Below are 132,002 nucleotides of genomic sequence, written 5' to 3'. Positions count from 1 at the left end.
TGGGTGCTCAGTGCTCAGGGTGCTCGGTGCTCAGTACTCAGGGTGCTGAGTGCTCAGTACTCAGGGTGCTGGGTGCTCAGTACTCAGGGTGCTGGGTGCTCAGTGCTCAGGGTGCTGGGTGATCAGTGCTCAGGGTGCTGGGTGCTCAGTGCTCAGGGTGCTGGGTGCTCAGTGCTCGGGGTGCTGGGTGCTCAGTACTCAGGGTGTTGGGTGCTAAGTGCTCAGGGTGCTGGGTCCTCAGTGCTCGGGGCCCTGGGTGCTCAGTGCTCGGGGTGCTAGGAGCTCAGTACTCAGGGTGCTGGGTGCTCAGTGCTGGGGGTGATCGGTGCTCTGTACTCAGGGTGCTGGGTGCTCAGTGCTCGGGGTGCTCGGTGCTCAGTACGTTGAGTGCTCACTACTCAGGGTGCTGGGTGCTCAGTGCTCGAGGTGATCGGTGCTCAGTACTTAGGGTGCTGGGTGCTCAGTGCTCGGGGTGCTCGGTGCTCAGTACGTTGGGTACTCACTACTCAGGGTGCTGGGTGCTCATTTCTCAGGGTGCTGGGTGCTCAGTACTCAGGGTGCTGGGTGCTCAGTACTCAGGGTGCTCAGTGCTTGGGGTGTTGGGTGCTCAGTACTCAGGGTGCTGGGTGCTCAGTGCTCAGGGTGCTGGGTGCTCAGTACTCAGGGTGCTGGGTGCTCAGTACTCAGGGTGCTGGGTGTTCAGTACTCAGGGTGCTGGGTGCTCAGTACTCGGGGTGCTGGGTGTTCAGTACTCAGGGTGCTGGGTGCTCAGTGCTCAGGGTGCTGGGTGCTCAGTAGTCAGGGTGCTTGGTGCTCAGTACTCAGGGTGCTGGGTGCTCAGTTCTCGGGGTGCTCGGTGCTCAGTACTCAGTGCTCAGGGTGCTCAGTGCTCAGTGCTCAGGGTGCTGGGTGTTCAGTACTCAGGGTGCTGGGTGCTCAGTACTCAGGGTGCTGGGTGCTCAGTGCTCAGGGTGCTGGGTGCTCAGTGCTCGGGGTGCTGGGTGCTCAGTACTCAGGGTGCTGGGTGCTCAGTGCTCGGGGTTCTGGGTGCTCAGTGCTCAGGGTGATCGGTGCTCAGTACTCAGGGTGCTGGGTGCTCAGTGCTCAGGGTGCTCGGTGCTCAGTGCTCAGGGTGCTGGGTGCTCAGTACTCGGGGTGCTGGGTGTTCAGTACTCAGGGTGCTGGGTGCTCAGTACTCGGGGTGCTGGGTGTTCAGTACTCAGGGTGCTGGGTGCTCAGTGCTCAGGGTGCTGGGTGCTCAGTACTCGGGTGCTGGGTGCTCAGTACTCAGGGTGCTGGGTGTTCAGTACTCAGGGTGCTGGGTGCTCAGTACTCGGGGTGCTGGGTGCTCAGTGCTCAGGGTGCTGGGTGCTCAGTGCTCGGGGTGCTGGGTGCTCAGTGCTCAGTACTCAGGGTGCTGGGTGCTCAGTGCTCAGGGTGCAGGGTGCTCAGTGCTCAGGGTGCTGGGTGCTCAGTGCTCGGGGTGCTGGGTGCTCAGTACTCAGGGTGCTGGGTGCTCAGTACTCCGGGTGCTGGGTGCTCAGTTCTCTGGGTGCTCGGTGCTCAGTACTCAGTGCTCAGGGTGCTCAGTGCTCAGTGCTCAGGGTGCTGGGTGCTCAGTGCTCAGGGTGCTGGGTGCTCAGTACTCAGGGTGCTGGGTGTTCAGTGCTCAGGGTGCTGGGTGCTCAGTACTCAGGGTGCTGGGTGCTCAGTGCTCAGCGTGCTGGGTGCTCAGTTCTCAGGGTGCTGGGAGCTCAGTGCTCAGGGTGATCGGTGCTCAGTACTCAGGGTGCTCATTACTCAGGGTGCTGGGTGCTCAGTGCTCAGGGTGCTGGGTGCTCAGTACTCAGGGTGCTGGGTGCTCAGTGCTCGGGGTTCTGGGTGCTCAGTGCTCAGGGTGATCGGTGCTCAGTACTCAGTGTGCTGGGTGCTCAGTGCTCAGGGTGCTGGGTGCTCAGTCCTCAGGGTGCTCAGTGCTCAGGGTGCTGGGTGATCAGTGCTCGGGGTGCTCGGTGCTCAGTACTCAGGGTGCTGAGTGCTCAGTACTCAGGGTGCTGGGTGCTCAGTACTCAGGGTGCTGGGTGCTCAGTGCTCAGGGTGCTGGGTGATCAGTGCTCAGGGTGCTGGGTGCTCAGTGCTCAGGGTGCTGGGTGCTCAGTGCTCGGGGTGCTGGGTGCTCAGTACTCAGGGTGTTGGGTGCTAAGCGCTCAGGGTGCTGGGTCCTCAGTGCTCGGGGCCCTGGGTGCTCAGTGCTCGGGGTGCTCGGAGCTCAGTACTCAGGGTGCTGGGTGCTCAGTGCTGGGGGTGATCGGTGCTCTGTACTCAGGGTGCTGGGTGCTCAGTGCTCTGGGTGCTCGGTGCTCAGTACGTTGGGTGCTCACTACTCAGGGTGCTGGGTGCTCAGTGCTCGGGGTGATCGGTGCTCAGTACTTAGGGTGCTGGGTGCTCAGTGCTCGGGGTGCTCGGTGCTCAGTACGTTGGGTGCTCACTACTCAGGGTGCTGGGTGCTCAGTTCTCAGGGTGCTGGGTGCTCAGTACTCATTGTGCTGGGTGCTCAGTACTCAGGGTGCTCAGTGCTTGGGGTGTTGGGTGCTCAGTACTCAGGGTGCTGGGTGCTCAGTGCTCAGGGTGCTGGGTGCTCAGTACTCAGGGTGCTGGGTGCTCAGTACTCAGGGTGCTGGGTGTTCAGTACTCAGGGTGCTGGGTGCTCAGTACTCGGGGTGCTGGGTGTTCAGTACTCAGGGTGCTGGGTGCTCAGTGCTCAGCGTGCTGGGTGCTCAGTAGTCAGGGTGCTTGGTGCTCAGTACTCAGGGTGCTGGGTGCTCAGTTCTCGGGGTGCTCGGTGCTCAGTACTCAGTGCTCAGGGTGCTCAGTGCTCAGTGCTCAGGGTGCTGGGTGTTCAGTACTCAGGGTGCTGGGTGCTCAGTACTCAGGGTGCTGGGTGCTCAGTGCTCAGGGTGCTGGGTGCTCAGTACTCGGGGTGCTCGGTGCTCAGTGCTCAGGGTGCTGGGTGCTCAGTACTCAGGGTGCTGGGTGCTCAGTGCTCAGGGTGCTCGGTGCTCAGTACTCGGGGTGCTGGGTGCTCATTCTCGGGGTGCTGGGTGCTCAGTGCTCGGGGTGCTGGGTGCTCAGTACTCAGGGTGCTGGGTGCTCAGTGCTCAGGGTGCTGGGTGCTCAGTACTCAGGGTGCTGGGTGCTCAGTGCTCAGGGTGCTGGGTGCTCAGTACTCAGGGTGCTGGGTGCTAAGTGCTCAGCCTGCTGGGTGCTCAGTACTCAGGGTGCTGGGAGCTCAGTGCTCAGGGTGATCGGTGCTCAGTACTCAGGGTGCTCATTACTCAGGGTGCTGGGTGCTCAGTGCTCGGGGTGCTGGGTGCGCAGTACTCAGGGTGCTGGGTGCTCAGTGCTCGGGGTTCTGGGTGCTCAGTGCTCAGGGTGATCGGTGCTCAGTACTCAGGGTGCTGGGTGCTCAGTGCTCAGGGTGTTCGGTGCTCAGTGCTCAGGGTGCTGGGTGCTCAGTACTCAGGGTGCTGGGTGTTCAGTACTCAGGGTGCTGGGTGCTCAGTACTCGGGGTGCTGGGTGTTCAGTACTCAGGGTGCTGGGTGCTCAGTGCTCAGGGTGCTGGGTGCTCAGTACTCGGGTGCTGGGTGCTCAGTGCTCAGGGTGCTGGGTGCTCAGTGCTCGGGGTGCTGGGTGCTCAGTGCTCAGTACTCAGGGTGCTGGGTGCTCAGTGCTCGGGGTGCAGGGTGCTCAGTGCTCAGGGTGCTGGGTGCTCAGTGCTCGGGGTGCTGGGTGCTCAGTGCTCAGTACTCAGGGTGCTGGGTGCTCAGTTCTCGGGGTGCTGGGTGCTCAGTGCTCAGTACTCAGGGTGCTGGGTGCTCAGTGCTCAGGGTGCTGGGTGCTCAGTTCTCGGGGTGCTCGGTGCTCAGTACTCAGTGCTCAGGGTGCTCAGTGCTCAGTGCTCAGGGTGCTGGGTGCTCAGTACTCAGGGTGCTGGGTGCTCAGTGCTCAGTACTCAGGGTGCTGGGTGCTCAGTTCTCGGGGTGCTGGGTGCTCAGTGCTCAGGGTGCTGGGTGCTCAGTGCTCGGTGTGCTGGGTGCTCAGTGCTCAGTACTCAGGGTGCTGGGTGCTCAGTTCTCGGGGTGCTGGGTGCTCAGTGCTCAGTACTCAGGGTGCTGGGTGCTCAGTGCTCAGGGTGCTGGGTGCTCAGTGCTCGGGGTGCTGGGTGCTCAGTACTCAATGTGCTGGGTGCTCAGTACTCCGGGTGCTGGGTGCTCAGTTCTCGGGGTGCTCGGTGCTCAGTACTCAGTGCTCAGGGTGCTCAGTGCTCAGTGCTCAGGGTGCTGGGTGCTCAGTACTCAGGGTGCTGGGAGCTCAGTGCTCAGGGTGATGGGTGCTCAGTACTCAGTGTGCTCATTACTCAGGGTGCTGGGTGCTCAGTGCTCGGGGTGCTGGGTGCTCAGTACTCAGGGTGCTGGGTGCTCAGTGCTCGGGGTTCTGGGTGCTCAGTGCTCAGGGTGATCGGTGCTCAGTACTCAGGGTGCTGGGTGCTCAGTGCTCAGGGTGCTCGGTGCTCAGTGCTCAGGGTGCTGGGTGCTCAGTACTCGGGGTGCTGGGTGTTCAGTACTCAGGGTGCTGGGTATTCAGTACTCGGGGTGCTGGGTGTTCAGTACTCAGGGTGCTGGGTGCTCAGTGCTCAGGGTGCTCAGTACTCGGGTGCTGGGTGCTCAGTGCTCAGGGTGCTGGGTGCTCAGTGCTCGGGGTGCTGGGTGCTCAGTGCTCATTACTCAGGGTGCTGGGTGCTCAGTGCTCGGGGTGCAGGGTGCTCAGTGCTCAGGGTGCTGGGTGCTTAGTGCTCGGGGTGCTGTGTGCTCAGTGCTCAGTACTCAGGGTGCTGGGTGCTCAGTGCTCGGGGTGCTGGGTGCTCAGTGCTCAGTACTCAGGGTGCTGGGTGCTCAGTACTCAGGGTGCTGGGTGCTCAGTGCTCAGGGTGCTGGGTGATCAGTGCTCAGGGTGCTGGGTGCTCAGTGCTCAGGGTGCTGGGTGCTCAGTGCTCGGGGTGCTGGGTGCTCAGTACTCAGGGTGTTGGGTGCTAAGTGCTCAGTGTGCTGGGTCCTCAGTGCTCGGGGCCCTGGGTGCTCAGTGCTCGGGGTGCTCGGAGCTCAGTACTCAGGGTGCTGGGTGCTCAGTGCTGGGGGTGATCGGTGCTCAGTACGTTGGGTGCTCACTACTCAGGGTGCTGGGTGCTCAGTGCTCGGGGTGATCGGTGCTCAGTACTTAGGGTGCTGGGTGCTCAGTGCTCGGGGTGCTCGGTGCTCTGTACGTTGGGTGCTCACTACTCAGGGTGCTGGGTGCTCAGTTCTCAGGGTGCTGGGTGCTCAGTACTCATTGTGCTGGGTGCTCAGTACTCAGGGTGCTCAGTGCTTGGGGTGTTGGGTGCTCAGTACTCAGGGTGCTGGGTGCTCAGTGCTCAGGGTGCTGGGTGCTCAGTACTCAGGGTGCTGGGTGCTCAGTACTCAGGGTGCTGGGTGTTCAGTACTCAGGGTGCTGGGTGCTCAGTAATCGGGGTGCTGGGTGTTCAGTACTCAGGGTGCTGGGTGCTCAGTGCTCAGGGTGCTGGGTGCTCAGTAGTCAGGGTGCTTGGTGCTCAGTACTCAGGGTGCTGGGTGCTCAGTTCTCGGGGTACTCGGTGCTCAGTACTCAGTGCTCAGGGTGCTCAGTGCTCAGTGCTCAGGGTGCTGGGTGTTCAGTACTCAGGGTGCTGGGTGCTCAGTACTCAGGGTGCTGGGTGCTCAGTGCTCAGGGTGCTGGGTTCTCAGTACTCGGGGTGCTCGGTGCTCAGTGCTCAGGGTGCTGGGTGCTCAGTACTCAGGGTGCTGGGTGCTCAGTGCTCAGGGTGCTCGGTGCTCAGTACTCGGGGTGCTGGGTGCTCATTCTCGGGGTGCTGGGTGCTCAGTGCTCGGGGTGCTGGGTGCTCAGTACTCAGGGTGCTGGGTGCTCAGTGCTCAGGGTGCTGGGTGCTCAGTACTCAGGGTGCTGGGTGCTCAGTGCTCAGGGTGCTGGGTGCTCAGTACTCAGGGTGCTGGGTGCTCAGTGCTCAGCCTGCTGGGTGCTCAGTACTCAGGGTGCTGGGAGCTCAGTGCTCAGGGTGATCGGTGCTCAGTACTCAGGGTGCTCATTACTCAGGGTGCTGGGTGCTCAGTGCTCGGGGTTCTGGGTGCTCAGTGCTCAGGGTGATCGGTGCTCAGTACTCAGGGTGCTGGGTGCTCAGTGCTCAGGGTGTTCGGTGCTCAGTGCTCAGGGTGCTGGGTGCTCAGTACTCAGGGTGCTGGGTGTTCAGTACTCAGGGTGCTGGGTGCTCAGTACTCGGGGTGCTGGGTGTTCAGTACTCAGGGTGCTGGGTGCTCAGTGCTCAGGGTGCTGGGTGCTCAGTACTCGGGTGCTGGGTGCTCAGTGCTCAGGGTGCTGGGTGCTCAGTGCTCGGGGTGCTGGGTGCTCAGTGCTCAGTACTCAGGGTGCTGGGTGCTCAGTGCTCGGGGTGCAGGGTGCTCAGTGCTCAGGGTGCTGGGTGCTCAGTGCTCGGGGTGCTGGGTGCTCAGTGCTCAGTACTCAGGGTGCTGGGTGCTCAGTTCTCGGGGTGCTGGGTGCTCAGTGCTCAGTACTCAGGGTGCTGGGTGCTCAGTGCTCAGGGTGCTGGGTGCTCAGTTCTCGGGGTGCTCGGTGCTCAGTACTCAGTGCTCAGGGTGCTCAGTGCTCAGTGCTCAGGGTGCTGGGTGTTCAGTACTCAGGGTGCTGGGTGCTCAGTTCTCAGGGTGCTCAGTACTCGGGTGCTGGGTGCTCAGTGCTTAGGGTGCTGGGTGCTCAGTGCTCGGGGTGCTGGGTGCTCAGTGCTCATTACTCAGGGTGCTGGGTGCTCAGTGCTCGGGGTGCAGGGTGCTCAGTGCTCAGGGTGCTGGGTGCTTAGTGCTCGGGGTGCTGTGTGCTCAGTGCTCAGTACTCAGGGTGCTGGGTGCTCAGTGCTCGGGGTGCTGGGTGCTCAGTGCTCAGTACTCAGGGTGCTGGGTGCTCAGTACTCAGGGTGCTGGGTGCTCAGTGCTCAGGGTGCTGGATGATCAGTGCTCAGGGTGCTGGGTGCTCAGTGCTCAGGGTGCTGGGTGCTCAGTGCTCGGGGTGCTGGGTGCTCAGTACTCAGGGTGTTGGGTGCTAAGTGCTCAGGGTGCTGGGTCCTCAGTGCTCGGGGCCCTGGGTGCTCAGTGCTCGGGGTGCTCGGAGCTCAGTACTCAGGGTGCTGGGTGCTCAGTGCTGGGGGTGATCGGTGCTCAGTACGTTGGGTGCTCACTACTCAGGGTGCTGGGTGCTCAGTGCTCGGGGTGATCGGTGCTCAGTACTTAGGGTGCTGGGTGCTCAGTGCTCGGGGTGCTCGGTGCTCAGTACGTTGGGTGCTCACTACTCAGGGTGCTGGGTGCTCAGTTCTCAGGGTGCTGGGTGCTCAGTACTCATTGTGCTGGGTGCTCAGTACTCAGGGTGCTCAGTGCTTGGGGTGTTGGGTGCTCAGCACTCAGGGTGCTGGGTGCTCAGTGCTCAGGGTGCTGGGTGCTCAGTACTCAGGGTGCTGGGTGCTCAGTACTCAGGGTGCTGGGGGTTCAGTACTCAGGGTGCTGGGTGCTCAGTACTCGGGGTGCTGGGTGTTCAGTACTCAGGGTGCTGGGTGCTCAGTGCTCAGGGTGCTGGGTGCTCAGTAGTCAGGGTGCTTGGTGCTCAGTACTCAGGGTGCTGGGTGCTCAGTTCTCGGGGTGCTCGGTGCTCAGTACTCAGTGCTCAGGGTGCTCAGTGCTCAGTGCTCAGGGTGCTGGGTGTTCAGTACTCAGGGTGCTGGGTGCTCAGTACTCAGGGTGCTGGGTGCTCAGTGCTCAGGGTGCTGGGTGCTCAGTACTCGGTGTGCTCGGTGCTCAGTGCTCAGGGTGCTGGGTGCTCAGTACTCAGGGTGCTGGGTGCTCAGTGCTCAGGGTGCTCGGTGCTCAGTACTCGGGGTGCTGGGTGCTCATTCTCGGGGTGCTGGGTGCTCAGTGCTCGGGGTGCTGGGTGCTCAGTACTCAGGGTGCTGGGTGCTCAGTGCTCAGGGTGCTGGGTGCTCAGTACTCAGGGTGCTGGGTGCTCAGTGCTCAGGGTGTTGGGTGCTCAGTACTCAGGGTGCTGGGTGCTCAGTGCTCAGCCTGCTGGGTGCTCAGTACTCAGGGTGCTGGGAGCTCAGTGCTCAGGGTGATCGGTGCTCAGTACTCAGGGTGCTCATTACTCAGGGTGCAGGGTGCTCAGTGCTCGGGGTGCTGGGTGCGCAGTACTCAGGGTGCTGGGTGCTCAGTGCTTGGGGTTCTGGGTGCTCAGTGCTCAGGGTGATCGGTGCTCAGTACTCAGGGTGCTGGGTGCTCAGTGCTCAGGGTGTTCGGTGCTCAGTGCTCAGGGTGCTGGGTGCTCAGTACTCAGGGTGCTGGGTGTTCAGTACTCAGGGTGCTGGGTGCTCAGTACTCGGGGTGCTGGGTGTTCAGTACTCAGGGTGCTGGGTGCTCAGTGCTCAGGGTGCTGGGTGCTCAGTACTCGGGTGCTGGGTGCTCAGTGCTCAGGGTGCTGGGTGCTCAGTGCTCGGGGTGCTGGGTGCTCAGTGCTCAGTACTCAGGGTGCTGGGTGCTCAGTGCTCGGGGTGCAGGGTGCTCAGTGCTCAGGGTGCTGGGTGCTCAGTGCTCGGGGTGCTGGGTGCTCAGTGCTCAGTACTCAGGGTGCTGGGTGCTCAGTTCTCCGGGTGCTGGGTGCTCAGTGCTCAGTACTCAGGGTGCTGGGTGCTCAGTGCTCAGGGTGCTGGGTGCTCAGTTCTCGGGGTGCTCGGTGCTCAGTACTCAGTGCTCAGGGTGCTCAGTGCTCAGTGCTCAGGGTGCTGGGTGCTCAGTACTCAGGGTGCTGGGTGCTCAGTGCTCAGTACTCAGGGTGCTAGGTGCTCAGTTCTCGGGGTGCTGGGTGCTCAGTGCTCAGGGTGCTGGGTGCTCAGTGCTCGGGGTGCTGGGTGCTCAGTGCTCAGTACTCAGGGTGCTGGGTGCTCAGTTCTCGGGGTGCTGGGTGCTCAGTGCTCAGTACTCAGGGTGCTGGGTGCTCAGTGCTCAGGGTGCTGGGTGCTCCGTGCTCGGGGTGCTGGGTGCTCAGTACTCAGGGTGCTGGGTGCTCAGTACTCCGGGTGCTGGGTGCTCAGTTCTCGGGGTGCTCGGTGCTCAGTACTCAGTGCTCTGGGTGCTCAGTGCTCAGTGCTCAGGGTGCTGGTTGCTCAGTACTCAGGGTGCTGGGAGCTCAGTGCTCAGGGTGATGGGTGCTCAGTACTCAGTGTGCTCATTACTCAGGGTGCTGGGTGCTCAGTGCTCGGGGTGCTGGGTGCTCAGTACTCAGGGTGCTGGGTGCTCAGTGCTCGGGGTTCTGGGTGCTCAGTGCTCAGGGTGATCGGTGCTCAGTACTCAGGGTGCTGGGTGCTCAGTGCTCAGGGTGCTCGGTGCTCAGTGCTCAGGGTGCTGGGTGCTCAGTACTCGGGTTGCTGGGTGTTCAGTACTCAGGGTGCTGGGTACTCAGTACTCGGGGTGCTGTGTGTTCAGTACTCAGGGTGCTGGGTGCTCAGTGCTCAGGGTGCTCAGTACTCGGGTGCTGGGTGCTCAGTGCTCAGGGTGCTGGGTGCTCAGTGCTCGGGGTGCTGGGTGCTCAGTGCTCATTACTCAGGGTGCTGGGTGCTCAGTGCTCGGGGTGCAGGGTGCTCAGTGCTCAGGGTGATGGGTGCTTAGTGCTCGGGGTGCTGTGTGCTCAGTGCTCAGTACTCAGGGTGCTGGGTGCTCAGTGCTCGGGGTGCTGGGTGCTCAGTGCTCAGTACTCAGGGTGCTGGGTGCTCAGTGCTCAGGGTGCTGGGTGCTCAGTGCACAGGGTGCTGGGTGCTCAGTTCTCGGTGTGCTCGGTGCTCAGTACTCAGTGCTCAGGGTGCTCAGTGCTCAGTGCTCAGGGTGCTGGGTGTTCAGTACTCAGGGTGCTGGGTGCTCAGTACTCAGGGTGCTGGGTGCTCAGTGCTCAGGGTGCTGGGTGCTCAGTACTCAGGGTGCTGGGTGCTCAGTGCTCAGCGTGCTGGGTGCTCAGTACTCAGGGTGCTGGGAGCTCAGTGCTCAGGGTGATCGGTGCTCAGTACTCAGGGTGCTCATTACTCAGGGTGCGGGGTGCTCAGTGCTCGGGGTGCTGGGTGTTCAGTACTCAGGGTGCTGGGTGCTCAGTGCTCGGGGTTCTGGGTGCTCAGTGCTCAGGGTGATCGGTGCTCAGTACTCAGGGTGCTGGGTGCTCAGTGCTCAGGGTGCTCGGTGCTCAGTGCTCAGGGTGCTGGGTGCTCAGTACTCGGGGTGCTGGGTGTTCAGTACTCAGGGGCTGGGTGCTCAGTACTCGGGGTGCTGGGTGTTCAGTACTCAGGGTGCTGGGTGCTCAGTGCTCAGGGTGCTGGGTGCTCAGTACTCGGGTGCTGGGTTCTCAGTGCTCAGGGTGCTGGGTGCTCAGTGCTCGGGGTGCTGGGTGCTCAGTGCTCAGTACTCAGGGTGCTGGGTGCTCAGTGCTCGGGGTGCAGGGTTCTCAGTGCTCAGGGTGCTGGGTGCTCAGTGCTCGGGGTGCTGGGTGCTCAGTCCTCAGGGTGCTGGGTGCTCAGTACTCCGGGTGCTGGGTGCTCAGTTCTCTGGGTGCTCGGTGCTCAGTACTCAGTGCTCAGGGTGCTCAGTGCTCAGTGCTCAGGGTGCTGGGTGCTCAGTGCTCAGGGTGCTGGGTGCTCAGTACTCAGGGTGCTGGGTATTCAGTGCTCAGGGTGCTGGGTGCTCAGTACTCAGGGTGCTGGGTGCTCAGTGCTCAGCGTGCTGGGTGCTCAGTTCTCAGGGTGCTGGGAGCTCAGGGCTCAGGGTGATCGGTGCTCAGTACTCAGGGTGCTCATTACTCAGGGTGCTGGGTGCTCAGTGCTCAGGGTGCTGGGTGCTCAGTACTCAGGGTGCTGGGTGCTCAGTGCTCGGGGTTCTGGGTGCTCAGTGCTCAGGGTGATCGGTGCTCAGTACTCAGTGTGCTGGGTGCTCAGTGCTCAGGGTGCTGGGTGCTCAGTCCTCAGGGTGCTCAGTGCTCAGGGTGCTGGGTGCTCAGTGCTCGGGGTGCTCGGTGCTCAGTACTCAGGGTGCTGAGTGCTCAGTACTCAGGGTGCTGGGTGCTCAGTACTCAGGGTGCTGGGTGCTCAGTGCTCAGGGTGCTGGGTGATCAGTGCTCAGGGTGCTGGGTGCTCAGTGCTCAGGGTGCTGGGTGCTCAGTGCTCGGGGTGCTGGGTGCTCAGTACTCAGGGTGTTGGGTGCTAAGTGCTCAGGGTGCTGGGTCCTCAGTGCTCGGGGCCCTGGGTGCTCAGTGCTCGGGGTGCTCGGAGCTCAGTACTCAGGGTGCTGGGTGCTCAGTGCTGGGGGTGATCCGTGCTCTGTACTCAGGGTGCTGGGTGCTCAATGCTCGGGGTGCTCGGTGCTCAGTACGTTGGGTGCTCACTACTCAGGGTGCTGGGTGCTCAGTGCTCAGGGTGCTGGGTGCTCAGTACTCGGGGTGCTCGGTGCTCAGTGCTCATGGTGCTGGGTGCTCAGTACTCAGGGTGCTGGGTGCTCAGTGCTCAGGGTGCTCGGTGCTCAGTACTCGGGGTGCTGGGTGCTCATTCTCGGGGTGCTGGGTGCTCAGTGCTCGGGGTGCTGGGTGCTCAGTACTCAGGGTGCTGGGTGCTCAGTGCTCAGGGTGCTGGGTGCTCAGTACTCAGGGTGCTGGGTGCTCAGTGCTCAGGGTGCTGGGTGCTCAGTACTCAGGGTGCTGGGTGCTCAGTGCTCAGCGTGCTGGGTGCTCAGTACTCAGGGTGCTGGGAGCTCAGTGCTCAGGGTGATCGGTGCTCAGTACTCAGGGTGCTCATTACTCAGGGTGCTGGGTGCTCAGTGCTCGGGGTGCTGGGTGCGCAGTACTCAGGGTGCTGGGTGCTCAGTGCTCGGGGTTCTGGGTGCTCAGTGCTCAGGGTGATCGGTGCTCAGTACTCAGGGTGCTGGGTGCTCAGTGCTCAGGGTGCTCGGTGCTCAGTGCTCAGGGTGCTGGGTGCTCAGTACTCAGGGTGCTGGGTGTTCAGTACTCAGGGTGCTGGGTGCTCAGTACTCGGGGTGCTGGGTGTTCAGTACTCAGGGTGCTGGTTGCTCAGTGCTCAGGGTGCTGGGTGCTCAGTACTCGGGTGCTGGGTGCTCAGTGCTCAGGGTGCTGGGTGCTCAGTGCTCGGGGTGCTGGGTGCTCAGTGCTCAGTACTCAGGGTGCTGGGTGCTCAGTGCTCGGGGTGCAGGGTGCTCAGTGCTCAGGTTGCTGGGTGCTCAGTGCTCGGGGTGCTGGGTGCTCAGTACTCAGGGTGCTCAGTGCTTGGGGTGCTGGGTGCTCAGTACTTAGGGTGCTCAGTGCTCAGGGTGATGGTTGCTCAGTGCTCGGGGTGCTGGGTGCTCATTCCTCATTGTGCTGGGTGCTCAGTACTCAGGGTGCTGGGTGCTCAGTACTCAGGGTGCTCAGTGCTTAGGGTGCTGGGTGCTCAGTACTCAGGGTGCTCAGTTCTTGGGGTGTAGGGTGCTCCGTCCTCAGGGTGCTGGCTGCTCAGTACTCAGGGTGCTGGGTGCTCAGTACTCAGGGTGCTCAGTGCTTGGGGTGCTGGGTGCTCAGTACTCAGGGTGCTCTATGCTTGGGGTGTTGGGTGCTCAGTACTCAGGGTGCTGGGTGCTCAGTGCTCAGGGTGCTGGGTGCTCAGTACTCAGGGTGCTGGGTGCTCAGTGCTCAGGGTGCTGGGTGCTCAGTGCTCGGGGTCCTGGGTGCTCAGTGCTCAGTACTCAGGGTGCTGGGTGCTCAGTGCTCGGGTTGCAGGGTGCTCAGTGCTCAGGGTGCTGGGTGCTCAGTGCTCGGGGTGCTGGGTGCTCAGTGCTCAGTACTCAGGGTGCTGGGTGCTCAGTGCTCGGGGTGCTGGGTGCTCAGTGCTCAGTACTCAGGGTGCTGGGTGCTCAGTGCTCAGGGTGCTGGGTGCTCAGTGCTCGGGGTGCTGGGTGCTCAGTACTCAGGGTGCTGGGTGCTCAGTACTCCGGGTGCTGGGTGCTCAGTTCTCGGGGTGCTCGGTGCTCAGTACTCAGTGCTCAGGGTGCTCAGTGCTCAGTGCTCAGGGTGCTGGGTGTTCAGTACTCAGGGTGCTGGGTGCTCAGTACTCAGGGTGCTGGGTGCTCAGTGCTCAGGGTGCTGGTTGCTGAGTACTCGGGGTGCTCGGTGCTCAGTGCTCAGGGTGCTGGGTGCTCAGTACTCAGGGTGCTGGGTGCTCAGTGCTCAGGGTGCTCGGTGCTCAGTACTCGGGGTGCTGGGTGCTCATTCTAGGGGTGCTGGGTGCTCAGTGCTCGGGGTGCTGGGTGCTCAGTACTCAGGGTGCTGGGTGCTCAGTGCTCAGGGTGCTGGGTGCTCAGTACTCAGGGTGCTGGGTGCTCAGTGCTCAGGGTGCTGGGTGCTCAGTACTCAGGGTGCTGGGTGCTCAGTGCTCAGCGTGCTGGGTGCTCAGTACTCAGGTTGCTGGGAGCTCAGTGCTCAGGGTGATCGGTGCTCAGTACTCAGGGTGCTCATTACTCAGGGTGCTGGGTGCTCAGTGCTCGGGGTGCTGGGTGCTCAGTACTCAGGGTGCTGGGTGCTCAGTGCTCGGGGTTCTGGGTGCTCAGTGCTCAGGGTGATCGGTGCTCAGTACTCAGGGTGCTGGGTGCTCAGTGCTCAGGGTGCTCGGTGCTCAGTGCTCAGGGTGCTGGGTGCTCAGTACTCAGGGTGCTCAGTGCTCAGGGTGCTGATTGCTCAGTGCTCGGGGTGCTGGGTGCTCATTCCTCAAGGTGCTGGGTGCTCAGTACTCAGGGTGCTGGGTGCTCAGTACTCAGGGTGCTCAGTGCTTGGGGTGCTGGGTGCTCAGTACTCAGGGTGCTCAGTGCTTGGGGTGTTGGGTGCTCAGTCCTCAGGGTGCTGGGTGCTCAGTACTCAGGGTCCTGGGTGCTCAGTACTCTGGGTGCTCAGTGCTTGGTGTGCTGGGTGCTCAGTACTCAGGGTGCTCTGTGCTTGGGGTGTTGGGTGCTCAGTACTCAGGGTGCTGGGTGCTATGTGCTCAGGGTGCTGGGTGCTCAGTACTCACGGTGCTGGGTGCTCAGTACTCAGGGTGCTGGGTGCTCAGTGCTCGGGGTGCTGGGTGCTCAGTGCTCAGGGTGCTGGGTGCTCAGTGCTCGGGGTGCTGGATGCTCAGTGCTCAGGGTGCTGGATGCTCAGTGCTCAGGGTGCTGGGTGCTCAGTGCTCAGGGTGCTGGGTGCTCAGTGCTCGGGGTGCTGGGTGCTCAGTGCTCGAGGTGCTCAGTACTCAGGGTGCTGCGTGTTCAGTGCTCAGGGTGCTGGATGCTCAGTACTCAGGGTGCTGGGTGCTCAGTACTCGGCTGCTGGGTGCTCAGTGCTCAGGGTGCTGGGTGCTCAGTGCTCAGGGTGCTGGGTGCTCACTGCTCAGTACTCAGGGTGCTGGGTGCTCAGTGCTCGGGATGCTGGGTGCTCAGTGCTCAGTACTCAGGGTGCTGGGTGCTCAGTGCTCGGGGTGCTGGGTGCTCAGTGCTCAGGGTGCTGGGTGCTCAGTTCTCGGGGTGCTCGGTGCTCAGTACTCAGTGCTCAGGGTGCTCAGTGCTCAGTTCTCAGGGTGCTGGGTGCTCAGTACTCAGGGTGCTGGGTGCTCAGTACTCAGTGGGCTCAGTGCTTGGGGTGTTGGGTGCTCAGTACTCAGGGTGCTGGGTGCTCAGTGCTCAGGGTGCTGGGTGGTCAGTACTCAGGGTGCTGGGTGCTCAGTACTCAGGGTGCTGGGTGTACAGTACTCAGGGTGCTGGGTGCTCAGTACTCGGGGTGCTGGGTGTTCAGTACTCAGGGTGCTGGGTGCTCAGTGCTCAGGGTGCTGGGTGCTCAGTAGTCAGGGTGCTGGGTGCTCAGTACTCAGGGTGCTGGGTGCTCAGTTCTCGGGGTGCTCGGTGCTCAGTACTCAGTGCTCAGGGTGCTCAGTGCTCAGTGCTCAGGGTGCTGGGTGTTCAGTACTCAGGGTGCTGGGTGCTCCGTACTCAGGGTGTTCTGTGCTCAGTGCTCAGGGTGCTGGGTGCTCAGTACTCGGGGTGCTGGGTGCTCATTCTCGGGGTGCTGGGTGCTCCGTACTCAGGGTGTTCTGTGCTCAGTGCTCAGGGTGCTGGGTGCTCAGTACTCGGGATGCTGGGTGCTCATTCTCGGGGTGCTGGGTGCTCAGTGCTCGGGGTGCTGGGTGCTCAGTACTCAGGGTGCTGGGTGCTCAGTGCTCAGCGTGCTGGGTGCTCAGTACTCAGGGTGCTGGGAGCTCAGTGCTCAGGGTGATCGGTGCTCAGTACTCAGGGTGCTCATTACTCAGGGTGCTGGGTGCTCAGTGCTCGGGGTCCTGGGTGCTCAGTACTCAGGGTGCTGGGTGCTCAGTGCTCGGGGTTCTGGGTGCTCAGTGCTCAGGGTGATCGGTGCTCAGTACTCAGGGTGCTGGGTGCTCAGTGCTCAGGGTGCTCGGTGCTCAGTGCTCAGGGTGCTGGGTGCTCAGTACTCGGGGTGCTGGGTGTTCAGTACTCAGGGTGCTGGGTGCTCAGTACTCGGGGTGCTGGGTGTTCAGTACTCAGGGTGCTGGGTGCTCAGTGCTCAGGGTGCTGGGTGCTCAGTACTCGGGTGCTGGGTGCTCAGTGCTCAGGGTGCTGGGTGCTCAGTGCTCGGGGTGCTGGGTGCTCAGTGCTCAGTACTCAGGGTGCTGGGTGCTCAGTGCTCAGGGTGCTGGGTGCTCAGTGCTCGGGGTGCTGGGTGCTCAGTACTCAGGGTGCTGGGTGCTCAGGGCTCAGGGTGCTGGGTGCTCAGTACTCAGGGTGCTGGGTGCTCAGTGCTCAGCGTGCTGGGTGCTCAGTACTCAGGTTGCTGGGAGCTCAGTGCTCAGGGTGATCGGTGCTCAGTACTCAGGGTGCTCATTACTCAGGGTGCTGGGTGCTCAGTGCTCGGGGTGCTGGGTGCTCAGTACTCAGGGTGCTGGGTGCTCAGTGCTCGGGGTTCTGGGTGCTCAGTGCTCAGGGTGATCGGTGCTCAGTACTCAGGGTGCTGGGTGCTCAGTGCTCAGGGTGCTCGGTGCTCAGTGCTCAGGGTGCTGGGTGCTCAGTACTCAGGGTGCTCAGTGCTCAGGGTGCTGATTGCTCAGTGCTCGGGGTGCTGGGTGCTCATTCCTCAAGGTGCTGGGTGCTCAGTACTCAGGGTGCTGGGTGCTCAGTACTCAGGGTGCTCAGTGCTTGGGGTGCTGGGTGCTCAGTACTCAGGGTGCTCAGTGCTTGGGGTGTTGGGTGCTCAGTCCTCAGGGTGCTGGGTGCTCAGTACTCAGGGTCCTGGGTGCTCAGTACTCTGTGTGCTCAGTGCTTGGTGTGCTGGGTGCTCAGTACTCAGGGTGCTCTGTGCTTGGGGTGTTGGGTGCTCAGTACTCAGGGTGCTGGGTGCTATGTGCTCAGGGTGCTGGGTGCTCAGTACTCACGGTGCTGGGTGCTCAGTACTCAGGGTGCTGGGTGCTCAGTGCTCGGGGTGCTGGGTGCTCAGTGCTCAGGGTGCTGGGTGCTCAGTGCTCGGGGTGCTGGATGCTCAGTGCTCAGGGTGCTGGGTGCTCAGTGCTCAGGGTGCTGGGTGCTCAGTGCTCGGGGTGCTGGGTGCTCAGTGCTCGAGGTGCTCAGTACTCAGGGTGCTGCGTGTTCAGTGCTCAGGGTGCTGGATGCTCAGTACTCAGGGTGCTGGGTGCTCAGTACTCGGCTGCTGGGTGCTCAGTGCTCAGGGTGCTGGGTGCTCAGTGCTCAGGGTGCTGGGTGCTCACTGCTCAGTACTCAGGGTGCTGGGTGCTCAGTGCTCGGGATGCTGGGTGCTCAGTGCTCAGTACTCAGGGTGCTGGGTGCTCAGTGCTCGGGGTGCTGGGTGCTCAGTGCTCAGGGTGCTGGGTGCTCAGTTCTCGGGGTGCTCGGTGCTCAGTACTCAGTGCTCAGGGTGCTCAGTGCTCAGTTCTCAGGGTGCTGGGTGCTCAGTACTCAGGGTGCTGGGTGCTCAGTACTCAGTGGTCTCAGTGCTTGGGGTGTTGGGTGCTCAGTACTCAGGGTGCTGGGTGCTCAGTGCTCAGGGTGCTGGGTGGTCAGTACTCAGGGTGCTGGGTGCTCAGTACTCAGGGTGCTGGGTGTTCAGTACTCAGGGTGCTGGGTGCTCAGTACTCGGGGTGCTGGGTGTTCAGTACTCAGGGTGCTGGGTGCTCAGTGCTCAGGGTGCTGGGTGCTCAGTAGTCAGGGTGCTGGGTGCTCAGTACTCAGGGTGCTGGGTGCTCAGTTCTCGGGGTGCTCGGTGCTCAGTACTCAGTGCTCAGGGTGCTCAGTGCTCAGTGCTCAGGGTGCTGGGTGTTCAGTACTCAGGGTGCTGGGTGCTCCGTACTCAGGGTGTTCTGTGCTCAGTGCTCAGGGTGCTGGGTGCTCAGTACTCGGGGTGCTGGGTGCTCATTCTCGGGGTGCTGGGTGCTCAGTGCTCGGGGTGCTGGGTGCTCAGTACTCAGGGTGCTGGGTGCTCAGTGCTCAGGGTGCTGGGTGCTCAGTACTCAGGGTGCTGGGTGCTCAGTGCTCAGGGTGCTGGGTGCTCAGTACTCAGGGTGCTGGGTGCTCAGTGCTCAGCGTGCTGGGTGCTCAGTACTCAGGGTGCTGGGAGCTCAGTGCTCAGGGTGATCGGTGCTCAGTACTCAGGGTGCTCATTACTCAGGGTGCTGGGTGCTCAGTGCTCGGGGTGCTGGGTGCTCAGTACTCAGGGTGCTGGGTGCTCAGTGCTCGGGGTTCTGGGTGCTCAGTGCTCAGGGTGATCGGTGCTCAGTACTCAGGGTGCTGGGTGCTCAGTGCTCAGGATGCTCGGTGCTCAGTGCTCAGGGTGCTGGGTGCTCAGTACTCGGGGTGCTGGGTGTTCAGTACTCAGGGTGCTGGGTGCTCAGTACTCGGGGTGCTGGGTGTTCAGTACTCAGGGTGCTGGGTGCTCAGTGCTCAGGGTGCTGGGTGCTCAGTACTCGGGTGCTGGGTGCTCAGTGCTCAGGGTGCTGGGTGCTCAGTGCTCGGGGTGCTGGGTGCTCAGTGCTCAGTACTCAGGGTGCTGGGTGCTCAGTGCTCAGGGTGCTGGGTGCTCAGTGCTCGGGGTCCTGGGTGCTCAGTACTCAGGGTGCTGTGTGCTCAGTACTCCGGGTGCTCGGTGCTCAGTACTCCGGGTGCTGGGTGCTCAGTGCTCGGGGTGCAGGGTGCTCAGTACTCCGGGTGCTGGGTGCTTAGTTCTCGGGGTGCTCGGTGCTCAGTGCTCAGGGTGCTGGGTGCTCAGTGCTCGGGGTGCTGGGTGCTCAGTACTCAGGGTGCTGGGTGCTCAGTGCTCGGGGTGCTGGGTGCTCAGTACTCAGGGTGCTGGGTGCTCAGTACTCCGGGTGCTGGGTGCTCAGTGCTCGGGGTGCAGGGTGCTCAGTGCTCAGGGTGCTGGGTGCTCAGTGCTCGGGGTGCTGGGTGCTCAGTGCTCAGTACTCAGGGTGCAGGGTGCTCAGTGCTCGGGGTGCTGGGTGCTCAGTGCTCAGTACTCAGGGTGCTGGGTGCTCAGTGCTCAGGGTGCTGGGTGCTCAGTGCTCGGGGTGCTGGGTGCTCAGTACTCAGGGTGCTGGGTGCTCAGTACTCCGGGTGCTGGGTGCTCAGTTCGCGGGGTGCTCGGTGCTCAATACTCAGTGCTCAGGGTGCTCAGTGCTCAGTGCTCAGGGTGCTGCGTGCTCAGTGCTCAGGGTGCTGGGTGCTCAGTACTCAGGGTGCTGGGTGTTCAGTGCTCAGGGTGCTGGGTGCTCGGTACTCAGGGTGCTGGGTGCTCAGTGCTCAGCGTGCTGGGTGCTCTGTTCTCAGGGTCCTGGGAGCTCAGTGCTCAGGGTGATCGGTGCTCAGTATTCAGGGTGCTCATTACTCAGGGTGCTGGGTGCTCAGTGCTCAGGGTGCTGGGTGCTCAGTACTCAGGGTGCTGGGTGCTCAGTGCTCGGGGTTCTGGGTGCTCAGTGCTCAGGGTGATCGGTGCTCAGTACTCAGTGTGCTGGGTGCTCAGTGCTCAGGGTGCTGGGTGCTCAGTCCTCAGGGTGCTCAGTGCTCAGGGTGCTGGGTGCTCAGTGCTCGGGGTGCTCGGTGCTCAGTACTCAGGGTGCTGAGTGCTCAGTACTCAGGGTGCTGGGTGCTCAGTACTCAGGGTGCTGGGTGCTCAGTGCTCAGGGTGCTGGGTGATCAGTGCTCAGGGTGCTGGGTGCTCAGTGCTCAGGGTGCTGGGTGCTCAGTGCTCGGGGTGCTGGGTGCTCAGTACTCAGGGTGTTGGGTGCTAAGTGCTCAGGGTGCTGGGTGCTCAGTGCTCGGGGCCCTGGGTGCTCAGTGCTCGGGGTGCTCGGAGCTCAGTACTCAGGGTGCTGGGTGCTCAGTGCTGGGGGTGATCGGTGCTCTGTACTTATGGTGCTGGGTGCTCAGTGCTCGGGGTGCTCGGTGCTCAGTACGTTGGGTGCTCACTACTCAGGGTGCTGGGTGCTCAGTGCTCGGGGTGATCGGTGCTCAGTACTTATGGTGCTGGGTGCTCAGTGCTCGGGGTGCTCGGTGCTCAGTACGTTGGGTGCTCACTACTCAGGGTGCTGGGTGCTCAGTTCTCAGGGTGCTGGGTGCTCAGTACTCAGGGTGCTGGGTGCTCAGTACTCAGGGTGCTCAGTGCTTGGGGTGTTGGGTGCTCAGTACTCAGGGTGCTGGGTGCTCAGTGCTCAGGGTGCTGGGTGCTCAGTACTCAGGGTGCTGGGTGCTCAGTACTCAGGGTGCTGGGTGTTCAGTACTCAGGGTGCTGGGTGCTCAGTACTCGGGGTGCTGGGTGTTCAGTACTCAGGGTGCTGGGTGCTCAGTGCTCAGGGTGCTGGGTGCTCAGTAGTCAGGGTGCTGGGTGCTCAGTACTCAGGGTGCTGGGTGCTCAGTTCTCGGGGTGCTCGGTGCTCAGTACTCAGTGCTCAGGGTGCTCAGTGCTCAGTGCTCAGGGTGCTGGGTGTTCAGTACTCAGGGTGCTGGGTGCTCAGTACTCAGGGTGCTGGGTGCTCAGTGCTCAGGGTGCTGGGTGCTCAGTACTCGGGGTGCTCGGTGCTCAGTGCTCAGGGTGCTGGGTGCTCAGTACTCAGGGTGCTGGGTGCTCAGTGCTCAGGGTGCTCGGTGCTCAGTACTCGGGGTGCTGGGTGCTCATTCTCGGGGTGCTGGGTGCTCAGTGCTCGGGGTGCTGGGTGCTCAGTACTCAGGGTGCTGGGTGCTCAGTGCTCAGGGTGCTGGGTGCTCAGTACTCAGGGTGCTGGGTGCTCAGTTCTCAGGGTGCTGGGTGCTCAGTACTCAGGGTGCTGGGTGCTCAGTGCTCAGCGTGCTGGGTGCTCAGTACTCAGGGTGCTGGGAGCTCAGTACTCAGGGTGATCGGTGCTCAGTACTCAGGGTGCTCATTACTCAGGGTGCTGGGTGCTCAGTGCTCGGGGTGCTGGGTGCTCAGTACTCAGGGTGCTGGGTGCTCAGTGCTCGGGGTTCTGGGTGCTCAGTGCTCAGTGTGATCGGTGCTCAGTACTCAGGGTGCTGGGTGCTCAGTGCTCAGGGTGCTCGGTGCTCAGTGCTCAGGGTGCTGGGTGCTCAGTACTCAGGGTGCTGGGTGTTCAGTACTCAGGGTGCTGGGTGCTCAGTACTCGGGGTGCTGGGTGTTCAGTACTCAGGGTGCTGGGTGCTCAGTGCTCAGGGTGCTGGGTGCTCAGTACTCGGGTGCTGGGTGCTCAGTGCTCAGGGTACTGGGTGCTCAGTGCTCGGGGTGCTGGGTGCTCAGTGCTCAGTACTCAGGGTGCTGGGTGCTCAGTGCTCGGGGTGCAGGGTGCTCAGTGCTCAGGGTGCTGGGTGCTCAGTGCTCGGGGCGCTGGGTGCTCAGTGCTCAGTACTCAGGGTGCTGGGTGCTCAGTTCTCGGGGTGCTGGGTGCTCAGTGCTCAGTACTCAGGGTGCTGTGTGCTCAGTGCTCAGGGTGCTGGGTGCTCAGTGCTCGGGGTGCTGGGTGCTCAGTACTCAGGGTGCTGGGTGCTCAGTACTCCGGGTGCTGGGTGCTCAGTTCTCGGGGTGCTCGGTGCTCAGTACTCAGTGCTCAGGGTGCTCAGTGCTCAGTGCTCAGGGTGCTGGGTGCTCAGTACTCAGGGTGCTGGGTGCTCAGTGCTCGGGGTGCTGGGTGCTCAGTACTCAGGGTGCTGGGTGCTCAGTGCTCGGGGTTCTGGGTGCTCAGTGCTCAGGGTGATCGGTGCTCAGTACTCAGGGTGCTGGGTGCTCAGTGCTCAGGGTGCTCGGTGCTCAGTGCTCAGGGTGCTGGGTGCTCAGTACTCGGGGTGCTGGGTGTTCAGTACTCAGGGTGCTGGGTGCTCAGTACTCGGGGTGCTGGGTGTTCAGTACTCAGGGTGCTGGGTGCTCAGTGCTCAGGGTGCTCAGTACTCGGGTGCTGGGTGCTCAGTGCTCAGGGTGCTGGGTGCTCAGTGCTCGGGGTGCAGGTTGCTCAGTGCTCAGGGTGCTGGGTGCTCAGTGCTCGGGGTGCTGGGTGCTCAGTGCTCAGTACTCAGGGTGCTGGGTGCTCAGTGCTCGGGGTGCTGGGTGCTCAGTGCTCAGTACTCAGGGTGCTGGGTGCTCAGTGCTCAGGGTGCTGGGTGCTCAGTGCTCGGGGTGCTGGGTGCTCAGTAGTCAGGGTGCTGGGTGCTCAGTACTCCGGTTGCTGGGTGCTCAGTTCTCGGGGTGCTCGGTGCTCAGTACTCAGTGCTCAGGGTGCTCAGTGCTCAGTGCTCAGGGTGCTGGGTGTTCAGTACTCAGGGTGCTGGGTGCTCAGTACTCAGGGTGCTGGGTGCTCAGTGCTCAGGGTGCTGGGTGCTCAGTACTCGGGGTGCTCGGTGCTCAGTGCTCAGAGTGCTGGGTGCTCAGTACTCAGGGTGCTGGGTGCTCAGTGCTCGGGGTGCTGGGTGCTCAGTACTCGGGGTGCTGGGTGCTCATTCTCGGGGTGCTGGGTGCTCAGTACTCAGGGTGCTGGGTGCTCAGTGCTCAGGGTGCTGGGTGCTCAGTACTCAGGGTGCTGGGTGCTCAGTGCTCAGCGTGCTGGGCGCTCAGTACTCAGGGTGCTGGGAGCTCAGTGCTCAGGGTGATCAGTGCTCAGTACTCAGGGTGCTCATTACTCATGGTGCTGGGTGCTCAGTGCTCGGGGTGCTGGGTGCTCAGTACTCAGGGTGCTGGGTGCTCAGTGCTCGGGGTTCTGGGTGTTCAGTGCTCAGGGTGATCCCTGCTCAGTACTCAGGGTGCTGGGTGCTCAGTGCTCAGGGTGCTAGGTTCTCAGTGCTCAGGGTGCTGGGTGCTCAGTACTCAGGGTGCTCAGTGCTCAGGGTGATGGTTGCTCAGTGCTCGGGGTGCTGGGTGCTCATTCCTCAGGGTGCTGGGTGCTCAGTACTCAGGGTGCTGGGTGCTCAGTACTCAGGGTGCTCAGTGCTTGGGGTGCTGGGTGCTCAGTACTCAGGGTGCTCAGTGCTTGGGGTGTAGGGTGCTCCGTCCTCAGGGTGCTGGCTGCTCAGTACTCAGGGTGCTGGGTGCTCAGTACTCAGGGTGCTCAGTGCTTGGGGTGCTGGGTGCTCAGTACTCAGTGTGCTCTGTGCTTGGGGTGTTGGGTGCTCAGTACTCAGGGTGCTGGGTGCTCAGTGCTCAGGGTGCTGGGTGCTCAGTACTCAGGGTGCTGGGTGCTCAGTGCTCAGGGTGCTGGGTGCTCAGTGCTCGGGGTGCTGGGTGCTCAGTGCTCAGTACTCAGGGTGCTGGGTGCTCAGTGCTCGGGGTGCAGGGTGCTCAGTGCTCAGGGTGCTGGGTGCTCAGTGCTCGGGGTGCTGGGTGCTCAGTGCTCAGTACTCAGGGTGCTGGGTGCTCAGTGCTCGGGGTGCTGGGTGCTCAGTGCTCAGTACTCAGGGTGCTGGGTGCTCAGTACTCGGGGTGCTGGGTGCTCATTCTCAGGGTGCTGGGTGCTCAGTGCTCGGGGTGCTGGGTGCTCAGTACTCGGGGTGCTGGGTGCTCAGTACTCGGGGTGCTGGGTGCTCATTCTCGGGGTGCTGGGTGCTCAGTGCTCGGGGTGCTGGGTGCTCAGTACTCAGGGTGCTGGGTGCTCAGTGCTCAGGGTGCTGGGTGCTCAGTACTCAGGGTGCTGGGTGCTCAGTGCTCAGGGTGCTGGGTGCTCAGTACTCAGGGTGCTGGGTGCTCAGTGCTCAGCGTGCTGGGTGCTCAGTACTCAGGGTGCTGGGAGCTCAGTGCTCAGGGTGATCGGTGCTCAGTACTCAGGGTGCTCATTACTCAGGGTGCTGGGTGCTCAGTGCTCGGGGTGCTGGGTGCTCAGTACTCAGGGTGCTGGGTGCTCAGTGCTCGGGGTTCTGGGTGCTCAGTGCTCAGGGTGATCGGTGCTCAGTACTCAGGGTGCTGGGTGCTCAGTGCTCAGGGTGCTCGGTGCTCAGTGCTCAGGGTGCTGGGTGCTCAGTACTCAGGGTGCTCAGTGCTCAGGGTGCTGGTTGCTCAGTGCTCGGGGTGCTGGGTGCTCATTCCTCAAGGTGCTGGGTGCTCAGTACTCAGGGTGCTGGGTGCTCAGTACTCAGGGTGCTCAGTGCTTGGGGTGCTGGGTGCTCAGTACTCAGGGTGCTCAGTGCTTGGGGTGTTGGGTGCTCAGTCCTCAGGATGCTGGGTGCTCAGTACTCAGGGTCCTGGGTGCTCAGTACTCAGGGTGCTCAGTGCTTGGTGTGCTGGGTGCTCAGTACTCAGGGTGCTCTGTGCTTGGGGTGTTGGGTGCTCAGTACTCAGGGTGCAGGGTGCTCAGTGCTCAGGGTGCTGGGTGCTCAGTACTCACGGTGCTGGGTGCTCAGTACTCAGATTGCTGGGTGCTCAGTGCTCGGGGTGCTGGGTGCTCAGTGCTCAGGGTGCTGGGTGCTCAGTGCTCGGGGTGCTGGATGCTCAGTGCTCAGGGTGCTGGATGCTCAGTGCTCAGGGTGCTGGGTGCTCAGTGCTCAGGGTGCTGGGTGCTCAGTGCTCGGGGTGCTGGGTGCTCAGTGCTCGAGGTGCTCAGTATTCAGGGTGCTGCGTGTTCAGTGCTCAGGGTGCTGGATGCTCAGTACTCAGGGTGCTGGGTGCTCAGTACTCAGGGTGCTGGGTGCTCAGTACTCGGCTGCTGGGTGCTCAGTGCTCAGGGTGCTGGGTGCTCAGTGCTCAGGGTGCTGGGTGCTCAGTGCTCAGTACTCAGGGTGCTGGGTGCTCAGTGCTCGGGATGCTGGGTGCTCAGTGCTCAGTACTCAGGGTGCTGGGTTCTCAGTGCTCGGGGTGCTGGGTGCTCAGTGCTCAGGGTGCTGGGTGCTCAGTTCTCGGGGTGCTCGGTGCTCAGTACTCAGTGCTCAGGGTGCTCGGTGCTCAGTGCTCAGGGTGCTGGGTTTTCAGTACTCGGGGTGCTGGGTGCTCAGTACTCGGGGTGCTGGGTGCTCAGTACTCAGGGTGCTGGGTGCTCAGTGCTCAGGGTGCTGGGTGCTCAGTGCTCGGGGTGCTGGGTGCTCAGTGCTCAGTACTCAGGGTGCTGGGTGCTCAGTGCTCTGGGTGCTGGGTGATCAGTGCTCAGTACTCAGGGTGCTGGGTGCTCAGTGCTCGGGGTGCAGGGTGCTCAGTGCTCAGGGTGCTGGGTGCTCAGTGCTCGGGGTGCTGGGTGCTCAGTGCTCAGTACTCGGGGTGCTGGGTGCTCAGTGCTCGGGGTGCTGGGTGCTCAGTACTCAGGGTGCTGGGTGCTCAGTACTCCGGGTGCTGGGTGATCAGTTCTCGGGGTGCTCGGTGCTCAGTACTCAGTGCTCAGGGTGCTCAGTGCTCAGTGCTCAGGGTGCTGGGTGTTCAGTACTCAGGGTGCTGGGTGCTCAGTACTCAGGGTGCTGGGTGCTCAGTGCTCAGGGTGCTGGGTGCTCAGTACTCGGGGTGCTCGCTGCTCAGTACTCAGGGTGCTGGGTCCTCAGTGCTCAGGGTGCTGGGTGCTCAGTGCTCAGGGTGCTCGGTGCTCAGTACTCGGGGTGCTGGGTGCTCATTCTCGGGGTGCTGGGTGCTCAGTGCTCTTGGTGCTGGGTGCTCAGTACTCACGGTGCTGGGTGCTCAGTGCTCAGGGTGCTGGGTGCTCAGTACTCAGGGTGCTGGGTGTTCAGTGCTCAGGGTGCTGGGTGCTCAGTACTCAGGGTGCGGGGTGCTCAGTGCTCAGCGTGCTGGGTGCTCAGTACTCAGGGTGCTGGGAGCTCAGTGCTCAGTGTGATCGGTGCTCAGTAATCAGGGTGCTCATTACTCAGGGTGCTGGGTGCTCAGTGCTCGGGGTGCTGGGTGCTCAGTACTCAGAGTGCTGGGTGCTCAGTGCTCGGGGTTCTGGGTGCTCAGTGCTCAGGGTGATCGGTGCTCAGTACTCAGGGTGCTGGGTGCTCAGTGCTCAGGGTGCTGGGTGCTCAGTCCTCAGGGTGCTCAGTGCTCAGGGTGCTGTGTGCTCAGTGCTCGGGGTGCTCGGTGCTCAGTACTCAGGGTGCTCTGTGCTTGGGGTGTTGGGTGCTCAGTACTCAGGGTGCTGGGTGCTCAGTGCTCAGGGTGCTGGGTGCTCAGTACTCAGGGTGCTGGGTGCTCAGTGCTCAGGGTGCTGGGTGCTCAGTGCTCGGGGTGCTGGGTGCTCAGTGCTCAGTACTCAGGGTGCTGGGTGCTCAGTGCTCGGGGTGCAGGGTGCTCAGTGCTCAGGGTGCTGGGTGCTCAGTGCTCGGGGTGCTGGGTGCTCAGTGCTCAGTACTCAGGGTGCTGGGTGCTCAGTGCTCGGGGTGCTGGGTGCTCAGTGCTCAGTACTCAGGGTGCTGGGTGCTCAGTACTCGGGGTGCTGGGTGCTCATTCTCGGGGTGCTGGGTGCTCAGTGCTCGGGGTGCTGGGTGCTCAGTACTCGGGGTGCTGGGTGCTCAGTACTCGGGGTGCTGGGTGCTCATTCTCGGGGTGCTGGGTGCTCAGTGCTCGGGGTGCTGGGTGCTCAGTACTCAGGGTGCTGGGTGCTCAGTGCTCAGGGTGCTGGGTGCTCAGTACTCAGGGTGCTGGGTGCTCAGTGCTCAGGGTGCTGGGTGCTCAGTACTCAGGGTGCTGGGTGCTCAGTGCTCAGCGTGCTGGGTGCTCAGTACTCAGGGTGCTGGGAGCTCAGTGCTCAGGGTGATCGGTGCTCAGTACTCAGGGTGCTCATTACTCAGGGTGCTGGGTGCTCAGTGCTCGGGGTGCTGGGTGCTCAGTACTCAGGGTGCTGGGTGCTCAGTGCTCGGGGTTCTGGGTGCTCAGTGCTCAGGGTGATCGGTGCTCAGTACTCAGTGTGCTGGGTGCTCAGTGCTCAGGGTGCTCGGTGCTCAGTGCTCAGGGTGCTGGGTGCTCAGTACTCAGGGTGCTCAGTGCTCAGGGTGCTGGTTGCTCAGTGCTCGGGGTGCTGGGTGCTCATTCCTCAAGGTGCTGGGTGCTCAGTACTCAGGGTGCTGGGTGCTCAGTACTCAGGGTGCTCAGTGCTTGGGGTGCTGGGTGCTCAGTACTCAGGGTGCTCAGAGCTTGGGGTGTTGGGTGCTCAGTCCTCAGGATGCTGGGTGCTCAGTACTCAGGGTCCTGGGTGCTCAGTACTCAGGGTGCTCAGTGCTTGGTGTGCTGGGTGCTCAGTACTCAGGGTGCTCTGTGCTTGGGGTGTTGGGTGCTCAGTACTCAGGGTGCAGGGTGCTCAGTGCTCAGGGTGCTGGGTGCTCAGTACTCACGGTGCTGGGTGCTCAGTACTCAGGGTGCTGGGTGCTCAGTGCTCGGGGTGCTGGGTGCTCAGTGCTCAGGGTGTTGGGTGCTCAGTGCTCGGGGTGCTGGATGCTCAGTGCTCAGGGTGCTGGATGCTCAGTGCTCAGGGTGCTGGGTGCTCAGTGCTCGGGGTGCTGGGTGCTCAGTGCTCAGTACTCAGGGTGCTGGGTGCTCAGTGCTCGGGGTGCTGGGTGATCAGTGCTCAGTACTCAGGGTGCTGGGTGCTCAGTGCTCGGGGTGCAGGGTGCTCAGTGCTCAGGGTGCTGGGTGCTCAGTGCTCGGGGTGCTGGGTGCTCAGTGCTCAGTACTCGGGGTGCTGGGTGCTCAGTGCTCGGGGTGCTGGGTGCTCAGTACTCAGGGTGCTGGGTGCTCAGTACTCCGGGTGCTGGGTGATCAGTTCTCGGGGTGCTCGTTGCTCAGTACTCAGTGCTCAGGGTGCTCAGTGCTCAGTGCTCAGGGTGCTGGGTGTTCAGTACTCAGGGTGCTGGGTGCTCAGTACTCAGGGTGCTGGGTGCTCAGTGCTCAGGGTGCTGGGTGCTCAGTACTCGGGGTGCTCGCTGCTCAGTACTCAGGGTGCTGGGTGCTCAGTGCTCAGGGTGCTGGGTGCTCAGTGCTCAGGGTGCTCGGTGCTCAGTACTCGGGGTGCTGGGTGCTCATTCTCGGGGTGCTGGGTGCTCAGTGCTCTTGGTGCTGGGTGCTCAGTACTCACGGTGCTGGGTGCTCAGTGCTCAGGGTGCTGGGTGCTCAGTACTCAGGGTGCTGGGTGTTCAGTGCTCAGGGTGCTGGGTGCTCAGTACTCAGGGTGCGGGGTGCTCAGTGCTCAGCGTGCTGGGTGCTCAGTACTCAGGGTGCTGGGAGCTCAGTGCTCAGTGTGATCGGTGCTCAGTACTCAGGGTGCTCATTACTCAGGGTGCTGGGTGCTCAGTGCTCGGGGTGCTGGGTGCTCAGTACTCAGAGTGCTGGGTGCTCAGTGCTCGGGGTTCTGGGTGCTCAGTGCTCAGGGTGATCGGTGCTCAGTACTCAGGGTGCTGGGTGCTCAGTGCTCAGGGTGCTGGGTGCTCAGTCCTCAGGGTGCTCAGTGCTCAGGGTGCTGTGTGCTCAGTGCTCGGGGTGCTCGGTGCTCAGTACTCAGGGTGCTGAGTGCTCAGTACTCAGGGTGCTGGGTGCTCAGTACTCAGGGTGCTGAGTGCTCAGTGCTCAGGGTGCTGGGTGATCAGTGCTAAGGGTGCTGGGTGCTCAGTGCTCAGGGTGCTGGGTGCTCAGTGCTCGGGGTGCTGGGTGCTCAGTACTCGGGTGCTGGGTTCTCAGTGCTCAGGGTGCTGGGTGCTCAGTGCTCGGGGTGCTGGGTGCTCAGTGCTCAGTACTCAGGGTGCTGGGTGTTCAGTGCTCAGGGTGCTGGGTGCTCAGTGCTCAGTACTCAGGGTGCTGGGTGCTCAGTGCTCGGGGTGCAGGGTGCTCAGTGCTCAGGGTGCTGGGTGCTCAGTGCTCGGGGTGCTGGGTGCTCAGTGCTCAGTACTCAGGGTGCTGGGTGCTCAGTGCTCGGGGTGCTGGGTGCTCAGTGCTCAGTACTCAGGGTGCTGGGTGCTCAGTGCTCAGGGTGCTGGGTGCTCAGTGCTTGGGGTGCTGGGTGCTCAGTACTCAGGGTGCTGGGTGCTCAGTACTCCGGGTGCTGGGTGCTCAGTTCTCGGGGTGCTCGGTGCTCAGTACTCAGTGCTCAGGGTGCTCAGTGCTCAGTGCTCAGAGTGCTGGGTGTTCAGTACTCAGGGTGCTGGGTGCTCAGTACTCAGGGTGCTGGGTGCTCATTGCTCAGGGTGCTGGGTGCTCAGTACTCGGGGTGCTCGGTGCTCAGTGCTCAGGGTGCTGGGTGCTCAGTACTCAGGGTGCTGGGTGCTCAGTGCTCAGGGTGCTCGGTGCTCATTACTCGGTGTGCTGGGTGCTCATTCTCGGGGTGCTGGGTGCTCAGTGCTCGGGGTGCTGGGTGCTCAGTACTCAGGGTGCTGGGTGCTCAGTGCTCAGGGTGCTGGGTGCTCAGTACTCAGGGTGCTGGGTGCTCAGTGCTCAGGGTGCTGGGTGCTCAGTACTCAGGGTGCTGGGTGCTCAGTGCTCAGCGTGCTGGGTGCTCAGTACTCAGGGTGCTGGGAGCTCAGTGCTCAGGGTGATCGGTGCTCAGTACTCAGGGTGCTCATTACTCAGGGTGCTGGGTGCTCAGTGCTCGGGGTGCTGGGTGCTCAGTACTCAGGGTGCTGGGTGCTCAGTGCTCGGGGTTCTGGGTGCTCAGTGCTCAGGGTGATCGGTGCTCAGTACTCAGGGTGCTGGGTGCTCAGTGCTCAGGGTGCTCGGTGCTCAGTGCTCAGGGTGCTGGGTGCTCAGTACTCAGGGTGCTCAGTGCTCAGGGTGCTGGGTGCTCAGTGCTCGGGGTGCTGGGTGCTCAGTGCTCGGGGTGCTGGGTGCTCAGTACTCAGGGTGCTGGGTGCTCATTACTCCGGGTGCTGGGTGCTCAGTTCTCGGGGTGCTCGGTGCTCAGTACTCAGTGCTCAGGGTGCTCAGTGCTCAGTGCTCAGGGTGCTGGGTGTTCAGTACTCAGGGTGCTGGGTGCTCAGTACTCAGGGTGCTGGGTGCTCAGTGCTCAGGGTGCTGGGTGCTCAGTACTCGGGGTGCTCGGTGCTCAGTACTCAGTGCTCAGGGTGCTCAGGGCTCAGGGTGCTGGGTGCTCAGTACTCAGGGTGCTGGGTGCTCAGTGCTCAGGGTGCTGGGTGCTCAGTACTCAGGGAGCTGGGTGCTCAGTACTCGGGGTACTGGGTGCTCAGTACTCAGGGTGCTGGGTGCTCAGTACTCAGGGTGCTGGGTGCTCAGTACTCGGGTGCTGGGTGCTCAGTGCTCAGGGTGCTGGGTGTTCAGTGCTCGGGGTGCTGGGTGCTCAGTGCTCAGTACTCAGGGTGCTGGGTGCTCAGTGCTCGGGGTGCTGCGTGCTCAGTGCTCAGGGTGCTGGGTGTTCAGTCCTCAGGGTGCTCATTGCTCAGGGTGCTGGGTGCTCAGTACTCAGGGTGCTGGGTGCTCAGTGCTCAGGGTGCTCGGTGCTCGGGGCGCTGGGTGCTCAGTGCTCGGGGTGCTCGGAGCTCAGTACTCAGGGTGCTGGGTGCTCAGTGCTCGGGGTGCTCGGTGCTCAGTACTCAGGGTGCTCAGTGCTCAGTGCTCAGGGTGCTCGATGCTCAGTACGTTGGGTGCTCACTACTCAGGGTGCTGCGTGCTCAGTGCTCAGGGTGCTGGGTGCTCAGTGCTCAGGGTGCTGGGTGCTCAGTACTCAGGGTGCTGGGTGCTCAGTGCTCGGGGTGCTGGGTGCTCAGTGCTCAGGGTGCTGGGTGCTCAGTACTCAGGGTGTTGGTTGCCCAGTACTCGGGGTGCTTTGTGCTCAGTACTCAGGGTGCTGGGTGCTCAGTACTCAGGGTGCTGGGTGCTCAGTACTCGGGTGCTGGGTGCTCAGTGCTCAGGGTGCTGGGTGCTCAGTGCTCGGGGTGCTGGGTGCTCAGTGCTCAGTACTCAGGGTGCTGGGTGCTCAGTACTCGGGGTGCTGGGTGCTCAGTGCTCGGGGTGCTGGGTGCTCAGTGCTCAGTACTCAGGGTGCTGGGTGCTCAGTACTCGGGGTGCTGGGTGCTCAGTGCTCAGTACTCAGGGTGCTGGGTGCTCAGTGCTCAGGGTGCTGGGTGCTCAGTGCTCAGGGTGCTGGGTACTCAGTGCTCAGGGTGCTGGGTGCTCAGTACTCAGGGTGCTGGGTGCTCAGTGCTCAGGGTGCTGGGTGCTCAGTGCTCGGGGTGTTGGGTGCTCAGTGCTCGGGGTGCTGGGTGCTCAGTGCTCGGGGTGCTCGGTGCTCAGTACTCAGGGTGCTGGGTGCTCAGTGCTCGAGGTGCTCAGTACTCAGGGTGCTCTGTGCTTGGGGTGTTGGGTGCTCAGTACTCAGGGTGCTGGGTGCTATGTGCTCAGGGTGCTGGGTGCTCAGTACTCACGGTGCTGGGTGCTCAGTACTCAGGGTGCTGGGTGCTCAGTGCTCGGGGTGCTGGGTGCTCAGTGCTCAGGGTGCTGGGTGCTCAGTGCTCGGGGTGCTGGATGCTCAGTGCTCAGGGTGCTGGATGCTCAGTGCTCAGGGTGCTGGGTGCTCAGTGCTCAGGGTGCTGGGTGCTCAGTGCTCGGGGTGCTGGGTGCTCAGTGCTCGAGGTGCTCAGTACTCAGGGTGCTGCGTGTTCAGTGCTCAGGGTGCTGGATGCTCAGTACTCAGGGTGCTGGGTGCTCAGTACTCGGCTGCTGGGTGCTCAGTGCTCAGGGTGCTGGGTGCTCAGTGCTCAGGGTGCTGGGTGCTCACTGCTCAGTACTCAGGGTGCTGGGTGCTCAGTGCTCGGGATGCTGGGTGCTCAGTGCTCAGTACTCAGGGTGCTGGGTGCTCAGTGCTCGGGGTGCTGGGTGCTCAGTGCTCAGGGTGCTGGGTGCTCAGTTCTCGGGGTGCTCGGTGCTCAGTACTCAGTGCTCAGGGTGCTCAGTGCTCAGTTCTCAGGGTGCTGGGTGCTCAGTACTCAGGGTGCTGGGTGCTCAGTACTCAGTGGTCTCAGTGCTTGGGGTGTTGGGTGCTCAGTACTCAGGGTGCTGGGTGCTCAGTGCTCAGGGTGCTGGGTGGTCAGTACTCAGGGTGCTGGGTGCTCAGTACTCAGGGTGCTGGGTGTTCAGTACTCAGGGTGCTGGGTGCTCAGTACTCGGGGTGCTGGGTGTTCAGTACTCAGGGTGCTGGGTGCTCAGTGCTCAGGGTGCTGGGTGCTCAGTAGTCAGGGTGCTGGGTGCTCAGTACTCAGGGTGCTGGGTGCTCAGTTCTCGGGGTGCTCGGTGCTCAGTACTCAGTGCTCAGGGTGCTCAGTGCTCAGTGCTCAGGGTGCTGGGTGTTCAGTACTCAGGGTGCTGGGTGCTCCGTACTCAGGGTGTTCTGTGCTCAGTGCTCAGGGTGCTGGGTGCTCAGTACTCGGGGTGCTGGGTGTTCATTCTCGGGGTGCTGGGTGCTCAGTGCTCGGGGTGCTGGGTGCTCAGTACTCAGGGTGCTGGGTGCTCAGTGCTCAGGGTGCTGGGTGCTCAGTACTCAGGGTGCTGGGTGCTCAGTGCTCAGCGTGCTGGGTGCTCAGTACTCAGGGTGCTGGGAGCTCAGTGCTCAGGGTGATCGGTGCTCAGTACTCAGGGTGCTCATTACTCAGGGTGCTGGGTGCTCAGTGCTCGGGGTGCTGGGTGCTCAGTACTCAGGGTGCTGGGTGCTCAGTGCTCGGGGTTCTGGGTGCTCAGTGCTCAGGGTGATCGGTGCTCAGTACTCAGGGTGCTGGGTGCTCAGTGCTCAGGGTTTCCGGTGCTCAGTGCTCAGGGTGCTGGGTGCTCAGTACTCGGGGTGCTGGGTGTTCAGTACTCAGGGTGCTGGGTGCTCAGTACTCGGGGTGCTGGGTGTTCAGTACTCAGGGTGCTGGGTGCTCAGTGCTCAGGGTGCTGGGTGCTCAGTACTCGGGTGCTGGGTGCTCAGTGCTCAGGGTGCTGGGTGCTCAGTGCTCGGGGTGCTGGGTGCTCAGTGCTCAGTACTCAGGGTGCTGGGTGCTCAGTGCTCAGGGTGCTGGGTGCTCAGTGCTCGGGGTGCTGGGTGCTCAGTACTCAGGGTGCTGGGTGCTCAGTACTCCGGGTGCTCGGTGCTCAGTACTCCGGGTGCTGGGTGCTCAGTGCTCGGGGTGCAGGGTGCTCAGTACTCCGGGTGCTGGGTGCTTAGTTCTCGGGGTGCTCGGTGCTCAGTGCTCAGGGTGCTGGGTGCTCAGTGCTCGGGGTGCTGGGTGCTCAGTACTCAGGGTGCTGGGTGCTCAGTGCTCGGGGTGCTGGGTGCTCAGTACTCAGGGTGCTGGGTGCTCAGTACTCCGGGTGCTGGGTGCTCAGTGCTCGGGGTGCAGGGTGCTCAGTGCTCAGGGTGCTGGGTGCTCAGTGCTCGGGGTGCTGGGTGCTCAGTGCTCAGTACTCAGGGTGCAGGGTGCTCAGTGCTCGGGGTGCTGGGTGCTCAGTGCTCAGTACTCAGGGTGCTGGGTGCTCAGTGCTCAGGGTGCTGGGTGCTCAGTGCTCGGGGTGCTGGGTGCTCAGTACTCAGGGTGCTGGGTGCTCAGTACTCCGGGTGCTGGGTGCTCAGTTCTCGGGGTGCTCGGTGCTCAATACTCAGTGCTCAGGGTGCTCAGTGCTCAGTGCTCAGGGTGCTGCGTGCTCAGTGCTCAGGGTGCTGGGTGCTCAGTACTCAGGGTGCTGGGTGTTCAGTGCTCAGGGTGCTGGGTGCTCGGTACTCAGGGTGCTGGGTGCTCAGTGCTCAGCGTGCTGGGTGCTCTGTTCTCAGGGTCCTGGGAGCTCAGTGCTCAGGGTGATCGGTGCTCAGTATTCAGGGTGCTCATTACTCAGGGTGCTGGGTGCTCAGTGCTCAGGGTGCTGGGTGCTCAGTACTCAGGGTGCTGGGTGCTCAGTGCTCGGGGTTCTGGGTGCTCAGTGCTCAGGGTGATCGGTGCTCAGTACTCAGTGTGCTGGGTGCTCAGTACTCAGGGTGCTGGGTGCTCAGTCCTCAGGGTGCTCAGTGCTCAGGGTGCTGGGTGCTCAGTGCTCGGGGTGCTCGGTGCTCAGTACTCAGGGTGCTGAGTGCTCAGTACTCAGGGTGCTGGGTGCTCAGTACTCAGGGTGCTGGGTGCTCCGTGCTCAGGGTGCTGGGTGATCAGTGCTCAGGGTGCTGGGTGCTCAGTGCTCAGGGTGCTGGGTGCTCAGTGCTCGGGGTGCTGGGTGCTCAGTACTCAGGGTGTTGGGTGCTAAGTGCTCAGGGTGCTGGGTGCTCAGTGCTCGGGGCCCTGGGTGCTCAGTGCTCGGGGTGCTCGGAGCTCAGTACTCAGGGTGCTGGGTGCTCAGTGCTGGGGGTGATCGGTGCTCTGTACTTAGGGTGCTCTGTGCTCAGTGCTCGGGGTGCTCGGTGCTCAGTACGTTGGGTGCTCACTACTCAGGGTGCTGGGTGCTCAGTGCTCGGGGTGATCGGTGCTCAGTACTTATGGTGCTGGGTGCTCAGTGCTCGGGGTGCTCGGTGCTCAGTACGTTGGGTGCTCACTACTCAGGGTGCTGGGTGCTCAGTTCTCAGGGTGCTGGGTGCTCAGTACTCAGGGTGCTGGGTGCTCAGTACTCAGGGTGCTCAGTGCTTGGGTTGTTGGGTGCTCAGTACTCAGGGTGCTGGGTGCTCAGTCCTCAGGGTGCTGGGTGCTCAGTACTCAGGGTGCTGGGTGCTCAGTACTCAGGGTGCTGGGTGTTCAGTACTCAGGGTGCTGGGTGCTCAGTACTCGGGGTGCTGGGTGTTCAGTACTCAGGGTGCTGGGTGCTCAGTGCTCAGGGTGCTGGGTGCTCAGTAGTCAGGGTGCTGGGTGCTCAGTACTCAGGGTGCTGGGTGCTCAGTTCTCGGGGTGCTCGGTGCTCAGTACTCAGTGCTCAGGGTGCTCAGTGCTCAGTGCTCAGGGTGCTGGGTGTTCAGTACTCAGGGTGCTGGGTGCTCAGTACTCAGGGTGCTGGGTGCTCAGTGCTCAGGGTGCTGGGTGCTCAGTACTCGGGGTGCTCGGTGCTCAGTGCTCAGGGTGCTGGGTGCTCAGTACTCAGGGTGCTGGGTGCTCAGTGCTCAGGGTGCTCGGTGCTCAGTACTCGGGGTGCTGGGTGCTCATTCTCGGGGTGCTGGGTGCTCAGTGCTCGGGGTGCTGGGTGCTCAGTACTCAGGGTGCTGGGTGCTCAGTGCTCAGGGTGCTGGGTGCTCAGTACTCAGGGTGCTGGGTGCTCAGTGCTCAGGGTGCTGGGTGCTCAGTACTCAGGGTGCTGGGTGCTCAGTGCTCAGCGTGCTGGGTGCTCAGTACTCAGGGTGCTGGGAGCTCAGTACTCAGGGTGATCGGTGCTCAGTACTCAGGGTGCTCATTACTCAGGGTGCTGGGTGCTCAGTGCTCGGGGTGCTGGGTGCTCAGTACTCAGGGTGCTGGGTGCTCAGTGCTCGGGGTTCTGGGTGCTCAGTGCTCAGTGTGATCGGTGCTCAGTACTCAGGGTGCTGGGTGCTCAGTGCTCAGGGTGCTCGGTGCTCAGTGCTCAGGGTGCTGGGTGCTCAGTACTCAGGGTGCTGGGTGTTCAGTACTCAGGGTGCTGGGTGCTCAGTACTCGGGGTGCTGGGTGTTCAGTACTCAGGGTGCTGGGTGCTCAGTGCTCAGGGTGCTGGGTGCTCAGTACTCGGTTGCTGGGTGCTCAGTGCTCAGGGTACTGGGTGCTCAGTGCTCGGGGTGCTGGGTGCTCAGTGCTCAGTACTCAGGGTGCTGGGTGCTCAGTGCTCGGGGTGCAGGGTGCTCAGTGCTCAGGGTGCTGGGTGCTCAGTGCTCGGGGCGCTGGGTGCTCAGTGCTCAGTACTCAGGGTGCTGGGTGCTCAGTTCTCGGGGTGCTGGGTGCTCAGTGCTCAGTACTCAGGGTGCTGTGTGCTCAGTGCTCAGGGTGCTGGGTGCTCAGTGCTCGGGGTGCTGGGTGCTCAGTACTCAGGGTGCTGGGTGCTCAGTACTCCGGGTGCTGGGTGCTCAGTTCTCGGGGTGCTCGGTGCTCAGTACTCAGTGCTCAGGGTGCTCAGTGCTCAGTGCTCAGGGTGCTGGGTGCTCAGTACTCAGGGTGCTGGGTGCTCAGTGCTCGGGGTGCTGGGTGCTCAGTACTCAGGGTGCTGGGTGCTCAGTGCTCGGGGTTCTGGGTGCTCAGTGCTCAGGGTGATCGGTGCTCAGTACTCAGGGTGCTGGGTGCTCAGTGCTCAGGGTGCTCGGTGCTCAGTGCTCAGGGTGCTGGGTGCTCAGTACTCGGGGTGCTGGGTGTTCAGTACTCAGGGTGCTGGGTGCTCAGTACTCGGGGTGCTGGGTGTTCAGTACTCAGGGTGCTGGGTGCTCAGTGCTCAGGGTTCTCAGTACTCGGGTGCTGGGTGCTCAGTGCTCAGGGTGCTGGGTGCTCAGTGCTCGGGGTGCAGGTTGCTCAGTGCTCAGGGTGCTGGGTGCTCAGTGCTCGGGGTGCTGGGTGCTCAGTGCTCAGTACTCAGGGTGCTGGGTGCTCAGTGCTCGGGGTGCTGGGTGCTCAGTGCTCAGTACTCAGGGTGCTGGGTGCTCAGTGCTCAGGGTGCTGGGTGCTCAGTGCTCGGGGTGCTGGGTGCTCAGTAGTCAGGGTGCTGGGTGCTCAGTACTCCGGTTGCTGGGTGCTCAGTTCTCGGGGTGCTCCGTGCTCAGTACTCAGTGCTCAGGGTGCTCAGTGCTCAGTGCTCAGGGTGCTGGGTGTTCAGTACTCAGGGTGCTGGGTGCTCAGTACTCAGGGTGCTGGGTGCTCAGTGCTCAGGGTGCTGGGTGCTCAGTACTCGGGGTGCTCGGTGCTCAGTGCTCAGAGTGCTGGGTGCTCAGTACTCAGGGTGCTGGGTGCTCAGTGCTCGGGGTGCTGGGTGCTCAGTACTCGGGGTGCTGGGTGCTCATTCTCGGGGTGCTGGGTGCTCAGTACTCAGGGTGCTGGGTGCTCAGTGCTCAGGGTGCTGGGTGCTCAGTACTCAGGGTGCTGGGTGCTCAGTGCTCAGCGTGCTGGGCGCTCAGTACTCAGGGTGCTGGGAGCTCAGTGCTCAGGGTGATCAGTGCTCAGTACTCAGGGTGCTCATTACTCATGGTGCTGGGTGCTCAGTGCTCGGGGTGCTGGGTGCTCAGTACTCAGGGTGCTGGGTGCTCAGTGCTCGGGGTTCTGGGTGTTCAGTGCTCAGGGTGATCCCTGCTCAGTACTCAGGGTGCTGGGTGCTCAGTGCTCAGGGTGCTAGGTTCTCAGTGCTCAGGGTGCTGGGTGCTCAGTACTCAGGGTGCTCAGTGCTCAGGGTGATGGTTGCTCAGTGCTCGGGGTGCTGGGTGCTCATTCCTCAGGGTGCTGGGTGCTCAGTACTCAGGGTGCTGGGTGCTCAGTACTCAGGGTGCTCAGTGCTTGGGGTGCTGGGTGCTCAGTACTCAGGGTGCTCAGTGCTTGGGGTGTAGGGTGCTCCGTCCTCAGGGTGCTGGCTGCTCAGTACTCAGGGTGCTGGGTGCTCAGTACTCAGGGTGCTCAGTGCTTGGGGTGCTGGGTGCTCAGTACTCAGTGTGCTCTGTGCTTGGGGTGTTGGGTGCTCAGTACTCAGGGTGCTGGGTGCTCAGTGCTCAGGGTGCTGGGTGCTCAGTACTCAGGGTGCTGGGTGCTCAGTGCTCAGGGTGCTGGGTGCTCAGTGCTCGGGGTGCTGGGTGCTCAGTGCTCAGTACTCAGGGTGCTGGGTGCTCAGTGCTCGGGGTGCAGGGTGCTCAGTGCTCAGGGTGCTGGGTGCTCAGTGCTCGGGGTGCTGGGTGCTCAGTGCTCAGTACTCAGGGTGCTGGGTGCTCAGTGCTCGGGGTGCTGGGTGCTCAGTGCTCAGTACTCAGGGTGCTGGGTGCTCAGTACTCGGGGTGCTGGGTGCTCATTCTCAGGGTGCTGGGTGCTCAGTGCTCGGGGTGCTGGGTGCTCAGTACTCGGGGTGCTGGGTGCTCAGTACTCGGGGTGCTGGGTGCTCATTCTCGGGGTGCTGGGTGCTCAGTGCTCGGGGTGCTGGGTGCTCAGTACTCAGGGTGCTGGGTGCTCAGTGCTCAGGGTGCTGGGTGCTCAGTACTCAGGGTGCTGGGTGCTCAGTGCTCAGGGTGCTGGGTGCTCAGTACTCAGGGTGCTGGGTGCTCAGTGCTCAGCGTGCTGGGTGCTCAGTACTCAGGGTGCTGGGAGCTCAGTGCTCAGGGTGATCGGTGCTCAGTACTCAGGGTGCTCATTACTCAGGGTGCTGGGTGCTCAGTGCTCGGGGTGCTGGGTGCTCAGTACTCAGGGTGCTGGGTGCTCAGTGCTCGGGGTTCTGGGTGCTCAGTGCTCAGGGTGATCGGTGCTCAGTACTCAGGGTGCTGGGTGCTCAGTGCTCAGGGTGCTCGGTGCTCAGTGCTCAGGGTGCTGGGTGCTCAGTACTCAGGGTGCTCAGTGCTCAGGGTGCTGGTTGCTCAGTGCTCGGGGTGCTGGGTGCTCATTCCTCAAGGTGCTGGGTGCTCAGTACTCAGGGTGCTGGGTGCTCAGTACTCAGGGTGCTCAGTGCTTGGGGTGCTGGGTGCTCAGTACTCAGGGTGCTCAGTGCTTGGGGTGTTGGGTGCTCAGTCCTCAGGATGCTGGGTGCTCAGTACTCAGGGTCATGGGTGCTCAGTACTCAGGGTGCTCAGTGCTTGGTGTGCTGGGTGCTCAGTACTCAGGGTGCTCTGTGCTTGGGGTGTTGGGTGCTCAGTACTCAGGGTGCAGGGTGCTCAGTGCTCAGGGTGCTGCGTGCTCAGTACTCACGGTGCTGGGTGCTCAGTACTCAGGGTGCTGGGTGCTCAGTGCTCGGGGTGCTGGGTGCTCAGTGCTCAGGGTGCTGGGTGCTCAGTGCTCGGGGTGCTGGATGCTCAGTGCTCAGGGTGCTGGATGCTCAGTGCTCAGGGTGCTGGGTGCTCAGTGCTCAGGGTGCTGGGTGCTCAGTGCTCGGGGTGCTGGGTGCTCAGTGCTCGAGGTGCTCAGTATTCAGGGTGCTGCGTGTTCAGTGCTCAGGGTGCTGGGTGTTCAGTGCTCAGGGTGCTGGGTGCTCAGTACTCAGGGTGCGGGGTGCTCAGTGCTCAGCGTGCTGGGTGCTCAGTACTCAGGGTGCTGGGAGCTCAGTGCTCAGTGTGATCGGTGCTCAGTACTCAGGGTGCTCATTACTCAGGGTGCTGGGTGCTCAGTGCTCGGGGTGCTGGGTGCTCAGTACTCAGAGTGCTGGGTGCTCATTACTCGGCTGCTGGGTGCTCAGTGCTCAGGGTGCTGGGTGCTCAGTGCTCAGGGTGCTGGGTGCTCAGTGCTCAGTACTCAGGGTGCTGGGTGCTCAGTGCTCGGGATGCTGGGTGCTCAGTGCTCAGTACTCAGGGTGCTGGGTGCTCAGTGCTCGGGGTGCTGGGTGCTCAGTGCTCAGGGTGCTGGGTGCTCAGTTCTCGGGGTGCTCGGTGCTCAGTACTCAGTGCTCAGGGTGCTCGGTGCTCAGTGCTCAGGGTGCTGGGTTTTCAGTACTCGGGGTGCTGGGTGCTCAGTACTCGGGGTGCTGGGTGCTCAGTACTCAGGGTGCTGGGTGCTCAGTGCTCAGGGTGCTGGGTGCTCAGTGCTCGGGGTGCTGGGTTCTCAGTGCTCAGTACTCAGGGTGCTGGGTGCTCAGTGCTCGGGGTGCTGGGTGATCAGTGCTCAGTACTCAGGGTGCTGGGTGCTCAGTGCTCGGGGTGCAGGGTGCTCAGTGCTCAGGGTGCTGGGTGCTCAGTGCTCGGGGTGCTGGGTGCTCAGTGCTCAGTACTCGGGGTGCTGGGTGCTCAGTGCTCGGGGTGCTGGGTGCTCAGTACTCAGGGTGCTGGGTGCTCAGTACTCCGGGTGCTGGGTGATCAGTTCTCGGGGTGCTCGGTGCTCAGTACTCAGTGCTCAGGGTGCTCAGTGCTCAGTGCTCAGGGTGCTGGGTGTTCAGTACTCAGGGTGCTGGGTGCTCAGTACTCAGGGTGCTGGGTGCTCAGTGCTCAGGGTGCTGGGTGCTCAGTACTCGGGGTGCTCGCTGCTCAGTACTCAGGGTGCTGGGTGCTCAGTGCTCAGGGTGCTGGGTGCTCAGTGCTCAGGGTGCTCGGTGCTCAGTACTCGGGGTGCTGGGTGCTCATTCTCGGGGTGCTGGGTGCTCAGTGCTCTTGGTGCTGGGTGCTCAGTACTCACGGTGCTGGGTGCTCAGTGCTCAGGGTGCTGGGTGCTCAGTACTCAGGGTGCTGGGTGTTCAGTGCTCAGGGTGCTGGGTGCTCAGTACTCAGGGTGCGGGGTGCTCAGTGCTCAGCGTGCTGGGTGCTCAGTACTCAGGGTGCTGGGAGCTCAGTGCTCAGTGTGATCGGTGCTCAGTACTCAGGGTGCTCATTACTCAGGGTGCTGGGTGCTCAGTGCTCGGGGTGCTGGGTGCTCAGTACTCAGAGTGCTGGGTGCTCAGTGCTCGGGGTTCTGGGTGCTCAGTGCTCAGGGTGATCGGTGCTCAGTACTCAGGGTGCTGGGTGCTCAGTGCTCAGGGTGCTGGGTGCTCAGTCCTCAGGGTGCTCAGTGCTCAGGGTGCTGTGTGCTCAGTGCTCGGGGTGCTCGGTGCTCAGTACTCAGGGTGCTCTGTGCTTGGGGTGTTGGGTGCTCAGTACTCAGGGTGCTGGGTGCTCAGTGCTCAGGGTGCTGGGTGCTCAGTACTCAGGGTGCTGGGTGCTCAGTGCTCAGGGTGCTGGGTGCTCAGTGCTCGGGGTGCTGGGTGCTCAGTGCTCAGTACTCAGGGTGCTGGGTGCTCAGTGCTCGGGGTGCAGGGTGCTCAGTGCTCAGGGTGCTGGGTGCTCAGTGCTCGGGGTGCTGGGTGCTCAGTGCTCAGTACTCAGGGTGCTGGGTGCTCAGTGCTCGGGGTGCTGGGTGCTCAGTGCTCAGTACTCAGGGTGCTGGGTGCTCAGTACTCGGGGTGCTGGGTGCTCATTCTCGGGGTGCTGGGTGCTCAGTGCTCGGGGTGCTGGGTGCTCAGTACTCGGGGTGCTGGGTGCACAGTACTCGGTGTGCTGGGTGCTCATTCTCGGGGTGCTGGGTGCTCAGTGCTCGGGGTGCTGGGTGCTCAGTACTCAGGGTGCTGGGTGCTCAGTGCTCAGGGTGCTGGGTGCTCAGTACTCAGGGTGCTGGGTGCTCAGTGCTCAGGGTGCTGGGTGCTCAGTACTCAGGGTGCTGGGTGCTCAGTGCTCAGCGTGCTGGGTGCTCAGTACTCAGGGTGCTGGGACCTCAGTGCTCAGGGTGATCGGTGCTCAGTACTCAGGGTGCTCATTACTCAGGGTGCTGGGTGCTCAGTGCTCGGGGTGCTGGGTGCTCAGTACTCAGGGTGCTGGGTGCTCAGTGCTCGGGGTTCTGGGTGCTCAGTGCTCAGGGTGATCGGTGCTCAGTACTCAGTGTGCTGGGTGCTCAGTGCTCAGGGTGCTCGGTGCTCAGTGCTCAGGGTGCTGGGTGCTCAGTACTCAGGGTGCTCAGTGCTCAGGGTGCTGGTTGCTCAGTGCTCGGGGTGCTGGGTGCTCATTCCTCAAGGTGCTGGGTGCTCAGTACTCAGGGTGCTGGGTGCTCAGTACTCAGGGTGCTCAGTGCTTGGGGTGCTGGGTGCTCAGTACTCAGGGTGCTCAGTGCTTGGGGTGTTGGGTGCTCAGTCCTCAGGATGCTGGGTGCTCAGTACTCAGGGTCCTGGGTGCTCAGTACTCAGGGTGCTCAGTGCTTGGTGTGCTGGGTGCTCAGTACTCAGGGTGCTCTGTGCTTGGGGTGTTGGGTGCTCAGTACTCAGGGTGCAGGGTGCTCAGTGCTCAGGGTGCTGGGTGCTCAGTACTCACGGTGCTGGGTGCTCAGTACTCAGGGTGCTGGGTGCTCAGTGCTCGGGGTGCTGGGTGCTCAGTGCTCAGGGTGCTGGGTGCTCAGTGCTCGGGGTGCTGGATGCTCAGTGCTCAGGGTGCTGGATGCTCAGTGCTCAGGGTGCTGGGTGCTCAGTGCTCAGGGTGCTGGGTGCTCAGTGCTCGGGGTGCTGGGTGCTCAGTGCTCGAGGTGCTCAGTACTCAGGGTGCTGCGTGTTCAGTGCTCAGGGTGTTGGATGCTCAGTACTCAGGGTGCTGGGTGCTCAGTACTCAGGGTGCTGGGTGCTCAGTACTCGGCTGCTGGGTGCTCAGTGCTCAGGGTGCTGGGTGCTCAGTGCTCAGGGTGCTGGGTGCTCAGTGCTCAGTACTCAGGGTGCTGGGTGCTCAGTGCTCGGGATGCTGGGTGCTCAGTGCTCAGTACTCAGGGTGCTGGGTGCTCAGTGCTCGGGGTGCTGGGTGCTCAGTGCTCAGGGTGCTGGGTGCTCAGTTCTCGGGGTGCTCGGTGCTCAGTACTCAGTGCTCAGGGTGCTCGGTGCTCAGTGCTCAGGGTGCTGGGTTTTCAGTACTCGGGGTGCTGGGTGCTCAGTACTCGGGGTGCTGGGTGCTCAGTACTCAGGGTGCTGGGTGCTCAGTGCTCAGGGTGCTGGGTGCTCAGTGCTCGGGGTGCTGGGTGCTCAGTGCTCAGTACTCAGGGTGCTGGGTGCTCAGTGCTCGGGGTGCTGGGTGATCAGTGCTCAGTACTCAGGGTGCTGGGTGCTCAGTGCTCGGGGTGCAGGGTGCTCAGTGCTCAGGGTGCTGGGTGCTCAGTGCTCGGGGTGCTGGGTGCTCAGTGCTCAGTACTCGGGGTGCTGGGTGCTCAGTGCTCGGGGTGCTGGGTGCTCAGTACTCAGGGTGCTGGGTGCTCAGTACTCCGGGTGCTGGGTGATCAGTTCTCGGGGTGCTCGGTGCTCAGTACTCAGTGCTCAGGGTGCTCAGTGCTCAGTGCTCAGGGTGCTGGGTGTTCAGTACTCAGGGTGCTGGGTGCTCAGTACTCAGGGTGCTGGGTGCTCAGTGCTCAGGGTGCTGGGTGCTCAGTACTCGGGGTGCTCGCTGCTCAGTACTCAGGGTGCTGGGTGCTCAGTGCTCAGGGTGCTGGGTGCTCAGTGCTCAGGGTGCTCGGTGCTCAGTACTCGGGGTGCTGGGTGCTCATTCTCGGGGTGCTGGGTGCTCAGTGCTCTTGGTGCTGGGTGCTCAGTACTCACGGTGCTGGGTGCTCAGTGCTCAGGGTGCTGGGTGCTCAGTACTCAGGGTGCTGGGTGTTCAGTGCTCAGGGTGCTGGGTGCTCAGTACTCAGGGTGCGGGGTGCTCAGTGCTCAGCGTGCTGGGTGCTCAGTACTCAGGGTGCTGGGAGCTCAGTGCTCAGTGTGATCGGTGCTCAGTACTCAGGGTGCTCATTACTCAGGGTGCTGGGTGCTCAGTGCTCGGGGTGCTGGGTGCTCAGTACTCAGAGTGCTGGGTGCTCAGTGCTCGGGGTTCTGGGTGCTCAGTGCTCAGGGTGATCGGTGCTCAGTACTCAGGGTGCTGGGTGCTCAGTGCTCAGGGTGCTGGGTGCTCAGTCCTCAGGGTGCTCAGTGCTCAGGGTGCTGTGTGCTCAGTGCTCGGGGTGCTCGGTGCTCAGTACTCAGGGTGCTGAGTGCTCAGTACTCAGGGTGCTGGGTGCTCAGTACTCAGGGTGCTGAGTGCTCAGTGCTCAGGGTGCTGGGTGATCAGTGCTAAGGGTGCTGGGTGCTCAGTGCTCAGGGTGCTGGGTGCTCAGTGCTCGGGGTGCTGGGTGCTCAGTACTCGGGTGCTGGGTTCTCAGTGCTCAGGGTGCTGGGTGCTCAGTGCTCGGGGTGCTGGGTGCTCAGTGCTCAGTACTCAGGGTGCTGGGTGTTCAGTGCTCAGGGTGCTGGGTGCTCAGTGCTCAGTACTCAGGGTGCTGGGTGCTCAGTGCTTGGGGTGCAGGGTGCTCAGTTCTCAGGGTGCTGGGTGCTCAGTGCTCGGGGTGCTGGGTGCTCAGTGCTCAGTACTCAGGGTGCTGGGTGCTCAGTGCTCGGGGTGCTGGGTGCTCAGTGCTCAGTACTCAGGGTGCTGGGTGCTCAGTGCTCAGGGTGCTGGGTGCTCAGTGCTTGGGGTGCTGGGTGCTCAGTACTCAGGGTGCTGGGTGCTCAGTACTCCGGGTGCTGGGTGCTCAGTTCTCGGGGTGCTCGGTGCTCAGTACTCAGTGCTCAGGGTGCTCAGTGCTCAGTGCTCAGAGTGCTGGGTGTTCAGTACTCAGGGTGCTGGGTGCTCAGTACTCAGGGTGCTGGGTGCTCATTGCTCAGGGTGCTGGGTGCTCAGTACTCGGGGTGCTCGGTGCTCAGTGCTCAGGGTGCTGGGTGCTCAGTACTCAGGGTGCTGGGTGCTCAGTGCTCAGGGTGCTCGGTGCTCATTACTCGGTGTGCTGGGTGCTCATTCTCGGGGTGCTGGGTGCTCAGTGCTCGGGGTGCTGGGTGCTCAGTACTCAGGGTGCTGGGTGCTCAGTGCTCAGGGTGCTGGGTGCTCAGTACTCAGGGTGCTGGGTGCTCAGTGCTCAGGGTGCTGGGTGCTCAGTACTCAGGGTGCTGGGTGCTCAGTGCCCAGCGTGCTGGGTGCTCAGTACTCAGGGTGCTGGGAGCTCAGTGCTCAGGGTGATCGGTGCTCAGTACTCAGGGTGCTCATTACTCAGGGTGCTGGGTGCTCAGTGCTCGGGGTGCTGGGTGCTCAGTACTCAGGGTGCTGGGTGCTCAGTGCTCGGGGTTCTGGGTGCTCAGTGCTCAGGGTGATCGGTGCTCAGTACTCAGGGTGCTGGGTGCTCAGTGCTCAGGGTGCTCGGTGCTCAGTGCTCAGGGTGCTGGGTGCTCAGTACTCAGGGTGCTCAGTGCTCAGGGTGCTGGGTGCTCAGTGCTCGGGGTGCTGGGTGCTCAGTGCTCGGGGTGCTGGGTGCTCAGTACTCAGGGTGCTGGGTGCTCATTACTCCGGGTGCTGGGTGCTCAGTTCTCGGGGTGCTCGGTGCTCAGTACTCAGTGCTCAGGGTGCTCAGTGCTCAGTGCTCAGGGTGCTGGGTGTTCAGTACTCAGGGTGCTGGGTGCTCAGTACTCAGGGTGCTGGGTGCTCAGTGCTCAGGGTGCTGGGTGCTCAGTACTCGGGGTGCTCGGTGCTCAGTACTCAGTGCTCAGGGTGCTCAGGGCTCAGGGTGCTGGGTGCTCAGTACTCAGGGTGCTGGGTGTTCAGTGCTCAGGGTGCTGGGTGCTCAGTACTCAGGGTGCGGGGTGCTCAGTGCTCAGCACTCGGGGTGCTGGGTGCTCATTGCTCAGGGTGCTCAGTGCTCAGTGCTCGGGGAGCTGGGTGCTCAGTGCTCGGAGTTCTGCGTGCTCAGTACTCAGGGTGCTGTGTGCTCAGTGCTCAGTACTCAGCGTGCTGGGTGCTCAGTGCTCAGAGTGTTGGGTGCTCAGTACTCAGGGTGCTGGGTGCTCAGTGCTCAGTGCTCAGGGTGCTCAGTGCTCAGGGTGCTGGGTGCTCAGGGTGCAGGGTGCTCAGTGCTCGGGGTGCTGTTTGCTCAGTGCTCAGGGTGCTGGGTGCTCAGTGCTCAGTGCTCAGGGTGCTGAGTGCTCAGTACTCAGGGTGCTGGGTGCTCGGTGCTCAGTACTCAGGGTGCTGAGTGCTCAGTACTCAGGGTGCTGGGTGCTCAGTACTCAGGGTGCTGGGTGCTCAGTACTCAGGGTGCTGGGTGCTCAGTGCTCAGGGTGCTGGGTGATCAGTGCTCGGGGTGCTGGGTGCTCAGTGCTCAGGGCTCAGGGTGCTGGGTGCTCAGTGATCAGTGCACAGGGTGCTGGGTGCTCAGTGCTCAGGGTGCTGGGTGCTCAGTGCTCGGGGTGCTGGGTGCTCAGTGCTCAAGGTGCTGGGTGCTCAGTGCTCGGGGTGCTCGATGCTCAGTACTCAGGGTGCTGGGTGCTCAGTGCTCGGGGTGCTCGGTGCTCAGTACGTTGGGTGCTCACTACTCAGGGTGCTGGGTGCTCAGTGCTCAGGGTACTGGGTGCTCAGTGCTCAGGGGGCTGGGTGCTCAGTGCTCAGGGTGCTGGGTGTTCAGTACTCAGGGTGCTGGGTGCGCAGTGCTCGCGGTGCTGGGTGCTCAGTGCTCAGGGTGCTGGGTGCTCAGTGCTCAGGGTGCTGGGTGCTCAGTACTCGGGGTGCTGGGTGCTCAGTACTCAGGTTGCGGGCTGCTCAGTACTCAGGGTGCTGGGTGATCAGTACTCGGGTGCTGGGTGCTCAGTGCTCAGGGTGCTGGGTGCTCAGTGCTCGGGGTGCTGGGTGCTCAGTGCTCAGTACTCAGGGTGCTTGGGTGTTCAGTGCTCGGGGTGCTGGGTGCTCAGTGCTTAGTACTCAGGGTGCTGGGTGCTCAGTGCTCAGGGTGCTGGGTGCTCAGTGCTCAGGGTGCTGGGAGCTCAGTGCTCAGGGTGCTGGGTGCTCAGTACTCAGGGTGCTGGGTGCTCAGTGCTCAGAGTGCTGGGTGGTCAGTGCTCGGGGTGCTCGGTGCTCAGTGCTCAATGCGCTGGGTGCTCAGTACTCAGGGTGCTCATTGCACAGGGTCCTGGGTGCTCAGTACTCAGGGTGCTGGGTGCTCAGTGCTCAGGGTGCTCGGTGCTCAGTACGTTGGGTGCTCAGTACTCAGGGTGCTGGGTGCTCAGTGCTCAGGGTGCTGGGTGCTCAGTGCTCAGGGTGCTGGGTGTTCAGTGCTCAGGGTGCTGGGTGCTCGGTGCTCGGGGTGCTGGGTGCTCAGTGCTCGGGGTGCTCGGAGCTCAATACTCAGTGTGCTCACTGCTCAGTACTCCGGCTGCTGGGTGCTCAGTGCAAGGGGTGCTGATTGCTCAGTGCTCGGGGTGCTCGGTGCTCATTACGCTGGGTGCTCAGTACTCGGGGTGCTGGGTGCTGAGTACTCAGGGTGCTGGGTGCTCAGTACTCAGTGTGCTGGGTTCTTAGTACTCAGGGTGCTCAGTGCTCAGTACTTAGGGTGCTCAGTGCTCAGTGCTCAGGGTGCTGGGTGCTCAGTGCTCGGGGTGCTGGGTGCTCAGTGCTCGGGGTGCTATGTGCTCAGTGCTCAGGGTGCTGGGTGCTCAGTGCTCATAGTGCTGGGTTCTCAATACTCACGGTGCTCGGTGCTCAGTACTCAGAGTGCTCAGTGCTCAGTACTCAGCGTACTGGGTGCTCAGTGCTCAGGGTGCTCGGTGCTCAGTACTCAGTGTGCTCAGTGCTCAGTACTCAGCGTGCTATGTGCTCAGTGCTCAGGGTGCTGGGTGCTCAGTACTCAGGGTGCTGGGTGCTTAGTACTCAGGGTGCTCGGTCCTCAGTGCTCAGGGTGCTGGGTGCTCAGTACTCAGGGTGCTGGGTGCTCAGTGCTCAGGGTGCTCAGTGCTCAGTACTCAGGGTGCTCGGTGCTCAGTGCTCAGGGTGCTCAGTGCTCAGTACTCAGGGTGCTCAGTGCTCAGTGCTCTGGGTGCTGGGTGCTCAGTGCTCGGGGTGCTGGGTGCTCAGTGCTCAGGGTGCTGGGTGCTCAGTACTCAGGGTGCTCAGTGCTCAGGGTGCTGGGTGCTCAGTGCTCGGGGTGCTGGTTGCTCAGTGCTCAGGGTGCTGGGTGCTCAGTGCTCAGTGCTCAGGGTGCTGGGTGCTCAGTGCTCAGTGCTCAGGGTGCTGGGTGATCAGTACTCAGGGTGCTCATTGCTCAGGGTGCTGGGTGCTCAGTACTCATTGTGCTGGGTGCTCAGTACTCAGGGTGCTCAGTGCTCAGTACTCAGGGTGCTGGGTGCTCAGTGCTCAGGGTGCTGGGTGCTCAGTACTCAGGGTTCTGGGTGCTCGGTGCTCAGGGTGCTGGGTGCTCAGTGCTCAGGGTGCTGGGTGCTCGGTGCTCGGGATGCTGTGTGCTCAGTGCTCGGGGTGCTCGGTGCTCAGTACTCAGGGTGCTCAGTGCTCAGTACTCAGGGTGCTGGGTGCTCAGTGCTCAGGGTGCTGGGTGCTCTGTATTCAGGGTGCTGGGTGCTCGGTGCTCAATACGCTGGGTGCTCAGTACTCAGGGTGCTCATTGCACAGGGTCCTGGGTGCTCAGTACTCAGGGTGCTGTGTGCTCAGTGCTCAGGGTGCTCGATGCTCAGTACGTTGGGTGCTCAGTACACAGGGTGCTGGGTGCTCAGTGCTCAGGGTGCTGGGTGCTCAGTGCTCAGGGTGCTGGGTGTTCAGTGCTCAGGGTGCTGGGTGCTCGGTGCTCGGGGTGCTGGGTGCTCAGTGCTCGGGGTGCTCGGAGCTCAATACTCAGGGTGCTCACTGCTCAGTACTCCGGCTGCTGGGTGCTCAGTGCAAGATGTGCTGATTGCTCAGTGCTCGGGGTGCTCGGTGCTCATTACGCTGGGTGCTCAGTACTCGGGGTGCTGGGTGCTCAGTACTCAGGGTGCTGGGTGCTCAGTACTCAGGGTGCTGGGTTCTTAGTACTCAGGGTGCTCAGTGCTCAGTACTTAGGGTGCTCAGTGCTCAGTGCTCAGGGTGCTGGGTGCTCAGTGCTCGGGGTGCTGGGTGCTCAGTGCTCGGGGTGCTGTGTGCTCAGTGCTCAGGGTGCTGGGTGCTCATTGCTCATAGGGCTGGGTTCTCAATACTCACGGTGCTCGGTGCTCAGTACTCAGAGTGCTCAGTGCTCAGTACTCAGCGTGCTGGGTGCTCAGTGCTCAGGGTGCTCGGTGCTCAGTACTCAGTGTGCTCAGTGCTCAGTACTCAGCGTGCTATGTGCTCAGTGCTCAGGGTGCTGGGTGCTCAGTACTCAGGGTGCTGGGTGCTTAGTACTCAGGGTGCTCGGTCCTCAGTGCTCAGGGTGCTGGGGGCTCAGTACTCAGGGTGCTGGGTGCTCAGTGCTCAGGGTGCTCAGTGCTCAGTACTCAGGGTGCTCGGTGCTCAGTGCTCAGGGTGCTCAGTGCTCAGTACTCAGGGTGCTCAGTGCTCAGTGCTCTGGGTGCTGGGAGCTCAGTGCTCGGGGTGCTGGGTGCTCAGTGCTCAGGGTGCTGGGTGCTCAGTACTCAGGGTGCTCAGTGCTCAGGGTGCTGGGTGCTCAGTGCTCGGGGTGCTGGTTGCTCAGTGCTCAGGGTGCTGGGTGCTCAGTGCTCAGTGCTCAGGGTGCTGGGTGCTCAGTGCTCAGTGCTCAGGGTGCTGGGTGATCAGTACTCAGGGTGCTCATTGCTCAGGGTGCTGGGTGCTCAGTACTCATGGTGCTGGGTGCTCAGTACTCAGGGTGCTCAGTGCTCAGTACTCAGGGTGCTGGGTGCTCAGTGCTCAGGGTGCTGGGTGCTCAGTACTCAGGGTGCTGGGTGCTCGGTGCTCAGGGTGCTGGGTGCTCAGTGCTCAGGGTGCTGGGTGCTCGGTGCTCGGGGTGCTGGGTGCTCAGTGCTCGGGGTGCTCGGTGCTCAGTACTCAGGGTGCTCAGTGCTCAGTACTTAGGGTGCTGGGTGCTCAGTGCTCAGGGTGCTGGGTGCTCTGTACTCAGGGTGCTGGGTGCTCGGTGCACAATACGCTGGGTGCTCAGTACTCAGGGTGCTGGGTGCTCAGTACTCACGGTGCTGGGTGCTCAGTACTCAGGGTGCTGGGTGCTCAGTGCTCGGGGTGCTCGGTGCTCAGTACGCTGGGTGCTCAGTACTCAGGGTGCTGGGTGCTCAGTACTCAGGGTGCTCAGTGCTCAGTACTTAGGGTGCTCAGTGCTCAGTGCTCAGGGTGCTGGGTGCTCAGTGCTCGGGGTGCTGGGTGCTCAGTGCTCGGGGTGCTGGGTGCTCAGTGCTCGGGGTGCTGGGTGCTCAGGGCTCAGGGTGCTGGGTGCTCAGTACTCAGGGTGCTCGGTGCTCAGTACTCAGGGTTCTCAGTGCTCCGTGCTCAGGGTGCTGGGTGCTCAGTTCTCAGGGTGCTCAGTGCTCAGCACTCGGGGTGCTGTGTGCTCAGTGCTCAGGGTGCTCAGTGCTCAGCACTCGGGGTGCTGGGTGCTCAGGGTGCTCAGTGCTCAGTGCTCGGGGAGCTGGGTGCTCAGTGCTCGGAGTTCTGCCTGCTCAGTACTCAGGGTGCTGTGTGCTCAGTGCTCAGTACTCAGCGTGCTGGGTGCTCAGTGCTCGGGGTGCTGGGTGCTCAGTGCTCAGGGTGCTGGGTGCTCAGTACTCAGGGTGCTCAGTGCTCAGGGTGCTGGGTGCTCAGTGCTCGGGGTGCTGGTTGCTCAGTGCTCAGGGTGCTGGGTGCTCAGTGCTCAGTGCTCAGGGTGCTGGGTGCTCAGTGCTCAGTGCTCAGGGTGCTGGGTGATCAGTACTCAGGGTGCTCATTGCTCAGGGTGCTGGGTGCTCAGTACTCATTGTGCTGGGTGCTCAGTACTCAGGGTGCTCAGTGCTCAGTACTCAGGGTGCTGGGTGCTCAGTGCTCAGGGTGCTGGGTGCTCAGTACTCAGGGTGCTGGGTGCTCGGTGCTCAGGGTGCTGGGTGCTCAGTGCTCAGGGTGCTGGGTGCTCGGTGCTCGGGATGCTGGGTGCTCAGTGCTCGGGGTGCTCGGTGCTCAGTACTCAGGGTGCTCAGTGCTCAGTACTCAGGGTGCTGGGTGCTCAGTGCTCAGGGTGCTGGGTGCTCTGTATTCAGGGTGCTGGGTGCTCGGTGCTCAATACGCTGGGTGCTCAGTACTCAGGGTGCTCATTGCACAGGGTCCTGGGTGCTCAGTACTCAGGGTGCTGTGTGCTCAGTGCTCAGGGTGCTCGATGCTCAGTACGTTGGGTGCTCAGTACACAGGGTGCTGGGTGCTCAGTGCTCAGGGTGCTGGGTGCTCAGTGCTCAGGGTGCTGGGTGTTCAGTGCTCAGGGTGCTGGGTGCTCGGTGCTCGGGGTGCTGGGTGCTCAGTGCTCGGGGTGCTCGGAGCTCAATACTCAGGGTGCTCACTGCTCAGTACTCCGGCTGCTGGGTGCTCAGTGCAAGGGGTGCTGATTGCTCAGTGCTCGGAGTGCTCGGTGCTCATTACGCTGGGTGCTCAGTACTCGGGGTGCTGGGTGCTCAGTACTCAGGGTGCTGGGTGCTCAGTACTCAGGGTGCTGGGTTCTTAGTACTCAGGGTGCTCAGTGCTCAGTACTTAGGGTGCTCAGTGCTCAGTGCTCAGGGTGCTGGGTGCTCAGTGCTCGGGGTGCTGGGTGCTCAGTGCTCGGGGTGCTGTGTGCTCAGTGCTCAGGGTGCTGGGTGCTCAGTGCTCATAGGGCTGGGTTCTCAATACTCACGGTGCTCGGTGCTCAGTACTCAGAGTGCTCAGTGCTCAGTACTCAGCGTGCTGGGTGCTCAGTGCTCAGGGTGCTCGGTGCTCAGTACTCAGTGTGCTCAGTGCTCAGTACTCAGCGTGCTATGTGCTCAGTGCTCAGGGTGCTGGGTGCTCAGTACTCAGGGTGCTGGGTGCTTAGTACTCAGGGTGCTCGGTCCTCAGTGCTCAGGGTGCTGGGTGCTCAGTACTCAGGGTGCTGGGTGCTCAGTGCTCAGGGTGCTCAGTGCTCAGTACTCAGGGTGCTCGGTGCTCAGTGCTCAGGGTGCTCAGTGCTCAGTACTCAGGGTGCTCAGTGCTCAGTGCTCTGGGTGCTGGGAGCTCAGTGCTCGGGGTGCTGGGTGCTCAGTGCTCAGGGTGCTGGGTGCTCAGTACTCAGGGTGCTCAGTGCTCAGGGTGCTGGGTGCTCAGTGCTCGGGGTGCTGGTTGCTCAGTGCTCAGGGTGCTGGGTGCTCAGTGCTCAGTGCTCAGGGTGCTGGGTGCTCAGTGCTCAGTGCTCAGGGTGCTGGGTGATCAGTACTCAGGGTGCTCATTGCTCAGGGTGCTGGGTGCTCAGTACTCATGGTGCTGGGTGCTCAGTACTCAGGGTGCTCAGTGCTCAGTACTCAGGGTGCTGGGTGCTCAGTGCTCAGGGTGCTGGGTGCTCAGTACTCAGGGTGCTGGGTGCTCGGTGCTCAGGGTGCTGGGTGCTCAGTGCTCAGGGTGCTGGGTGCTCGGTGCTCGGGGTGCTGGGTGCTCAGTGCTCGGGGTGCTCGGTGCTCAGTACTCAGGGTGCTCAGTGCTCAGTACTTAGGGTGCTGGGTGCTCAGTGCTCAGGGTGCTGGGTGCTCTGTACTCAGGGTGCTGGGTGCTCGGTGCACAATACGCTGGGTGCTCAGTACTCAGGGTGCTGGGTGCTCAGTACTCACGGTGCTGGGTGCTCAGTACTCAGGGTGCTGGGTGCTCAGTGCTCGGGGTGCTCGGTGCTCAGTACGCTGGGTGCTCAGTACTCAGGGTGCTGGGTGCTCAGTACTCAGGGTGCTCAGTGCTCAGTACTTAGGGTGCTCAGTGCTCAGTGCTCAGGGTGCTGGGTGCTCAGTGCTCGGGGTGCTGGGTGCTCAGTGCTCGGGGTGCTGGGTGCTCAGTGCTCGGGGTGCTGGGTGCTCAGGGCTCAGGGTGCTGGGTGCTCAGTACTCAGGGTGCTCGGTGCTCAGTACTCAGGGTTCTCAGTGCTCCGTGCTCAGGGTGCTGGGTGCTCAGTTCTCAGGGTGCTCAGTGCTCAGCACTCGGGGTGCTGGGTGCTCAGTGCTCAGGGTGCTCAGTGCTCAGCACTCGGGGTGCTGGGTGCTCAGGGTGCTCAGTGCTCAGTGCTCGGGGAGCTGGGTGCTCAGTGCTCGGAGTTCTGCGTGCTCAGTACTCAGGGTGCTGTGTGCTCAGTGCTCAGTACTCAGCGTGCTGGGTGCTCAGTGCTCAGAGTGTTGGGTGCTCAGTACTCAGGGTGCTGGGTGCTCAGTGCTCAGTGCTCAGGGTGCTCAGTGCTCAGGGTGGTGGGTGCTCAGGGTGCTGGGTGCTCAGTGCTCGGGGTGCTGGTTGCTCAGTGCTCAGGGTGCTGGGTGCTCAGTGCTCAGTGCTCAGGGTGCTGGGTGCTCAGTGCTCAGTGCTCAGGGTGCTGGGTGTTCAGTACTCAGGGTGCTGGGTGCTCAGTACTCAGGGTGCTTGGTGTTCAGTGCTCAGGGTGCTGGTTGCTCAGTGCTCAGGGTGCTGGGTGCTCAGTACTCAGGGTGCTGGGTGCTCAGTACTCAGGGTGCTCGGTGTTCAGTACTCAGGGTGCTGGGTGCTCAGTACTCAAGGTGCTGGGTGCTCAGTGCTCAGGGTGCTGGGTGCTCAGTACTCAGGGTGCTGGGTGCTCAGTGCTCAGTGCTCAGGGTGCTGGGTGCTCAGTCCTCAGGGTGCTCAGTACTCAGGGTGCTCGGTGCTCAGTGCTCAGTACTCAGGGTGTTCAGTACTCAGGGTGCTGGGTGCTCAGTGCTTGGGGTGCTGGGTGCTCAGTACTCAGGGTGCTGGGTGCTCAGTACTCAGGGTGCTGGGTGCTCAGTACTCAGGGTGCTGGGTGCTCAGTGCTCGGGGTGCTGGGTGCTCAGTGCTCAGGGTGATCGGTGCTCAGTGCTCAGGGTGCTGGGTGCTCAGTCCTCAGGGTGCTCAGTGCTCAAGGTGCTGGGTGCTCAGTGCTCGGGGTGCTCGGTGCTCAGTACTCAGGATGCTGAGTGCTCAGTACTCAGGTTGCTGGGTGCTCAGTGCTCGGGGTGCTGGGTGCTCAGTGCTCGGGGTGCTGGGTGCTCAGTGCTCAGTGCTCAGGGTGCTGGGTGCTCAGTGATCAGTGCTCAGGGTGCTGGGTGCTCAGTGCTCCGGTTGCTCGGTGCTCAGTACTCAGGGTGCTGGTTGCTCAGTGCTCGGGGTGCTCGGTGCTCAGTACGTTGGGTGCTCACTACTCAGGGTGCTGGGTGCTCAGTGCTCAGGGTACTGGGTGCTCAGTGCTCAGGGTGCTGGGTGCTCAGTGCTCAGGGTGCTGGGTGTTCAGTACTCAGGGTGCTGGGTGTGCAGTGCTCGCGGTGCTGGGTGCTCAGTGCTCAGGGTGCTGGGTGCTCAGTGCTCAGGGTGCTGGGTGCTCAGTACTCGGGGTGCTGGGTGCTCAGTACTCAGGTTGCGGGCTGCTCAGTACTCAGGGTGCTGGGTGATCAGTACTCGGGTGCTGGGTGCTCAGTGCTCAGGGTGCTGGGTGCTCAGTGCTCGGGGTGCTGGGTGCTCAGTGCTCAGTACTCAGGGTGCTTGGGTGCTCAGTGCTCGGGGTGCTGGGTGCTCAGTGCTCAGTACTCAGGGTGCTGGGTGCTCAGTGCTCAGGGTGCTGGGTGCTCAGGGCTCAGGGTGCTGGGTGCTCAGTGCTCGGGGTGCTGGGTGCTCAGTGCTCAGTACTCAGGGTTCTCAGTGCTCAGTGCTCAGGGTGCTGGGTGCTCAGTTCTCAGGGTGCTTGGGTGCTCAGTGCTCGGGGTGCTGGGTGCTCAGTGCTCAGTACTCAGGGTTCTCAGTGCTCAGTGCTCAGGGTGCTGGGTGCTCAGTGCTCAGTACTCAGCGTGCTGGGTGCTCAGTGCTCAGAGTGTTGGGTGCTCAGTACTCAGGGTGCTGGGTGCTCAGTGCTCAGTGCTCAGGGTGCTCAGTGCTCAGGGTGCTGGGTGCTCAGGGTGCTGGGTGCTCAGTGCTCGGGGTGCTGGTTGCTCAGTGCTCAGGGTGCTGGGTGCTCAGTGCTCAGTGCTCAGGGTGCTGGGTGCTCAGTGCTCAGTGCTCAGGGTGCTGGGTGTTCAGTACTCAGGGTGCTGGGTGCTCAGTACTCAGGGTGCTTGGTGCTCAGTGCTCAGGGTGCTGGTTGCTCAGTGCTCAGGGTGCTGGGTGCTCAGTACTCAGGGTGCTGGGTGCTCAGTACTCAGGGTGCTCCGTGTTCAGTACTCAGGGTGCTGGGTGCTCAGTACTCAAGGTGCTGGGTGCTCAGTGCTCAGGGTGCTGGGTGCTCAGTACTCAGTGTGCTGGGTGCTCAGTGCTCAGTGCTCAGGGTGCTGGGTGCTCAGTCCTCAGGGTGCTCAGTACTCAGGGTGCTCGGTGCTCAGTGCTCAGTACTCAGGGTGTTCAGTACTCAGGGTGCTGGGTGCTCAGTGCTTGGGGTGCTGGGTGCTCAGTACTCAGGGTGCTGGGTGCTCAGTACTCAGGGTGCTGGGTGCTCAGTACTCAGGGTGCTGGGTGCTCAGTGCTCGGGGTGCGGGGTGCTCAGTGCTCAGGGTGATCGGTGCTCAGTGCTCAGGGTGCTGGGTGCTCAGTCCTCAGGGTGCTCAGTGCTCAAGGTGCTGGGTGCTCAGTGCTCGGGGTGCTCGGTGCTCAGTACTCAGGATGCTGAGTGCTCAGTACTCAGGGTGCTGGGTGCTCAGTACTCAGGGTGCTGGGTGCTCAGTACTCAGGGTGCTGGGTGCTCAGTGCTCAGGGTGCTGGGTGCTCAGTGCTCAGGGTGCTGGGTGCTCAGTGCTCGGGGTGCTGGGTGCTTAGTGCTCGGGGTGCTGGGTGCTCAGTGCTCAGGGCTCAGGGTGCTGGGTGCTCATTGATCAGTGCTCAGGGTGCTGGGTGCTCAGTGCTCCGGTTGCTCGGTGCTCAGTACTCAGGGTGCTGGGTGCTCAGTGCTCGGCGTGCTCGGTGCTCAGTACGTTGGGTGCTCACTACTCAGGGTGCTGGGTGCTCAGTGCTCAGGGTACTGGGTGCTCAGTGCTCAGGGTGCTGGGTGCTCAGTGCTCAGGGTGCTGGGTGTTCAGTACTCAGGGTGCTGGGTGCGCAGTGCTCGCGGTGCTGGGTGCTCAGTGCTCAGGGTGCTGGGTGCTCAGTGCTCAGGCTGCTGGGTGCTCAGTACTCCGGGTGCTGGGTGCTCAGTACTCAGGTTGCGGGCTGCTCAGTACTCAGGGTGCTGGGTGATCAGTACTCGGGTGCTGGGTGCTCAGTGCTCAGGGTGCTCAGTGCTCAGTACTCAGGGTGCTCGGTGCTCAGTGCTCAGGGTGCTCAGTGCTCAGTACTCAGGGTGCTCAGTGCTCAGTGCTCTGGGTGCTGGGTGCTCAGTGCTCGGGGTGCTGGGTGCTCAGTGCTCAGGGTGCTGGGTGCTCAGTACTCAGGGTGCTCAGTGCTCAGGGTGCTGGGTGCTCAGTGCTCGGGGTGCTGGGTACTCAGTGCTCAGTACACAGGGTGCTGAGTGCTCAGTGCTCAGGGTGCTAGGTGCTCAGGGTGCTGGGTGCTCAGTGCTCGGGGTGCTGGTTGCTGTGTGCTCAGGGTGCTGGGTGCTCAGTGCTCAGTGCTCAGGGTGCTGGGTGCTCAGTGCTCAGTGCTCAGGGTGCTGGGTGATCAGTACTCAGGGTGCTCATTGCTCAGGGTGCTTGGTGCTCAGTACTCATGGTGCTGGGTGCTCAGTACTCAGGGTGCTCAGTGCTCAGTACTCAGGGTGCTGGGTGCTCAGTGCTCAGGGTGCTGGGTGCTCAGTACTCAGGGTGCTCGGTGCTCACTACTCAGGGTGCTGGGTGCTCAGTGCTCGGGGTGCTGGGTGCTCAGTACTCAGGGTGCTGGGTGCTCAGTGCTCTGGGTGCTCGGTGTTCAGTACGCTGGGTGCTCAGTACTCAGGGTGCTGGGTGCTCAGTACTCAGGGTGCTCAGTGCTCAGTACTTAGGGTGCTCAGTGCTCAGTGCCCAGGGTGCTGGGTGCTCAGTGCTCGGGGTGCTGGGTGCTCAGTGCTCGGGGTGCTGGGTGCTCAGTGCTCGGGGTGCTGGGTGCTCAGGGCTCAGGGTGCCGGGTGCTCAATACTCAGGATGCTCGGTGCTCAGTACTCAGGGTTCTCAGTGCTCAGTGCTCAGGGTGCTGGGTGCTCAGTTCTCAGGGTGCTCAGTGCTCAGCACACGGGGTGCTGGGTGCTCAGTGCTCAGGGTGCTCAGTGCTCAGCACTCAGGGTGCTGGGTGCTCATTGCTCAGGGTGCTCAGTGCTCAGTGCTCGGGGAGCTGGGTGCTCAGTGCTCGGAGTTCTGCGTGCTCAGTACTCAGGGTGCTGTGTGCTCAGTGCTCAGTACTCAGCGTGCTGGGTGCTCAGTGCTCAGAGTGTTGGGTGCTCAGTACTCAGGGTGCTGGGTGCTCAGTGCTCAGTGCTCAGGGTGCTCAGTGCTCAGGGTGCTGGGTGCTCAGGGTGCAGGGTGCTCAGTGCTCGGGGTGCTGGTTGCTCAGTGCTCAGGGTGCTGGGTGCTCAGTGCTCAGTGCTCAGGGTGCTGAGTGCTCAGTACTCAGGGTGCTGGGTGCTCGGTGCTCAGTACTCAGGGTGCTGAGTGCTCAGTACTCAGGGTGCTGGGTGCTCAGTACTCAGGGTGCTGGGTGCTCAGTACTCATGGTGCTGGATGCTCAGTGCTCAGGGTGCTGGGTGCTCAGTGCTCGGGGTGCTGGGTGCTCAGTGCTCAGGGCTCAGGGTGCTGGGTGCTCAGTGATCAGTGCTCAGGGTGCTGGGTGCTCAGTGCTCAGGGTGCTGGGTGCTCAGTGCTCGTTGTGCTGGGTGCTCAGTGCTCAAGGTGCTGGGTGCTCAGTGCTCGGGGTGCTCGATGCTCAGTACTCAGGGTGCTGGGTGCTCAGTGCTCGGGGTGCTCGGTGCTCAGTACGTTGGGTGCTCACTACTCAGGGTGCTGGGTGCTCAGTGCTCAGGGTACTGGGTGCTCAGTGCTCAGGGGGCTGGGTGCTCAGTGCTCAGGGTGCTGGGTGTTCAGTACTCAGGGTGCTGGGTGCGCAGTGCTCGCGGTGCTGGGTGCTCAGTGCTCAGGGTGCTGGGTGCTCAGTGCTCAGGGTGCTGGGTGCTCAGTACTTGGGGTGCTGGGTGCTCAGTACTCAGGTTGCGGGCTGCTCAGTACTCAGGGTGCTGGGTGATCAGTACTCGGGTGCTGGGTGCTCAGTGCTCAGGGTGCTGGGTGCTCAGTGCTCGGGGTGCTGGGTGCTCAGTGCTCAGTACTCAGGGTGCTTGGGTGTTCAGTGCTCGGGGTGCTGGGTGCTCAGTGCTTAGTACTCAGGGTGCTGGGTGCTCAGTGCTCAGGGTGCTGGGTGCTCAGTGCTCAGGGTGCTGGGAGCTCAGTGCTCAGGGTGCTGGGTGCTCAGTACTCAGGGTGCTGGGTGCTCAGTGCTCAGAGTGCTGGGTGGTCAGTGCTCGGGGTGCTCGGTGCTCAGTGCTCAATGCGCTGGGTGCTCAGTACTCAGGGTGCTCATTGCACAGGGTCCTGGGTGCTCAGTACTCAGGGTGCTGGGTGCTCAGTGCTCAGGGTGCTCGGTGCTCAGTACGTTGGGTGCTCAGTACTCAGGGTGCTGGGTGCTCAGTGCTCAGGGTGCTGGGTGCTCAGTGCTCAGGGTGCTGGGTGTTCAGTGCTCAGGGTGCTGGGTGCTCGGTGCTCGGGGTGCTGGGTGCTCAGTGCTCGGGGTGCTCGGAGCTCAATACTCAGGGTGCTCACTGCTCAGTACTCCGGCTGCTGGGTGCTCAGTGCAAGGGGTGCTGATTGCTCAGTGCTCGGGGTGCTCGGTGCTCATTACGCTGGGTGATCAGTACTCGGGGTGCTGGGTGCTCAGTACTCAGGGTGCTGGGTGCTCAGTACTCAGGGTGCTGGGTTCTTAGTACTCAGGGTGCTCAGTGCTCAGTACTTAGGGTGCTCAGTGCTCAGTGCTCAGGGTGCTGGGTGCTCAGTGCTCGGGGTGCTGGGTGCTCAGTGCTCGGGGTGCTGTGTGCTCAGTGCTCAGGGTGCTGGGTGCTCAGTGCTCATACTGCTGGGTTCTCAATACTCACGGTGCTCGGTGCTCAGTACTCAGAGTGCTCAGTGCTCAGTACTCAGCGTACTGGGTGCTCAGTGCTCAGGGTGCTCGGTGCTCAGTACTCAGTGTGCTCAGTGCTCAGTACTCAGCGTGCTATGTGCTCAGTGCTCAGGGTGCTGGGTGCTCAGTACTCAGGGTGCTGGGTGCTTAGTACTCAGGGTGCTCGGTCCTCAGTGCTCAGGGTGCTGGGTGCTCAGTACTCACGGTGCTGGGTGCTCAGTGCTCAGGGTGCTCAGTGCTCAGTACTCAGGGTGCTCGGTGCTCAGTGCTCAGGGTGCTCAGTGCTCAGTACTCAGGGTGCTCAGTGCTCAGTGCTCTGGGTGCTGGGTGCTCAGTGCTCGGGGTGCTGGGTGCTCAGTGCTCAGGGTGCTGGGTGCTCAGTACTCAGGGTGCTCAGTGCTCAGGGTGCTGGGTGCTCAGTGCTCGGGGTGCTGGTTGCTCAGTGCTCAGGGTGCTGGGTGCTCAGTGCTCAGTGCTCAGGGTGCTGGGTGCTCAGTGCTCAGTGCTCAGGGTGCTGGGTGATCAGTACTCAGGGTGCTCATTGCTCAGGGTGCTGGGTGCTCAGTACTCATTGTGCTGGGTGCTCAGTACTCAGGGTGCTCAGTGCTCAGTACTCAGGGTGCTGGGTGCTCAGTGCTCAGGGTGCTGGGTGCTCAGTACTCAGGGTGCTGGGTGCTCGGTGCTCAGGGTGCTGGGTGCTCAGTGCTCAGGGTGCTGGGTGCTCGGTGCTCGGGCTGCTGGGTGCTCAGTGCTCGGGGTGCTCGGTGCTCAGTACTCAGGGTGCTCAGTGCTCAGTACTCAGGGTGCTGGGTGCTCAGTGCTCAGGATGCTGGGTGCTCTGTACTCAGGGTGCTGGGTGCTCGGTGCTCAATACGCTGGGTGCTCAGTACTCAGGGTGCTCATTGCACAGGGTCCTGGGTGCTCAGTACTCAGGGTGCTGGGTGCTCAGTGCTCAGGGTGCTCGGTGCTCAGTACGTTGGGTGCTCAGTACACAGGGTGCTGGGTGCTCAGTGCTCAGGGTGCTGGGTGCTCAGTGCTCAGGGTGCTGGGTATTCAGTGCTCAGGGTGCTGGGTGCTCGGTGCTCGGGGTGCTGGGTGCTCAGTGCTCGGGGTGCTCGGAGCTCAATACTCAGGGTGCTCACTGCTCAGTACTCCGGCTGCTGGGTGCTCAGTGCAAGGGGTGCTGATTGCTCAGTGCTCGGGGTGCTCGGTGCTCATTACGCTGGGTGCTCAGTACTCGGGGTGCTGGGTGCTCAGTACTCAGGGTGCTGGGTGCTCAGTACTCAGGGTGCTGGGTTCTTAGTACTCAGGGTGCTCAGTGCTCAGTACTTAGGGTGCTCAGTGCTCAGTGCTCAGGGTGCTGGGTGCTCAGTGCTCGGGGTGCTGGGTGCTCAGTGCTCGGGGTGCTGTGTGCTCAGTGCTCAGGGTGCTGGGTGCTCAGTGCTCATAGGGCTGGGTTCTCAATACTCACGGTGCTCGGTGCTCAGTACTCAGAGTGCTCAGTGCTCAGTACTCAGCGTGCTGGGTGCTCAGTGCTCAGGGTGCTCGGTGCTCAGTACTCAGTGTGCTCAGTGCTCAGTACTCAGCGTGCTATGTGCTCAGTGCTCAGGGTGCTGGGTGCTCAGTACTCAGGGTGCTGGGTGCTTAGGACTCAGGGTGCTCGGTCCTCAGTGCTCAGGGTGCTGGGTGCTCAGTACTCAGGGTGCTGGGTGCTCAGTGCTCAGGGTGCTCAGTGCTCAGTACTCAGGGTGCTCGGTGCTCAGTGCTCAGGGTGCTCAGTGCTCAGAATTCAGGGTGCTCAGTGCTCAGTGCTCTGGGTGCTGGGAGCTCAGTGCTCGGGGTGCTGGGTGCTCAGTGCTCAGGGTGCTGGGTGCTCAGTACTCAGGGTGCTCAGTGCTCAGGGTGCTGGGTGCTCAGTGCTCGGGGTGCTGGTTGCTCAGTGCTCAGGGTGCTGGGTGCTCAGTGCTCAGTGCTCAGGGTGCTGGGTGCTCAGTGCTCAGTGCTCAGGGTGCTGGGTGATCAGTACTCAGGGTGCTCATTGCTCAGGGTGCTGGGTGCTCAGTACTCATGGTGCTGGGTGCTCAGTACTCAGGGTGCTCAGTGCTCAGTACTCAGGGTGCTGGGTGCTCAGTGCTCAGGGTGCTGGGTGCTCAGTACTCAGGGTGCTGGGTGCTCGGTGCTCAGGGTGCTGGGTGCTCAGTGCTCAGGGTGCTGGGTGCTCGGTGCTCGGGGTGCTGGGTGCTCAGTGCTCGGGGTGCTCGGTGCTCAGTACTCAGGGTGCTCAGTGCTCAGTACTCAGGGTGCTGGGTGCTCAGTGCTCAGGGTGCTGGGTGCTCTGTACTCAGGGTGCTGGGTGCTCGGTGCTCAATACGCTGGGTGCTCAGTACTCAGGGTGATGGGTGCTCACTACTCACGGTGCTGGGTGCTCAGTACTCAGGGTGCTGGGTGCTCAGTGCTCGGGGTGCTCGGTGCTCAGTACGCTGGGTGCTCAGTACTCAGGGTGCTGGGTGCTCAGTACTCAGGGTGCTCAGTGCTCAGTACTTAGGGTGCTCAGTGCTCAGTGCTCAGGGTGCTGGGTGCTCAGTGCTCGGGGTGCTGGGTGCTCAGTGCTCGGGGTGCTGGGTGCTCAGTGCTCGGGGTGCTGGGTGCTCAGGGCTCAGGGTGCTGGGTGCTCAGTACTCAGGGTGCTCGGTGCTCAGTACTCAGGGTTCTCAGTGCTCAGTGCTCAGGGTGCTGGGTGCTCAGTTCTCAGGGTGCTCAGTGCTCAGCACTCGGGGTGCTGGGTGCTCAGTGCTCAGGGTGCTCAGTGCTCAGCACTCGGGGTGCTGGGTGCTCAGGGTGCTCAGTGCTCAGTGCTCGGGGAGCTGGGTGCTCAGTGCTCGGAGTTCTGCGTGCTCAGTACTCAGGGTGCTGTGTGCTCAGTGCTCAGTACTCAGCGTGCTGGGTGCTCAGTGCTCAGAGTGTTGGGTGCTCAGTACTCAGGGTGCTGGGTGCTCAGTGCTCAGTGCTCAGGGTGCTCAGTGCTCAGGGTGCTGGGTGCTCAGGGTGCTGGGTGCTCAGTGCTCGGGGTGCTGGTTGCTCAGTGCTCAGGGTGCTGGGTGCTCAGTGCTCAGTGCTCAGGGTGCTGGGTGCTCAGTGCTCAGTGCTCAGGGTGCTGGGTGTTCAGTACTCAGGGTGCTGGGTGCTCAGTACTCAGGGTGCTTGGTGTTCAGTGCTCAGGGTGCTGGTTGCTCAGTGCTCAGGGTGCTGGGTGCTCAGTACTCAGGGTGCTGGGTGCTCAGTACTCAGGGTGCTCGGTGTTCAGTACTCAGGGTGCTGGGTGCTCAGTACTCAAGGTGCTGGGTGCTCAGTGCTCAGGGTGCTGGGTGCTCAGTAGTCAGGGTGCTGGGTGCTCAGTGCTCAGTGCTCAGGGTGCTGGGTGCTCAGTCCTCAGGGTGCTCAGTACTCAGGGTGCTCGGTGCTCAGTGCTCAGTACTCAGGGTGTTCAGTACTCAGGGTGCTGGGTGCTCAGTGCTTGGGGTGCTGGGTGCTCAGTACTCAGGGTGCTGGGTGCTCAGTACTCAGGGTGCTGGGTGCTCAGTACTCAGGGTGCTGGGTGCTCAGTGCTCGGGGTGCTGGGTGCTCAGTGCTCAGGGTGATCGGTGCTCAGTGCTCAGGGTGCTGGGTGCTCAGTCCTCAGGGTGCTCAGTGCTCAAGGTGCTGGGTGCTCAGTGCTCGGGGTGCTCGGTGCTCAGTACTCAGGATGCTGAGTGCTCAGTTCTCAGGGTGCTGGGTGCTCAGTGCTCGGGGTGCTGGGTGCTCAGTGCTCGGGGTGCTGGGTGCTCAGTGCTCAGGGCTCAGGGTGCTGGGTGCTCAGTGATCAGTGCTCAGGGTGCTGGGTGCTCAGTGCTCCGGTTGCTCGGTGCTCAGTACTCAGGGTGCTGGGTGCTCAGTGCTCGGGGTGCTCGGTGCTCAGTACGTTGGGTGCTCACTACTCAGGGTGCTGGGTGCTCAGTGCTCAGGGTACTGGGTGCTCAGTGCTCAGGGTGCTGGGTGCTCAGTGCTCAGGGTGCTGGGTGTTCAGTACTCAGGGTGCTGGGTGTGCAGTGCTCGCGGTGCTGGGTGCTCAGTGCTCAGGGTGCTGGGTGCTCAGTGCTCAGGGTGCTGGGTGCTCAGTACTCGGGGTGCTGGGTGCTCAGTACTCAGGTTGCGGGCTGCTCAGTACTCAGGGTGCTGGGTGATCAGTACTCGGGTGCTGGGTGCTCAGTGCTCAGGGTGCTGGGTGCTCAGTGCTCAGTACTCAGGGTGCTTGGGTGCTCAGTGCTCGGGGTGCTGGGTGCTCAGTGCTCAGTACTCAGGGTGCTGGGTGCTCAGTGCTCAGGGTGCTGGGTGCTCAGTGCTCGGGGTGTTGGGTGCTCAGTGCTCGGGGTGCTGGGTGCTCAGTGCTCGGGGTGCTCGGTGCTCAGTACTCAGGGTGCTGGGTGCTCAGTGCTCGAGGTGCTCAGTACTCAGGGTGCTGTATGTTCAGTGTTCAAGGTGCTGGGTGCTCAGTACTCAGGGTGCTCGGTGCTTAGTACTCAGGGTGCTGGGTGCTCAGTACTCCGGGTGCTGGGTGCTCAGTGCTCGGGGTGCTCGGTGCTCAGTACTCAGTGCTCAGGGTGCTCAGTGCTCAGTGCTCAGGGTGCTGGGTGTTCAGTACTCAGGGTGCTGGGTGCTCAGTACTCAGGGTGCTGGGTGCTCAGTACTCGGGGTGCTCGGTGCTCAGTGCTCAGGGTGCTGGGTGCTCAGTACTCAGGGTGCTGGGTGCTCAGTACACAGGGTACTGGGTGCTCAGTGCTCAGGGTGCTGGGTACTCAGTGCTCAGGGTGCTCGGTGCTCAGTACTCGTGGTGCTGGGTGCTCATTCTTGGGGTGCTGGGTGCTCAGTGCTCGGGGTGCTGGGTGCGCAGTACTCAGGGTGCTGGGTGCTCAGTGCTCAGGGTGCTGGGTTCTCAGTACTCAGGGTGCTGGGTGCTCAGTGCTCAGGGTGCTGGGTGCTCAGTACTCAGGGTGCTGGGTGCTCAGTGCTCAGGGTGCTGGGTGCTCAGTACTCAGGGAGCTGGGAGCTCAGTGCTCAGGGTGATCGGTGCTCAGTACTCAGGGTGCTCAGTACTCAGGGTACTGGGTGCTCAGTGCTCGGGGTGCTGGGAGCTCAGTACTCAAGGTGCTGGGTGCTCAGTGCTCGGGGTGCTGGGTGCTCAGTGCTCAGGGTGATCGGTGCTCAGTACTCAGGGTGCTGGGTGCTTAGTGCTCAGGGTGCTGGGTGTTCAGTCCCCAGGGTGCTCAGTGCTCAGGGTGCTGGGTGCTCAGTGCTCGGGGTGCTGGGTGCTCAGTGCTTGGGGTGCTGGGTGTTCAGTGCTCATTGCTCAGGGTGCTGGGTGCTCAGTGCTCAGTGCTCAGGGTGCTGGTTGCTCAGTACTCAGGGTACTGGGTGCTCAGTGCTCAGGGTGCTCAGTGCTCAGTACTCAGTGCTGAGTGTGCTCAGTGCTCAGTGCTCAGGGTGCTGGGTGTTCAGTACTCAGGGTGCTGGGTGCTCAGTACTCAGGGTGCTGGGTGCTCAGTGCTCAGGGTGCTCGGTGCTCGGGGCGCTGGGTGCTCAGTGCTCGGGGTGCTCGGAGCTCAGTACTCAGGGTGCTGGGTGCTCAGTGCTCGGGGTGCTCGGTGCTCTGTACTCAGGGTGCTGGGTGCTCAGTGCTCGGGGTGCTCGGTGCTCAGTACGTTGAGTGCTCACTACTCAGGGTCCTGGGTGCTCAGTGCTCAGGGTGCTGGGTGCTCAGTGCTCAGGGTGCTGGGTGCTCAGTGCTCAGGGTGCTGGGTGCTCAGTTCTCAGGGTGCTGGGTGCGCAGTGCTCGGGGTGCTGGGTGCTCAGTGCTCAGGGTGCTGGCTGCTCAGTACTCAGGGTGCTGGGTGCTCAGTACTCGGGGTGCTGGGTGCTCAGTACTCAGGGTGCTGGGTGCTCAGTACTCAGGGTGCTGGGTGCTCAGTACTCGGGTGCTGGGTGCTCAGTGCTCAGCGTGCTGGGTGCTCAGTACTCAGGGTGCTGGGAGCTCAGTGCTCAGTGTGATCGGTGCTCAGTACTCAGGGTGCTCATTACTCAGGGTGCTGGGTGCTCAGTACTCAGAGTGCTGGGTGCTCAGTGCTCGGGGTTCTGGGTGCTCAGTGCTCAGGGTGATCGGTGCTCAGTACTCAGGGTGCTGGGTGCTCAGTGCTCAGGGTGCTCGGTGCTCAGTGCTCAGGGTGCTGGGTGCTCAGTACTCAGGGTGCTGGGAGCTCAGTGCTCAGGGTGATCGGTGCTCAGTACTCAGGGTGCTCATTACTCAGGGTGCTGGGTGCTCAGTGCTCGGGGTGCTGGGTGCTCAGTACTCAGGGTGCTGGGTGCTCAGTGCTCGGGGTTCTGGGTGCTCAGTGCTCAGGGTGATCGGTGCTCAGTACTCAGGGTGCTGGGTGCTCAGTGCTCAGGGTGCTCGGTGCTCAGTGCTCAGGGTGCTGGGTGCTCAGTACTCAGGGTGCTCAGTGCTCAGGGTGCTGGGTGCTCAGTGCTCGGGGTGCTGGGTGCTCAGTGCTCGGGGTGCTGGGTGCTCAGTACTCAGGGTGCTGGGTGCTCATTACTCCGGGTGCTGGGTGCTCAGTTCTCGGGGTGCTCGGTGCTCAGTACTCAGTGCTCAGGGTGCTCAGTGCTCAGTGCTCAGGGTGCTGGGTGTTCAGTACTCAGGGTGCTGGGTGCTCAGTACTCAGGGTGCTGGGTGCTCAGTGCTCAGGGTGCTGGGTGCTCAGTACTCGGGGTGCTCGGTGCTCAGTACTCAGTGCTCAGGGTGCTCAGGGCTCAGGGTGCTGGGTGCTCAGTACTCAGGGTGCTGGGTGCTCAGTGCTCAGGGTGCTGGGTGCTCAGTACTCAGGGAGCTGGGTGCTCAGTACTCGGGGTACTGGGTGCTCAGTACTCAGGGTGCTGGGTGCTCAGTACTCAGGGTGCTGGGTGCTCAGTACTCGGGTGCTGGGTGCTCAGTGCTCAGGGTGCTGGGTGCTCAGTGCTCGGGGTGCTGGGTGCTCAGTGCTCAGTACTCAGGGTGCTGGGTGCTCAGTGCTCAGGGTGCTGGGTGCTCAGTGCTCAGGGTGCTGGGTGCTCAGTGCTCGGGGTGCTGGGTGCTTAGTGCTCGGGGTGCTGGGTGCTCAGTGCTCAGGGCTCAGGGTGCTGGGTGCTCATTGATCAGTGCTCAGGGTGCTGGGTGCTCAGTGCTCCGGTTGCTCGGTGCTCAGTACTCAGGGTGCTGGGTGCTCAGTGCTCGGCGTGCTCGGTGCTCAGTACGTTGGGTGCTCACTACTCAGGGTGCTGGGTGCTCAGTGCTCAGGGTACTGGGTGCTCAGTGCTCAGGGTGCTGGGTGCTCAGTGCTCAGGGTGCTGGGTGTTCAGTACTCAGGGTGCTGGGTGCGCAGTGCTCGCGGTGCTGGGTGCTCAGTGCTCAGGGTGCTGGGTGCTCAGTGCTCAGGCTGCTGGGTGCTCAGTACTCCGGGTGCTGGGTGCTCAGTACTCAGGTTGCGGGCTGCTCAGTACTCAGGGTGCTGGGTGATCAGTACTCGGGTGCTGGGTGCTCAGTGCTCAGGGTGCTCAGTGCTCAGTACTCAGGGTGCTCGGTGCTCAGTGCTCAGGGTGCTCAGTGCTCAGTACTCAGGGTGCTCAGTGCTCAGTGCTCTGGGTGCTGGGTGCTCAGTGCTCGGGGTGCTGGGTGCTCAGTGCTCAGGGTGCTGGGTGCTCAGTACTCAGGGTGCTCAGTGCTCAGGGTGCTGGGTGCTCAGTGCTCGGGGTGCTGGGTACTCAGTGCTCAGTACACAGGGTGCTGAGTGCTCAGTGCTCAGGGTGCTAGGTGCTCAGGGTGCTGGGTGCTCAGTGCTCGGGGTGCTGGTTGCTGTGTGCTCAGGGTGCTGGGTGCTCAGTGCTCAGTGCTCAGGGTGCTGGGTGCTCAGTGCTCAGTGCTCAGGGTGCTGGGTGATCAGTACTCAGGGTGCTCATTGCTCAGGGTGCTTGGTGCTCAGTACTCATGGTGCTGGGTGCTCAGTACTCAGGGTGCTCAGTGCTCAGTACTCAGGGTGCTGGGTGCTCAGTGCTCAGGGTGCTGGGTGCTCAGTACTCAGGGTGCTCGGTGCTCACTACTCAGGGTGCTGGGTGCTCAGTGCTCGGGGTGCTGGGTGCTCAGTACTCAGGGTGCTGGGTGCTCAGTGCTCTGGGTGCTCGGTGTTCAGTACGCTGGGTGCTCAGTACTCAGGGTGCTGGGTGCTCAGTACTCAGGGTGCTCAGTGCTCAGTACTTAGGGTGCTCAGTGCTCAGTGCCCAGGGTGCTGGGTGCTCAGTGCTTGGGGTGCTGGGTGCTCAGTGCTCGGGGTGCTGGGTGCTCAGTGCTCGGGGTGCTGGGTGCTCAGGGCTCAGGGTGCCGGGTGCTCAATACTCAGGATGCTCGGTGCTCAGTACTCAGGGTTCTCAGTGCTCAGTGCTCAGGGTGCTGGGTGCTCAGTTCTCAGGGTGCTCAGTGCTCAGCACACGGGGTGCTGGGTGCTCAGTGCTCAGGGTGCTCAGTGCTCAGCACTCGGGGTGCTGGGTGCTCATTGCTCAGGGTGCTCAGTGCTCAGTGCTCGGGGAGCTGGGTGCTCAGTGCTCGGAGTTCTGCGTGCTCAGTACTCAGGGTGCTGTGTGCTCAGTGCTCAGTACTCAGCGTGCTGGGTGCTCAGTGCTCAGAGTGTTGGGTGCTCAGTACTCAGGGTGCTGGGTGCTCAGTGCTCAGTGCTCAGGGTGCTCAGTGCTCAGGGTGCTGGGTGCTCAGGGTGCAGGGTGCTCAGTGCTCGGGGTGCTGGTTGCTCAGTGCTCAGGGTGCTGGGTGCTCAGTGCTCAGTGCTCAGGGTGCTGAGTGCTCAGTACTCAGGGTGCTGGGTGCTCGGTGCTCAGTACTCAGGGTGCTGAGTGCTCAGTACTCAGGGTGCTGGGTGCTCAGTACTCAGGGTGCTGGGTGCTCAGTACTCATGGTGCTGGATGCTCAGTGCTCAGGGTGCTGGGTGCTCAGTGCTCGGGGTGCTGGGTGCTCAGTGCTCAGGGCTCAGGGTGCTGGGTGCTCAGTGATCAGTGCTCAGGGTGCTGGGTGCTCAGTGCTCAGGGTGCTGGGTGCTCAGTGCTCGTTGTGCTGGGTGCTCAGTGCTCAAGGTGCTGGGTGCTCAGTGCTCGGGGTGCTCGATGCTCAGTACTCAGGGTGCTGGGTGCTCAGTGCTCGGGGTGCTCGGTGCTCAGTACGTTGGGTGCTCACTACTCAGGGTGCTGGGTGCTCAGTGCTCAGGGTACTGGGTGCTCAGTGCTCAGGGGGCTGGGTGCTCAGTGCTCAGGGTGCTGGGTGTTCAGTACTCAGGGTGCTGGGTGCGCAGTGCTCGCGGTGCTGGGTGCTCAGTGCTCAGGGTGCTGGGTGCTCAGTGCTCAGGGTGCTGGGTGCTCAGTACTTGGGGTGCTGGGTGCTCAGTACTCAGGTTGCGGGCTGCTCAGTACTCAGGGTGCTGGGTGATCAGTACTCGGGTGCTGGGTGCTCAGTGCTCAGGGTGCTGGGTGCTCAGTGCTCGGGGTGCTGGGTGCTCAGTGCTCAGTACTCAGGGTGCTTGGGTGTTCAGTGCTCGGGGTGCTGGGTGCTCAGTGCTTAGTACTCAGGGTGCTGGGTGCTCAGTGCTCAGGGTGCTGGGTGCTCAGTGCTCAGGGTGCTGGGAGCTCAGTGCTCAGGGTGCTGGGTGCTCAGTACTCAGGGTGCTGGGTGCTCAGTGCTCAGAGTGCTGGGTGGTCAGTGCTCGGGGTGCTCGGTGCTCAGTGCTCAATGCGCTGGGTGCTCAGTACTCAGGGTGCTCATTGCACAGGGTCCTGGGTGCTCAGTACTCAGGGTGCTGGGTGCTCAGTGCTCAGGGTGCTCGGTGCTCAGTACGTTGGGTGCTCAGTACTCAGGGTGCTGGGTGCTCAGTGCTCAGGGTGCTGGGTGCTCAGTGCTCAGGGTGCTGGGTGTTCAGTGCTCAGGGTGCTGGGTGCTCGGTGCTCGGGGTGCTGGGTGCTCAGTGCTCGGGGTGCTCGGAGCTCAATACTCAGGGTGCTCACTGCTCAGTACTCCGGCTGCTGGGTGCTCAGTGCAAGGGGTGCTGATTGCTCAGTGCTCGGGGTGCTCGGTGCTCATTACGCTGGGTGATCAGTACTCGGGGTGCTGGGTGCTCAGTACTCAGGGTGCTGGGTGCTCAGTACTCAGGGTGCTGGGTTCTTAGTACTCAGGGTGCTCAGTGCTCAGTACTTAGGGTGCTCAGTGCTCAGTGCTCAGGGTGCTGGGTGCTCAGTGCTCGGGGTGCTGGGTGCTCAGTGCTCGGGGTGCTGTGTGCTCAGTGCTCAGGGTGCTGGGTGCTCAGTGCTCATACTGCTGGGTTCTCAATACTCACGGTGCTCGGTGCTCAGTACTCAGAGTGCTCAGTGCTCAGTACTCAGCGTACTGGGTGCTCAGTGCTCAGGGTGCTCGGTGCTCAGTACTCAGTGTGCTCAGTGCTCAGTACTCAGCGTGCTATGTGCTCAGTGCTCAGGGTGCTGGGTGCTCAGTACTCAGGGTGCTGGGTGCTTAGTACTCAGGGTGCTCGGTCCTCAGTGCTCAGGGTGCTGGGTGCTCAGTACTCACGGTGCTGGGTGCTCAGTGCTCAGGGTGCTCAGTGCTCAGTACTCAGGGTGCTCGGTGCTCAGTGCTCAGGGTGCTCAGTGCTCAGTACTCAGGGTGCTCAGTGCTCAGTGCTCTGGGTGCTGGGTGCTCAGTGCTCGGGGTGCTGGGTGCTCAGTGCTCAGGGTGCTGGGTGCTCAGTACTCAGGGTGCTCAGTGCTCAGGGTGCTGGGTGCTCAGTGCTCGGGGTGCTGGTTGCTCAGTGCTCAGGGTGCTGGGTGCTCAGTGCTCAGTGCTCAGGGTGCTGGGTGCTCAGTGCTCAGTGCTCAGGGTGCTGGGTGATCAGTACTCAGGGTGCTCATTGCTCAGGGTGCTGGGTGCTCAGTACTCATTGTGCTGGGTGCTCAGTACTCAGGGTGCTCAGTGCTCAGTACTCAGGGTGCTGGGTGCTCAGTGCTCAGGGTGCTGGGTGCTCAGTACTCAGGGTGCTGGGTGCTCGGTGCTCAGGGTGCTGGGTGCTCAGTGCTCAGGGTGCTGGGTGCTCGGTGCTCGGGCTGCTGGGTGCTCAGTGCTCGGGGTGCTCGGTGCTCAGTACTCAGGGTGCTCAGTGCTCAGTACTCAGGGTGCTGGGTGCTCAGTGCTCAGGATGCTGGGTGCTCTGTACTCAGGGTGCTGGGTGCTCGGTGCTCAATACGCTGGGTGCTCAGTACTCAGGGTGCTCATTGCACAGGGTCCTGGGTGCTCAGTACTCAGGGTGCTGGGTGCTCAGTGCTCAGGGTGCTCGGTGCTCAGTACGTTGGGTGCTCAGTACACAGGGTGCTGGGTGCTCAGTGCTCAGGGTGCTGGGTGCTCAGTGCTCAGGGTGCTGGGTATTCAGTGCTCAGGGTGCTGGGTGCTCGGTGCTCGGGGTGCTGGGTGCTCAGTGCTCGGGGTGCTCGGAGCTCAATACTCAGGGTGCTCACTGCTCAGTACTCCGGCTGCTGGGTGCTCAGTGCAAGGGGTGCTGATTGCTCAGTGCTCGGGGTGCTCGGTGCTCATTACGCTGGGTGCTCAGTACTCGGGGTGCTGGGTGCTCAGTACTCAGGGTGCTGGGTGCTCAGTACTCAGGGTGCTGGGTTCTTAGTACTCAGGGTGCTCAGTGCTCAGTACTTAGGGTGCTCAGTGCTCAGTGCTCAGGGTGCTGGGTGCTCAGTGCTCGGGGTGCTGGGTGCTCAGTGCTCGGGGTGCTGTGTGCTCAGTGCTCAGGGTGCTGGGTGCTCAGTGCTCATAGGGCTGGGTTCTCAATACTCACGGTGCTCGGTGCTCAGTACTCAGAGTGCTCAGTGCTCAGTACTCAGCGTGCTGGGTGCTCAGTGCTCAGGGTGCTCGGTGCTCAGTACTCAGTGTGCTCAGTGCTCAGTACTCAGCGTGCTATGTGCTCAGTGCTCAGGGTGCTGGGTGCTCAGTACTCAGGGTGCTGGGTGCTTAGGACTCAGGGTGCTCGGTCCTCAGTGCTCAGGGTGCTGGGTGCTCAGTACTCAGGGTGCTGGGTGCTCAGTGCTCAGGGTGCTCAGTGCTCAGTACTCAGGGTGCTCGGTGCTCAGTGCTCAGGGTGCTCAGTGCTCAGAATTCAGGGTGCTCAGTGCTCAGTGCTCTGGGTGCTGGGAGCTCAGTGCTCGGGGTGCTGGGTGCTCAGTGCTCAGGGTGCTGGGTGCTCAGTACTCAGGGTGCTCAGTGCTCAGGGTGCTGGGTGCTCAGTGCTCGGGGTGCTGGTTGCTCAGTGCTCAGGGTGCTGGGTGCTCAGTGCTCAGTGCTCAGGGTGCTGGGTGCTCAGTGCTCAGTGCTCAGGGTGCTGGGTGATCAGTACTCAGGGTGCTCATTGCTCAGGGTGCTGGGTGCTCAGTACTCATGGTGCTGGGTGCTCAGTACTCAGGGTGCTCAGTGCTCAGTACTCAGGGTGCTGGGTGCTCAGTGCTCAGGGTGCTGGGTGCTCAGTACTCAGGGTGCTGGGTGCTCGGTGCTCAGGGTGCTGGGTGCTCAGTGCTCAGGGTGCTGGGTGCTCGGTGCTCGGGGTGCTGGGTGCTCAGTGCTCGGGGTGCTCGGTGCTCAGTACTCAGGGTGCTCAGTGCTCAGTACTCAGGGTGCTGGGTGCTCAGTGCTCAGGGTGCTGGGTGCTCTGTACTCAGGGTGCTGGGTGCTCGGTGCTCAATACGCTGGGTGCTCAGTACTCAGGGTGATGGGTGCTCACTACTCACGGTGCTGGGTGCTCAGTACTCAGGGTGCTGGGTGCTCAGTGCTCGGGGTGCTCGGTGCTCAGTACGCTGGGTGCTCAGTACTCAGGGTGCTGGGTGCTCAGTACTCAGGGTGCTCAGTGCTCAGTACTTAGGGTGCTCAGTGCTCAGTGCTCAGGGTGCTGGGTGCTCAGTGCTCGGGGTGCTGGGTGCTCAGTGCTCGGGGTGCTGGGTGCTCAGTGCTCGGGGTGCTGGGTGCTCAGGGCTCAGGGTGCTGGGTGCTCAGTACTCAGGGTGCTCGGTGCTCAGTACTCAGGGTTCTCAGTGCTCAGTGCTCAGGGTGCTGGGTGCTCAGTTCTCAGGGTGCTCAGTGCTCAGCACTCGGGGTGCTGGGTGCTCAGTGCTCAGGGTGCTCAGTGCTCAGCACTCGGGGTGCTGGGTGCTCAGGGTGCTCAGTGCTCAGTGCTCGGGGAGCTGGGTGCTCAGTGCTCGGAGTTCTGCGTGCTCAGTACTCAGGGTGCTGTGTGCTCAGTGCTCAGTACTCAGCGTGCTGGGTGCTCAGTGCTCAGAGTGTTGGGTGCTCAGTACTCAGGGTGCTGGGTGCTCAGTGCTCAGTGCTCAGGGTGCTCAGTGCTCAGGGTGCTGGGTGCTCAGGGTGCTGGGTGCTCAGTGCTCGGGGTGCTGGTTGCTCAGTGCTCAGGGTGCTGGGTGCTCAGTGCTCAGTGCTCAGGGTGCTGGGTGCTCAGTGCTCAGTGCTCAGGGTGCTGGGTGTTCAGTACTCAGGGTGCTGGGTGCTCAGTACTCAGGGTGCTTGGTGTTCAGTGCTCAGGGTGCTGGTTGCTCAGTGCTCAGGGTGCTGGGTGCTCAGTACTCAGGGTGCTGGGTGCTCAGTACTCAGGGTGCTCGGTGTTCAGTACTCAGGGTGCTGGGTGCTCAGTACTCAAGGTGCTGGGTGCTCAGTGCTCAGGGTGCTGGGTGCTCAGTAGTCAGGGTGCTGGGTGCTCAGTGCTCAGTGCTCAGGGTGCTGGGTGCTCAGTCCTCAGGGTGCTCAGTACTCAGGGTGCTCGGTGCTCAGTGCTCAGTACTCAGGGTGTTCAGTACTCAGGGTGCTGGGTGCTCAGTGCTTGGGGTGCTGGGTGCTCAGTACTCAGGGTGCTGGGTGCTCAGTACTCAGGGTGCTGGGTGCTCAGTACTCAGGGTGCTGGGTGCTCAGTGCTCGGGGTGCTGGGTGCTCAGTGCTCAGGGTGATCGGTGCTCAGTGCTCAGGGTGCTGGGTGCTCAGTCCTCAGGGTGCTCAGTGCTCAAGGTGCTGGGTGCTCAGTGCTCGGGGTGCTCGGTGCTCAGTACTCAGGATGCTGAGTGCTCAGTTCTCAGGGTGCTGGGTGCTCAGTGCTCGGGGTGCTGGGTGCTCAGTGCTCGGGGTGCTGGGTGCTCAGTGCTCAGGGCTCAGGGTGCTGGGTGCTCAGTGATCAGTGCTCAGGGTGCTGGGTGCTCAGTGCTCCGGTTGCTCGGTGCTCAGTACTCAGGGTGCTGGGTGCTCAGTGCTCGGGGTGCTCGGTGCTCAGTACGTTGGGTGCTCACTACTCAGGGTGCTGGGTGCTCAGTGCTCAGGGTACTGGGTGCTCAGTGCTCAGGGTGCTGGGTGCTCAGTGCTCAGGGTGCTGGGTGTTCAGTACTCAGGGTGCTGGGTGTGCAGTGCTCGCGGTGCTGGGTGCTCAGTGCTCAGGGTGCTGGGTGCTCAGTGCTCAGGGTGCTGGGTGCTCAGTACTCGGGGTGCTGGGTGCTCAGTACTCAGGTTGCGGGCTGCTCAGTACTCAGGGTGCTGGGTGATCAGTACTCGGGTGCTGGGTGCTCAGTGCTCAGGGTGCTGGGTGCTCAGTGCTCAGTACTCAGGGTGCTTGGGTGCTCAGTGCTCGGGGTGCTGGGTGCTCAGTGCTCAGTACTCAGGGTGCTGGGTGCTCAGTGCTCAGGGTGCTGGGTGCTCAGTGCTCGGGGTGTTGGGTGCTCAGTGCTCGGGGTGCTGGGTGCTCAGTGCTCGGGGTGCTCGGTGCTCAGTACTCAGGGTGCTGGGTGCTCAGTGCTCGAGGTGCTCAGTACTCAGGGTGCTGTATGTTCAGTGTTCAAGGTGCTGGGTGCTCAGTACTCAGGGTGCTCGGTGCTTAGTACTCAGGGTGCTGGGTGCTCAGTACTCCGGGTGCTGGGTGCTCAGTGCTCGGGGTGCTCGGTGCTCAGTACTCAGTGCTCAGGGTGCTCAGTGCTCAGTGCTCAGGGTGCTGGGTGTTCAGTACTCAGGGTGCTGGGTGCTCAGTACTCAGGGTGCTGGGTGCTCAGTACTCGGGGTGCTCGGTGCTCAGTGCTCAGGGTGCTGGGTGCTCAGTACTCAGGGTGCTGGGTGCTCAGTACACAGGGTACTGGGTGCTCAGTGCTCAGGGTGCTGGGTACTCAGTGCTCAGGGTGCTCGGTGCTCAGTACTCGTGGTGCTGGGTGCTCATTCTTGGGGTGCTGGGTGCTCAGTGCTCGGGGTGCTGGGTGCGCAGTACTCAGGGTGCTGGGTGCTCAGTGCTCAGGGTGCTGGGTTCTCAGTACTCAGGGTGCTGGGTGCTCAGTGCTCAGGGTGCTGGGTGCTCAGTACTCAGGGTGCTGGGTGCTCAGTGCTCAGGGTGCTGGGTGCTCAGTACTCAGGGAGCTGGGAGCTCAGTGCTCAGGGTGATCGGTGCTCAGTACTCAGGGTGCTCAGTACTCAGGGTACTGGGTGCTCAGTGCTCGGGGTGCTGGGAGCTCAGTACTCAAGGTGCTGGGTGCTCAGTGCTCGGGGTGCTGGGTGCTCAGTGCTCAGGGTGATCGGTGCTCAGTACTCAGGGTGCTGGGTGCTTAGTGCTCAGGGTGCTGGGTGTTCAGTCCCCAGGGTGCTCAGTGCTCAGGGTGCTGGGTGCTCAGTGCTCGGGGTGCTGGGTGCTCAGTGCTTGGGGTGCTGGGTGTTCAGTGCTCATTGCTCAGGGTGCTGGGTGCTCAGTGCTCAGTGCTCAGGGTGCTGGTTGCTCAGTACTCAGGGTACTGGGTGCTCAGTGCTCAGGGTGCTCAGTGCTCAGTACTCAGTGCTGAGTGTGCTCAGTGCTCAGTGCTCAGGGTGCTGGGTGTTCAGTACTCAGGGTGCTGGGTGCTCAGTACTCAGGGTGCTGGGTGCTCAGTGCTCAGGGTGCTCGGTGCTCGGGGCGCTGGGTGCTCAGTGCTCGGGGTGCTCGGAGCTCAGTACTCAGGGTGCTGGGTGCTCAGTGCTCGGGGTGCTCGGTGCTCTGTACTCAGGGTGCTGGGTGCTCAGTGCTCGGGGTGCTCGGTGCTCAGTACGTTGAGTGCTCACTACTCAGGGTCCTGGGTGCTCAGTGCTCAGGGTGCTGGGTGCTCAGTGCTCAGGGTGCTGGGTGCTCAGTGCTCAGGGTGCTGGGTGCTCAGTTCTCAGGGTGCTGGGTGCGCAGTGCTCGGGGTGCTGGGTGCTCAGTGCTCAGGGTGCTGGCTGCTCAGTACTCAGGGTGCTGGGTGCTCAGTACTCGGGGTGCTGGGTGCTCAGTACTCAGGGTGCTGGGTGCTCAGTACTCAGGGTGCTGGGTGCTCAGTACTCGGGTGCTGGGTGCTCAGTGCTCAGCGTGCTGGGTGCTCAGTACTCAGGGTGCTGGGAGCTCAGTGCTCAGTGTGATCGGTGCTCAGTACTCAGGGTGCTCATTACTCAGGGTGCTGGGTGCTCAGTACTCAGAGTGCTGGGTGCTCAGTGCTCGGGGTTCTGGGTGCTCAGTGCTCAGGGTGATCGGTGCTCAGTACTCAGGGTGCTGGGTGCTCAGTGCTCAGGGTGCTCGGTGCTCAGTGCTCAGGGTGCTGGGTGCTCAGTACTCAGGGTGCTGGGAGCTCAGTGCTCAGGGTGATCGGTGCTCAGTACTCAGGGTGCTCATTACTCAGGGTGCTGGGTGCTCAGTGCTCGGGGTGCTGGGTGCTCAGTACTCAGGGTGCTGGGTGCTCAGTGCTCGGGGTTCTGGGTGCTCAGTGCTCAGGGTGATCGGTGCTCAGTACTCAGGGTGCTGGGTGCTCAGTGCTCAGGGTGCTCGGTGCTCAGTGCTCAGGGTGCTGGGTGCTCAGTACTCAGGGTGCTCAGTGCTCAGGGTGCTGGGTGCTCAGTGCTCGGGGTGCTGGGTGCTCAGTGCTCGGGGTGCTGGGTGCTCAGTACTCAGGGTGCTGGGTGCTCATTACTCCGGGTGCTGGGTGCTCAGTTCTCGGGGTGCTCGGTGCTCAGTACTCAGTGCTCAGGGTGCTCAGTGCTCAGTGCTCAGGGTGCTGGGTGTTCAGTACTCAGGGTGCTGGGTGCTCAGTACTCAGGGTGCTGGGTGCTCAGTGCTCAGGGTGCTGGGTGCTCAGTACTCGGGGTGCTCGGTGCTCAGTACTCAGTGCTCAGGGTGCTCAGGGCTCAGGGTGCTGGGTGCTCAGTACTCAGGGTGCTGGGTGCTCAGTGCTCAGGGTGCTGGGTGCTCAGTACTCAGGGAGCTGGGTGCTCAGTACTCGGGGTACTGGGTGCTCAGTACTCAGGGTGCTGGGTGCTCAGTACTCAGGGTGCTGGGTGCTCAGTACTCGGGTGCTGGGTGCTCAGTGCTCAGGGTGCTGGGTGCTCAGTGCTCGGGGTGCTGGGTGCTCAGTGCTCAGTACTCAGGGTGCTGGGTGCTCAGTGCTCAGGGTGCTGCGTGCTCAGTGCTCAGGGTGCTGGGTGCTCAGTCCTCAGGGTGCTCATTGCTCAGGGTGCTGGGTGCTCAGTACTCAGGGTGCTGGGTGCTCAGTGCTCAGGGTGCTCGGTGCTCGGGGCGCTGGGTGCTCAGTGCTCGGGGTGCTCGGAGCTCAGTACTCAGGGTGCTGGGTGCTCAGTGCTCGGGGTGCTCGGTGCTCAGTACTCAGGGTGCTCAGTGCTCAGTGCTCAGGGTGCTCGATGCTCAGTACGTTGGGTGCTCACTACTCAGGGTGCTGCGTGCTCAGTGCTCAGGGTGCTGGGTGCTCAGTGCTCAGGGTGCTGGGTGCTCAGTACTCAGGGTGCTGGGTGCTCAGTGCTCGGGGTGCTGGGTGCTCAGTGCTCAGGGTGCTGGGTGCTCAGTACTCAGGGTGTTGGTTGCCCAGTACTCGGGGTGCTTTGTGCTCAGTACTCAACGTGCTGGGTGCTCAGTACTCAGGGTGCTGGGTGCTCAGTACTCGGGTGCTGGGTGCTCAGTGCTCAGGGTGCTGGGTGCTCAGTGCTCGTGGTGCTCAGCTGGGTGCCCAGTGCTCAGTACTCAGGGTGCTGGGTGCTCAGTACTCGGGGTGCTGGGTGCTCAGTGCTCGGGGTGCTGGTGTGCTCAGTGCTCAGTACTCAGGGTGCTGGGTGCTCAGTACTCGGGGTGCTGGGTGCTCAGTGCTCAGTACTCAGGGTGCTGGGTGCTCAGTGCTCAGGGTGCTGGGTGCTCAGTGCTCAGGGTGCTGGGTACTCAGTGCTCAGGGTGCTGGGTGCTCAGTACTCAGGGTGCTGGGTGCTCAGTGCTCAGGGTGCTGGGTGCTCAGTGCTCGGGGTGTTGGGTGCTCAGTGCTCGGGGTGCTGGGTGCTCAGTGCTCGGGGTGCTCGGTGCTCAGTACTCAGGGTGCTGGGTGCTCATTGCTCGAGGTGCTCAGTACTCAGGGTGCTGTATGTTCAGTGTTCAAGGTGCTGGGTGCTCAGTACTCAGGGTGCTCGGTGCTTAGTACTCAGGGTGCTGGGTGCTCAGTACTCCGGGTGCTGGGTGCTCAGTGCTCGGGGTGCTCGGTGCTCAGTACTCAGTGCTCAGGGTGCTCAGTACTCAGGGTGCTGGGTGCTCAGTACTCGGGGTGCTCGGTGCTCAGTGCTCAGGGTGCTGGGTGCTCAGTACTCAGGGTGCTGGGTGCTCAGTACACAGGGTACTGGGTGCTCAGTGCTCAGGGTGCTGGGTAATCAGTGCTCAGGGTGCTCGGTGCTCAGTACTCGTGGTGCTGGGTGCTCATTCTTGGGGTGCTGGGTGCTCAGTGCTCGGGGTGCTGGGTGCGCAGTACTCAGGGTGCTGGGTGCTCAGTGCTCAGGGTGCTGGGTTCTCAGTACTCAGGGTGCTGGGTGCTCAGTGCTCAGGATGCTGGGTGCTCAGTACTCAGGGTGCTGGGTGCTCAGTGCTCAGGGTGCTGGGTGCTCAGTACTCAGGGAGCTGGGAGCTCAGTGCTCAGGGTGATCGGTGCTCAGTACTCAGGGTGCTCAGTACTCAGGGTACTGGGTGCTCAGTGCTCGGGGTGCTGGGAGCTCAGTACTCAAGGTGCTGGGTGCTCAGTGCTCGGGGTGCTGGGTGCTCAGTGCTCAGGGTGATCGGTGCTCAGTACTCAGGGTGCTGGGTGCTTAGTGCTCAGGGTGCTGGGTGTTCAGTCCCCAGGGTGCTCAGTGCTCAGGGTGCTGGGTGCTCAGTGCTCGGGGTGCTGGGTGCTCAGTGCTCGGGGTGCTGGGTGTTCAGTGCTCATTGCTCAGGGTGCTGGGTGCTCAGTGCTCAGTGCTCAGGGTGCTGGTTGCTCAGTACTCAGGGTACTGGGTGCTCAGTGCTCAGGGTGCTCAGTGCTCAGTACTCAGTGCTGAGTGTGCTCAGTGCTCAGTGCTCAGGGTGCTGGGTGTTCAGTACTCAGGGTGCTGGGTGCTCAGTATTCAGGGTGCTGGGTGCTCAGTGCTCAGGGTGCTCGGTTCTCGGGGCGCTGGGTGCTCAGTGCTCGGGGTGCTCGGAGCTCAGTACTCAGGGTGCTGGGTGCTCAGTGCCCGGGGTGCTCGGTGCTCTGTACTCAGGGTGCTGGGTGCTCAGTGCTCGGGGTGCTCGGTGCTCAGTACGTTGAGTGCTCACTACTCAGGGTCCTGGGTGCTCAGTGCTCAGGGTGCTGGGTGCTCAGTGCTCAGGGTGCTGGGTGCTGAGTGCTCAGGGTGCTGGGTGCTCAGTTCTCAGGGTGCTGGGTGCGCAGTGCTCGGGGTGCTGGGTGCTCAGTGCTCAGGGTGCTGGCTGCTCAGTACTCAGGGTGCTGGGTGCTCAGTACTCGGGGTGCTGGGTGCTCAGTACTCAGGGTGCTGGGTGCTCAGTACTCAGGGTGCTGGGTGCTCAGTACTCGGGTGCTGGGTGCTCAGTGCTCAGGGTGCTGGGTGCTCAGTGCTCAGGGTGCTGGGTGCTCAGTGCTCGGGGTGCTCGGTGCTCAGTACGTTGGGTGCACACTACTCAGGGTGCTGGGTGCTCAGTGCTCAGGGTGCTGGGTGCTCAGTGCTCAGGGTGCTGGGTGCTCAGTGCTCAGGGTGCTGGGTGCTCAGTACTCAGGGTGCTGGGTGCTCAGTGCTCGGGGTGCTGGGTGCTCAGTGCTCAGGGTTCTGGGTGCTCAGTACTCAGGGTGCTGTGTGCTCAGTACTCGGGGTGCTGTGTGCTCAGTACTCAGGGTGCTGGGTGCTCAGTACTCAGGGTGCTGGGTGCTCAGTACTCAGGTGCTGCGTGCTCAGTGCTCTGGGTGCTGGGTGCTCAGTGCTCGGGGTGCTGGGTGCTCAGTGCTCAGTACTCAGGGTGCTGGGTGCTCAGTGCTCGGGGTGCTGCGTGCTCAGTGCTCATTACTCAGGGTGCTGGGTGCTCAGTGCTCAGGGTGCTGTGTGCTCAGTGCTCAGGGTGCTGGGTGCTCAGTCCTCAGGGTGCTCATTGCTCAGGGTGCTGGGTGCTCAGTACTCAGGGTGCTGGGTGCTCAGTGCTCAGGGTGCTCGGTGCTCGGGGCGCTGGGTGCTCAGTGCTCGGGGTGCACGGAGCTCAGTACTCAGGTTGCTGGGTGCTCAGTGCTCGGGGTGCTCGGTGCTCAGTACTCAGGGTGCTGGGTGCTCAGTGCTCAGGGTGCTCGATGCTCAGTACGTTGGGTGCTCACTACTCAGGGTGCTGCGTGCTCAGTGCTCAGGGTGCTGGGTGCTCAGTGCTCAGGGTGCTGGGTGCTCAGTGCTCAGGGTGCTGGGTTCTCAGTACTCAGGGTGCTGGGTGCTCAGTGCACGGGGTGCTGGGTGCTTAGTGCTCAGGGTGCTGGGTGCTCAGTACTCAGGGTGTTGGTTGCCCAGCACTCGGGGTGCTTTGTGCTCAGTACTCAGGGTGCTGGGTGCTCAGTACTCAGGGTGCTGGGTGCCCAGTACTCGGGTGCTGGGTGCTCAGTGCTCAGGGTGCTGGGTGCTCAGTGCTCGGGGTGCTGGGTGCTCAGTGCTCAGTACTCAGGGTGCTGGGTGCTCAGTACTCGGGGTGCTGGGTGCTCAGTGCTCAGTACTCAGGGTGCTGGGTGCTCAGTGCTCAGGGTGCCTGGTGCTCAGTGCTCAGGGTGCTGGGTGCTCAGTGCTCAGGGTGCTGGGTACTCAGTGCTCAGGGTGCTGGGTGCTCAGTACTCAGGGTGCTGTGTGCTCAGTGCTCAGGGTGCCGGGTGCTCAGTGCTCAGGGTGCTGGGTGCTCAGTGCTCAGGGTGCTGGGTGCTCAGTGCTCAGGGTGCTGGGTGCTCAGTACTCAGGGTGCTGGGTTTTCAGTGCTCAGGGTGCTGGGTGCTCAGTGCTCAGGGTGCTGGGTACTCAGTGCTCAAGGTGCTCGGTGCTCAGTACTCGGGGTGCTGGGTGCTCATTCTTGGGGTGCTGGGTGCTCAGTGCTCGGGGTGCTGGGTGCGCAGTACTCAGGTTGCTGTGTGCTCAGTACTCGGGGTGCTGTGTGCTCAGTACTCAGGGTGCTGGGTGCTCAGTACTCAGGGTGCTGGGTGCTCAGTACTCAGGTGCTGCGTGCTCAGTGCTCTGGGTGCTGGGTGCTCAGTGCTCGGGGTGCTGGGTGCTCAGTGCTCAGTACTCAGGGTGCTGGGTGCTCAGTGCTCGGGGTGCTGCGTGCTCAGTGCTCATTACTCAGGGTGCTGGGTGCTCAGTGCTCAGGGTGCTGTGTGCTCAGTGCTCAGGGTGCTGGGTGCTCAGTCCTCAGGGTGCTCATTGCTCAGGGTGCTGGGTGCTCAGTACTCAGGGTGCTGGGTGCTCAGTGCTCAGGGTGCTCGGTGCTCGGGGCGCTGGGTGCTCAGTGCTCGGGGTGCACGGAGCTCAGTACTCAGGTTGCTGGGTGCTCAGTGCTCGGGGTGCTCGGTGCTCAGTACTCAGGGTGCTGGGTGCTCAGTGCTCAGGGTGCTCGATGCTCAGTACGTTGGGTGCTCACTACTCAGGGTGCTGCGTGCTCAGTGCTCAGGGTGCTGGGTGCTCAGTGCTCAGGGTGCTGGGTGCTCAGTGCTCAGGGTGCTGGGTTCTCAGTACTCAGGGTGCTGGGTGCTCAGTGCACGGGGTGCTGGGTGCTTAGTGCTCAGGGTGCTGGGTGCTCAGTACTCAGGGTGTTGGTTGCCCAGCACTCGGGGTGCTTTGTGCTCAGTACTCAGGGTGCTGGGTGCTCAGTACTCAGGGTGCTGGGTGCCCAGTACTCGGGTGCTGGGTGCTCAGTGCTCAGGGTGCTGGGTGCTCAGTGCTCGGGGTGCTGGGTGCTCAGTGCTCAGTACTCAGGGTGCTGGGTGCTCAGTACTCGGGGTGCTGGGTGCTCAGTGCTCAGTACTCAGGGTGCTGGGTGCTCAGTGCTCAGGGTGCCGGGTGCTCAGTGCTCAGGGTGCTGGGTGCTCAGTGCTCAGGGTGCTGGGTACTCAGTGCTCAGGGTGCTGGGTGCTCAGTACTCAGGGTGCTGGGTGCTCAGTGCTCAGGGTGCCGGGTGCTCAGTGCTCAGGGTGCTGGGTGCTCAGTGCTCAGGGTGCTGGGTGCTCAGTGCTCAGGGTGCTGGGTGCTCAGTACTCAGGGTGCTGGGTTTTCAGTGCTCAGGGTGCTGGGTGCTCAGTGCTCAGGGTGCTGGGTACTCAGTGCTCAAGGTGCTCGGTGCTCAGTACTCGGGGTGCTGGGTGCTCATTCTTGGGGTGCTGGGTGCTCAGTGCTCGGGGTGCTGGGTGCGCAGTACTCAGGGTGCTGGGTGCTCAGTGCTCAGGGTGCCGGGTGCTCAGTGCTCAGGGTGCTGGGTGCTCAGTGCTCAGGGTGCTGGGTACTCAGTGCTCAGGGTGCCGGGTGCTCAGTACTCAGGGTGCTGGGTGCTCAGTGCTCAGGGTGCCGGGTGCTCAGTGCTCAGGGTGCTGGGTGCTCAGTGCTCAGGGTGCTGGGTACTCAGTGCTCAGGGTGCTGGGTGCTCAGTACTCAGGGTGCTGGGTGCTCAGTGCTCAGGGTGCTGGGTGCTCAGTGCTCAGGGTGCTGGGTACTCAGTGCTCAGGGTGCTCGGTGCTCAGTACTCGGGGTGCTGGGTGCTCATTCTTGGGGTGCTGGGTGCTCAGTGCTCGGGGTGCTGGGTGCGCAGTACTCAGGGTGCTGGGTGCTCAGTGCTCAGGGTGCTGGGTGCTCAGTACTCAGGGTGCTGGGTGCTCAGTGCTCAGGGTGCTGGGTGCTCAGTACTCAGGGTGCTGGGTGCTCAGTGCTCAGGGTGCTGGGTGCTCAGTACTCAGGGAGCTGGGAGCTCAGTGCTCAGGGTGATCGGTGCTCAGTACTCATGGTGCTCAGTACTCAGGGTGCTGGGTGCTCAGTGCTCGGGGTGCTGGGTGCTCAGTGCTCGGGGTGCTGGGTGTTCAGTGCTCATTGCTCGGGGTGCTGGCTGCTCAGTGCTCAGTGCTCAGGGTGCTGGTTGCTCAGTACTCAGGGTGCTGGGTACTCAGTGCTCAGGGTGCTCAGTGCTCAGTACTCACTGCTGAGTGTGCTCAGTGCTCAGTGCTCTGGGTGCTGGGTGTTCAGTACTCAGGGTGCTGGGTGCTCAGTACTCAGGGTGCTGGGTGCTCAGTGCTCAGGGTGCTGGTTGCTCAGTACTCAGGGTGCTGGGTGCTCAGTGCTCAGGGTGCTCAGTGCTCAGTACTCAGTGCTGAGTGTGCTCAGTGCTCAGTGCTCAGGGTGCTGGGTGTTCAGTACTCAGGGTGCTGGGTGCTCAGTACTCAGGGCGCTGGGTGCTCAGTGCTCGGGGTGCTCGGAGCTCAGTACTCAGGGTGCTGGGTGCTCAGTGCTCGGGGTGCTCGGTGCTCAGTACTCAGGGTGCTGGGTGCTCAGTGCTCGGGGTGCTCGGTGCTCAGTACGTTGAGTGCTCACTACTCAGGGTCCTGGGTGCTCAGTGCTCAGGGTGCTGGGTGCTCAGTGCTCAGGGTGCTGGGTGCTCAGTGCTCAGGGTGCTGGGTGCGCAGTGCTCGGGGTGCTAGGTGCTCAGTGCTCAGGGTGCTGGCTGCTCAGTACTCAGGGTGCTGGGTGATCATTACTCGGGGTGCTGGGTGCTCAGTACTCAGGGTGCTGGGTGCTCAGTACTCAGGGTGCTGGGTGCTCAGTACTCGGGTGCTGGGTGCTCAGTGCACAGGGTGCTGGGTGCTCAGTGCTCAGGGTGCTGGGTGCTCAGTGCTCGGGGTGCTCGGTGCTCAGTACGTTGGGTGCACACTACTCAGGGTGCTGGGTGCTCAGTGCTCAGGGTGCTGGGTGCTCAGTGCTCAGGGTGCTGGGTGCTCAGTGCTCAGGGTGCTGGGTGCTCAGTACTCAGGGTGCTGGGTGCTCAGTGCACGGGGTGCTGGGTGCTCAGTGCTCAGCGTGCTGGGTGCTCAGTACTCAGGGTGCTGGGTGCTCAGTACTCGGGGTGCTGTGTGCTCAGTACTCAGGTTGCTGGGTGCTCAGTGCTCGGGGTGCTGGGTGCTCAGTACTCAGGGTGCTGGGTGCTCAGTGCTCGGGGTGCTGCGTGCTCAGTGCTCAGTACTCAGGGTGCTGGGTGCTCAGTGCTCAGGGTGCTGTGTGCTCAGTGCTCAGGGTGCTGGGTGCTCAGTCCTCAGGGTGCTCATTGCTCAGGGTGCTGGGTGCTCAGTACTCAGGGTGCTGAGTGCTCAGTGCTCAGGGTGCTCGGTGCTCGGGGCGCTGGGTGCTCAGTGCTCGGGGTGCTCGGAGCTCAGTACTCGGGGTGCTGGGTGCTCAGTGCTCAGGGTGCTCGGTGCTCAGGGTGCTGGGTACTCAGTGCTCAGGGTGCTCGGTGCTCAGTACTCGGGGTGCTGGGTGCTCATTCTTGGGGTGCTGGGTGCTCAGTGCTCGGGGTGCTGGGTGCGCAGTACTCACGGTGCTGGGTGCTCAGTGTTCAGGGTGCTGGGTGCTCAGTACTCAGGGTGCTGGGTGCTCAGTGATCAGGATGCTGGGTGCTCAGTACTCAGGGTCCTGGGTGCTCAGTGCTCAGGGTGCTGGGTGCTCAGTACTCAGGGTGCTGGGAGCTCAGTGCTCAGGGTGATCGGTGCTCAGTACTCAGGGTGCTCAGTACTCAGGGTACTGGGTGCTCAGTGCTCGGGGTGCTGGGTGCTCAGTGCTCAGGGTGCTCGGTGCTCGGGGCGCTGGGTGCTCAGTGCTCGGGGTGCTCGGAGCTCAGTACTCAGTGCTGAGTGTGCTCAGTGCTCAGGGTGCTGGGTGTTCAGTACTCAGGGTGCTGGGTGCTCAGTACTCAGGGTGCTGGGTGCTCATAGCTCAGGGTGCTCGGTGCTCGGGGCGCTGGGTGCTCAGTGCTCGGGGTGCTCGGAGCTCAGTACTCAGGGTGCTGGGTGCTCAGTGCTCGGGGTGCTCGGTGCTCAGTACTCAGGGTGCTGGGTGCTCAGTGCTCAGGGTGCTGGGTGCTCAGTACTCAGGGTGCTGGGTGCTCAGTGCTCGGGGTGCTAGGTGCTCAGTGCTCAGGGTGCTGGCTGCTCAGTACTCAGGGTGCTGGGTGATCAGTACTCGGGGTGCTGGGTGCTCAGTGCTCGGGGTGCTGGGTGCTCAGTGCTCAGGGTGCTGGGTGCTCAGTGCTCAGGGTGCTGGGTGCTCAGTGCTCAGGGTGCTGGGTGCTCAGTACTCAGGGTGCTGGGTGCTCAGTGCTCGGGGTGCTGGGTGCTCAGTGCTCAGGGTGCTGGGTGCTCAGTACTCAGGGTGCTGGGTGCTCAGTACTCGGGGTGCTGTGTGCTCAGTACCCAGGGTGCTGGGTGCTCAGTACTCAGGGTGCTGGGTGCTCAGTACTCGGGTGCTGGGTGCTCAGTGCTCAGGGTGCTGGGTGCTCAGTGCTCGGTGTGCTGGGTGCTCAGTGCTCAATACTCAGGGTGCTGGGTGCTCAGTGCTCGGGGTGCTGCGTGCTCAGTGCTCAGTACTCAGGGTGCTGGGTGCTCAGTGCTCAGGGTGCTGTGTGCTCAGTGCTCAGGGTGCTGGGTGCTCAGTCCTCAGGGTGCTCATTGCTCAGGGTGCTGGGTGCTCAGTACTCAGGGTGCTGGGTGCTCAGTGCTCAGGGTGCTCAGTGCTCGGGGCGCTTTGTGCTCAGTGCTCGGGGTGCTCGGAGCTCAGTACTCAGGGTGCTGGGTGCTCAGTGCTCGGGGTGCTCGGTGCTCAGTACTCAGGGTGCTGGGTGCTCAGTGCTCAGGGTGCTCGATGCTCAGTACGTTGGGTGCTCACTACTCAGGTTGCTGCGTGCTCAGTGCTCAGGGTGCTGGGTGCTCCGTGCTCAGGGTGCTGGGTGCTCAGTGCTCAGGGTGCTGGGTGCTCAGTACTCAGGGTGCTGGGTGCTCAGTGCTCGGGGTGCTGGGTGCTCAGTACTCAGGGTGCTGGGTGCTCAGTACTCAGGGTGCTGGGTGCTCAGTACTCAGGTGCTGCGTGCTCAGTGCTCTGGGTGCTGGGTGCTCAGTGCTCGGGGTGCTGGGTGCTCAGTGCTCAGTACTCAGGGTGCTGGGTGCTCAGTACTCGGGGTGCTGGGTGCTCAGTGCTCAGGGTGCTGGGTGCTCAGTGCTCGGGGTGCTGGGTGCTCAGTGCTCAGTACTCAGGGTGCTGGGTGCTCAGTACTCGGGGTGCTGGGTGCTCAGTGCTCAGTACTCAGGGTGCTGGGTGCTCAGTGCTCAGGGTGCCGGGTGCTCAGTGCTCAGGGTGCTGGGTGCTCAGTGCTCAGGGTGCTGGGTACTCAGTGCTCAGTGTGCTGGGTGCTCAGTACTCAGGGTGCTGGGTGCTCAGTGCTCAGGGTGCCGGGTGCTCAGTGCTCAGGGTGCTGGGTGCTCAGTGCTCAGGGTGCTGGGTACTCAGTGCTCAGGGTGCTGGGTGCTCAGTACTCAGGGTGCTGGGTGCTCAGTGCTCAGGGTGCTGGGTGCTCAGTGCTCAGGGTGCTGGGTACTCAGTGCTCAGGGTGCTCGGTGCTCAGTACTCGGGGTGCTGGGTGCTCATTCTTGGGGTGCTGGGTGCTCAGTGCTCGGGGTGCTGGGTGCGCAGTACTCAGGGTGCTGGGTGCTCAGTGCTCAGGGTGCTGGGTGCTCAGTACTCAGGGTGCTGGGTGCTCAGTGCTCAGGGTGCTCGGTGCTCAGTACTCAGGGTGCTGTGTGCTCAGTGCTCAGGGTGCTGGGTGCTCAGTACTCAGGGAGCTGGGAGCTCAGTGCTCAGGGTGCTCAGTACTCAGGGTGCTGGGTGCTCAGTGCTCGGGGTGCTGGGTGCTCAGTGCTCGGGGTGCTGGGTGTTCAGTGCTCATTGCTCAGGGTGCTGGGTGCTCAGTGCTCAGTGCTCAGGGTGCTGGTTGCTCAGTACTCAGGGTGCTGGGTACTCAGTGCTCAGGGTGCTCAGTGCTCAGTACTCACTGCTGAATGTGCTCAGTGCTCAGTGCTCTGGGTGCTGGGTGTTCAGTACTCAGGGTGCTTGGTGCTCAGTACTCAGGGTGCTGGGTGCTCAGTGCTCAGGGTGCTGGTTGCTCAGTACTCAGGGTGCTGGTTGCTCAGTGCTCAGGGTGCTCAGTGCTCAGTACTCAGTGCTGAGTGTGCTCAGTGCTCAGTGCTCAGGGTGCTGGGTGTTCAGTACTCAGGGTGCTGGGTGCTCAGTACTCAGGGCGCTGGGTGCTCAGTGCTCGGGGTGCTGGGTGCTCAGTACTCAGGGTGCTGGGTGCTCAGTGCTCGGGGTGCTCGGTGCTCAGTACTCAGGGTGCTGGGTGCTCAGTACTCAGGGTGCTGGGTGCTCAGTACTCAGGTGCTGCGTGCTCAGTGCTCTGGGTGCTGGGTGCTCAGTGCTCGGGGTGCTGGGTGCTCAGTGCTCAGTATTCAGGGTGCTGGGTGCTCAGTGCTCGGGGTGCTGCGTGCTCAGTGCTCATTACTCAGGGTGCTGGGTGCTCAGTGCTCAGGGTGCTGTGTGCTCAGTGCTCAGGGTGCTGGGTGCTCAGTCCTCAGGGTGCTCATTGCTCAGGGTGCTGGGTGCTCAGTACTCAGGGTGCTGGGTGCTCAGTGCTCAGGGTGCTTGGTGCTCGGGGCGCTGGGTGCTCAGTGCTCGGGGTGCACGGAGCTCAGTACTCAGGGTGCTGGGTGCTCAGTGCTCGGGGTGCTCGGTGCTCAGTACTCAGGGTGCTGGGTGCTCAGTGCTCAGGGTGCTCGATGCTCAGTACGTTGGGTGCTCACTACTCAGGGTGCTGCGTGCTCAGTGCTCAGGGTGCTGGGTGCTCAGTGCTCAGGGTGCTGGGTGCTCAGTGCTCAGGGTGCTGGGTTCTCAGTACTCAGGGTGCTGGGTGCTCAGTGCACGGGGTGCTGGGTGCTTAGTGCTCAGGGTGCTGGGTGCTCAGTACTCAGGGTGTTGGTTGCCCAGCACTCGGGGTGCTTTGTGCTCAGTACTCAGGGTGCTGGGTGCTCAGTACTCAGGGTGCTGGGTGCCCAGTACTCGGGTGCTGGGTGCTCAGTGCTCAGGGTGCTGGGTGCTCAGTGCTCGGGGTGCTGGGTGCTCAGTGCTCAGTACTCAGGGTGCTGGGTGCTCAGTACTCGGGGTGCTGGGTGCTCAGTGCTCAGTACTCAGGGTGCTGGGTGCTCAGTGCTCAGGGTGCCGGGTGCTCAGTGCTCAGGGTGCTGGGTGCTCAGTGCTCAGGGTGCTGGGTACTCAGTGCTCAGGGTGCTGGGTGCTCAGTACTCAGGGTGCTGGGTGCTCAGTGCTCAGGGTGCCGGGTGCTCAGTGCTCAGGGTGCTGGGTGCTCAGTGCTCAGGGTGCTGGGTACTCAGTGCTCAGGGTGCTGGGTGCTCAGTACTCAGGGTGCTGGGTGCTCAGTGCTCAGGGTGCTGGGTGCTCAGTGCTCAGGGTGCTGGGTACTCAGTGCTCAGGGTGCTCGGTGCTCAGTACTCGGGGTGCTGGGTGCTCATTCTTGGGGTGCTGGGTGCTCAGTGCTCGGGGTGCTGGGTGCGCAGTACTCAGGGTGCTGGGTGCTCAGTGCTCAGGGTGCTGGGTGCTCAGTACTCAGGGTGCTGGGTGCTCAGTACTCAGGTGCTGCGTGCTCAGTGCTCTGGGTGCTGGGTGCTCAGTGCTCGGGGTGCTGGGTGCTCAGTGCTCAGTACTCAGGGTGCTGGGTGCTCAGTACTCGGGGTGCTGGGTGCTCAGTGCTCAGGGTGCTGGGTGCTCAGTGCTCGGGGTGCTGGGTGCTCAGTGCTCAGTACTCAGGGTGCTGGGTGCTCAGTACTCGGGGTGCTGGGTGCTCAGTGCTCAGTACTCAGGGTGCTGGGTGCTCAGTGCTCAGGGTGCCGGGTGCTCAGTGCTCAGGGTGCTGGGTGCTCAGTGCTCAGGGTGCTGGGTACTCAGTGCTCAGTGTGCTGGGTGCTCAGTACTCAGGGTGCTGGGTGCTCAGTGCTCAGGGTGCCGGGTGCTCAGTGCTCAGGGTGCTGGGTGCTCAGTGCTCAGGGTGCTGGGTACTCAGTGCTCAGGGTGCTGGGTGCTCAGTACTCAGGGTGCTGGGTGCTCAGTGCTCAGGGTGCTGGGTGCTCAGTGCTCAGGGTGCTGGGTACTCAGTGCTCAGGGTGCTCGGTGCTCAGTACTCGGGGTGCTGGGTGCTCATTCTTGGGGTGCTGGGTGCTCAGTGCTCGGGGTGCTGGGTGCGCAGTACTCAGGGTGCTGGGTGCTCAGTGCTCAGGGTGCTGGGTGCTCAGTACTCAGGGTGCTGGGTGCTCAGTGCTCAGGGTGCTCGGTGCTCAGTACTCAGGGTGCTGTGTGCTCAGTGCTCAGGGTGCTGGGTGCTCAGTACTCAGGGAGCTGGGAGCTCAGTGCTCAGGGTGCTCAGTACTCAGGGTGCTGGGTGCTCAGTGCTCGGGGTGCTGGGTGCTCAGTGCTCGGGGTGCTGGGTGTTCAGTGCTCATTGCTCAGGGTGCTGGGTGCTCAGTGCTCAGTGCTCAGGGTGCTGGTTGCTCAGTACTCAGGGTGCTGGGTACTCAGTGCTCAGGGTGCTCAGTGCTCAGTACTCACTGCTGAGTGTGCTCAGTGCTCAGTGCTCTGGGTGCTGGGTGTTCAGTACTCAGGGTGCTTGGTGCTCAGTACTCAGGGTGCTGGGTGCTCAGTGCTCAGGGTGCTGGTTGCTCAGTACTCAGGGTGCTGGTTGCTCAGTGCTCAGGGTGCTCAGTGCTCAGTACTCAGTGCTGAGTGTGCTCAGTGCTCAGTGCTCAGGGTGCTGGGTGTTCAGTACTCAGGGTGCTGGGTGCTCAGTACTCAGGGCGCTGGGTGCTCAGTGCTCGGGGTGCTGGGTGCTCAGTACTCAGGGTGCTGGGTGCTCAGTGCTCGGGGTGCTCGGTGCTCAGTACTCAGGGTGCTGGGTGCTCAGTACTCAGGGTGCTGGGTGCTCAGTACTCAGGTGCTGCGTGCTCAGTGCTCTGGGTGCTGGGTGCTCAGTGCTCGGGGTGCTGGGTGCTCAGTGCTCAGTATTCAGGGTGCTGGGTGCTCAGTGCTCGGGGTGCTGCGTGCTCAGTGCTCATTACTCAGGGTGCTGGGTGCTCAGTGCTCAGGGTGCTGTGTGCTCAGTGCTCAGGGTGCTGGGTGCTCAGTCCTCAGGGTGCTCATTGCTCAGGGTGCTGGGTGCTCAGTACTCAGGGTGCTGGGTGCTCAGTGCTCAGGGTGCTTGGTGCTCGGGGCGCTGGGTGCTCAGTGCTCGGGGTGCACGGAGCTCAGTACTCAGGGTGCTGGGTGCTCAGTGCTCGGGGTGCTCGGTGCTCAGTACTCAGGGTGCTGGGTGCTCAGTGCTCAGGGTGCTCGATGCTCAGTACGTTGGGTGCTCACTACTCAGGGTGCTGCGTGCTCAGTGCTCAGGGTGCTGGGTGCTCAGTGCTCAGGGTGCTGGGTGCTCAGTGCTCAGGGTGCTGGGTTCTCAGTACTCAGGGTGCTGGGTGCTCAGTGCACGGGGTGCTGGGTGCTTAGTGCTCAGGGTGCTGGGTGCTCAGTACTCAGGGTGTTGGTTGCCCAGCACTCGGGGTGCTTTGTGCTCAGTACTCAGGGTGCTGGGTGCTCAGTACTCAGGGTGCTGGGTGCCCAGTACTCGGGTGCTGGGTGCTCAGTGCTCAGGGTGCTGGGTGCTCAGTGCTCGGGGTGCTGGGTGCTCAGTGCTCAGTACTCAGGGTGCTGGGTGCTCAGTACTCGGGGTGCTGGGTGCTCAGTGCTCAGTACTCAGGGTGCTGGGTGCTCAGTGCTCAGGGTGCCGGGTGCTCAGTGCTCAGGGTGCTGGGTGCTCAGTGCTCAGGGTGCTGGGTACTCAGTGCTCAGGGTGCTGGGTGCTCAGTACTCAGGGTGCTGGGTGCTCAGTGCTCAGGGTGCCGGGTGCTCAGTGCTCAGGGTGCTGGGTGCTCAGTGCTCAGGGTGCTGGGTACTCAGTGCTCAGGGTGCTGGGTGCTCAGTACTCAGGGTGCTGGGTGCTCAGTGCTCAGGGTGCTGGGTGCTCAGTGCTCAGGGTGCTGGGTACTCAGTGCTCAGGGTGCTCGGTGCTCAGTACTCGGGGTGCTGGGTGCTCATTCTTGGGGTGCTGGGTGCTCAGTGCTCGGGGTGCTGGGTGCGCAGTACTCAGGGTGCTGGGTGCTCAGTGCTCAGGGTGCTGGGTGCTCAGTACTCAGGGTGCTGGGTGCTCAGTGCTCAGGGTGCTGGGTGCTCAGTACTCAGGGTGCTGTGTGCTCAGTGCTCAGGGTGCTGGGTGCTCAGTACTCAGGGAGCTGGGAGCTCAGTGCTCAGGGTGATCGGTGCTCAGTACTCAGGGTGCTCAGTACTCAGGGTGCTGGGTGCTCAGTGCTCGGGGTGCTGGGTGCTCAGTGCTCGGGGTGCTGGGTGTTCAGTGCTCATTGCTCAGGGTGCTGGGTGCTCAGTGCTCAGTGCTCAGGGTGCTGGTTGCTCAGTACTCAGGGTGCTGGGTACTCAGTGCTCAGGGTGCTCAGTGCTCAGTACTCACTGCTGAGTGTGCTCAGTGCTCAGTGCTCTGGGTGCTGGGTGTTCAGTACTCAGGGTGCTGGGTGCTCAGTACTCAGGGTGCTGGGTGCTCAGTGCTCAGGGTGCTGGTTGCTCAGTACTCAGGGTGCTGGTTGCTCAGTGCTCAGGGTGCTCAGTGCTCAGTACTCAGTGCTGAGTGTGCTCAGTGCTCAGTGCTCAGGGTGCTGGGTGTTCAGTACTCAGGGTGCTGGTTGCTCAGTGCTCAGGGTGCTCAGTGCTCAGTACTCAGTGCTGAGTGTGCTCAGTGCTCAGGGTGCTGGGTGTTCAGTACTCAGGGTGCTGGGTGCTCAGTACTCAGGGCGCTGGGTGCTCAGTGCTCGGGGTGCTCGGAGCTCAGTACTCAGGGTGCTGGGTGCTCAGTGCTCGGGGTGCTCGGTGCTCAGTACTCAGGGTGCTGGGTGCTCAGTGCTCGGGGTGCTCGGTGCTCAGTACGTTGAGTGCTCACTACTCAGGGTCCTGGGTGCTCAGTGCTCAGGGTGCTGGGTGCTCATTGCTCAGGGTGCTGGGTGCTCAGTGCTCAGGGTGCTGGGTGCGCAGTGCTCGGGGTGCTGTGTGCTCAGTCCTCAGGGTGCTGGGTGCTCAGTGCTCAGGGTGCTCGGTGCTCGGGGTGCTGCGTGCTCAGTGCTCATTACTCAGGGTGCTGGGTGCTCAGTGCTCAGGGTGCTGTGTGCTCAGTGCTCAGGGTGCTGGGTGCTCAGTCCTCAGGGTGCTCATTGCTCAGGGTGCTGGGTGCTCAGTACTCAGGGTGCTGGGTGCTCAGTGCTCAGGGTGCTCGGTGCTCGGGGCGCTGGGTGCTCAGTGCTCGGGGTGCACGGAGCTCAGTACTCATTGTGCTGGGTGCTCAGTGCTCGGGGTGCTCGGTGCTCAGTACTCAGGGTGCTGGGTGCTCAGTGCTCAGGGTGCTCGATGTTCAGTACGTTGGGTGCTCACTACTCAGGGTGCTGCGTGCTCAGTGCTCAGGGTGCTGGGTGCTCAGTGCTCAGGGTGCTGGGTGCTCAGTGCTCAGGGTGCTGGGTGCTCAGTACTCAGGGTGCTGGGTGCTCAGTGCTCGGGGTGCTGGGTGCTCAGTGCTCAGGGTGCTGGGTGCTCAGGACTCAGGGTGTTGGTTGCCCAGCACTCGGGGTGCTTTGTGCTCAGTACTCAGGGTGCTGGGTGCTCAGTACTCAGGGTGCTGGGTGCCCAGTACTCGGGTGCTGGGTGCTCAGTGCTCAGGGTGCTGGGTGCTCAGTGCTCGGGGTGCTGGGTGCTCAGTGCTCAGTACTCAGGGTGCTGGGTGCTCAGTACTCGGGGTGCTGGGTGCTCAGTGCTCAGTACTCAGGGTGCTGGGTGCTCAGTGCTCAGGGTGCCGGGTGCTCAGTGCTCAGGGTGCTGGGTGCTCAGTGCTCAGGGTGCTGGGTACTCAGTGCTCAGGGTGCTGGGTGCTCAGTACTCAGGGTGCTGGGTGCTCAGTGCTCAGGGTGCTGGGTGCTCAGTGCTCGGGGTGCTGGGTGCTCAGTGCTCGGGGTGCTGGGTGCTCAGTGCTCTGGGTGCTCGGTGCTCAGTACTCAGGGTGCTGGGTGCTCAGTGCTCGAGGTGCTCAGTACTCAGGGTGCTGTATGTTCAGTATTCAGGGTGCTGGGTGCTCAGTACTCAGGGTGCTCGGTGCTTAGTACTCAGGGTGCTGGGTGCTCAGTACTCCGGGTGCTGGGTGCTCAGTGCTCGGGGTGCTCAGTGCTCAGTACTCAGTGCTCAGGGTGCTCAGTGCTCAGTGCTCAGGGTGCTGGGTGTTCAGTACTCAGGGTGCTGGGAGCTCAGTACTCGGGGTGCTCGGTGCTCAGTGCTCAGTGTGCTGGGTGCTCAGTACTCAGTGTGCTGGGTGCTCAGTACTCAGGGTGCTGGGTGCTCAGTGCTCAGGGTGCTGTGTGCTCAGTGCTCAGGGTGCTGGGTGCTCAGTCCTCAGGGTGCTCATTGCTCAGGGTGCTGGGTGCTCAGTACTCAGGGTGCTGGGTGCTCAGTGCTCAGGGTGCTCAGTGCTCGGGGCGCTTTGTGCTCAGTGCTCGGGGTGCTCGGAGCTCAGTACTCAGGGTGCTGGGTGCTCAGTGCTCGGGGTGCTCGGTGCTCAGTACTCAGGGTGCTGGGTGCTCAGTGCTCAGGGTGCTCGATGCTCAGTACGTTGGGTGCTCACTACTCAGGGTGCTGCGTGCTCAGTGCTCAGGGTGCTGGGTGCTCCGTGCTCAGGGTGCTGGGTGCTCAGTGCTCAGGGTGCTGGGTGCTCAGTACTCAGGGTGCTGGGTGCTCAGTGCTCGGGGTGCTGGGTGCTCAGTACTCAGGGTGCTGGGTGCTCAGTACTCAGGGTGCTGGGTGCTCAGTACTCAGGTGCTGCGTGCTCAGTGCTCTGGGTGCTGGGTGCTCAGTGCTCGGGGTGCTGGGTGCTCAGTGCTCAGTATTCAGGGTGCTGGGTGCTCAGTGCTCGGGGTGCTTCGTGCTCAGTGCTCATTACTCAGGGTGCTGGGTGCTCAGTGCTCAGGGTGCTGTGTGCTCAGTGCTCAGGGTGCTGGGTGCTCAGTCCTCAGGGTGCTCATTGCTCAGGGTGCTGGGTGCTCAGTACTCAGGGTGCTGGGTGCTCAGTGCTCAGGGTGCTTGGTGCTCGGGGCGCTGGGTGCTCAGTGCTCGGGGTGCACGGAGCTCAGTACTCAGGGTGCTGGGTGCTCAGTGCTCGGGGTGCTCGGTGCTCAGTACTCAGGGTGCTGGGTGCTCAGTGCTCAGGGTGCTCGATGCTCAGTACGTTGGGTGCTCACTACTCAGGGTGCTGCGTGCTCAGTGCTCAGGGTGCTGGGTGCTCAGTGCTCAGGGTGCTGGGTGCTCAGTGCTCAGGGTGCTGGGTTCTCAGTACTCAGGGTGCTGGGTGCTCAGTGCACGGGGTGCTGGGTGCTTAGTGCTCAGGGTGCTGGGTGCTCAGTACTCAGGGTGTTGGTTGCCCAGCACTCGGGGTGCTTTGTGCTCAGTACTCAGGGTGCTGGGTGCTCAGTACTCAGGGTGCTGGGTGCCCAGTACTCGGGTGCTGGGTGCTCAGTGCTCAGGGTGCTGGGTGCTCAGTGCTCGGGGTGCTGGGTGCTCAGTGCTCAGTACTCAGGGTGCTGGGTGCTCAGTACTCGGGGTGCTGGGTGCTCAGTGCTCAGTACTCAGGGTGCTGGGTGCTCAGTGCTCAGGGTGCCGGGTGCTCAGTGCTCAGGGTGCTGGGTGCTCAGTGCTCAGGGTGCTGGGTACTCAGTGCTCAGGGTGCTGGGTGCTCAGTACTCAGGGTGCTGGGTGCTCAGTGCTCAGGGTGCCGGGTGCTCAGTGCTCAGGGTGCTGGGTGCTCAGTGCTCAGGGTGCTGGGTACTCAGTGCTCAGGGTGCTGGGTGCTCAGTACTCAGGGTGCTGGGTGCTCAGTGCTCAGGGTGCTGGGTGCTCAGTGCTCAGGGTGCTGGGTACTCAGTGCTCAGGGTGCTCGGTGCTCAGTACTCGGGGTGCTGGGTGCTCATTCTTGGGGTGCTGGGTGCTCAGTGCTCGGGGTGCTGGGTGCGCAGTACTCAGGGTGCTGGGTGCTCAGTGCTCAGGGTGCTGGGTGCTCAGTACTCAGGGTGCTGGGTGCTCAGTGCTCAGGGTGCTGGGTGCTCAGTACTCAGGGTGCTGTGTGCTCAGTGCTCAGGGTGCTGGGTGCTCAGTACTCAGGGAGCTGGGAGCTCAGTGCTCAGGGTGATCGGTGCTCAGTACTCAGGGTGCTCAGTACTCAGGGTGCTGGGTGCTCAGTGCTCGGGGTGCTGGGTGCTCAGTGCTCGGGGTGCTGGGTGTTCAGTGCTCATTGCTCAGGGTGCTGGGTGCTCAGTGCTCAGTGCTCAGGGTGCTGGTTGCTCAGTACTCAGGGTGCTGGGTACTCAGTGCTCAGGGTGCTCAGTGCTCAGTACTCACTGCTGAGTGTGCTCAGTGCTCAGTGCTCTGGGTGCTGGGTGTTCAGTACTCAGGGTGCTGGGTGCTCAGTACTCAGGGTGCTGGGTGCTCAGTGCTCAGGGTGCTGGTTGCTCAGTACTCAGGGTGCTGGTTGCTCAGTGCTCAGGGTGCTCAGTGCTCAGTACTCAGTGCTGAGTGTGCTCAGTGCTCAGTGCTCAGGGTGCTGGGTGTTCAGTACTCAGGGTGCTGGTTGCTCAGTGCTCAGGGTGCTCAGTGCTCAGTACTCAGTGCTGAGTGTGCTCAGTGCTCAGGGTGCTGGGTGTTCAGTACTCAGGGTGCTGGGTGCTCAGTACTCAGGGCGCTGGGTGCTCAGTGCTCGGGGTGCTCGGAGCTCAGTACTCAGGGTGCTGGGTGCTCAGTGCTCGGGGTGCTCGGTGCTCAGTACTCAGGGTGCTGGGTGCTCAGTGCTCGGGGTGCTCGGTGCTCAGTACGTTGAGTGCTCACTACTCAGGGTCCTGGGTGCTCAGTGCTCAGGGTGCTGGGTGCTCATTGCTCAGGGTGCTGGGTGCTCAGTGCTCAGGGTGCTGGGTGCGCAGTGCTCGGGGTGCTGTGTGCTCAGTCCTCAGGGTGCTGGGTGCTCAGTGCTCAGGGTGCTCGGTGCTCGGGGTGCTGCGTGCTCAGTGCTCATTACTCAGGGTGCTGGGTGCTCAGTGCTCAGGGTGCTGTGTGCTCAGTGCTCAGGGTGCTGGGTGCTCAGTCCTCAGGGTGCTCATTGCTCAGGGTGCTGGGTGCTCAGTACTCAGGGTGCTGGGTGCTCAGTGCTCAGGGTGCTCGGTGCTCGGGGCGCTGGGTGCTCAGTGCTCGGGGTGCACGGAGCTCAGTACTCATTGTGCTGGGTGCTCAGTGCTCGGGGTGCTCGGTGCTCAGTACTCAGGGTGCTGGGTGCTCAGTGCTCAGGGTGCTCGATGTTCAGTACGTTGGGTGCTCACTACTCAGGGTGCTGCGTGCTCAGTGCTCAGGGTGCTGGGTGCTCAGTGCTCAGGGTGCTGGGTGCTCAGTGCTCAGGGTGCTGGGTTCTCAGTACTCAGGGTGCTGGGTGCTCAGTGCACGGGGTGCTGGGTGCTTAGTGCTCAGGGTGCTGGGTGCTCAGTACTCAGGGTGTTGGTTGCCCAGCACTCGGGGTGCTTTGTGCTCAGTACTCAGGGTGCTGGGTGCTCAGTACTCAGGGTGCTGGGTGCCCAGTACTCGGGTGCTGGGTGCTCAGTGCTCAGGGTGCTGGGTGCTCAGTGCTCGGGGTGCTGGGTGCTCAGTGCTCAGTACTCAGGGTGCTGGGTGCTCAGTACTCGGGGTGCTGGGTGCTCAGTGCTCAGTACTCAGGGTGCTGGGTGCTCAGTGCTCAGGGTGCCGGGTGCTCAGTGCTCAGGGTGCTGGGTGCTCAGTGCTCAGGGTGCTGGGTACTCAGTGCTCAGGGTGCTGGGTGCTCAGTACTCAGGGTGCTGGGTGCTCAGTGCTCAGGGTGCCGGGTGCTCAGTGCTCAGGGTGCTGGGTGCTCAGTGCTCAGGGTGCTGGGTACTCAGTGCTCAGGGTGCTGGGTGCTCAGTACTCAGGGTGCTGGGTGCTCAGTGCTCAGGGTGCTGGGTGCTCAGTGCTCAGGGTGCTGGGTACTCAGTGCTCAGGGTGCTCGGTGCTCAGTACTCGGGGTGCTGGGTGCTCATTCTTGGGGTGCTGGGTGCTCAGTGCTCGGGGTGCTGGGTGCGCAGTACTCAGGGTGCTGGGTGCTCAGTGCTCAGGGTGCTGGGTGCTCAGTACTCAGGGTGCTGGGTGCTCAGTGCTCAGGGTGCTGGGTGCTCAGTACTCAGGGTGCTGTGTGCTCAGTGCTCAGGGTGCTGGGTGCTCAGTACTCAGGGAGCTGGGAGCTCAGTGCTCAGGGTGATCGGTGCTCAGTACTCAGGGTGCTCAGTACTCAGGGTGCTGGGTGCTCAGTGCTCGGGGTGCTGGGTGCTCAGTGCTCGGGGTGCTGGGTGTTCAGTGCTCATTGCTCAGGGTGCTGGGTGCTCAGTGCTCAGTGCTCAGGGTGCTGGTTGCTCAGTACTCAGGGTGCTGGGTACTCAGTGCTCAGGGTGCTCAGTGCTCAGTACTCACTGCTGAGTGTGCTCAGTGCTCAGTGCTCTGGGTGCTGGGTGTTCAGTACTCAGGGTGCTGGGTGCTCAGTACTCAGGGTGCTGGGTGCTCAGTGCTCAGGGTGCTGGTTGCTCAGTACTCAGGGTGCTGGTTGCTCAGTGCTCAGGGTGCTCAGTGCTCAGTACTCAGTGCTGAGTGTGCTCAGTGCTCAGTGCTCAGGGTGCTGGGTGTTCAGTACTCAGGGTGCTGGTTGCTCAGTGCTCAGGGTGCTCAGTGCTCAGTACTCAGTGCTGAGTGTGCTCAGTGCTCAGTGCTCAGGGTGCTGGGTGTTCAGTACTCAGGGTGCTGGGTGCTCAGTACTCAGGGCGCTGGGTGCTCAGTGCTCGGGGTGCTCGGAGCTCAGTACTCAGGGTGCTGGGTGCTCAGTGCTCGGGGTGCTCGGTGCTCAGTACTCAGGGTGCTGGGTGCTCAGTGCTCGGGGTGCTCGGTGCTCAGTACGTTGAGTGCTCACTACTCAGGGTCCTGGGTGCTCAGTGCTCAGGGTGCTGGGTGCTCAGTGCTCAGGGTGCTGGGTGCTCAGTGCTCAGGGTGCTGGGTGCGCAGTGCTCGGGGTGCTAGGTGCTCAGTGCTCAGGGTGCTGGCTGCTCAGTACTCAGGGTGCTGGGTGCTCATTACTCGGGGTGCTGGGTGCTCAGTACTCAGGGTGCTGGGTGCTCAGTACTCAGGGTGCTGGGTGCTCAGTACTCGGGTGCTGGGTGCTCAGTGCACAGGGTGCTGGGTGCTCAGTGCTCAGGGTGCTGGGTGCTCAGTGCTCGGGGTGCTCTGTGCTCAGTACGTTGGGTGCACACTACTCAGGGTGCTGGGTGCTCAGTACTCAGGGTGCTGGGTGCTCAGTGCTCAGGGTGCTGGGTGCTCAGTGCTCAGGGTGCTGGGTGCTCAGTACTCAGGGTGCTGGGTGCTCAGTGCACGGGGTGCTGGGTGCTCAGTGCTCAGCGTGCTGGGTGCTCAGTACTCAGGGTGCTGGGTGCTCAGTACTCGGGGTGCTGTGTGCTCAGTACTCAGGGTGCTGGGTGCTCAGTACTCAGGGTGCTGGGTGCTCAGTACTCGGGTGCTGGGTGCTCAGTGCTCTGGGTGCTGGGTGCTCAGTGCTCGGGGTGCTGGGTGCTCAGTACTCAGGGTGCTGGGTGCTCAGTGCTCGGGTTGCTGCGTGCTCAGTGCTCAGTACTCAGGGTGCTGGGTGCTCAGTGCTCAGGGTGCTGTGTGCTCAGTGCTCAGGGTGCTGGGTGCTCAGTCCTCAGGGTGCTCATTGCTCAGGGTGCTGGGTGCTCAGTACTCAGGGTGCTGAGTGCTCAGTGCTCAGGGTGCTCGGTGCTCGGGGCGCTGGGTGCTCAGTGCTCGGGGTGCTCGGAGCTCAGTACTCAGGGTGCTGGCTGCTCAGTGCTCGGGGTGCTCGGTGCTCAGTACTCAGGGTGCTGGGTGCTCAGTGCTCAGGGTGCTCGATGCTCAGTACGTTGGGTGCTCACTACTCAGGGTGCTGCGTGCTCAGTGCTCAGGGTGCTGGGTGCTCAGTGCTCAGGGTGCTGGGTGCTCAGTGCTCAGGGTGCTGGGTGCTCAGTACTCAGGGTGCTGGGTGCTCAGTGCTCGGGGTGCTGGGTGCTCAGTGCTCAGGGTGCTGGGTGCTCAGTACTCAGGGTGTTGGTTGCCCAGCACTCGGGGTGCTTTGTGCTCAGTACTCAGGGTGCTGGGTGCTCAGTACTCAGGGTGCTGGGTGCCCAGTACTCGGGTGCTGGGTGCTCAGTGCTCAGGGTGCTGGGTGCTCAGTGCTCGGGGTGCTGGGTGCTCAGTGCTCAGTACTCAGGGTGCTGGGTGCTCAGTACTCGGGGTGCTGGGTGCTCAGTGCTCAGTACTCAGGGTGCTGGGTGCTCAGTGCTCAGGGTGCCGGGTGCTCAGTGCTCAGGGTGCTGGGTGCTCAGTGCTCAGGGTGCTGGGTACTCAGTGCTCAGGGTGCTGGGTGCTCAGTACTCAGGGTGCTGGGTGCTCAGTGCTCAGGGTGCTGGGTGCTCAGTGCTCGGGGTGCTGGGTGCTCAGTGCTCGGGGTGCTGGGTGCTCAGTGCTCTGGGTGCTCGGTGCTCAGTACTCAGGGTGCTGCGTGCTCAGTGCTCGAGGTGCTCAGTACTCAGGGTGCTGTATGTTCAGTGTTCAGGGTGCTGGGTGCTCAGTACTCAGGGTGCTCGGTGCTTAGTACTCAGGGTGCTGGGTGCTCAGTACTCCGGGTGCTGGGTGCTCAGTGCTCGGGGTGCTCAGTGCTCAGTACTCAGTGCTCAGGGTGCTCAGTGCTCAGTGCTCAGGGTGCTGGGTGTTCAGTACTCAGGGTGCTGGGAGCTCAGTACTCAGGGTGCTGGGTGCTCAGTACTCGGGGTGCTCGGTGCTCAGTGCTCAGTGTGCTGGGTGCTCAGTACTCAGTGTGCTGGGTGCTCAGTACTCAGGGTGCTGGGTGCTCAGTGCTCAGAGTGCTGGGTACTCAGTGCTCAGGGTGCTCGGTGCTCAGTACTCGGGGTGCTGGGTGCTCATTCTTGGGGTGCTGGGTGCTCAGTGCTCGGGGTGCTGGGTGCGCAGTACTCAGGGTGCTGGGTGCTCAGTGTTCAGGGTGCTGGGTGCTCAGTACTCAGGGTGCTGGGTGCTCAGTGATCAGGATGCTGGGTGCTCAGTACTCAGGGTCCTGGGTGCTCAGTGCTCAGGGTGCTGGGTGCTCAGTACTCAGGGTGCTGGGAGCTCAGTGCTCAGGGTGATCGGTGCTCAGTACTCAGGGTGCTCAGTACTCAGGGTACTGGGTGCTCAGTGCTCGGGGTGCTGGGTGCTCAGTGCTCAGGGTGCTCGGTGCTCGGGGCGCTGTGTGCTCAGTGCTCGGGGTGCTCGGAGCTCAGTACTCAGTGCTGAGTGTGCTCAGTGCTCAGGGTGCTGGGTGTTCAGTACTCAGGGTGCTGGGTGCTCAGTACTCAGGGTGCTGGGTGCTCAGTGCTCAGGGTGCTCGGTGCTCGGGGCGCTGGGTGCTCAGTGCTCGGGGTGCTCGGAGCTCAGTACTCAGGGTGCTGGGTGCTCAGTGCTCGGGGTGCTCGGTGCTCAGTACTCAGGGTGCTGGGTGCTCAATGCTCAGGGTGCTGGGTGCTCAGTACTCAGGGTGCTGGGTGCTCAGTGCTCGGGGTGCTAGGTGCTCAGTGCTCAGGGTGCTGGCTGCTCAGTACTCAGGGTGCTGGGTGATCAGTACTCGGGGTGCTGGGTGCTCAGTGCTCGGGGTGCTGGGTGCTCAGTGCTCAGGGTGCTGGGTGCTCAGTGCTCGGGGTGCTCGGTGCTCAGTACGTTGAGTGCTCACTACTCAGGGTCCTGGGTGCTCAGTGCTCAGGGTGCTGGGTGCTCAGTGCTCAGGGTGCTAGGTGCTCAGTGCTCAGGGTGCTGGCTGCTCAGTACTCAGGGTGCTGGGTGCTCATTACTCGGGGTGCTGGGTGCTCAGTACTCAGGGTGCTGGGTGCTCAGTACTCAGGGTGCTGGGTGCTCAGTACTCGGGTGCTGGGTGCTCAGTGCACAGGGTGCTGGGTGCTCAGTGCTCAGGGTGCTGGGTGCTCAGTGCTCGGGGTGCTCTGTGCTCAGTACGTTGGGTGCACACTACTCAGGGTGCTGGGTGCTCAGTACTCAGGGTGCTGGGTGCTCAGTGCTCAGGGTGCTGGGTGCTCAGTGCTCAGGGTGCTGGGTGCTCAGTACTCAGGGTGCTGGGTGCTCAGTGCACGGGGTGCTGGGTGCTCAGTGCTCAGCGTGCTGGGTGCTCAGTACTCAGGGTGCTGGGTGCTCAGTACTCGGGGTGCTGTGTGCTCAGTACTCAGGGTGCTGGGTGCTCAGTACTCAGGGTGCTGGGTGCTCAGTACTCGGGTGCTGGGTGCTCAGTGCTCTGGGTGCTGGGTGCTCAGTGCTCGGGGTGCTGGGTGCTCAGTACTCAGGGTGCTGGGTGCTCAGTGCTCGGGGTGCTGCGTGCTCAGTGCTCAGTACTCAGGGTGCTGGGTGCTCAGTGCTCAGGGTGCTGTGTGCTCAGTGCTCAGGGTGCTGGGTGCTCAGTCCTCAGGGTGCTCATTGCTCAGGGTGCTGGGTGCTCAGTACTCAGGGTGCTGAGTGCTCAGTGCTCAGGGTGCTCGGTGCTCGGGGCGCTGGGTGCTCAGTGCTCGGGGTGCTCGGAGCTCTGTACTCAGGGTGCTGGCTGCTCAGTGCTCGGGGTGCTCGGTGCTCAGTACTCAGGGTGCTGGGTGCTCAGTGCTCAGGGTGCTCGATGCTCAGTACGTTGGGTGCTCACTACTCAGGGTGCTGCGTGCTCAGTGCTCAGGGTGCTGGGTGCTCAGTGCTCAGGGTGCTGGGTGCTCAGTGCTCAGGGTGCTGGGTGCTCAGTACTCAGGGTGCTGGGTGCTCAGTGCTCGGGGTGCTGGGTGCTCAGTGCTCAGGGTGCTGGGTGCTCAGTACTCAGGGTGTTGGTTGCCCAGCACTCGGGGTGCTTTGTGCTCAGTACTCAGGGTGCTGGGTGCTCAGTACTCAGGGTGCTGGGTGCCCAGTACTCGGGTGCTTGGTGCTCAGTGCTCAGGGTGCTGGGTGCTCAGTGCTCGGGGTGCTGGGTGCTCAGTGCTCAGTACTCAGGGTGCTGGGTGCTCAGTACTCGGGGTGCTGGGTGCTCAGTGCTCAGTACTCAGGGTGCTGGGTGCTCAGTGCTCAGGGTGCCGGGTGCTCAGTGCTCAGGGTGCTGGGTGCTCAGTGCTCAGGGTGCTGGGTACTCAGTGCTCAGGGTGCTGGGTGCTCAGTACTCAGGGTGCTGGGTGCTCAGTGCTCAGGGTGCTGGGTGCTCAGTGCTCGGGGTGCTGGGTGCTCAGTGCTCGGGGTGCTGGGTGCTCAGTGCTCTGGGTGCTCGGTGCTCAGTACTCAGGGTGCTGCGTGCTCAGTGCCCGAGGTGCTCAGTACTCAGGGTGCTGTATGTTCAGTGTTCAGGGTGCTGGGTGCTCAGTACTCAGGGTGCTCGGTGCTTAGTACTCAGGGTGCTGGGTGCTCAGTACTCCGGGTGCTGGGTGCTCAGTGCTCGGGGTGCTCAGTGCTCAGTACTCAGTGCTCAGGGTGCTCAGTGCTCAGTGCTCAGGGTGCTGGGTGTTCAGTACTAAGGGTGCTGGGAGCTCAGTACTCAGGGTGCTGGGTGCTCAGTACTCGGGGTGCTCGGTGCTCAGTGCTCAGTGTGCTGGGTGCTCAGTACTCAGTGTGCTGGGTGCTCAGTACTCAGGGTGCTGGGTGCTCAGTGCTCAGGGTGCTGGGTACTCAGTGCTCAGGGTGCTCGGTGCTCAGTACTCGGGGTGCTGGGTGCTCATTCTTGGGGTGGTGGGTGCTCAGTGCTCGGGGTGCTGGGTGCGCAGTACTCAGTGTGCTGGGTGCTCAGTACTCAGGGTGCTGGGAGCTCAGTGCTCAGGGTGATCGGTGCTCAGTACTCAGGGTGCTCAGTACTCAGGGTACTGGGTGCTCAGTGCTCGGGGTGCTGGGTGCTCAGTGCTCAGGGTGCTCGGTGCTCGGGGCGCTGTGTGCTCAGTGCTCGGGGTGCTCGGAGCTCAGTACTCAGTGCTGAGTGTGCTCAGTGCTCAGGGTGCTGGGTGTTCAGTACTCAGGGTGCTGGGTGCTCAGTACTCAGGGTGCTGGGTGCTCAGTGCTCAGGGTGCTCGGTGCTCGGGGCGCTGGGTGCTCAGTGCTCGGGGTGCTCGGAGCTCAGTACTCAGGGTGCTGGGTGCTCAGTGCTCGGGGTGCTCGGTGCTCAGTACTCAGGGTGCTGGGTGCTCAATGCTCAGGGTGCTGGGTGCTCAGTACTCAGGGTGCTGGGTGCTCAGTGCTCGGGGTGCTAGGTGCTCAGTGCTCAGGGTGCTGGCTGCTCAGTACTCAGGGTGCTGGGTGATCAGTACTCGGGGTGCTGGGTGCTCAGTGCTCGGGGTGCTGGGTGCTCAGTGCTCAGGGTGCTGGGTGCTCAGTGCTCGGGGTGCTCGGTGCTCAGTACGTTGAGTGCTCACTACTCAGGGTCCTGGGTGCTCAGTGCTCAGGGTGCTGGGTGCTCAGTGCTCAGGGTGCTAGGTGCTCAGTGCTCATGGTGCTGGCTGCTCAGTACTCAGGGTGCTGGGTGCTCATTACTCGGGGTGCTGGGTGCTCAGTACTCAGGGTGCTGGGTGCTCAGTACTCAGGGTGCTGGGTGCTCAGTACTCGGGTGCTGGGTGCTCAGTGCACAGGGTGCTGGGTGCTCAGTGCTCAGGGTGCTGGGTGCTCAGTGCTCGGGGTGCTCTGTGCTCAGTACGTTGGGTGCACACTACTCAGGGTGCTGGGTGCTCAGTACTCAGGGTGCTGGGTGCTCAGTGCTCAGGGTGCTGGGTGCTCAGTGCTCAGGGTGCTGGGTGCTCAGTACTCAGGGTGCTGGGTGCTCAGTGCACGGGGTGCTGGGTGCTCAGTGCTCAGCGTGCTGGGTGCTCAGTACTCAGGGTGCTGGGTGCTCAGTACTCGGGGTGCTGTGTGCTCAGTACTCAGGGTGCTGGGTGCTCAGTACTCAGGGTGCTGGGTGCTCAGTACTCGGGTGCTGGGTGCTCAGTGCTCTGGGTGCTGGGTGCTCAGTGCTCGGGGTGCTGGGTGCTCAGTACTCAGGGTGCTGGGTGCTCAGTGCTCGGGGTGCTGCGTGCTCAGTGCTCAGTACTCAGGGTGCTGGGTGCTCAGTGCTCAGGGTGCTGTGTGCTCAGTGCTCAGGGTGCTGGGTGCTCAGTCCTCAGGGTGCTCATTGCTCAGGGTGCTGGGTGCTCAGTACTCAGGGTGCTGAGTGCTCAGTGCTCAGGGTGCTCGGTGCTCGGGGCGCTGGGTGCTCAGTGCTCGGGGTGCTCGGAGCTCAGTACTCAGGGTGCTGGCTGCTCAGTGCTCGGGGTGCTCGGTGCTCAGTACTCAGGGTGCTGGGTGCTCAGTGCTCAGGGTGCTCGATGCTCAGTACGTTGGGTGCTCACTACTCAGGGTGCTGCGTGCTCAGTGCTCAGGGTGCTGGGTGCTCAGTGCTCAGGGTGCTGGGTGCTCAGTGCTCAGGGTGCTGGGTGCTCAGTACTCAGGGTGCTGGGTGCTCAGTGCTCGGGGTGCTGGGTGCTCAGTGCTCAGGGTGCTGGGTGCTCAGTACTCAGGGTGTTGGTTGCCCAGCACTCGGGGTGCTTTGTGCTCAGTACTCAGGGTGCTGGGTGCTCAGTACTCAGGGTGCTGGGTGCCCAGTACTCGGGTGCTTGGTGCTCAGTGCTCAGGGTGCTGGGTGCTCAGTGCTCGGGGTGCTGGGTGCTCAGTGCTCAGTACTCAGGGTGCTGGGTGCTCAGTACTCGGGGTGCTGGGTGCTCAGTGCTCAGTACTCAGGGTGCTGGGTGCTCAGTGCTCAGGGTGCCGGGTGCTCAGTGCTCAGGGTGCTGGGTGCTCAGTGCTCAGGGTGCTGGGTACTCAGTGCTCAGGGTGCTGGGTGCTCAGTACTCAGGGTGCTGGGTGCTCAGTGCTCAGGGTGCTGGGTGCTCAGTGCTCGGGGTGCTGGGTGCTCAGTGCTCGGGGTGCTGGGTGCTCAGTGCTCTGGGTGCTCGGTGCTCAGTACTCAGGGTGCTGCGTGCTCAGTGCCCGAGGTGCTCAGTACTCAGGGTGCTGTATGTTCAGTGTTCAGGGTGCTGGGTGCTCAGTACTCAGGGTGCTCGGTGCTTAGTACTCAGGGTGCTGGGTGCTCAGTACTCCGGGTGCTGGGTGCTCAGTGCTCGGGGTGCTCAGTGCTCAGTACTCAGTGCTCAGGGTGCTCAGTGCTCAGTGCTCAGGGTGCTGGGTGTTCAGTACTAAGGGTGCTGGGAGCTCAGTACTCAGGGTGCTGGGTGCTCAGTACTCGGGGTGCTCGGTGCTCAGTGCTCAGTGTGCTGGGTGCTCAGTACTCAGTGTGCTGGGTGCTCAGTACTCAGGGTGCTGGGTGCTCAGTGCTCAGGGTGCTGGGTACTCAGTGCTCAGGGTGCTCGGTGCTCAGTACTCGGGGTGCTGGGTGCTCATTCTTGGGGTGGTGGGTGCTCAGTGCTCGGGGTGCTGGGTGCGCAGTACTCAGGGTGCTGGGTGCTCAGTGTTCAGGGTGCTGGGTGCTCAGTACTCAGGGTGCTGGGTGCTCAGTGATCAGGATGCTGGGTGCTCAGTACTCAGGGTCCTGGGTGCTCAGTGCTCAGGGTGCTGGGTGCTCAGTACTCAGGGTGCTGGGAGCTCAGTGCTCAGGGTGATCGGTGCTCAGTACTCAGGGTGCTCAGTACTCAGGGTACTGGGTGCTCAGTGCTCGGGGTGCTGGGTGCTCAGTGCTCAGGGTGCTCGGTGCTCGGGGCGCTGGGTGCTCAGTGCTCGGGGTGCTCGGAGCTCAGTACTCAGTTCTGAGTGTGCTCAGTGCTCAGGGTGCTGGGTGTTCAGTACTCAGGGTGCTGGGTGCTCAGTACTCAGGGTGCTGGGTGCTCAGTGCTCAGGGTGCTCGGTGCTCGGGGCGCTGGGTGCTCAGTGCTCGGGGTGCTCGGAGCTCAGTACTCAGGGTGCTGGGTGCTCAGTGCTCGGGGTGCTCGGTGCTCAGTACTCAGGGTGCTGGGTGCTCAATGCTCAGGGTGCTGGGTGCTCAGTACTCAGGGTGCTGGGTGCTCAGTGCTCGGGGTGCTAGGTGCTCAGTGCTCAGGGTGCTGGCTGCTCAGTACTCAGGGTGCTGGGTGATCAGTACTCGGGGTGCTGGGTGCTCAGTGCTCGGGGTGCTGGGTGCTCAGTGCTCAGGGTGCTGGGTGCTCAGTGCTCAGGGTGCTGGGTGCTCAGTGCTCAGGGTGCTGGGTGCTCAGTACTCAGGGTGCTGGGTGCTCAGTGCTCGGGGTGCTGGGTGCTCAGTGCTCAGGGTGCTGGGTGCTCAGTACTCAGGGTGCTGGGTGCTCAGTACTCGGGGTGCTGTGTGCTTAGTACTCAGGGTGCGGGGTGCTCAGTACTCAGGGTGCTGGGTGCTCAGTACTCGGGTGCTGGGTGCTCAGTGCTCAGGGTGCTGGGTGCTCAGTGCTCGGGGTGCTGGGTGCTCAGTGCTCAGTACTCAGGGTGCTGGGTGCTCAGTGCTCGGGGTGCTGCGTGCTCAGTGCTCAGTACTCAGGGTGCTGGGTGCTCAGTGCTCAGGGTGCTGTGTGCTCAGTGCTCAGGGTGCTGGGTGCTCAGTCCTCAGGGTGCTCATTGCTCAGGGTGCTGGGTGCTCAGTACTCAGGGTGCTGGGTGCTCAGTGCTCAGGGTGCTCAGTGCTCGGGGCGCTGGGTGCTCAGTGCTCGGGGTGCTCCGAGCTCAGTACTCAGGGTGCTGGGTGCTCAGTGCTCGGGGTGCTCGGTGCTCAGTACTCAGGGTGCTGGGTGCTCAGTGCTCAGGGTGCTCGATGCTCAGTACGTTGGGTGCTCACTACTCAGGGTGCTGCGTGCTCAGTGCTCAGGGTGCTGGGTGCTCCGTGCTCAGGGTGCTGGGTGCTCAGTGCTCAGGGTGCTGGGTGCTCAGTACTCAGGGTGCTGGGTGCTCAGTGCTCGGGGTGCTGGGTGCTCAGTGCTCAGGGTGCTGGGTGCTCAGTACTCAGGGTGTTGGTTGCCCAGCACTCGGGGTGCTTTGTGCTCAGTACTCAGGGTGCTGGGTGCTCAGTACTCAGGGTGCTGGGTGCCCAGTACTCGGGTGCTGGGTGCTCAGTGCTCAGGGTGCTGGGTGCTCAGTGCTCGGGTTGCTGGGTGCTCAGTGCTCAGTACTCAGGGTGCTGGGTGCTCAGTACTTGGGGTGCTGGGTGCTCAGTGCTCAGTACTCAGGGTGCTGGGTGCTCAGTGCTCAGTACTCAGTGCTCAGGGTGCTCAGTGCTCAGTGCTCAGGGTGCTGGGTGTTCAGTACTAAGGGTGCTGGGAGCTCAGTACTCAGGGTGCTGGGTGCTCAGTACTCGGGGTGCTCGGTGCTCAGTGCTCAGTGTGCTGGGTGCTCAGTACTCAGTGTGCTGGGTGCTCAGTACTCAGGGTGCTGGGTGCTCAGTGCTCAGGGTGCTGGGTACTCAGTGCTCAGGGTGCTCGGTGCTCAGTACTCGGGGTGCTGGGTGCTCATTCTTGGGGTGGTGGGTGCTCAGTGCTCGGGGTGCTGGGTGCGCAGTACTCAGGGTGCTGGGTGCTCAGTGTTCAGGGTGCTGGGTGCTCAGTACTCAGGGTGCTGGGTGCTCAGTGATCAGGATGCTGGGTGCTCAGTACTCAGGGTCCTGGGTGCTCAGTGCTCAGGGTGCTGGGTGCTCAGTACTCAGGGTGCTGGGAGCTCAGTGCTCAGGGTGATCGGTGCTCAGTACTCAGGGTGCTCAGTACTCAGGGTACTGGGTGCTCAGTGCTCGGGGTGCTGGGTGCTCAGTGCTCAGGGTGCTCGGTGCTCGGGGCGCTGGGTGCTCAGTGCTCGGGGTGCTCGGAGCTCAGTACTCAGTTCTGAGTGTGCTCAGTGCTCAGGGTGCTGGGTGTTCAGTACTCAGGGTGCTGGGTGCTCAGTACTCAGGGTGCTGGGTGCTCAGTGCTCAGGGTGCTCGGTGCTCGGGGCGCTGGGTGCTCAGTGCTCGGGGTGCTCGGAGCTCAGTACTCAGGGTGCTGGGTGCTCAGTGCTCGGGGTGCTCGGTGCTCAGTACTCAGGGTGCTGGGTGCTCAATGCTCAGGGTGCTGGGTGCTCAGTACTCAGGGTGCTGGGTGCTCAGTGCTCGGGGTGCTAGGTGCTCAGTGCTCAGGGTGCTGGCTGCTCAGTACTCAGGGTGCTGGGTGATCAGTACTCGGGGTGCTGGGTGCTCAGTGCTCGGGGTGCTGGGTGCTCAGTGCTCAGGGTGCTGGGTGCTCAGTGCTCAGGGTGCTGGGTGCTCAGTGCTCAGGGTGCTGGGTGCTCAGTACTCAGGGTGCTGGGTGCTCAGTGCTCGGGGTGCTGGGTGCTCAGTGCTCAGGGTGCTGGGTGCTCAGTACTCAGGGTGCTGGGTGCTCAGTGCTCGGGGTGCTGGGTGCTCAGTGCTCAGGGTGCTGGGTGCTCAGTACTCAGGGTGTTGGTTGCCCAGCACTCGGGGTGCTTTGTGCTCAGTACTCAGGGTGCTGGGTGCTCAGTACTCAGGGTGCTGGGTGCCCAGTACTCGGGTGCTTGGTGCTCAGTGCTCAGGGTGCTGGGTGCTCAGTGCTCGGGGTGCTGGGTGCTCAGTGCTCAGTACTCAGGGTGCTGGGTGCTCAGTACTCGGGGTGCTGGGTGCTCAGTGCTCAGTACTCAGGGTGCTGGGTGCTCAGTGCTCAGGGTGCCGGGTGCTCAGTGCTCAGGGTGCTGGGTGCTCAGTGCTCAGGGTGCTGGGTACTCAGTGCTCAGGGTGCTGGGTGCTCAGTACTCAGGGTGCTGGGTGCTCAGTGCTCAGGGTGCTGGGTGCTCAGTGCTCGGGGTGCTGGGTGCTCAGTGCTCGGGGTGCTGGGTGCTCAGTGCTCTGGGTGCTCGGTGCTCAGTACTCAGGGTGCTGCGTGCTCAGTGCCCGAGGTGCTCAGTACTCAGGGTGCTGTATGTTCAGTGTTCAGGGTGCTGGGTGCTCAGTACTCAGGGTGCTCGGTGCTTAGTACTCAGGGTGCTGGGTGCTCAGTACTCCGGGTGCTGGGTGCTCAGTGCTCGGGGTGCTCAGTGCTCAGTACTCAGTGCTCAGGGTGCTCAGTGCTCAGTGCTCAGGGTGCTGGGTGTTCAGTACTAAGGGTGCTGGGAGCTCAGTACTCAGGGTGCTGGGTGCTCAGTACTCGGGGTGCTCGGTGCTCAGTGCTCAGTGTGCTGGGTGCTCAGTACTCAGTGTGCTGGGTGCTCAGTACTCAGGGTGCTGGGTGCTCAGTGCTCAGGGTGCTGGGTACTCAGTGCTCAGGGTGCTCGGTGCTCAGTACTCGGGGTGCTGGGTGCTCATTCTTGGGGTGGTGGGTGCTCAGTGCTCGGGGTGCTGGGTGCGCAGTACTCAGTGTGCTGGGTGCTCAGTACTCAGGGTGCTGGGAGCTCAGTGCTCAGGGTGATCGGTGCTCAGTACTCAGGGTGCTCAGTACTCAGGGTCCTGGGTGCTCAGTGCTCGGGGTGCTGGGTGCTCAGTGCTCAGGGTGCTCGGTGCTCGGGGCGCTGTGTGCTCAGTGCTCGGGGTGCTCGGAGCTCAGTACTCAGTGCTGAGTGTGCTCAGTGCTCAGGGTGCTGGGTGTTCAGTACTCAGGGTGCTGGGTGCTCAGTACTCAGGGTGCTGGGTGCTCAGTGCTCAGGGTGCTCGGTGCTCGGGGCGCTGGGTGCTCAGTGCTCGGGGTGCTCGGAGCTCAGTACTCAGGGTGCTGGGTGCTCAGTGCTCGGGGTGCTCGGTGCTCAGTACTCAGGGTGCTGGGTGCTCAATGCTCAGGGTGCTGGGTGCTCAGTACTCAGGGTGCTGGGTGCTCAGTGCTCGGGGTGCTAGGTGCTCAGTGCTCAGGGTGCTGGCTGCTCAGTACTCAGGGTGCTGGGTGATCAGTACTCGGGGTGCTGGGTGCTCAGTGCTCGGGGTGCTGGGTGCTCAGTGCTCAGGGTGCTGGGTGCTCAGTGCTCGGGGTGCTCGGTGCTCAGTACGTTGAGTGCTCACTACTCAGGGTCCTGGGTGCTCAGTGCTCAGGGTGCTGGGTGCTCAGTGCTCAGGGTGCTAGGTGCTCAGTGCTCAGGGTGCTGGCTGCTCAGTACTCAGGGTGCTGGGTGCTCATTACTCGGGGTGCTGGGTGCTCAGTACTCAGGGTGCTGGGTGCTCAGTACTCAGGGTGCTGGGTGCTCAGTACTCGGGTGCTGGGTGCTCAGTGCACAGGGTGCTGGGTGCTCAGTGCTCAGGGTGCTGGGTGCTCAGTGCTCGGGGTGCTCTGTGCTCAGTACGTTGGGTGCACACTACTCAGGGTGCTGGGTGCTCAGTACTCAGGGTGCTGGGTGCTCAGTGCTCAGGGTGCTGGGTGCTCAGTGCTCAGGGTGCTGGGTGCTCAGTACTCAGGGTGCTGGGTGCTCAGTGCACGGGGTGCTGGGTGCTCAGTGCTCAGCGTGCTGGGTGCTCAGTACTCAGGGTGCTGGGTGCTCAGTACTCGGGGTGCTGTGTGCTCAGTACTCAGGGTGCTGGGTGCTCAGTACTCAGGGTGCTGGGTGCTCAGTACTCGGGTGCTGGGTGCTCAGTGCTCTGGGTGCTGGGTGCTCAGTGCTCGGGGTGCTGGGTGCTCAGTACTCAGGGTGCTGGGTGCTCAGTGCTCGGGGTGCTGCGTGCTCAGTGCTCAGTACTCAGGGTGCTGGGTGCTCAGTGCTCAGGGTGCTGTGTGCTCAGTGCTCAGGGTGCTGGGTGCTCAGTCCTCAGGGTGCTCATTGCTCAGGGTGCTGGGTGCTCAGTACTCAGGGTGCTGAGTGCTCAGTGCTCAGGGTGCTCGGTGCTCGGGGCGCTGGGTGCTCAGTGCTCGGGGTGCTCGGAGCTCAGTACTCAGGGTGCTGGCTGCTCAGTGCTCGGGGTGCTCGGTGCTCAGTACTCAGGGTGCTGGGTGCTCAGTGCTCAGGGTGCTCGATGCTCAGTACGTTGGGTGCTCACTACTCAGGGTGCTGCGTGCTCAGTGCTCAGGGTGCTGGGTGCTCAGTGCTCAGGGTGCTGGGTGCTCAGTGCTCAGGGTGCTGGGTGCTCAGTACTCAGGGTGCTGGGTGCTCAGTGCTCGGGGTGCTGGGTGCTCAGTGCTCAGGGTGCTGGGTGCTCAGTACTCAGGGTGTTGGTTGCCCAGCACTCGGGGTGCTTTGTGCTCAGTACTCAGGGTGCTGGGTGCTCAGTACTCAGGGTGCTGGGTGCCCAGTACTCGGGTGCTTGGTGCTCAGTGCTCAGGGTGCTGGGTGCTCAGTGCTCGGGGTGCTGGGTGCTCAGTGCTCAGTACTCAGGGTGCTGGGTGCTCAGTACTCGGGGTGCTGGGTGCTCAGTGCTCAGTACTCAGGGTGCTGGGTGCTCAGTGCTCAGGGTGCCGGGTGCTCAGTGCTCAGGGTGCTGGGTGCTCAGTGCTCAGGGTGCTGGGTACTCAGTGCTCAGGGTGCTGGGTGCTCAGTACTCAGGGTGCTGGGTGCTCAGTGCTCAGGGTGCTGGGTGCTCAGTGCTCGGGGTGCTGGGTGCTCAGTGCTCGGGGTGCTGGGTGCTCAGTGCTCTGGGTGCTCGGTGCTCAGTACTCAGGGTGCTGCGTGCTCAGTGCCCGAGGTGCTCAGTACTCAGGGTGCTGTATGTTCAGTGTTCAGGGTGCTGGGTGCTCAGTACTCAGGGTGCTCGGTGCTTAGTACTCAGGGTGCTGGGTGCTCAGTACTCCGGGTGCTGGGTGCTCAGTGCTCGGGGTGCTCAGTGCTCAGTACTCAGTGCTCAGGGTGCTCAGTGCTCAGTGCTCAGGGTGCTGGGTGTTCAGTACTAAGGGTGCTGGGAGCTCAGTACTCAGGGTGCTGGGTGCTCAGTACTCGGGGTGCTCGGTGCTCAGTGCTCAGTGTGCTGGGTGCTCAGTACTCAGTGTGCTGGGTGCTCAGTACTCAGGGTGCTGGGTGCTCAGTGCTCAGGGTGCTGGGTACTCAGTGCTCAGGGTGCTCGGTGCTCAGTACTCGGGGTGCTGGGTGCTCATTCTTGGGGTGGTGGGTGCTCAGTGCTCGGGGTGCTGGGTGCGCAGTACTCAGGGTGCTGGGTGCTCAGTGTTCAGGGTGCTGGGTGCTCAGTACTCAGGGTGCTGGGTGCTCAGTGATCAGGATGCTGGGTGCTCAGTACTCAGGGTCCTGGGTGCTCAGTGCTCAGGGTGCTGGGTGCTCAGTACTCAGGGTGCTGGGAGCTCAGTGCTCAGGGTGATCGGTGCTCAGTACTCAGGGTGCTCAGTACTCAGGGTACTGGGTGCTCAGTGCTCGGGGTGCTGGGTGCTCAGTGCTCAGGGTGCTCGGTGCTCGGGGCGCTGGGTGCTCAGTGCTCGGGGTGCTCGGAGCTCAGTACTCAGTTCTGAGTGTGCTCAGTGCTCAGGGTGCTGGGTGTTCAGTACTCAGGGTGCTGGGTGCTCAGTACTCAGGGTGCTGGGTGCTCAGTGCTCAGGGTGCTCGGTGCTCGGGGCGCTGGGTGCTCAGTGCTCGGGGTGCTCGGAGCTCAGTACTCAGGGTGCTGGGTGCTCAGTGCTCGGGGTGCTCGGTGCTCAGTACTCAGGGTGCTGGGTGCTCAATGCTCAGGGTGCTGGGTGCTCAGTACTCAGGGTGCTGGGTGCTCAGTGCTCGGGGTGCTAGGTGCTCAGTGCTCAGGGTGCTGGCTGCTCAGTACTCAGGGTGCTGGGTGATCAGTACTCGGGGTGCTGGGTGCTCAGTGCTCGGGGTGCTGGGTGCTCAGTGCTCAGGGTGCTGGGTGCTCAGTGCTCAGGGTGCTGGGTGCTCAGTGCTCAGGGTGCTGGGTGCTCAGTACTCAGGGTGCTGGGTGCTCAGTGCTCGGGGTGCTGGGTGCTCAGTGCTCAGGGTGCTGGGTGCTCAGTACTCAGGGTGCTGGGTGCTCAGTACTCGGGGTGCTGTGTGCTTAGTACTCAGGGTGCGGGGTGCTCAGTACTCAGGGTGCTGGGTGCTCAGTACTCGGGTGCTGGGTGCTCAGTGCTCAGGGTGCTGGGTGCTCAGTGCTCGGGGTGCTGGGTGCTCAGTGCTCAGTACTCAGGGTGCTGGGTGCTCAGTGCTCGGGGTGCTGCGTGCTCAGTGCTCAGTACTCAGGGTGCTGGGTGCTCAGTGCTCAGGGTGCTGTGTGCTCAGTGCTCAGGGTGCTGGGTGCTCAGTCCTCAGGGTGCTCATTGCTCAGGGTGCTGGGTGCTCAGTACTCAGGGTGCTGGGTGCTCAGTGCTCAGGGTGCTCAGTGCTCGGGGCGCTGGGTGCTCAGTGCTCGGGGTGCTCCGAGCTCAGTACTCAGGGTGCTGGGTGCTCAGTGCTCGGGGTGCTCGGTGCTCAGTACTCAGGGTGCTGGGTGCTCAGTGCTCAGGGTGCTCGATGCTCAGTACGTTGGGTGCTCACTACTCAGGGTGCTGCGTGCTCAGTGCTCAGGGTGCTGGGTGCTCCGTGCTCAGGGTGCTGGGTGCTCAGTGCTCAGGGTGCTGGGTGCTCAGTACTCAGGGTGCTGGGTGCTCAGTGCTCGGGGTGCTGGGTGCTCAGTGCTCAGGGTGCTGGGTGCTCAGTACTCAGGGTGTTGGTTGCCCAGCACTCGGGGTGCTTTGTGCTCAGTACTCAGGGTGCTGGGTGCTCAGTACTCAGGGTGCTGGGTGCCCAGTACTCGGGTGCTGGGTGCTCAGTGCTCAGGGTGCTGGGTGCTCAGTGCTCGGGTTGCTGGGTGCTCAGTGCTCAGTACTCAGGGTGCTGGGTGCTCAGTACTTGGGGTGCTGGGTGCTCAGTGCTCAGTACTCAGGGTGCTGGGTGCTCAGTGCTCAGTACTCAGTGCTCAGGGTGCTCAGTGCTCAGTGCTCAGGGTGCTGGGTGTTCAGTACTAAGGGTGCTGGGAGCTCAGTACTCAGGGTGCTGGGTGCTCAGTACTCGGGGTGCTCGGTGCTCAGTGCTCAGTGTGCTGGGTGCTCAGTACTCAGTGTGCTGGGTGCTCAGTACTCAGGGTGCTGGGTGCTCAGTGCTCAGGGTGCTGGGTACTCAGTGCTCAGGGTGCTCGGTGCTCAGTACTCGGGGTGCTGGGTGCTCATTCTTGGGGTGGTGGGTGCTCAGTGCTCGGGGTGCTGGGTGCGCAGTACTCAGGGTGCTGGGTGCTCAGTGTTCAGGGTGCTGGGTGCTCAGTACTCAGGGTGCTGGGTGCTCAGTGATCAGGATGCTGGGTGCTCAGTACTCAGGGTCCTGGGTGCTCAGTGCTCAGGGTGCTGGGTGCTCAGTACTCAGGGTGCTGGGAGCTCAGTGCTCAGGGTGATCGGTGCTCAGTACTCAGGGTGCTCAGTACTCAGGGTACTGGGTGCTCAGTGCTCGGGGTGCTGGGTGCTCAGTGCTCAGGGTGCTCGGTGCTCGGGGCGCTGGGTGCTCAGTGCTCGGGGTGCTCGGAGCTCAGTACTCAGTTCTGAGTGTGCTCAGTGCTCAGGGTGCTGGGTGTTCAGTACTCAGGGTGCTGGGTGCTCAGTACTCAGGGTGCTGGGTGCTCAGTGCTCAGGGTGCTCGGTGCTCGGGGCGCTGGGTGCTCAGTGCTCGGGGTGCTCGGAGCTCAGTACTCAGGGTGCTGGGTGCTCAGTGCTCGGGGTGCTCGGTGCTCAGTACTCAGGGTGCTGGGTGCTCAATGCTCAGGGTGCTGGGTGCTCAGTACTCAGGGTGCTGGGTGCTCAGTGCTCGGGGTGCTAGGTGCTCAGTGCTCAGGGTGCTGGCTGCTCAGTACTCAGGGTGCTGGGTGATCAGTACTCGGGGTGCTGGGTGCTCAGTGCTCGGGGTGCTGGGTGCTCAGTGCTCAGGGTGCTGGGTGCTCAGTGCTCAGGGTGCTGGGTGCTCAGTGCTCAGGGTGCTGGGTGCTCAGTACTCAGGGTGCTGGGTGCTCAGTGCTCGGGGTGCTGGGTGCTCAGTGCTCAGGGTGCTGGGTGCTCAGTACTCAGGGTGCTGGGTGCTCAGTACTCGGGGTGCTGTGTGCTTAGTACTCAGGGTGCGGGGTGCTCAGTACTCAGGGTGCTGGGTGCTCAGTACTCGGGTGCTGGGTGCTCAGTGCTCAGGGTGCTGGGTGCTCAGTGCTCGGGGTGCTGGGTGCTCAGTGCTCAGTACTCAGGGTGCTGGGTGCTCAGTGCTCGGGGTGCTGCGTGCTCAGTGCTCAGTACTCAGGGTGCTGGGTGCTCAGTGCTCAGGGTGCTGTGTGCTCAGTGCTCAGGGTGCTGGGTGCTCAGTCCTCAGGGTGCTCATTGCTCAGGGTGCTGGGTGCTCAGTACTCAGGGTGCTGGGTGCTCAGTGCTCAGGGTGCTCAGTGCTCGGGGCGCTGGGTGCTCAGTGCTCGGGGTGCTCCGAGCTCAGTACTCAGGGTGCTGGGTGCTCAGTGCTCGGGGTGCTCGGTGCTCAGTACTCAGGGTGCTGGGTGCTCAGTGCTCAGGGTGCTCGATGCTCAGTACGTTGGGTGCTCACTACTCAGGGTGCTGCGTGCTCAGTGCTCAGGGTGCTGGGTGCTCCGTGCTCAGGGTGCTGGGTGCTCAGTGCTCAGGGTGCTGGGTGCTCAGTACTCAGGGTGCTGGGTGCTCAGTGCTCGGGGTGCTGGGTGCTCAGTGCTCAGGGTGCTGGGTGCTCAGTACTCAGGGTGTTGGTTGCCCAGCACTCGGGGTGCTTTGTGCTCAGTACTCAGGGTGCTGGGTGCTCAGTACTCAGGGTGCTGGGTGCCCAGTACTCGGGTGCTGGGTGCTCAGTGCTCAGGGTGCTGGGTGCTCAGTGCTCGGGTTGCTGGGTGCTCAGTGCTCAGTACTCAGGGTGCTGGGTGCTCAGTACTTGGGGTGCTGGGTGCTCAGTGCTCAGTACTCAGGGTGCTGGGTGCTCAGTGCTCAGGGTGCCGGGTGCTCAGTGCTCAGGGTGCTGGGTGCTCAGTGCTCAGGGTGCTGGGTACTCAGTGCTCAGGGTGCTGGGTGCTCAGTACTCAGGGTGCTGGGTGCTCAGTGCTCAGGGTGCTGGGTGCTCAGTGCTCGGGGTGCTGGGTGCTCAGTGCTCGGGGTGCTGGGTGCTCAGTGCTCGGGGTGCTCGGTGCTCAGTACTCAGGGTGCTGGGTGCTCAGTGCTCGAGGTGCTCAGTACTCAGGGTGCTGTATGTTCAGTGTTCAGGGTGCTGGGTGCTCAGTACTCAGGGTGCTGCGTGCTCAGTGCTCGAGGTGCTCAGTACTCAGGGTGCTGTATGTTCAGTGTTCAGGGTGCTGGGTGCTCAGTACTCAGGGTGCTCGGTGCTTAGTACTCAGGGTGCTGGGTGCTCAGTACTCCGGGTGCTGGGTGCTCAGTGCTCGGGGTGCTCAGTGCTCAGTACTCAGTGCTCAGGGTGCTCAGTGCTCAGTGCTCAGGGTGCTGGGTGTTCAGTACTCAGGGTGCTGGGAGCTCAGTACTCAGGGTGCTGGGTGCTCAGTACTCGGGGTGCTCGGTGCTCAGTGCTCAGTGTGCTGGGTGCTCAGTACTCAGTGTGCTGGGTGCTCAGTACTCAGGGTGCTGGGTGCTCAGTGCTCAGGGTGCTGGGTACTCAGTGCTCAGGGTGCTCGGTGCTCAGTACTCGATGTGCTGGGTGCTCATTCTTGGGGTGCTGGGTGCTCAGTGCTCGGGGTGCTGGGTGCGCAGTACTCAGGGTGCTGGGTGCTCAGTGTTCAGGGTGCTGGGTGCTCAGTACTCAGGGTGCTGGGTGCTCAGTGATCAGGATGCTGGGTGCTCAGTACTCAGGGTCCTGGGTGCTCAGTGCTCAGGGTGCTGGGTGCTCAGTACTCAGGGTGCTGGGAGCTCAGTGCTCAGGGTGATCGGTGCTCAGTACTCAGGGTGCTCAGTACTCAGGGTACTGGGTGCTCAGTGCTCGGGGTGCTGGGTGCTCAGTGCTCAGGGTGCTCGGTGCTCGGGGCGCTGTGTGCTCAGTGCTCGGGGTGCTCGGAGCTCAGTACTCAGTGCTGAGTGTGCTCAGTGCTCAGGGTGCTGGGTGTTCAGTACTCAGGGTGCTGGGTGCTCAGTACTCAGGGTGCTGGGTGCTCAGTGCTCAGGGTGCTCGGTGCTCGGGGCGCTGGGTGCTCAGTGCTCGGGGTGCTCGGAGCTCAGTACTCAGGGTGCTGGGTGCTCAGTGCTCGGGGTGCTCGGTGCTCAGTACTCAGGGTGCTGGGTGCTCAATGCTCAGGGTGCTGGGTGCTCAGTACTCAGGGTGCTGGGTGCTCAGTGCTCGGGGTGCTAGGTGCTCAGTGCTCAGGGTGCTGGCTGCTCAGTACTCAGGGTGCTGGGTGATCAGTACTCGGGGTGCTGGGTGCTCAGTGCTCGGGGTGCTGGGTGCTCAGTGCTCAGGGTGCTGGGTGCTCAGTGCTCGGGGTGCTCGGTGCTCAGTACGTTGAGTGCTCACTACTCAGGGTCCTGGGTGCTCAGTGCTCAGGGTGCTGGGTGCTCAGTGCTCAGGGTGCTGGGTGCTCAGTGCTCAGGGTGCTGGGTGCGCAGTGCTCGGGGTGCTAGGTGCTCAGTGCTCAGGGTGCTGGCTGCTCAGTACTCAGGGTGCTGGGTGCTCATTACTCGGGGTGCTGGGTGCTCAGTACTCAGGGTGCTGGGTGCTCAGTATTCAGGGTGCTGGGTGCTCAGTACTCGGGTGCTGGGTGCTCAGTGCACAGGGTGCTGGGTGCTCAGTGCTCAGGGTGCTGGGTGCTCAGTGCTCGGGGTGCTCTGTGCTCAGTACGTTGGGTGCACACTACTCAGGGTGCTGGGTGCTCAGTACTCAGGGTGCTGGGTGCTCAGTGCTCAGGGTGCTGGGTGCTCAGTGCTCAGGGTGCTGGGTGCTCAGTACTCAGGGTGCTGGGTGCTCAGTGCACGGGGTGCTGGGTGCTCAGTGCTCAGCGTGCTGGGTGCTCAGTACTCAGGGTGCTGGGTGCTCAGTACTCAGGGTGCTGTGTGCTCAGTACTCAGGGTGCTGGGTGCTCAGTACTCAGGGTGCTGGGTGCTCAGTACTTGGGTGCTGGGTGCTCAGTGCTCTGGGTGCTGGGTGCTCAGTGCTCGGGGTGCTGGGTGCTCAGTACTCAGGGTGCTGGGTGCTCAGTGCTCGGGGTGCTGCGTGCTCAGTGCTCAGTACTCAGGGTGCTGGGTGCTCAGTGCTCAGGGTGCTGTGTGCTCAGTGCTCAGGGTGCTGGGTGCTCAGTCCTCAGGGTGCTCATTGCTCAGGGTGCTGGGTGCTCAGTACTCAGGGTGCTGAGTGCTCAGTGCTCAGGGTGCTCGGTGCTCGGGGCGCTGGGTGCTCAGTGCTCGGGGTGCTCGGAGCTCAGTACTCAGGGTGCTGGCTGCTCAGTGCTCGGGGTGCTCGGTGCTCAGTACTCAGGGTGCTGGGTGCTCAGTGCTCAGGGTGCTCGATGCTCAGTACGTTGGGTGCTCACTACTCAGGGTGCTGCGTGCTCAGTGCTCAGGGTGCTGGGTGCTCAGTGCTCAGGGTGCTGGGTGCTCAGTGCTCAGGGTGCTGGGTGCTCAGTACTCAGGGTGCTGGGTGCTCAGTGCTCGGGGTGCTGGGTGCTCAGTGCTCAGGGTGCTGGGTGCTCAGTACTCAGGGTGTTGGTTGCCCAGCACTCGGGGTGCTTTGTGCTCAGTACTCAGGGTGCTGGGTGCTCAGTACTCAGGGTGCTGGGTGCCCAGTACTCGGGTGCTTGGTGCTCAGTGCTCAGGGTGCTGGGTGCTCAGTGCTCGGGGTGCTGGGTGCTCAGTGCTCAGTACTCAGGGTGCTGGGTGCTCAGTACTCGGGGTGCTGGGTGCTCAGTGCTCAGTACTCAGGGTGCTGGGTGCTCAGTGCTCAGGGTGCCGGGTGCTCAGTGCTCAGGGTGCTGGGTGCTCAGTGCTCAGGGTGCTGGGTACTCAGTGCTCAGGGTGCTGGGTGCTCAGTACTCAGGGTGCTGGGTGCTCAGTGCTCAGGGTGCTGGGTGCTCAGTGCTCGGGGTGCTGGGTGCTCAGTGCTCGGGGTGCTGGGTGCTCAGTGCTCTGGGTGCTCGGTGCTCAGTACTCAGGGTGCTGCGTGCTCAGTGCCCGAGGTGCTCAGTACTCAGGGTGCTGTATGTTCAGTGTTCAGGGTGCTGGGTGCTCAGTACTCAGGGTGCTCGGTGCTTAGTACTCAGGGTGCTGGGTGCTCAGTACTCCGGGTGCTGGGTGCTCAGTGCTCGGGGTGCTCAGTGCTCAGTACTCAGTGCTCAGGGTGCTCAGTGCTCAGTGCTCAGGGTGCTGGGTGTTCAGTACTAAGGGTGCTGGGAGCTCAGTACTCAGGGTGCTGGGTGCTCAGTACTCGGGGTGCTCGGTGCTCAGTGCTCAGTGTGCTGGGTGCTCAGTACTCAGTGTGCTGGGTGCTCAGTACTCAGGGTGCTGGGTGCTCAGTGCTCAGGGTGCTGGGTACTCAGTGCTCAGGGTGCTCGGTGCTCAGTACTCGGGGTGCTGGGTGCTCATTCTTGGGGTGGTGGGTGCTCAGTGCTCGGGGTGCTGGGTGCGCAGTACTCAGGGTGCTGGGTGCTCAGTGCTCGGGGTGCTCGGTGCTCAGTACTCAGGGTGCTGGGTGCTCAATGCTCAGGGTGCTGGGTGCTCAGTACTCAGGGTGCTGGGTGCTCAGTGCTCGGGGTGCTAGGTGCTCAATGCTCAGGGTGCTGGCTGCTCAGTACTCAGGGTGCTGGGTGATCAGTACTCGGGGTGCTGGGTGCTCAGTGCTCGGGGTGCTGGGTGCTCAGTGCTCAGGGTGCTGGGTGCTCACTGCTCAGGGTGCTGGGTGCTCAGTGCTCAGGGTGCTGGGTGCTCAGTACTCAGGGTGCTGGGTGCTCAGTGCTCGGGGTGCTGGGTGCTCAGTGCTCAGGGTGCTGGGTGCTCAGTACTCAGGGTGCTGGGTGCTCAGTACTCGGGGTGCTGTGTGCTTAGTACTCAGGGTGCGGGGTGCTCAGTACTCAGGGTGCTGGGTGCTCAGTACTCGGGTGCTGGGTGCTCAGTGCTCAGGGTGCTGGGTGCTCAGTGCTCGGGGTGCTGGGTGCTCAGTGCTCAGTACTCAGGGTGCTGGGTGCTCAGTGCTCGGGGTGCTGCGTGCTCAGTGCTCAGTACTCAGGGTGCTGGGTGCTCAGTGCTCAGGGTGCTGTGTGCTCAGTGCTCAGGGTGCTGGGTGCTCAGTCCTCAGGGTGCTCATTGCTCAGGGTGCTGGGTGCTCAGTACTCAGGGTGCTGGGTGCTCAGTGCTCAGGGTGCTCAGTGCTCGGGGCGCTGGGTGCTCAGTGCTCGGGGTGCTCCGAGCTCAGTACTCAGGGTGCTGGGTGCTCAGTGCTCGGGGTGCTCGGTGCTCAGTACTCAGGGTGCTGGGTGCTCAGTGCTCAGGGTGCTCGATGCTCAGTACGTTGGGTGCTCACTACTCAGGGTGCTGCGTGCTCAGTGCTCAGGGTGCTGGGTGCTCCGTGCTCAGGGTGCTGGGTGCTCAGTGCTCAGGGTGCTGGGTGCTCAGTACTCAGGGTGCTGGGTGCTCAGTGCTCGGGGTGCTGGGTGCTCAGTGCTCAGGGTGCTGGGTGCTCAGTACTCAGGGTGTTGGTTGCCCAGCACTCGGGGTGCTTTGTGCTCAGTACTCAGGGTGCTGGGTGCTCAGTACTCAGGGTGCTGGGTGCCCAGTACTCGGGTGCTGGGTGCTCAGTGCTCAGGGTGCTGGGTGCTCAGTGCTCGGGTTGCTGGGTGCTCAGTGCTCAGTACTCAGGGTGCTGGGTGCTCAGTACTTGGGGTGCTGGGTGCTCAGTGCTCAGTACTCAGGGTGCTGGGTGCTCAGTGCTCAGGGTGCCGGGTGCTCAGTGCTCAGGGTGCTGGGTGCTCAGTGCTCAGGGTGCTGGGTACTCAGTGCTCAGGGTGCTGGGTGCTCAGTACTCAGGGTGCTGGGTGCTCAGTGCTCAGGGTGCTGGGTGCTCAGTGCTCGGGGTCCTGGGTGCTCAGTGCTCGGGGTGCTGGGTGCTCAGTGCTCGGGGTGCTCGGTGCTCAGTACTCAGGGTGCTGGGTGCTCAGTGCTCGAGGTGCTCAGTACTCAGGGTGCTGTATGTTCAGTGTTCAGGGTGCTGGGTGCTCAGTACTCAGGGTGCTGGGTGCTCAGTGCTCAGGGTGCTGGGTGCTCAGTGCTCGGGGTGCTGGGTGCTCAGTGCTCGGGGTGCTGGGTGCTCAGTGCTCTGGGTGCTCGGTGCTCAGTTCTCAGGGTGCTGCGTGCTCAGTGCTCGAGGTGCTCAGTACTCAGGGTGCTGTATGTTCAGTGTTCAGGGTGCTGGGTGCTCAGTACTCAGGGTGCTCGGTGCTTAGTACTCAGGGTGCTGGGTGCTCAGTACTCCGGGTGCTGGGTGCTCAGTGCTCGGGGTGCTCAGTGCTCAGTACTCAGTGCTCAGGGTGCTCAGTGCTCAGTGCTCAGGGTGCTGGGTGTTCAGTACTCAGGGTGCTGGGAGCTCAGTACTCAGGGTGCTGGGTGCTCAGTACTCGGGGTGCTCGGTGCTCAGTGCTCAGTGTGCTGGGTGCTCAGTACTCAGTGTGCTGGGTGCTCAGTACTCAGGGTGCTGGGTGCTCAGTGCTCAGGGTGCTGGGTACTCAGTGCTCAGGGTGCTCGGTGCTCAGTACTCGGGGTGCTGGGTGCTCATTCTTGGGGTGCTGGGTGCTCAGTGCTCGGGGTGCTGGGTGCGCAGTACTCAGGGTGCTGGGTGCTCAGTGTTCAGGGTGCTGGGTGCTCAGTACTCAGGGTGCTGGGTGCTCAGTGATCAGGATGCTGGGTGCTCAGTACTCAGGGTCCTGGGTGCTCAGTGCTCAGGGTGCTGGGTGCTCAGTACTCAGGGTGCTGGGAGCTCAGTGCTCAGGGTGATCGGTGCTCAGTACTCAGGGTGCTCAGTACTCAGGGTACTGGGTGCTCAGTGCTCGGGGTGCTGGGTGCTCAGTGCTCAGGGTGCTCGGTGCTCGGGGCGCTGTGTGCTCAGTGCTCGGGGTGCTCGGAGCTCAGTACTCAGTGCTGAGTGTGCTCAGTGCTCAGGGTGCTGGGTGTTCAGTACTCAGGGTGCTGGGTGCTCAGTACTCAGGGTGCTGGGTGCTCAGTGCTCAGGGTGCTCGGTGCTCGGGGCGCTGGGTGCTCAGTGCTCGGGGTGCTCGGAGCTCAGTACTCAGGGTGCTGGGTGCTCAGTGCTCGGGGTGCTCGGTGCTCAGTACTCAGGGTGCTGGGTGCTCAATGCTCAGGGTGCTGGGTGCTCAGTACTCAGGGTGCTGGGTGCTCAGTGCTCGGGGTGCTAGGTGCTCAGTGCTCAGGGTGCTGGCTGCTCAGTACTCAGGGTGCTGGGTGATCAGTACTCGGGGTGCTGGGTGCTCAGTGCTCGGGGTGCTGGGTGCTCAGTGCTCAGGGTGCTGGGTGCTCAGTGCTCGGGGTGCTCGGTGCTCAGTACGTTGAGTGCTCACTACTCAGGGTCCTGGGTGCTCAGTGCTCAGGGTGCTGGGTGCTCAGTGCTCAGGGTGCTGGGTGCTCAGTGCTCAGGGTGCTGGGTGCGCAGTGCTCGGGGTGCTAGGTGCTCAGTGCTCAGGGTGCTGGCTGCTCAGTACTCAGGGTGCTGGGTGCTCATTACTCGGGGTGCTGGGTGCTCAGTACTCAGGGTGCTGGGTGCTCAGTACTCAGGGTGCTGGGTGCTCAGTACTCGGGTGCTGGGTGCTCAGTGCACAGGGTGCTGGGTGCTCAGTGCTCAGGGTGCTGGGTGCTCAGTGCTCGGGGTGCTCTGTGCTCAGTACGTTGGGTGCACACTACTCAGGGTGCTGGGTGCTCAGTACTCAGGGTGCTGGGTGCTCAGTGCTCAGGGTGCTGGGTGCTCAGTGCTCAGGGTGCTGGGTGCTCAGTACTCAGGGTGCTGGGTGCTCAGTGCACGGGGTGCTGGGTGCTCAGTGCTCAGCGTGCTGGGTGCTCAGTACTCAGGGTGCTGGGTGCTCAGTACTCGGGGTGCTGTGTGCTCAGTACTCAGGGTGCTGGGTGCTCAGTACTCAGGGTGCTGGGTGCTCAGTACTCGGGTGCTGGGTGCTCAGTGCTCTGGGTGCTGGGTGCTCAGTGCTCGGGGTGCTGGGTGCTCAGTACTCAGGGTGCTGGGTGCTCAGTTCTCGGGGTGCTGCGTGCTCAGTGCTCAGTACTCAGGGTGCTGGGTGCTCAGTGCTCAGGGTGCTGTGTGCTCAGTGCTCAGGGTGCTGGGTGCTCAGTCCTCAGGGTGCTCATTGCTCAGGGTGCTGGGTGCTCAGTACTCAGGGTGCTGAGTGCTCAGTGCTCAGGGTGCTCGGTGCTCGGGGCGCTGGGTGCTCAGTGCTCGGGGTGCTCGGAGCTCAGTACTCAGGGTGCTGGCTGCTCAGTGCTCGGGGTGCTCGGTGCTCAGTACTCAGGGTGCTGGGTGCTCAGTGCTCAGGGTGCTCGATGCTCAGTACGTTGGGTGCTCACTACTCAGGGTGCTGCGTGCTCAGTGCTCAGGGTGCTGGGTGCTCAGTGCTCAGGGTGCTGGGTGCTCAGTGCTCAGGGTGCTGGGTGCTCAGTACTCAGGGTGCTGGGTGCTCAGTGCTCGGGGTGCTGGGTGCTCAGTGCTCAGGGTGCTGGGTGCTCAGTACTCAGGGTGTTGGTTGCCCAGCACTCGGGGTGCTTTGTGCTCAGTACTCAGGGTGCTGGGTGCTCAGTACTCAGGGTGCTGGGTGCCCAGTACTCGGGTGCTTGGTGCTCAGTGCTCAGGGTGCTGGGTGCTCAGTGCTCGGGGTGCTGGGTGCTCAGTGCTCAGTACTCAGGGTGCTGGGTGCTCAGTACTCGGGGTGCTGGGTGCTCAGTGCTCAGTACTCAGGGTGCTGGGTGCTCAGTGCTCAGGGTGCCGGGTGCTCAGTGCTCAGGGTGCTGGGTGCTCAGTGCTCAGGGTGCTGGGTACTCAGTGCTCAGGGTGCTGGGTGCTCAGTACTCAGGGTGCTGGGTGCTCAGTGCTCAGGGTGCTGGGTGCTCAGTGCTCGGGGTGCTGGGTGCTCAGTGCTCGGGGTGCTGGGTGCTCAGTGCTCTGGGTGCTCGGTGCTCAGTACTCAGGGTGCTGCGTGCTCAGTGCCCGAGGTGCTCAGTACTCAGGGTGCTGTATGTTCAGTGTTCAGGGTGCTGGGTGCTCAGTACTCAGGGTGCTCGGTGCTTAGTACTCAGGGTGCTGGGTGCTCAGTACTCCGGGTGCTGGGTGCTCAGTGCTCGGGGTGCTCAGTGCTCAGTACTCAGTGCTCAGGGTGCTCAGTGCTCAGTGCTCAGGGTGCTGGGTGTTCAGTACTAAGGGTGCTGGGAGCTCAGTACTCAGGGTGCTGGGTGCTCAGTACTCGGGGTGCTCGGTGCTCAGTGCTCAGTGTGCTGGGTGCTCAGTACTCAGTGTGCTGGGTGCTCAGTACTCAGGGTGCTGGGTGCTCAGTGCTCAGGGTGCTGGGTACTCAGTGCTCAGGGTGCTCGGTGCTCAGTACTCGGGGTGCTGGGTGCTCATTCTTGGGGTGGTGGGTGCTCAGTGCTCGGGGTGCTGGGTGCGCAGTACTCAGGGTGCTGGGTGCTCAGTGTTCAGGGTGCTGGGTGCTCAGTACTCAGGGTGCTGGGTGCTCAGTGATCAGGATGCTGGGTGCTCAGTACTCAGGGTCCTGGGTGCTCAGTGCTCAGGGTGCTGGGTGCTCAGTACTCAGGGTGCTGGGAGCTCAGTGCTCAGGGTGATCGGTGCTCAGTACTCAGGGTGCTCAGTACTCAGGGTACTGGGTGCTCAGTGCTCGGGGTGCTGGGTGCTCAGTGCTCAGGGTGCTCGGTGCTCGGGGCGCTGGGTGCTCAGTGCTCGGGGTGCTCGGAGCTCAGTACTCAGTGCTGAGTGTGCTCAGTGCTCAGGGTGCTGGGTGTTCAGTACTCAGGGTGCTGGGTGCTCAGTACTCAGGGTGCTGGGTGCTCAGTGCTCAGGGTGCTCGGTGCTCGGGGCGCTGGGTGCTCAGTGCTCGGGGTGCTCGGAGCTCAGTACTCAGGGTGCTGGGTGCTCAGTGCTCGGGGTGCTCGGTGCTCAGTACTCAGGGTGCTGGGTGCTCAATGCTCAGGGTGCTGGGTGCTCAGTACTCAGGGTGCTGGGTGCTCAGTGCTCGGGGTGCTAGGTGCTCAGTGCTCAGGGTGCTGGCTGCTCAGTACTCAGGGTGCTGGGTGATCAGTACTCGGGGTGCTGGGTGCTCAGTGCTCGGGGTGCTGGGTGCTCAGTGCTCAGGGTGCTGGGTGCTCAGTGCTCAGGGTGCTGGGTGCTCAGTGCTCAGGGTGCTGGGTGCTCAGTACTCAGGGTGCTGGGTGCTCAGTGCTCGGGGTGCTGGGTGCTCAGTGCTCAGGGTGCTGGGTGCTCAGTACTCAGGGTGCTGGGTGCTCAGTACTCGGGGTGCTGTGTGCTTAGTACTCAGGGTGCGGGGTGCTCAGTACTCAGGGTGCTGGGTGCTCAGTACTCGGGTGCTGGGTGCTCAGTGCTCAGGGTGCTGGGTGCTCAGTGCTCGGGGTGCTGGGTGCTCAGTGCTCAGTACTCAGGGTGCTGGGTGCTCAGTGCTCAGGGTGCTGCGTGCTCAGTGCTCAGTACTCAGGGTGCTGGGTGCTCAGTGCTCAGGGTGCTGTGTGCTCAGTGCTCAGGGTGCTGGGTGCTCAGTCCTCAGGGTGCTCATTGCTCAGGGTGCTGGGTGCTCAGTACTCAGGGTGCTGGGTGCTCAGTGCTCAGGGTGCTCAGTGCTCGGGGCGCTGGGTGCTCAGTGCTCGGGGTGCTCCGAGCTCAGTACTCAGGGTGCTGGGTGCTCAGTGCTCGGGGTGCTCGGTGCTCAGTACTCAGGGTGCTGGGTGCTCAGTGCTCAGGGTGCTCGATGCTCAGTACGTTGGGTGCTCACTACTCAGGGTGCTGCGTGCTCAGTGCTCAGGGTGCTGGGTGCTCCGTGCTCAGGGTGCTGGGTGCTCAGTGCTCAGGGTGCTGGGTGCTCAGTACTCAGGGTGCTGGGTGCTCAGTGCTCGGGGTGCTGGGTGCTCAGTGCTCAGGGTGCTGGGTGCTCAGTACTCAGGGTGTTGGTTGCCCAGCACTCGGGGTGCTTTGTGCTCAGTACTCAGGGTGCTGGGTGCTCAGTACTCAGGGTGCTGGGTGCCCAGTACTCGGGTGCTGGGTGCTCAGTGCTCAGGGTGCTGGGTGCTCAGTGCTCGGGTTGCTGGGTGCTCAGTGCTCAGTACTCAGGGTGCTGGGTGCTCAGTACTTGGGGTGCTGGGTGCTCAGTGCTCAGTACTCAGGGTGCTGGGTGCTCAGTGCTCAGGGTGCCGGGTGCTCAGTGCTCAGGGTGCTGGGTGCTCAGTGCTCAGGGTGCTGGGTACTCAGTGCTCAGGGTGCTGGGTGCTCAGTACTCAGGGTGCTGGGTGCTCAGTGCTCAGGGTGCTGGGTGCTCAGTGCTCGGGGTGCTGGGTGCTCAGTGCTCGGGGTGCTGGGTGCTCAGTGCTCGGGGTGCTCGGTGCTCAGTACTCAGGGTGCTGGGTGCTCAGTGCTCGAGGTGCTCAGTACTCAGGGTGCTGTATGTTCAGTGTTCAGGGTGCTGGGTGCTCAGTACTCAGGGTGCTGGGTGCTCAGTGCTCAGGGTGCTGGGTGCTCAGTGCTCGGGGTGCTGGGTGCTCAGTGCTCGGGGTGCTGGGTGCTCAGTGCTCTGGGTGCTCGGTGCTCAGTTCTCAGGGTGCTGCGTGCTCAGTGCTCGAGGTGCTCAGTACTCAGGGTGCTGTATGTTCAGTGTTCAGGGTGCTGGGTGCTCAGTACTCAGGGTGCTCGGTGCTTAGTACTCAGGGTGCTGGGTGCTCAGTACTCCGGGTGCTGGGTGCTCAGTGCTCGGGGTGCTCAGTGCTCAGTACTCAGTGCTCAGGGTGCTCAGTGCTCAGTGCTCAGGGTGCTGGGTGTTCAGTACTCAGGGTGCTGGGAGCTCAGTACTCAGGGTGCTGGGTGCTCAGTACTCGGGGTGCTCGGTGCTCAGTGCTCAGTGTGCTGGGTGCTCAGTACTCAGTGTGCTGGGTGCTCAGTACTCAGGGTGCTGGGTGCTCAGTGCTCAGGGTGCTGGGTACTCAGTGCTCAGGGTGCTCGGTGCTCAGTACTCGGGGTGCTGGGTGCTCATTCTTGGGGTGCTGGGTGCTCAGTGCTCGGGGTGCTGGGTGCGCAGTACTCAGGGTGCTGGGTGCTCAGTGTTCAGGGTGCTGGGTGCTCAGTACTCAGGGTGCTGGGTGCTCAGTGATCAGGATGCTGGGTGCTCAGTACTCAGGGTCCTGGGTGCTCAGTGCTCAGGGTGCTGGGTGCTCAGTACTCAGGGTGCTGGGAGCTCAGTGCTCAGGGTGATCGGTGCTCAGTACTCAGGGTGCTCAGTACTCAGGGTACTGGGTGCTCAGTGCTCGGGGTGCTGGGTGCTCAGTGCTCAGGGTGCTCGGTGCTCGGGGCGCTGGGTGCTCAGTGCTCGGGGTGCTCGGAGCTCAGTACTCAGTGCTGAGTGTGCTCAGTGCTCAGGGTGCTGGGTGTTCAGTACTCAGGGTGCTGGGTGCTCAGTACTCAGGGTGCTGGGTGCTCAGTGCTCAGGGTGCTCGGTGCTCGGGGCGCTGGGTGCTCAGTGCTCGGGGTGCTCGGAGCTCAGTACTCAGGGTGCTGGGTGCTCAGTGCTCGGGGTGCTCGGTGCTCAGTACTCAGGGTGCTGGGTGCTCAATGCTCAGGGTGCTGGGTGCTCAGTACTCAGGGTGCTGGGTGCTCAGTGCTCGGGGTGCTAGGTGCTCAGTGCTCAGGGTGCTGGCTGCTCAGTACTCAGGGTGCTGGGTGATCAGTACTCGGGGTGCTGGGTGCTCAGTGCTCGGGGTGCTGGGTGCTCAGTGCTCAGGGTGCTGGGTGCTCAGTGCTCAGGGTGCTGGGTGCTCAGTGCTCAGGGTGCTGGGTGCTCAGTACTCAGGGTGCTGGGTGCTCAGTGCTCGGGGTGCTGGGTGCTCAGTGCTCAGGGTGCTGGGTGCTCAGTACTCAGGGTGCTGGGTGCTCAGTACTCGGGGTGCTGTGTGCTTAGTACTCAGGGTGCGGGGTGCTCAGTACTCAGGGTGCTGGGTGCTCAGTACTCGGGTGCTGGGTGCTCAGTGCTCAGGGTGCTGGGTGCTCAGTGCTCGGGGTGCTGGGTGCTCAGTGCTCAGTACTCAGGGTGCTGGGTGCTCAGTGCTCGGGGTGCTGCGTGCTCAGTGCTCAGTACTCAGGGTGCTGGGTGCTCAGTGCTCAGGGTGCTGTGTGCTCAGTGCTCAGGGTGCTGGGTGCTCAGTCCTCAGGGTGCTCATTGCTCAGGGTGCTGGGTGCTCAGTACTCAGGGTGCTGGGTGCTCAGTGCTCAGGGTGCTCAGTGCTCGGGGCGCTGGGTGCTCAGTGCTCGGGGTGCTCCGAGCTCAGTACTCAGGGTGCTGGGTGCTCAGTGCTCGGGGTGCTCGGTGCTCAGTACTCAGGGTGCTGGGTGCTCAGTGCTCAGGGTGCTCGATGCTCAGTACGTTGGGTGCTCACTACTCAGGGTGCTGCGTGCTCAGTGCTCAGGGTGCTGGGTGCTCCGTGCTCAGGGTGCTGGGTGCTCAGTGCTCAGGGTGCTGGGTGCTCAGTGCTCGGGGTGCTGGGTGCTCAGTGCTCAGGGTGCTGGGTGCTCAGTACTCAGGGTGTTGGTTGCCCAGCACTCGGGGTGCTTTGTGCTCAGTACTCAGGGTGCTGGGTGCTCAGTACTCAGGGTGCTGGGTGCCCAGTACTCGGGTGCTGGGTGCTCAGTGCTCAGGGTGCTGGGTGCTCAGTGCTCGGGTTGCTGGGTGCTCAGTGCTCAGTACTCAGGGTGCTGGGTGCTCAGTACTTGGGGTGCTGGGTGCTCAGTGCTCAGTACTCAGGGTGCTGGGTGCTCAGTGCTCAGGGTGCCGGGTGCTCAGTGCTCAGGGTGCTGGGTGCTCAGTGCTCAGGGTGCTGGGTACTCAGTGCTCAGGGTGCTGGGTGCTCAGTACTCAGGGTGCTGGGTGCTCAGTGCTCAGGGTGCTGGGTGCTCAGTGCTCGGGGTGCTGGGTGCTCAGTGCTCGAGGTGCTGGGTGCTCAGTGCTCGGGGTGCTCGGTGCTCAGTACTCAGGGTGCTGGGTGCTCAGTGCTCGAGGTGCTCAGTACTCAGGGTGCTGTATGTTCAGTGTTCAGGGTGCTGGGTGCTCAGTACTCAGGGTGCTCGGTGCTTAGTACTCAGGGTGCTGGGTGCTCAGTACTCCGGGTGCTGGGTGCTCAGTGCTCGGGGTGCTCGGTGCTCAGTACTCAGTGCTCAGGGTGCTAAGTGCTCAGTGCACAGGGTGCTGGGTGTTCAGTACTCAGGTTGATGGGTGCTCAGTACTCGGGGTGCTCGGTGCTCAGTGCTCAGGGTGCTGGGTGCTCAGTACTCAGGGTGCTGGTTGCTCAGTACTCAGGGTGCTGGGTGCTCTGTGCTCAGGGTGCTGGGTACTCAGTGCTCAGGGTGCTCGGTGCTCAGTACTCGGTGTCCTGGGTGCTCATTCTTGGGGTGCTGGGTGCTCAGTGCTCGGGGTGCTGGGTGCTCAGTACTCGGGGTGCTGGGTGCTCAGTACTCAGGGTGCTGGGTTCTCAGTGCTCAGGGTGCTGGGTGCTCAGTACTCGGGGTGCTGGGAGCTCAGTACTCAGGGTGCTGGGTGCTCAGTGCTCGGGGTGCTGGGTGCTCAGTACTCAGGGTGCTGGGTTCTCAGTGCTCAGGGTGCTGGGTGCTCAGTACTCGGGGTGCTGGGAGCTCAGTACTCAGGGTGCTGGGTGCTCAGTGCTCAGGGTGCTGGGTGCTCAGTACTCAGGGTGCTGGGTTCTCAGTGCTCAGGGTGCTGGGTGCTCAGTACTCGGGGTGCTGGGAGCTCAGTACTCAGGGTGCTGGGTGCTCAGTGCTCGGGGTGCTGGGTGCTCAGTGCTAAGGGTGATCGGTGCTCAGTACTCAGGGTGCTGGGTGCTCAGTGCTCAGGGTGCTGGGTGTTCAGTCCACAGGGTGCTCAGTGCTCAGGGTGCTGGGTGCTCAGTGCTCGGGGTGCTGGGTGCTCAGTGCTCGGGGTGCTGGGTGTTCAGTGCTCAGTGCTCAGGGTGCTGGGTGCTCAGTGCTCAGTGCTCAGGGTGCTGGTTTCTCAGTACTCAGGATGCTGGGTGCTCAGTACTCAGGGTGCTGGGTGCTCAGTGCTCAGGGTGCTGGGTGCTCAGTACTCAGGGTGCTGGGTGATCAGTGCTCGGGCTGCTGGGTGCTCAGTGCTCAGGGTGCTGGGTGCTCAGTGCTCAGGGTGCTGGGTGCTCAGTACTCAGGGTGCTGGGTGCTCAGTGCTCGGGGTGCTCGGTGCTCAGTACTCAAGGTGCTGGGTGCTCAGTGCTCAGGGTGCTGGGTGCTCAGTGATCAGGGTGCTGGGTGCTCAGTACTCAGGGTGCTCGGTGCTCAGTACTCAGGGTTCTCAGTGCTCAGTACTCAGGGTGCTGGGTACTCAGTGCTCAGGGTGCTGTGTGCTCAGTACTCAGGGTGCTCAGTGCTCAGTACTTAGGGTGCTTGGTGCTCAGTACTCAGGGTGCTCAGTGCTCAGTACTCGGTGTGCTGGGTGCACAGTGCTCAGGGTGCTCAGTGCTCAGTGCTCGGGGTGCTGGGTGCTCAGTGCTCAGGGCGCTGGGTGCTCAGTGCTCGGCGTGCTGGGTGCTCAGTACTCGGGGTGCTGGGTGCTCAGTGCTCAGGTTGCTCAGTGCTCAGTACTCAGTGCTCAGGGTGCTCAGTGCTCAGTGCTCAGGGTGCTGGGTGTTCAGTACTCAGGGTGCTGGGTGCTCAGTACTCAGGGTGCTGGGTGCTCAGTGCTCAGGGTGCTGGGTGCTCAGTGCTCGGGGCGCTGGGTGCTCAGTGCTCGGGGTGCTCGGAGCTCAGTACTCAGGGTGCTGGGTGCTCAGTGCTCGGGGTGATCGGTGCTCAGTACTCAGGGTGCTGGGTGCTCAGTGCTCGGGGTGCTCGGTGCTCAGTACGTTGGGTGCTCACTACTCAGGGTGCTGGGTGCTCAGTGCTCAGGGTGCTGGGTGCTCAGTGCTCAGGGTGCTGGGTGCTCAGTGCTCAGGGTGCTGGGTGCTCAGTACTCAGGGTGCTGTGTGCTCAGTACTCAGGGTGCTGGGTGCTCAGTACTCCGGTGCTGGGTGCTCAGTGCTCAGGGTGCTGGGTGCTCAGTGCTCAGGGTGCTGGGTGCTCAGTGCTCAGTGTGCTGGGTGCTCAGTGCTCGGGGTGCTGGGTGCTCAGTGCTCAGTACTCAGGGTGCTGGGTGCTCAGTGCTCAGGGTGCTGCGTGCTCAGTGCTCAGTACTCAGGGTCCTGGGTGCTCAGTACTCAGGGTGCTGTGTGCTCAGTGCTCAGGGTGCTGGGTGCTCAGTGCTCAGGGTGCTGGGTGCTCAGTGCTCAGGGTGCTGGGTGCTCAGTACTCAGGGTGCTGGGTGCTCAGTGCTCAGGGTGCTGGGTGCTCAGTGCTCAGGGTGCTGGGTGCTCAGTACTCAGGGTGTTGGGTGCTCAGTACTCGGGGTACTGGGTGCTCAGTACTCAGGGTGCTGGGTGCTCAGTACTCAGGGTGCTGGGTGCTCAGTACTCGGGTGCTGGGTGCTCAGTGCTCAGGGTGCTGGGTGCTCAGTGCTCGGGGTGCTGGGTGCTCAGTGCTCAGTACTCAGGGTGCTGGGTGCTCAGTACTCGGGGTGCTAGGTGGTCAGTGATCAGTACTCAGGGTGCTGGGTGCTCAGTGCTCAGGGTGCTGGGTGCTCAGTGCTCAGGGTGCTGGGTGCTCAGTGCTCGGGGTGCTGGGTGCTCAGTGCTCAGTACTCAGGGTGCTGGGTGCTCAGTACTCAGGGTGCTGGGTGCTCAGTGCTCAGGGTGCTGGGTGCTCAGTACTCAGGGTGCTGGGTGCTCAGTACTCAGGGTGCTGGGAGCTCAGTGCTCAGGGTGATCGGTGCTCAGTACTCAGGGTGCTCAGTACTCAGGGTACTGGGTGCTCAGTGCTCGGGGTGCTGGGAGCTCAGTACTCAGGGTGCTGGGTGCTCAGTGCTCGGGGTGCTGGGTGCTCAGTGCTCAGGGTGATCAGTGCTCAGTACTCAGGGTGCTGGGTGCTCAGTGCTCAGGGTGCTGGGTGCTCAGTACTCAGGGTGCTGGGTGATCAGTGTGCTGGGTGCTCAGTGCTCGGGGTGCTGGGTGCTCAGTGCTCGGGGTGCTGGGTGCTCAGTGCTCAGGGTGCTGGGTGCTCAGTGCTCAGTGCTCAGGGTGCTGGTTGCTCAGTACTCAGGGTGCTGGGTGCTCAGTACTCAGGGTGCTGGGTGCTCAGTGCTCAGGGTGCTGGGTGCTCAGTACTCAGGGTGCTGGGTGATCAGTGCTCGGGGTGCTGGGTGCTCAGTACTCAGGGTGCTGGGTGCTCAGTGCTCGCGGTGCTGGGTGCTCAGTGCTCGGGGTGCTCGGTGCTCAGTACTCAGGGTGCTGGGTGCTCAGTGCTCGAGGTGCTCAGTACTCAGGGTGCTGTGTGTTCAGTGCTCAGGGTGCTGGGTGCTCAGTACTCAGGGTGCTCGGTGCTTAGTACTCAGGGTGCTGGGTGCTCAGTACTCCAGGTGCTGGTTGCTCAGTGCTCGGGGTGCTCGGTGCTCAGTGCTCAAGGTGCTGGGTGCTCAGTACTCAGGGTGCTCATTGCTTAGGGTGCTATGTGCTCAGTACTCAGGGTTCTGGGTGCTCAATGCTCGGGGTGCTCGGAGCTCAGTACTCAGGGTGCTGGGTGCTCAGTACTCGGGGTGCTCGGTGCTCAGTACTCAGGTTGCTGGGTGCTCAGTGCTCGGGTGCTGGGTGCTCAGTGCTCAGTACTCAGGGTGCTGGGTGCTCAGTGCTCAGGGTGCTGTGTGCTCAGTGCTCAGGGTGCTGGGTGCTCAGTGCTCAGGGTGCTGGGTGATCAG

Source organism: Microtus oregoni, unplaced genomic scaffold (assembly GCF_018167655.1).
Source record: "Microtus oregoni isolate MIOR12 unplaced genomic scaffold, Mior012 000051F_ref0000332, whole genome shotgun sequence".
In the NCBI taxonomy this organism is placed as follows: domain Eukaryota; kingdom Metazoa; phylum Chordata; class Mammalia; order Rodentia; family Cricetidae; genus Microtus; species Microtus oregoni.
The sequence above is the reverse complement of the archived record's forward strand: the minus strand, read 5'-3'. Positions refer to the sequence as shown.